This window comes from Aedes albopictus, chromosome 1 (assembly GCF_035046485.1).
Source record: "Aedes albopictus strain Foshan chromosome 1, AalbF5, whole genome shotgun sequence".
Lineage (NCBI taxonomy): Eukaryota > Metazoa > Arthropoda > Insecta > Diptera > Culicidae > Aedes > Aedes albopictus.
In genome coordinates, this window is record NC_085136.1 from 274,440,100 (window position 1) to 274,584,278 (window position 144,179).

Consider the following 144,179-nt stretch of genomic DNA (forward strand, 5'->3'; position numbering starts at 1 on the left):
TAACTGGAGACCTCAATGCAAATGAATTATAAAATTTGTCAGAGGAAATATTTTCCCAAAAAGTTTACAGTACCATCCACCGTGCTACATCAAAATAGCATGTAGACCTCAATGCAAATGAATTATAAAATTTGTCAGAGGAAATATTTTCCCAAAAAGTTTACAGTACCATCCACCGTGCTACATCAAAATAGCATGTAGCACTGCAAACGTGTGCATGTATATTGCCACAACGCGTGCTACATTACGCAACTTTGCCGGTATGAGTATTCATCGTATCTCCATGCGCATGTGCGTTCTTTAATTTTAGTTTTGGCTCGTCGGCGTGTCTCGCGGTATCACATTATTGTTATTCGTTTCGGCCACTCAAAGCAATATGGTAAAAATTACAGTGATATCATTGAATTTTATGTGAATTGTGCTGGAAAACTCGGTAGTAGCTAAGTCGACACTGTAACCGCATGGCATGCCAAGATTTATCATTGAGCACATGGCCCTCGTGAGTTCGTTCCTTCGTAGTGAACTAAAAATGACTGTAAATCAAAGCGTGCGATTGTTGTTGTCGTCTTCCGTGATGTTAGCAGTGGTGGAAACTTGAAGCTAATCGTGCAATGCCTACACTGTGATAAGGGGTATATGTGCTCCCAAATAGCCAAATCCTATGTAAGCTCCTGGCGCTACGAACTGCGGAAGAGAGAGAGGTATGATTGAAATGACGTGCATTTCCATTCTAGGTATACCAATATTATTCCATTCATTCACTTCCTACATATCAAAACTCTTTCAACACTGACCACTGACCAGCCAACCATTGAATTCGTGTTGGTTTTTCTCAGAGTATTTACTGGTTGCAGACACATGCAGACCCAAAATTCTCTCGCGCTCTTTTTCGCTACATAAAGCACTGTTTACAAATGCTACATGTTTGATTTTCGGGAAGGGAAGCGAAATGATGTTTTTGAGGATTATTGATTTTCCCCTGAAATTGGCTTCTTTAGCGGTGTTGAGATAATTCCATATTCGGAATCTGCATGTCAAACTGAGCCGAAATCCAAATTTTCATGAATTTTGGTGCCCGGGAACCTATTTAAAAATCAATTTGAAGTTTGTATGGGAGCGATTTGTCGAATCACCCCTCATCGCATTTTGTACTGGGCGAAGCTGTCAAACAGTTGCCCAGCTGTCAATAGGTGATTTCAAAAAATCTCTTTGAAATTAATTTTAGGCACCAAAATAAAGTTCTAAAAATCTGAAAAAAATCATAGTGGCTCAGAAAAAGATGCTCTTTCGTATGAAATTGAAAAAAAACAAGACATTTTTCAAAATTTAAAAACCCAATTAGGGATCTTAGTACTTATTGAATAGAGAATTAAACGTTTTTGTTTCATTTATCATGATCATATTTTTTCTGACTTTGGGTAGCACCAACAACAACAAGTAGGTGGCATTATAAAAGTCATGTAAATGCTCGATAGCTAATTGTTTAACTTGTTTATCTCACGCAGCCACAGTAAGATTTTCTGTATAAAATGTTGACAAAATTTGAAAGGTTTATAATTTCATTATTTTGCATGTTTTTGTAATTCTTATTTAGTTTTTTAGTTTTTCTATGCAATAGTAATACTTTTATTTATTATTTACAATTTTTTATTGAGGTTTTTTGGTTTCTGTTTCATTATAACTCTTTCTGAAAGTTTCTATGATGGTACACTGATTTCTCTAGTTTTCAAAACACGAAAGCTGTGTCAGCTGCGTCATGGTAGCGATTCTTCCGCAGTCAAGTTCTCAGATTGTGAACAACATTTTTTATACATATTACGTGCTGGTTTGAAAGCACGTTTCAGCAATTTTTGAGTTTTTGCTGAAAACCGGCCGACATTTACAGAGAACAGGACATCACTACCGGCATCAGGCATCATCCAAACGGATATAAGGTCCTCATGTAGTTCCAGAACGTAAAGTACATTTAGTTTCTTCGGTTAATATACGTTGCTCGACGAGGTCCAAGTTCAAGTCTTCTTCCGCTACGTTCTCAAAATAAGGATCGAAAGAGTATGGCAGCGGCAACACGAGCTGTGAGACAAAATCACTTCGGCTAGCGTCACTCCAGTCATCTTCAACTTCTCCACAAGCCTCTCAAACTCTAGAAGATGCATCCGAACGTCTCCGCCTTCCTTCAAGTACAGACGAGCCAACTGCTTGCTTCCGAATTATAGTTTGGCTCGCCACATACTTCTTCACGCAGCAACGGAATGTTGCAGGTACTTTCCAAGGATTTTTGCTTCTTCTTCGAATCGCTTGGGAACGCTGCCGACTTGTCTTTAAACGAGTTCTCCTGGGTCGTGACCAGAGGACCTAAAGAGTCTGACAGCGTCAAGAAGAGCTGCGACACCCAGATCACTGCCAGCAAGCGTCGCTGCGGCTGTCTTCAACTTCCTAACAAGCCCGTCAAACTCCAGAAGATGCATAAGAATTTACAGATGTGAACGTCTCCGCCGTCTTTCATTCACAGATGAGCCAACTTCTTCCTAATTATAGAAATATCCGTGAAATCCCTCTGAAACCCTTCAGAAACTCGTATACGACACTTTTAATATTTGTAACATTAGGTTTTCACATTTTAACATCAACACGGGCGTCTTACCCCCAGTTCCCCTAAAAGCCCATGTGCGAGGTTCTCTCACCGCATGTCGTCGTCTCCTCTGTTTGGTTTGGTTGCACAGCGCTCTCTGTTGAACCATGGGAAAGTCCCCAAGCGTCGCTGTTCGTATCCCTCGCTACGCTACAACATGTCTCTGCGGAGACGACTCGTTTGGCTGTTCTCTCTGATGATGGCGGTTTTCCTTCCCATGTCTAGAACCCCCTGTGAGCAAAGCTGCTAACAGCCATATCCGTATACTCCGGGACGGAGAAGCAGTTGTGTCGTTCGGCAGTCTTCGATCAAACAAGAATCGCTCCGCTCGTTGTTGAGCACACTGCACTGTTCTGCACGCACAGTACAGTACCACAGTAGGTCAAGTCTAGCGTACAAGTCGTCTCGTCGTCGTCGTCGTCATATATCGGTTGACTCGGGGTGTGCGACTGCGGCAACTCGGCAAATTTTCCTCCGGCGAAGAAAAGCGGTGATACTTTTTCCCAAGTCGAAGTCAGTCTCCAATAGCTGCGAAGAATCACGTGCTCGTCGCATCATAGTAGACATTTGCAGGGACCGCGTGCTACTATTTTCTTTGAAGTTTTCGATTGCAGTACAAGTCGGATTGCAGCGGCTACTACGACAGTGGGCACACGGGTGTTGCATTTCCATCAAGGTATGCCATTGTTTTTATGAAGTGTACATATTCAGAATCAATTGAAAAGAAGTGATGGTGGGGCCCCGTCGGGTGCGGATACAGTGTGGGCAAAAAGCTGTACCCGATGTTGCACAACAAGCTAGCCCACGGATCGAACTGAAAAAGTGATCGTTCTATATTTAAACGCCGCGGCTCTAGAATTCGATGTTAATGGATGGCGAACGCGGTGTCTTTTCGCTCCGAAAATCAAGAAGCAAAAACTCGTTTCAGTGTCTATCTATATGTATACCACACACAAAACAAAGTGAAAAGAATATCAACCCATCATAGAAACGCAGTGGATTACCTTTCAAAGTAAAACCACACAGTCTACTGTGTCGGCCTAGGCTGTTGGTTTTAGTTGATGTCAAAAGGGTTTTGTTGATTGATTTGTAAAAGCAATTAAATAAAAAGTTTGTAAAATTTGATCAAAAATACTTAACTTGCAAATGACTTTTATAGAAATTTTATTTGATCACAAAACTCAGTCACATTTCACCAAGTTTAAATTTTAATTTGGCTAAAAGTGGTTATTACCGAGACTACCATCTGTCAAATATATGTACGATAATCGCAAGAGAATTCATTTCAAACTACATACGTGCATATTACCTTAAAATGCAACTAATGCTGACTGAGACATCACCAACCATAATAGAGAGGAGTGTAGTTTCTCGTATCCACCTCGTATCAAGTTGCTTGCATTTTGCTGGTATTTGCATTCTGGTTTTGTTGTTGACTCCATAACCTCTTCACGTTTACGGGAAGTAAAGGGAAACTAGGGTGAAATGCACTGCCCAAATATAGTAAAGCTTTGACTATTTACCTGTTAAGGGTCTGTACCAATTGGGAAATTAAAATTAAGTTTCACTTAAATTTGACAGTTCGGTAATTATTTCCTTAGGAGAACTGTCAAGTTTAAGTGTCGAACTGTCAAATTTAAGTAAAAATTAATTTTAATTTCCCAATTGACACAGACCCTAAGAATGGTGACTTATTTGGGAATGAAGGTGATGCAACATTTGAGGGTAAATACAACTGCGACTTCATTTTTTTGTGCTTAATCGTTTATTTAAAGGCACATGCGGTTCATGACATAACGGAGCCGAATTAATTTGCATTTTTACATACCACAAGCTGTAGCAGCAAACGTCATCCTGCCTGCTTCCTTTTTTTGACATGCAACTCTGTAGAGAAATACCAGGTTTTCTTGCTTCTTCTGTCGATCTAACGTTATTTTTTTTTCGCACGAACTCGTCGGAACCTTACGCGAATGCAACAGTAAAAGAGTTATGTAGATTCATTGATCCGTTCTCACGGCAAATCGTAACATACAAACATCATTCCATTTTCATTTATATAGTTTTGAACTTAATGATTACTATAGTTTTGGAGAACCGTTTAACTCGCGGTTAAGTCGATATTAAGGGGAACAAACATGTTTCAGAAAAAGATTGGATAATAGAGGTAATCACGTTCAAATGTATGCGTGCCTTTTTTGTAGATGTGGTTGTGAAACTGCGAGGAAAATATTTGCACTCTTACCCCGGACGTTAGTTTTATCATTATTTACCCGTTTTACCCAATTCGATTGGGTAATATTTGCATATGCAATCTGAAAAGCCTTTGAATCGGCGTGCACTTTTGTGTGAGGAAAAATTTGCGCTAGTGTTCGTGTGTTGAAATGTCACTTATCTCTATTGACCAATCCAAATTCCTGTGTGGTAGTGGTTTGTGTTCAGATTTCCCGTGTTAATTTATCTGTAAGAACTTTGTAAACATCTTTTGTTCTCACGTATATGGATAGGCTTGCAGTAGGTTTCGTGAGACATTTTTTGGACAACTCAATGGGGTTTTATGTTGACATTCAGCAGCGTGATGTGACGTACCAGTCAAACATAATGTGAGCAAACGACAACCTGTAACGATACAAACAAATAAATTCCGAAGAGACACGAGGTGGACAAGCAGAGCAAAAATGTGAGAGAATAAAACAAGGATTTCAGCTCGTACACAAGCTTCATGTACTGAAGATCAAGCCTACGCAACATATGTCTTCATTTTCTGGTTTCCCTCGGGCCCTTAGGGATGCACATAAATCGGATCTGGCAATATCGTGTTCGGGGCATCTTCACCTATAAATCTGGCGTTCGATTTGAAAAGGTCGAATCTGCATAGGAATCACAGCAAACATACGACCTATTCAAATCGAACGCCAGAAATGTTTGTTCCCATATGCTGAGATTCCCAATACAGTAGACGTTCGATAAGTGCAACATGTTTACGCTTCGGTTCCCGAATGAAATTCGCTAACTGCAACGACTGACAGACGTCAAACGGTTGTCAACTGTTGTTGAATGCAGCCAAAATGCACTCAAAAACATCTAAATGCAGCTACAGTGCATCCGAAAGTCATCGCAATTCTGTTGACATTTTAATTTTGACAGATAGCTGCAAAATTGTTGCACTTAGCCGATTTGCAGTTAAAAAGCATTGAAATTAAAGCGTTTGCACCGAGCGAACGTCTACTGTAGATTATGCGGGCTCGGTCAATAAAGACGCAGCAGTTAACGCGATCCCGCAGCTCCGGAGAGGACCTGAATTTTACAACTGGAGTTTCCGTGTGTGTGTGTGTGTGTGTGTGTGTGTGTGTGTGTGTGTGTGTGTGTGTGTGTGTGTGTGTGTGTGTGTGTGTGTGTGTGTGTGTGTGTGTGTGTGTGTGTGTGGTTAACCTGAAAGCACAGACAAACAGACGTGTCACTTGGAAGAAAATGCGATAAAAATCATCGTCACGCAAACATAATCGCCCAATGCTAATTATGCTGTGGTACGCAAATCTACTGAGTAGATGGCGGTAGTGAGCAAACGTCAAACAGGAGCAAAAACGATGCGAGCGCCATGAGCGAGCGATTTGCGAACTACGGAATATTTGAATAATCCGTTAAAAAGTGAAACGATGGGAAGTGAGTAGAGTGAGACGTCTGTTTGTCTGTGCTGAAAGCAATGGGAGTAGACCATACGTTGACGGAGAATGTTCCCAGCGCAAGAAGCTTTGGGTGCCTAATTTGCAGAGGCGTATAAGAAGTCATAATCTTTATTGATCGGATTCCTCGCTGATGAGTGCCTTGAAGTTATATGGGAGAAGAAGTCGGCCAAGGCTATGTGGACAAGCCTGCAAAACACGTTTGTAAAGAAGTCCTAGGAAACGCAGAAACTGGTCCAAACGCCGTTGAGCCGTTTGAAGATTGTTGCGAAGTAGGTGTTCAAACCGAAAGATAATCACAGTAGTCTGCGTATTTTACATCTATATATATAAAAATGTAGTGGCATACGTGGGACCGCGCATAACTTGCGAACGGAAGGATCGATTCTGGTCGTCTTAGTTTTGTTATGTTAGTTTTAACCCAAGGAAGGTTTATGAGGTAAAAAACATGGAAAAACTGAGAGTTTTTGAAAATCGATCTTCCATACATTTTGACTGGGGACTTGGTCTTGGCTAGAAACTTGAAACGTCAAAAAACGCGTAGGCAAGACAAAGTTTGCCGGGCACAGCTAGTAGAAAATAAATTTTGTTCATTCCTTCCTACAATGTCAAACCAAACGGTACAGTTATACTTTCTACGGCAGTTTCCCATTAGGTTATGGACCCAGCACGCTTTCATTGCGAGTCGGACTCCTGAGGAAGCTGATTACGACAAACCTCGCACATTGTTATTCCATAAAAACGTACGTGACCCAGATCGTGTCAACAGCTCACCAATTCAGAGGTGTCGGATTTGAAATATCTGAAGAATGGGTCGGAACCGTCGGAACACTATTCCTGGCAGGACTCCCCAATCAATACGGACCGATGATAATGGCAATCAAGAATATTGGGACGAAAATTACTAGTGACAGCATCAAAACGATGCTTCTTTAAGGAGCTAGTTCAAACCATGAGAAGTCAGCGTTTGTTGGAAAGAAGAAATAGGATGCGAAATCACATGAAGCTTATATACTGGTGGGTTTCGAAGAAGAAACAAAGGTGTACAGACTATACGATCCAACAACAAGAAAGGCATTCAAAAGCCGTGATGTCGTATTAACTCAAGAACCAGTGTATTCAGAAGACCAACCAGTGCAGATGCAGATGAACCAGTGAACAAAGGTGCGTGCGTTCGTTAGCCTGGATTTCGATTTGGCAGTTCCAGAACCTATTGTCGTCGAGGATGTTGGACCAAACGTGATAGAAGTTGCACCTAACAACGATGAAGACGTGGAGCCAGATGAAGTTGATGATTCCAATCCGGGAGGTGGATCTGATGTATCGCAGTACTATTCCCAAGCTGAAGCTAGTGATGATGAAACATCCAGTGACTCTTCATGCGATGTGACCATCACGGCAAATCAATCCCATCAACAAGCAAGTCCTCCCGAGCGGCAAGTGCCAAGACGCGACGTTGTACGAGAGAACGTGTGCTATCGAACAAGTTCGAGCAATTCGTTCTACCAAGGAAAGGTTTTCCACATCCAACTGGTCCATAAAAACAGCAGTTATCATCCAGTAGTAATTCCAATGCAGCTGAAGTGAGTCATGTGCCTCGTCCTGTGCCTGAGAGCAGTGGCATTCGCCAGATGTGTGTGTGCCAAAAGAGTCAACCGCTTCACGTTCATCGACTGCGAAGTCAACATTCGAGCAAATGGAAGACAGCTATGGATGAAGAGTACCGAGCGTTGATAAAGAATGTTACATGGGATATCGTGGAACTTCCCCCTGACAAAAAGGCAATCGGCTGTAAATAGGTAGTTATTCTAGATGGAAACGGATGAAATAGGCAATTTCATTCGTCACAAGGCACGCATCGTGGCACAAGGTTTCAACGCATTTGGCACGGATTATGATGAGGTGTTTGCTCCAGGAGCGAAACAAGGTACATTGTGAGCATTACTCACGGGTGACCAATCAACGGAACCTGATAGTCAAGCACGTAGGTAGACGTCAAGACAGCCTAATATTTGAATGGCGTACTCGATGAAGAAATCTACAAGCGACAGCCGGAAGGATACGTTGTTGTGGACGGAAGCAGGATATACCATTTAAAGAGGAGCGTTTAAGGTTTAAAACGATCTGCACGTATCTGGAATCAGAAGGTCGACTCGGTGTTCAAGACGATTGGATTTTGCCCATCCAAAGCGGATCCGTGCCTGTACCTGCGAAGCCGAAATGGAGTAACCGAGTATGTCCTGATTTATGTGGATGATATGGTCATTGCTACGACATCCGAACGAGAATTCTAGTATTTTTTTTTCGTCATTTCTTGAGTATCGAGATCGAGAGAACTGAGAGTGGTTTCAAACTGAATCAAGAGGTGTACGTGCTGAAGCTATAGCTATAGGAAATATTGTAATTTCAACGACATTGCTGAGAAGAAATCTTCACTTTTCAACGTGAACATTGATTTGTTGAAGTTGATAACTCTGAATTTCTGCTGATAGAGATTATTTGATATCTGACAGCCGAATCTCTCATTCGATGAGCATAGTGCAACGAGTGACGGTTGAATGTACTTAGAATGCTGTATCCTTCGCAAAACTGATTGTTAGCGGAACTCTCATCACCCAGAATACCGGAATGGACTATTTCCTCCCAACAGTGCAACTTATACCGAGTCCCCTGGCTACTTGCACTCCATTATCCGTCGTCGAGTCTTTACCGTTTGAGTATAAAACCAACGCAACGCCTGCAATGGTATGCTGTCGTCATCGTTCTCCTCGCAAACGCACACCAACTTCCGCTGAATTCTAGATATAGAACCCGGCGGTACTTTACCTTTCCTCTTTTCTGAATGGTTTCAAACCAATACAAGTGCAGTCGTAAATCAAGAACATTCAATCTTTTACCTGACTATTAGCTGTATGAAAGGCCGGCTATGCATGCAGGTTCCTCACCCCAACCACTGCTCAATCCAAGAAAGAGGAGGGAAACCAGAAAGAATGCTGCGGAGGATTATGGTAGTAGGCCTTTGCGCAACGGAATGCGTACGTTGGATGTGTTTATGTTCACAATACAATGGCATATAGATAATGCTAATGCGAAAAGATGAGCATGTCATGATCCATATGTAACGAACAGCGTTGCTAAGTGATGATGATGAACGTTGCCGACTTCGCGGTCTGGATTTGTCTTGTAATAAGATAGGTACCAACGCATTAATTATGATTACTCGACGGATTTTTGTGGACGATTACAATCGGTTTCCATTGGCGACCAATAAAACAGTTCTAACAGTTTTTTTTTTTTTTTTTTTTTTTTTTTTTTTTTTTTTTTTTTTTTTATAAAATAAGGCCGGAACAAATCTCATTTTCTTCTTTTGTCACTTTGCTTATTGACTCGTCAAGGGGGGGGGATGATAAATAATAAATGTATTTCATGAAAAATTACTCAAACAATTAGGCAAAATCGTCTAACTCATCGGATTTGTTAAGAAATTTTCTCGATGACTCCAATTTCACTTTAAAATTTTTAAATTTCCTAAATAGTTTTTTTGCGTCCCCCCTCAAAATGTCGATTTCAGACAAAAAATTTCCGAGGGGGGGGTGACATGAGGGAAAATCGAAATTTGTCTCAGCCTAAAGTATAGTTACATACATCTTCGACGTTCTTTTACATGTACAATTGCTATCATATTTTGTTATTTTTTTACTATTTTGCTATTGCTGTTGTTACTCTTTTACAACCAGCTTGTATCTTACAAACAAAAGTTACAAAATTTTCCAAAATGTTGTTTGAACGCTCTTCGGTGATTCCAACGCATTTCGCGTATTTGTTTTTTAAAATTAAATAGGCTACCTCCTTTGTACAAATTAAAGCTAATTGCCCTACTTACAATAAATAAAGCTGCTTTTTGTCTGCAATTCTTAGGATTTATTTTCCACGATAAAATGTGTTCAGCATTGGTAAAACTTAGCTTTAAATGTTTTCTTAAAATTCCATTGGCCCATTCCCAGACTTGCTGTGCATCCGTAGAACATCCCGTTATACGGTGTTGATTATCATCAGGCTTTGAGCAGGTATCGCAGTTGGAGTTTTGTAGACGGCCAATGCCGTAGGTCATTAGTTTTACCTTGTTTGGAATCAAATCATTGACAAAACAAAAAAGTCTAGATTTATCCTCCATTGGTAAAAAAGGAGAATTTATGTTTTCCCAAATATTTTCCCATTCAACCAGAGGACAGTTTGTTTTACGGCAACCGTAATCTGATGCATCAACAATGAGTTTTATGAGGGCGGTTTACTAAACATGCTGACGCACATGTTTTTAGTATTGCCCAAGTAGTAATGTGTCATTTAGCACACGTGCTTTCCAATGTGTAATGCACAAAAAGAACTAACTGTAGCGTGCGCGCTTCAATTCGAGTCGGAATTCAAGAGAAATCGGAGTAAAATGAACCGTTGGAGTAAAATGCAGTACATGACGCTGAACCTGGTTTTTCAAATTTAAGATTATGAACGTTTTTTAACCTTTACATGCCTTTTCTAGTAGCAACTTTAGGGCCCACTAGCCGATGCGGTAAGCGCACGGGTATTCAGCATGGCCATGCTGACGAGTGACTGGTTCGATTCCCGTTCGGTCCAGGAACTTTTCGTAATGGAGATTTCCTTGACTTCCTTGAGCATAGAATATACAGTAGACGTTCGCTCGGTGCAAACGGTTTAACTGCAATGCTTTTTAACTGCAAGTCCGCTAAGTGCAACAATTTTGCAGTTATCGCACCGCTATTTGTCAAAAACAAAACGTCAACAGAGTTGCGATGTTTTTCGGATGCACTTCAGCTGCATTGCGATGTTTTTGAGTGCATTTTGGCTGCGTCCAACAGCATTTGACATCTGTTTGACGGCTGTCAGTCGTTGCAGTTAGCGAATTTCATTCGGTAACTGAAACGTAAACATGTTGCACTTATCGAACGTCTACTGTATTCGTGCCTGCCACACGATATACAGATACAGTAGACGTTCGATAAGTGCAACATGTTTACGTTTCTGTTACCGAATGAAATTCGCTAACTGCATCGACTGACAGACGTCAAACGGTTGTCAATTTTTGTTGGACGCAGCCAAAATGCACTCAAAAACATCGAAATGCAGCTATACTGCCCCCACTCGCAAAACAGTCCCATATGAATAGGAAACCCAGCAAAGATGGGACTGTTATGCGAGTGGCGGCAGTATAGTGCATCCGAAAAACATCGCAACTCTGTTGACGTTTTGTTTTTGACAGATAGCGGTGCGATAACTGCAAAATTGTTGCACTTAGCGGACTTGCAGTTAAAAAGCATTGCAGTTAAACCGTTTGCACCGAACGAACGTCTACGTACACATGCGAAATGGTCAATGGCCGAGGAAGCTCTAAGTTATTAAATGTAAAGGGGGCAGGCTTTGTCTCAGTTGGGACATACACACAGAAAAAATGAGAAGAAGAAGGATGGCCCATATTTCCATGCATGGGAACTGAGAGCTGGCAAGCTTGTCAAGCCAGTTGAAGATTGTAATCATAAACTGACAAAGTAACGTTTTTGCTCGTGTTTTTCTTGGTAATGGGAGCCATAATCATATACAGTGTTTTCAATAAAATAATCACTATCGACTAGAAAACGATTAACTTCTTATTTACAATCAATTGCTTAATCTGGAAACTGAATCAACCAGCTGCACTGGGACTTAAGGAGAAACGTCCAAGGGTTGAAGGAATACTTGGAGAAATTGCTAATCTACAGTTTCTAGAGTAACTCCAGGGGAAAACTATTTTAGAGCTCTTGACTAAATATTTGAATATTTGCCTGGAGGATCATCAGTGAGAATTCAAGTAGGAAGCGTCTCGGAAAATCTCGGAAGAACTCCTAAATAGTGAACTTCTAGTAATAGATGTCCCCGTTCCATTGTTTTAATTTGGAATCTAGTTTAGAAACTGATTTACACAGCAATACAAAATAACGCTGCACAGTAGGCCTGGTCGCTTCACTGCTTACAATGCATCTCCGATTCACTGTAAGCTATAATAATGACAAGAAAATATGTGTTTGTAGACTAGACTAGAAAGAACCCTAGATAACCGGATCTTATATTTTCGTGGTTTCAACCAAAACTCGAACTTCCTAATGATTAATATTCAATACTAGTTACATTTAACTACATTTTAAAACATCATTCTGGTGAATTTTTAGCAGGATTTTTGAGAAAATTTAGAGATTACCTATCAGTGGAACCCGCACACCATCATTTTTTTTTTTATTCCTGTTCGGGTTTGTCACTGCGACCAGTTTTTAGATCTATTGTGACATTACCCGTATCCTTAGTGTAGTGCATGTCGCATTACTCAATTGTCATTGAGGGGCAATAAAGAATCGATTTTGATACAGTTTTTGTTTTGTTTTCTTAGAAAACAAAACAAGAGTACTGATATTGGCCATGCATCGGAAACCTAGCATCACCCTTGTTTTACTGTTAATTCTCCCCAGGTTTAGGACCCGGGTTTTAACATTAGCAGCAATATCATTTCAATAATGGGACATGTGTTCAGTAATAAGGATTCTAGTATGTTCCTTGCGTACTAGCACTTTCCAGTCTTCGAAGAGTTAGTACATACATGGATCCCTAACCCAATTTGATTTCCTTTGCATTGAGTTTAGCCTCAGATGGTGAGGTTTTTAACTATATGCAAAGTAAAGTTGGTAAACTTAGTTTTATTCAAAGACTGGAAGTCATCACAACACCAGTAGCAAGGACTAAATACTATAATGCCTATAATTATCAGAACACATATTCCAAAATTTAAAAATAGGACGACACTAGATTTCGGTTTGGTAGATCTAACACCGCAACGCAACCCAAAAAGGCGATCTACCCACGCTACGGGCTCCGTTAAAGATCGAGCATGTTTTAAACCCCCTCAACCATTCATCCCTCAGCACGGGTCGCCTGACACCTTGGATTGGGGTTACCTGTTTGGTGGACTTTTACCCCCGGAACAGGTGGTCCGTAGTGCTATTCTAAGCCGGCAGCTACACGGACACGCACACCATCATAGTCAAATCAGTTCCGATGAAAAAAAAACGAAAAGTGACACTCACGTGCACACTGACTTGGATCGCAGTCGGCCTATCAAAATCTGCGATTTCCGTACCTTTATTGATAGTGATAGAGCGCAACTCTGGTTGGCCACAGGTTTAACGAATCATTTGAGTGGTGTGTTGGTGGTCTCCTTAGACACATCCCATTTTCACCCACTTACAATACTGATAAAAGATAAGACATATAAAGACTACTAGTCGAAACTGATAGCACTGACTGGTAGAGGAAATCGATTGCACAAAAAAAAAATATAGAAAAAATGGCGTGGCGTGGGGTCAGAATATCCGGCGCAAACTCACTGATGCTGCGTACGACCAGCGAGGTTTTTTTTTACTTATTCGTTTATTTGGAAGGCTCGGGCGCCTCATGGGCATAACTGAGCCGAAACCAGCGAGGTTGTGATCCCAATAACCAGGTATTGTTAGCACTTTGAACGAGTTTGTAAATCAGATTAGACCTCAGCATTTCTGATTTTTTTTTCAAAATTTTCTGATTTAGTCACATTGCCTGACTTTTCCACTGTCGACAACCAGGGGATAAAAAATGTTAAAAAATTGCCATTTTGTTATTTGCTAATTTCACTGTCGCTAGCAAGAAAAGTTTATCATTATCTCCGAAATTATTATTATTCCATAATCAGCCAGCACTTCAAATTGGTGATGCTCACGGGCGTCATGAACATTGAACATGATTGTCATGACATTTTTTTATGAAATTCCGTGACATTTCTCACCCCTGGAGCATTGTACACTCAATCCTGTTTTTACACGACCTTTTTTACGCGATTTTATTTTGCACGACTTTTTTACGCGATTTTCTCGAAGTTATGCGATTTGGGTCATTCGCGGAGGGCATATCGCGTAGAAAAATTCCCTTGGATTTTTTTGCGCGATTTACCGAAGTTACACGAACTTTTTCTACACAAACTTATTTTTGCGCGGACGCATCCATCGCGTAAAACAGAATTGAGTGTACAGTATACGTTCGCTCGGAGCAAACGGTTTAACTGCAAAGATTTTTAACTCAAAGTCCGCTAAGTGTAACAATGTTGCAGTTATCGCACCGCTATCTGTCAAAATGAAAACGTCAACAGAGTTGCGATGATTTTCGAATGCACTACAGCTGCATTTCGATGTTTTTGAGTGCATTTTGGCTGCGTCCAACAACAATTGACAACCGTTTGACGTCTGTCAGTCGTTGCAATTAGCGAATTTCATTCGGTAAATAAAACGTAAACATGTTGCACTTATCGAACGTCTACTGTAGTCAAATGTTTAACGCACGTTTTGATTCAGCGAAGCATTATCAATGCGTGACGTCCATGGAAACGTTCCAATAGCCGAAAACAGGCAATCGATTTCGTCGCTATGGCCAATTCATGGTCTCCAACAAGCAATTTTTGCCTACGAACAAAGCAAAAACGATCGATCATCGTCGTACAAGATTAGTACCTACCTAATGTGATAACATCTGTCTCTGCACCGCACCGCAGCTACTGGCGATACTCGGCTTTGCTCAAGCTCAACAATGGCCACTGATAAGGGAATCTCATCCTTCGGTAATAAAGCAACCTATCATCATCACCGCTGGAATATACGTAACATGTATTACACTCAGCGAAGTAAACTACCGAAATTCATCAAAATACCTTATGAAATTTAGCCATAATTGTAAAGTATGGAATGGTATGGATGGCATAAGAATACCTTATGAAAATTGAACATGCTAATTATGGCCTAATTACGTAAGATAAACTTATGAAAAGAGCAGAAAAATCACAAAAAGATGCAGACTGGAATCGATTCGTGAACGTCGAGATCACTGAGCTCGTGCCCAACCCACGCGGCTATCGACGCTTGAGAATATCGTGTTGCTAAATGTGTGTAAAAGCCAAACTGTGAGTCGATTCTGCGTCATAGACTGACCTTATGGAAATCGTTCTAGCCGTTATGAATTGTTTAAAGGCCATTTCATAAGTTAGACCTTATGATAATCTTAGGTTTATTTGCCTGAGTGTAAGCCAAGTACTTGAGAGTTCGCTTATTATGACATATGACTCTCGTGATATGCTTCTATTCTTACTTGCAAGTCTCAAGTGTACGGGCAGAGTCGGAGTATCTGTCGCTGACCCCGACCTTGGTTGATTGCCAGTACAGCACATACAAACAAAAATCTCAGCAATTATAGCGGGAGATGGCCTTCGCTCGCACACTCCACATTGTTATCATTTTGATAGTCTTGTTCCCTTGTCTCGTCCGTCAGCGCCTGGTGAGTTGAATGGCAGTCAAGCGACTCTTGGGACTCTTGTTCATAAATATAAGGGTTCATAAAAGAGGGGCTGCTGCTGATAGCGAAACCGATTGCCCACAGCAGGCTGCCCAATTCGGTGATTGGTGCTGTGCTGGAAGCTAGATAGCTGGCTAGCTCAGCATGCGTTGCTCTTCGAATTGGAATACTACATATTACTACGCTGCTGGAAGCTCTATATCAGGCAGGCGGTTCGGCGAGATTTATTAGATTGTTCACCCACTGCGTAGAGTGTCTATATACCTTGCTTTCGGGACCGGTCGTCCGCCAAGCATGACAACAACTCACGACGCAGAAGAAAAGTGATGTCTGTCGGTTCATTCAATTCAATTAGTGATGGCTTATCAATTGAGTTGGCGATATGCTCTAATGGGAAATAGCGGTAGTCAGTAGCTAGATTCGAAACTGAATTTTCATCATTTAAGTGAAACAAGAATCAATAACTCCTAAGGTAGGATTAGAACATCAGGATAAATTCAATTATTTGCAGTAAAGATCTTTAAAAACAAATTCCAGAACATATCTAGATTGAGTTTAAATAAGGGCGAAAGTAACATGAGCGAGTTCTCTTCATCGACTCTCTCTTCTTTAAATTAAAGTGACAAGATGCAAGTATGGTTGCACTTTTTGGTCATAAATCTCTAGGTTGCAATGCAATCTAGCGTCTGAGTGTAAAAAAGTTCGATTGAATTTGCAGCTTGTCACTTTATTTGCAGAAGAGAGAGTCGATGAAGAGAACTCGCTCATGTTACTTTCGCCCTTATTTAAACTCCTATATTATAGGCACCAAAATTTCAAAAGGGCGTAATTACTTTTTGAAACAAAACCTCCTTCCATACCTGTGGAACATATTTCATTGCTCATACGTAATTCACCGCTCGTATCGAAAAGAGCAGCAGTTTTTATGTCTAATGGTATATATGCATTACGTGAGAAATATAATATACGATCCACAACTTAGAAAACAATCTGATGTCTCTAAAAGCAATTACGCCCATTTTTGAAATTTTGGTGTCGAGTGACTGTCACGTAAATATTTATACCAAAAATGTTCATATTTTTATGTATTATAAACTGTTAATTATGTTTTATGTATTATAAACTGTTAATTTGAAAAAAAAAAATATGGAACGAGCTCACCAATGAATATCCATTCATGTGTCCTGAAGAGAGGTTAATCGAGGAGAGCTGAACTGCAGAACAGACAGAACAGACAGAACAGACAGAACAGACAGAACAGACAGAACAGACAGAACAGACAGAACAGACAGAACAGACAGAACAGACAGAACAGACAGAACAGACAGAACAGACAGAACAGACAGAACAGACAGAACAGACAGAACAGACAGAACAGACAGAACAGACAGAACAGACAGAACAGACAGAACAGACAGAACAGACAGAACAGACAGAACAGACAGAACAGACAGAATAGACAGAACAGACAGAACAGACAGAACAGACAGAACAGACAGAACAGACAGACCAAACAGAGCAGACAGACCAAACAGAGCAGACAGAACAGACAGAAGTGATAGAAAGAACAGACAGAACAGACAGAACGGGCAGAACAGACAGAACAGACAGAACAGACAGAGCAGACAGAACAAACAGAACAGACAGAACAGCAGAAAAGATAGAGACGGAAAAGACGGAAGGGACAGAACAGACAGAACAGACGGAAAGGGCAGAACAAGGGACAGAACAGACAGAATGGACAGAACAGACAGGACACACAGAGTAGACAGAGCAGAACAGAACAGAACAGACAGAACAGACAGAATAGACGGAACAGACAGAACAGATAGAACAGACAGAACGAAAAGAACAGACAAAACAACAGAAAACATAAAACAGACAGAACTTGCGGAAAGGACAGAACAGTCAAAAAGATAGAACAGACAAAAAGACAGAACAGACAGAAGTTATAGAACAGACAGAACAGACAAGTGAGTAACAATTTTTAACTGCGAATACGTTAGGTTCAGTGAATATTAATTTAGCCCTGTTCTAGGCGTATTCTAAAAATAGTTCAAAGTGTAAAACAGGGCGGGCACGGGATTGAACTTTTGTCCCTCTGCTGTTGAAGTAGAACTGATAACCGAAATTCATCCGCAAAAACAAATAATATAACAAATTCAATGCACGTGCCCCACTCTCACAATAAACAACTCAAACAAAACAACATTTGAATTTCGTTTACTTTTCCGGCAAGCAACAAAACTTTAATAACGCACATCTTTTCTCCATTTTCCCGCTTATTTTTAGAGTTGATGATCGGCAAAGCTGATTCGATTCCATCGAAAAGGACCACGCCGCAGTCGTACCTACTACGTCAGGAAGTGGTGTTTGTTTACCGGTGGCGGCAGCTCAGTGTGGTGTAAAGAATAACTCGTGCGACCAATCATAAAATACACATGCCTAACTGAGGTACTGAGGCGACGCAACAAGTGTGTATCGAAGAATTACGCGCGCGCGAGCTCGCGAGTGGCCGAAATTGGACCATGTGCTTAGGGAACGTCCATAAATTACGTCACGCAAAAATCGACCATTTTCAACCCCCCCCTCCCCCCTATGTCACACTTTTTGTATTGGACCTCTGAAATTTTCGTATGGGTCGTCACACTTTGCTGAACCCCCCCTCCCCCCTCAAAGCGTGACGTAATTTATGGACGTTCCCTTACCGCTGCTGGTCGGTCAGTGTTCCTGCTGCTGCTAGTGCTAGAAGAGAGTGGAGTGACCGGAAATTTTATTGATGGAATCGGTGTGTTGATCGAACGTTTTCGTCTTCTCGGCTCGAGCGTGATCAGTTTACGTTATTGACGCGAAGCCGATGGTTGTTGAATGCGGATCATCATCGTCATCGTATAAGAAGGCAGTGGAAGTGTGTGGTTTTTGGGCGGTTTTTTGACCTCCAGTGCAAACAGGAAGTTAATGTTTTGTTTTGGGGTTTGTTGATGGTGATTGGAGTTTAGTCGAAGGTGTGCGCGCGTGCGTCTAAAGTCGGGAAACATGGCTGCAAACGATAATCAGAACCTGTTGGAGGGTAAAAAGAACGGATCGATCAGCATTGTTGGAGGCAGAGGTGAGTACACGATGGGTTGAAGATATATGTTGATGGTCGTTGAACTTTTCACAGGCGAGATGTTACAAAGTATGTTGCACAACGTGTTTCGGAACTGCAAGAAAATGAAAAAAGCAAACAATAAGAATAATTCAAGCAAACAGAAAAAGTTAGTACTTTAACCCTTTTACCACGAGTCGAAAATTGATTGATTCCGGAGCGAGCTGATCGCAACAATTTGCGCGCAGGAGTCTAAACGGGTGTAATCTTTGCAATATGTGTCACTCGACTTCAGTAGCATTCAAATGCATTAGTAGCACATCTTGTGATCTAGTAGTCATGGCAAACTGCCTTCGTGTTTTTTTACTGTCGCTATTTAACGTCAAAGTGGACTAAGAAGTCATTTTCGGAAGCACTAGCTTGCTCGTTACAATCCAACAAGAGTAACAATCTAAGATGAATTCTACGAATCACCACCAGAGAGATTACACAGGAATTCTATGAGGATTCTTAGAAAAAATCTTGTAGAAGTCTTCAAAGAAATTCCAAGATTTAGAGACATTTCCAGAGTTATTCCAGGAGAAATTCCTACGGGAATTGTAAGAGGATTGGAGATGGATTGTTGGAGGAAATCCGAAAAGGATTTCCTGAAAGAATCTCCCGACTCATTTGAACAAACATTATTGTCATACATCAGAGGAATAAACCGCTCTCAAGATTGATTCAAAAAAGTTCGGTTGAACAAGCTCTTATTCAGCTATCGAAAATCGTAGCAAACTATGCGCGCGAGCGGCTGCGTTTTAAAAACTGTCACACGTTTTCTTCGCTCCGCTTTGTTTTGCATATGGCCGGCCAAATTGAGAATCGGCTGGTGATGCTCTATGATGGCTTCAGCAAATTATACCTCAGAAAGTGCTTACAAATTGATCTTCGGTGTTTAACGTGTTTCTCTTATCTGAAGATTTAGTAGCTCACGTAGTGTCAAGTTGGATAATTCACGATTGTTATAAGAGTTTGTTTTATTCCCATCGGGGTTCGGAATTCGTCTTTATTTTCGCGTAAACTACGTGAATTTTTTTTTCGATGATATTACTGCTGTGTGTCCGGGAGACGCAATTAGAAGTCAACAATTTTATCTCCAGAGTGCTAGAATTCGTATAAATTGATGAATTTATTTCTGTATATCGTATTGGTACCTACACTCCCGTGCAAAAGTTTGGGGTCACCCCCTTAAAACATGGAAATGTTTTTCGGTCATATCTCAGTCACCTTTCACTTAATCCACTCGTTCTTAGACTCTTTCGAAAGATAAAGAGTTAGATTTGATTCGTAGGTACTTTTCACAAACTTCATATGAAATTTTTAGTATGAAAAGTTTACCTAAACTTACATGTTTTTCCTAAATCTGTACGAAAAATTGTTTTCCGTGTAATTCAAAATTGGGTAGACCAAATTTCAAAATTAATTAAACTTCCATCCTCTTTCGCACTTTATATAATAAGTTCGCTGATTTAATATGGATTTTATATACCGTTTTCTACCTTAAATTAGTCTAGAACTTAGTTTATGAACATTTCATAACCATTTTTGTGTCTTGCCATTCAAATATCAAAGAAGGAATTGGAGTTGCACCAAAAATGATGATTTGAATAAAAATCCGACTCAGACTTCATTTGGAAGGTGACCCCAAACTTTTGCACGATGCAGCATACTAAGGGGTGACCCCAAACTTTTGCACGGTGACTTGTAAACCTAACTCGATCATTTAAATTATGTTATGAATTTTTCCGCTAAAATCTAATGAATGGCTCTCAAAGAGGATAGAAATAGCGTTCTAATGCAACTTTAATTTTGAAATTTGGTCTATTCAATTTTAAATTACACGGAAACAATTTTTCGTACAGATTTAGGAAAAACATGTAAATTTAGGTAAACTTTACATACTAAAATTTTCATATGAAATTTGTGAAAAGTACCTACGAATCAAATCTAACTCTTTATCTTTCTAAAGAGTCTAAGAACAAGTGGATTAATTGAAAGATGACTGAAATATGACCGAAAAACGTTTCCATGTTTTCGAGGGGGTGACCCCAAACTTTTCCACGGGAGTGTAAACGTAAACCTAACGTTTAATTTGGACTCAACATTTCCACAAACAACACCAAGGCTTGAGGGGACGTACAGGTCTTCACATACTTTCATTAGATGTCCAACTTATCTTCCTTTGGGATGGCCCCCAGCTATCGCAAGGACGTGGCCAGGACAGTCTCTTGTCCCAGAGTTAGTTAGCCCCAAATCTCTGTGCCCTAGTAAATGGTAAGTTTCCTGTTCCCAAGTAGAGCCCTCAAGTAAAATTCCTCCTTTTTCTGTAAGTAATTTTGACATTTGCTTAACTGACAGCATCTTAACAAAACGAAGGATGTGAAGAATAATGAAATTGACAATTCCTACAGGGGCTGATTGTGGGATTCATCCTTGTGGAATTGCTTAAAAAAATTCTTTTGGGAATGTCCCAGTTTTTTTTGTTATGCTTCTGAAATTCTTCCACTAGTTCCTTCAACAACTCCTCAAGTCGTTCTTTGGGTATTTCTACATCATTTTTTTTAAGATTCTTCCAGAAGCACTTTCCGGGTTCCCTCCTAGAGTTCTTCCAGGATTCCTTCTGTGATACTTCTGAGAATTGATTCTTAAATTGGCTTAGTTCCCCAAGTGTTCATGAAAGATTTCCGGAAATTCCTTCATAAAACCCTGATAATTTCTTCAAAATTTACACAGAACTTCTTCCAAATGTACCCCGGGCAGTCCTTTAGGAGTTCCACAAGAATTTTTCTAGGAGTTCCTAGGCAATTCCTACAGGAGCCCCCGGGAATACATCCATGGCTTCCCCGGGAATGCTTCCAAGAATTAAATGGGATATTTGTAGAAATTCCCCAAGAATTCCTCCTGCATTTTTGGTCAAACCCCTCCAGGACTTTCAAGGGAATTTTTCTACGGTAATTCCTTAATAAATGATCCTAAAATTCTCTCTTGAATTTCCACGAAATTTGTTTTAGGAGTTCAAGATTTCCCCAAAGGTCCTCTAGTAATAATGCTCGGAAACTCATTCAGCAGTTCCCCAAAAAATATTTGCACAAGTTTCTCACGAAAAAAAAATCCGGAAGTTCCTCCAAGAGTTTCCCGTGAACTCCTCCAGGAATGTCCTGAGAATTCCTTCAGGAGTTCCCCGGCAATTTCTCCAGGAGCTCCCCGGTAAGTCTTCCAAGAATTCTCCGGGAGTTCCCTGGGGTTTTTTCCAGGGCTTTTCCGGAAATTCCGGAAATAAATTCTTCGAGAATACCTCCAGGAGTTCCCCAGGAATTTCCGAAAAAGTATCCCCGAAATTCCTCCAGAAATTCCCAAGGAATTCCTCCAGAAGATCCCCATGAATTCCTCTTGATGCTCCCAGGAATTTTATCCAGCAGTTTCCCGCAAATTCCTCCAGGAATTCCTACAGGAATTTCCTGGGAATTCCTGTAGTAGTTCTCCGGGATTTTTCCCAGGAGTTCCCCGGAAATTACTTCATGAGTTCCCCATAAATTTCTCCAAAAATTCTCCTAGAATACCTCCAGGAGTTCCCCGGCAATTCCTCCAGGAGTTCCCAGGGAATTTCCCCAGGAGTTCTCCGAGAATTCCAGGAAGGCACCACCGAAAATTCCTCCAGGAGTTCCTCGGGAATCCCTCCAGGAGTTCCTCGAGAATTCCTCCTGGACTTCCTCGGAAATTCCTGCAAGAGTTCCTCGGGAATTTATCCAGAAGTTCTTTGAAAATTCCTCCAGGAGTTTCTCGGAGATTCCTTAGAAATTCTTGCAAGAGTTCTCCTGGAAGATTTTTTTTAGAAACTCCACAACACAACCGCGTTTGTGTCCAATAACATTGGGCATTAATGCAGAAATTCGCTGGGAACTCCTGGAGAAATTTCCTGGGAAATCATGGAGAAATTTCCGAGAAACTTCTGAAAAAAAACACCTGGAAGAATTGTATAGAATAAGTCCTGGATGAAATCCTAAGGAACTTCTGCAGAAATTCCCGGGCAACTCCTGGAAGCATTTTTTTTGGGAACATCTAGATGGTTTCCCAGGGAACTCCCGGAATAAATTCCAGATGAACTACTGGAAGAATCTTTGACAAATATCTATATGTTCCCACAGAGAAGTTCCTAGAGAAAAGCTCAAAGAAATATGGCTAACTTTACTCAGGATTATGGAGATTTCTGTAATTTATTTTTGCTCTCCCTTTCAGGTTCTCGAGAAATTAATATGTCCCGGGAGCCATTGAGCTTAGCAACACCAATTTATTGTAATAAGTGATCCTTGAGACACAGAATCTGAAAACAATTTTCACTTTCTTATCGCACTTTAGATTCTTGATAAATTAGCATGGCCCGTGACACCAGATTGGAAATACAACTAGAGACGCAAAATCCTTAAAACATTCACATCTTATCCTCGGACTTTCGGTTCTTGTGATATCAGCATGACCCGTGGCCTCTGTTTGGGAACCATTGATTTGTACAATACCACTAATTAATCAATTGCAAGATACAATGCAGTCATTGAGCAATCATTCAATATTGTTCAAGATCAAGACAGACAGAACAGTCAGAACAAACAGAACAGACAGAACAGACAGAACAGACAGAACAGACAGAACAGACAGAACAGACAGAACAGACAGAACAGACAGAACAGACAGAACAGACAGAACAGACAGAACAGACAGAACAGACAGAACAGACAGAACAGACAGAACAGACAGAACAGACAGAACAGACAGAACAGACAGAACAGACAGAACAGACAGACCAGACAAAATAGACAGAACAGAAATAACAGATAGAACAGACACAACATACTGAACAGAAAGAACAGACAGAACGAATAGATAGACAACAAACAGAACAGACAGAACAGACAGAACAGACATAACAGACTGAACAGACACAACATACTGAACAGAAAGAGCAGAAAGAGCAGACAGAACAGATAGATAGACAGAACAAACAGAACATACAGAACTGACAGAACTGACAGAACAGACAGAACAGACAGAACAGACAGAACAGGCAAAACAGAAAGAGCAGACAGAACAGATAGATAGACAGAACAGACAGAACAGATAGAACAGACAGAACAGACAGAACAGACAGAACAGACAGAACAGACAGAACAGACAGAACAGACAGAACAGACAGAACAGACAGAACAGACAGAACAGACAGAACAGACAGAACAGACAGAACAGACAGAACAGACAGAACAGACAGAACAGACAGAACAGACAGAACAGACAGAACAGACAGAACAGACAGAACAGACAGAACAGACAGAACAGACAGAACAGACAGAACAGACAGAACAGACAGAACAGACAGAACAGACAGAACAGACAGAACAGACAGAACAGACAGAACAGACAGAACAGACAGAACAGACAGAACAGACAGAACAGACAGAACAGACAGAACAGACAGAACAGACAGAACAGACAGAACAGACAGAACAGACAGAACAGACAGAACAGACAGAACAGACAGAACAGACAGAACAGACAGAACAGACAGAACAGACAGAACAGACAGAACAGACAGAACAGACAGAACAGACAGAACAGACAGAACAGACAGAACAGACAGAACAGACAGAACAGACAGAACAGACAGAACAGACAGAACAGACAGAACAGACAGAACAGACAGAAAAGACAGAACAGACAGAACAGACAGAACAGACAGAACAGACAGAACAGACAGAACAGACAGAACAGACAGAACAGACAGAACAGACAGAACAGACAGAACAGACAGAACAGGCAGAACAGACAGAACAGACAGAACAGACAGAACAGACAGAACAGACAGAACAGACAGAACAGACAGAACAGACAGAACAGACAGAACAGACAGAACAGACAGAACAGACAGAACAGACAGAACAGACAGAACAGACAGAACAGACAGAACAGACAGAACAGACAGAACAGACAGAACAGACAGAACAGGCAGAACAGGCAGAATAGACAGAACAGACAGAACAGAAAGAACACAGAGAACAGACATAATATACAGACCATCAAACTCCTGTCGCATTTTTATGAAGCATACTGTTACTGTAACTTCTCTTAATTCGCATTTTAAATTCACACATTTTCACTGCTCTAAAATGGATAAATTTAAAATAAAACTAGACACTTATACCCCTGTATGCCATTGACAGTGCTGCTGTATAGGCCCTAACAACAAGAGACAATGTCAAGTCAACTGAAAATAACTGTCGCATGAATGGAACAAACGGACTGCCTTTTGCGTTACCGACCGTCAAAAATGATTGATGTAATCAATGAACAAATTTTGGGTTTTCCTCTTGCTTCCTTTCTTGTAGGAGAATTGAAGCATGTAATACTGAGTCACGCAAGAAGCTACCGTAAAAAGTGTCACTCTATTTTTAGTAAACCAACAGGTTTTAGGTCTCACGACCGTGTTGTCCATCTATGTATATTTCTCCCGGCATGTGACCTCATAAAAACCCCATCAGTTTTCTATTTTGGCGCGTAAAGATGAACTCCACCATGTGACTAGAACGGGTGTCAATGTTGAACCACTGAACTCTATTCCATTTCAGTAGCAGAATGCCAGTATGTACCCGGTGTGAAGTCTACTAATAAAATATTGATTTTTCGGTCGTATCTGCCTGTTGATATTGGCACCCAACGAAATCCAAGTAATTCAGCTGGAAACCGCGCGTCTGTTCAGTAACACCATGCTGAAGGTGTCTGGATTCGATTCTCGGCACTGTTCCGGAACTTTTCGCAATATCTCAACTTGCCTTAGTATATAGTGTCTGCCACCATACGATATACCAAAATGTAAAATGTTCAATTGACGATGAAATCTCTTAGTTAATAAATGTTGAAGTTCTCATAGAACACTAAGCTGAGAAGCAGGATCTACCGCATTTGGGACGTCACTCCAGAGGTAAGATAAAACTGGCAATCAAACCAGGAGGTTGTCTTCTTCACTGCCGTGATATAGAATGTTGCCATTACCTAATACATACAACCTAAGGCTTCTGATAACGTGTAAGCCATATATGCAAAGCTTAACGTGGCGCATACCTAGGAGTAGAGCTAAAACATGCCACGGGAAATTGCTACCGTTTGAGCTCTTTCCGCTATCGTATAGCAGCGTTATGAACGATTGCATGATTCCTATTACTTCATACTGGATAGAACGTGGCTATCAACGCTACCAGCGCGTTAAATACGTGGAATTAGTAAGCTAGTGTTCCGGATATTGCACAATTATGAATATCCTACTATCTTCACATTTCTGTTGAAAATATGAAAAACTAGAATTCCAGTTACCGTCATTGGGGGTGATACCGGGACGATGGAAATTTGAATATCATGTAGGACATTATCAAACTCAAAATAGTTCAATCTGAGTATCAGTGTACATATAACATATGTTATCCGGTATAAGATAGATGTATTAATCAAGCATGTTCGAAGAATTCTGCATAACGAATTTGAATGGCTGAAAAATAAGATTTATGTGACCGCAATGAGGCAAGTTCAATTGCATCTGCGGTGGAACTTCTGGAGAAATTTGAGAGGCAAAGTATGGCCGAACCCCAAAAGCAATATTTTGCAATATAATTGAGCAGCAATTGTTTTGAGAGTTTTGCAATTAACAATGAATTATACGATTTTTCCACGTTGACATCTTACTAACAGTTTCCAAGTAACCAAAAGTTCAAAGGGTATTTTATAAGCTAAGCAGCTTATTATAGGTTGCTTTTCAGCCTTTTAAGCAGCTTCATTTTTGAAACTTGAAAGTTCACATAGCCTTCTGGATAGCTTCTGATGGGACTTTGCCAAAACTCATGCAGAAACAATGATTCAGATTTATCATAACCTTGATCGTATTATGATTCACGTCCGCTTCTGAAAATTATATTTTCACACACATTGTCGCTATGTAGATTTGAACTGGATCCTCCTGCGTGGTAGACTGCTGACTTACCGCTGCGCTGCTGAAGACACTTGATAAAGTCAAGCTAACTTCTCTACTGTATAAGTGTGCAAAACCAGCTACCGACAGAGAATCGATTTAAGTCAGATTTCACCCACCATTCACTTCACCGTAATTATAATAATGTTGTTGAGCGTAGGACTCTCACGCAGCGGCTATTGGTTTGAATCAGGAGGCCAGCATTTTTTTTTTTCAAACCTTATATTCATTTTGATTTTATAAATTCATATTAGTCTTTAATTTGAGCATGATTTTTCTGCAAAAAAAATATATTTGATTCTTCTTTGAAACACAATTCTACTGAACTGAACTTTTATTCTTTTCGGTGTATCAGTGTTCTCGTAAAATCAAAAACTACAGTTTGATTTCTTTCTCCAACGTTTCGATCCTAAGGATCGAAAGGATCGAAACGTTGGAGAAAGAAAACAAACTGTAGTTTTTGATTTTACGGGATCAGTCGAAAAGAAATCCAAGAGTACAACAGCACCAGTCGTGATTAAAGCAATTGAGATGCTTAAGGCTCAAGCATCTGTCATCACTTTTTCGGAAAATGAAAAGCAGTTTTTTCGCCGTAAACCAAAACAATGAAGGTCGCGACTTAGTCACAAGAATTGGAAGGATATCGTTTACACAGATTGAGTTTAAATAAGGGCGAAAGTAACATGAGAGAGTTCTCTTCACCGACTCTCTCTTCTTCAAATTAAAGTGACAAGATGCAAGTATGGTTAAACTTTTTGGTCATGAATCGCTAGGTTGCGATGCAATCTAGCGTCTAAGTGTAAAAAAGTTTGATTGAATTTGCATCTTGTCACTTTAATTTGCAGAAGAGAGAGTCGATGAAGAGAACTCTCTCATGTTACTTTCGCCCTTATTTAAAGTCAATCTAGTATTATTGACGGGCTTGGTGGTCTAGTGGCTACCGCTTCTGATTCATATGCAGAAGGTCATGGGTTCAATCCCTGGCCCGTCCCTTTCATCCTACTTTGTATCTTTCTATCCACTTGCTCTCTCTCTCTTCTCTATATATATACAACTCATGTATATTCATATGCTCATAGCCATCGCTAGAACCAGAACCAGAAACGAATTGGAAAAAAGTCGTTTCCCTCCCTTCCAATTTCCACTCACAGCACAGTGTATATAACGCCTACAAGTTATGCAACCAAAGCGTGCTGTGCCGCTTGACCTTATTCACCTCATTCACCACACAATCTATCACCTTACGAACACTATAAATAACCCCATATCCATGGATCGCATCACCGACCCAACGGTGACTCCCAGATCTCCCATCCTTTCTGTCTAACAAATACCCCAGTCCGTGCTGGTTGTGGGGATGCAGAGGTGATCTCGGTCTTTAGTAGCAACAACCAGCACACTCTAACATTCCTTTCCCTTCCCAACTGACTATAAGGACGTGGCCGGCGCCGTTATTGATCCAAAATGTATGAGCTGCTAGAATTGCACTTTGAGAATAAGTGGAGTGTCCCAGCCCTTATTCATTTGGATCTCAGTGCAATTGGTACCAGCTCAGATCAATCACGGAGTAGCAACCATTGACATGTATAGTCAGATTTGATCGTTTTTTTTTGATCGTTTTTTTAAAGTCAATCTAGTATTATGCAATGTGCATTGTTTAATATTATCTTTTCATCGAGATTTCATTAAATTATTATTATTTTTAATGTTTTGTCAGATTTTTTCGATTTCAGCGGCGCTCCAGTTCCACAGGTATTCCAGACGGTCTCAGGGGGTTTCGAGGTGTTTCATGGGCATTGGGCATTCCAGGGGAGTTTCAGGGGATTTCGGGGGCGTTCCAGGGTTTTCAAAGAGTTCCAATGACATTTCAAGGGGCTTTTAGGGACGTTCCAGTGAGATTCATTGGCGATACATAGGTTTTCAAAAGGTTTCAACGTTGCTTTGGGAGATTGCAGGGAAGTTTAAGGGTTTTGGGAGGTGTTCCATGAAGTTGAATTGAACCACTTAAAATGCCTTGGAACGGTTTGACTGGGACTTTCTCTAAAACTCTCTTGAAAGCCTCCAAAATCCCCTGAATCGTCTTGAAACGCCTTGATGCACCTTGAAACATCCCATAAACCGCTTTGAGAGCATCTATAAACCTCAAGAAACCACTTCTATGCCCTCCTGAAACGCCTTAAAACTACCTGGAATCCCCAAAACACCTTGTAATGCCTTTGAGCTCTTCTAAAAATACTTTTGGTCTTGGGATGCCTTTAAGCCCCAATGAACCTTCTTGAGAACATCCTACAACCACCGAAAACATCTTCTAAATCTCTCGGAATTTAATTAAACCACCCAAAATTACCTTGAAAAGCCTTGAAACAGATTGAAACTGCCTCAAAAGCCTACTAAAATTCTCTCTGTAAACCTCCTCAAACTTTTTTAAAAGCTCCCTACATCTGCCCTTAACCCTCGAGCAGTCGCGTCTTTGACTACCTGCAACGGCGCCACGCTCACGCTGTGTACCACAAGCGTGTATTTTTCATGGTGCGTGTACTCAGTATACGACGCGACCGCTCCCGGGTAAAGTCAATGGAAATCCATTCGGATCCCTCCAGAAATTCCCTGAAACGCCTTGATACGCCTATGAAACATACATGAAATCCCCCAGGAGCCCCTCAGAAACCCTTCTAAAACTCACATGAAACTAAAACTTACATCTAACACATTTGTCATCAATTGTTATTAATTGAAATTTTTACAACTAAAGTGAACTGTTCTTCGATCTAGACTATGTCCGAAAAAACTAATAACAACGGAAATTCGAGCAAGAATTGTTCAACAATTGGTGAATTTGTCTAGTCCCATGTTGCAAGGGAATGTACAATGGACCAATCGGTTTGTGTATGATTCATGTTGTTGTCTCATATGGCGACCGTAACTGTCTAGTTACGGTCACCATATGACGGTCATAGAATATAGTGGGTAGCTAAGCAGTGCACCCCTCTTCGTCTTGGCCATTTTTTGCCTGCTTTCGATTTAAACACCTGAAAACTTTCAGGTAACACTCTGCGGTTACGTTCGTATGACACCAAAAGAAACGGAGATCATGCTGGAATTGAAGCTTAAATCTACTTTGGCCGTTCAGCTTTCTTTACAGATGAACTACCGCATGCGTGATAATTTGCACGATCGTACAAATAAGGTTCCCATATCACCTGCACACACAATATCTTGGTTTTCTTTGCATCCATGTAAGATCTAACTCATATCATAGTAGGCTGCGAGTAAAAAAAAACGATTTCTTAAGTTTAAAATTTGCACCATGAAGAGGTGGTAGCGGTATTCGTGATTTTTCCACGCGCAAATGTTAAAAAATACATTTTAGGAGTGTCCAGGAAGACCGTAAAACGGTTTTAGACCGAAAAAAGCAAGGGCATCTATTACCGAAGATGTCCACTGGTCGTCCAAGTTAGCATGGATTACGATGGCTATCGCTGCCATCAAAGAAAGTCTTGAATTTGCTTCGATTTCCGACGAGAGCATGTTTACTATCTATCCCTTACCAAATTCCAGAACCAATAGCGATATTAAATTCCTTTTGCGTATTAGTGTCTACACCATTAAGCAATAACAAAATAAAAAAAAATCTCAAAAATTTTTAATTTTTAACTGCGACACTCCCACGATGACTGTAAAGCCACTTTTCGACATTTGTACGTGGACAAATCACAAGTAGGTTGCCACTTTCGTGCAAGTGTCAAACTAAGAAAATCAACATTTTTTATTCGCACCCTACTATGACATGAGTTATAGCTTACGTGCCTGCAAAGAAAACCAATGTATTGTATTCACGAGTAAAACAGGAACGTTATGTTACGATGGTGCAAACATTATCTCGCATACGGTATTAGATATCCATTTGATATATATCATAATTTCAAAGGATAAACAAACGAGAGCTGAATTAAATGGTACAATATCTGATTACACTCATTTGAAGAGAGTATTCTTGACCTAAAAAGATCTAAATATATCTAACAACTCAAATGTCGCCATATTGCGGTAATGCTACGTAGTTTATCACAAGCGGTGCTAATTTTTTATTTTCAATTTTTATCATATTACAGGTTCAAGCTGGTTATAGAAGATGTCAACTTATTCTAGATTTGTCTCAATATGTTTAGGGACCGTAGTTACCGTAGTGGATGCGGCTTTTGTACGTCAATCCGCAGACGGTAGATTTGATTCCCGACTTCCTTGGCATAGCTTATCGTTGTGCTTGCTATAGAATGTAAAATAATGCGATGGCAGGCAAAGGAATCTCTTTAATCAATATCTACAAAAGTGCCCAAAGAACACAAAGTGTATCCCTTCAACTTCGCTCAACGCAATCCAAGATAATATGCATTTAGAATAGAGAACAAACATCTTACCAGTCAGTGGTGATGATGAACCAAGGCGTGTTTCATAACACGATTTTCTTTTATTTATAGGTATTCAAATAAAAGAAAATCGTGTTATGTACTGTTCCTTTTAACCCTTTTTAGATGTTAGGTTTTTCGCACCATGATGGTATGTAGTGCACATTCAGCGTGCATGTCTGGGTCAAATTGATCCTAACATCCTACTAGGATTAATTCTAACTAAGTATTTGCATCGTATGACAGATATGTATTTCGGCCTTAAGGCAAAACTGGAAGCATTTCCTCATTTTTTCAGTTTTTGATTTTTTTTTTTAAATAACGAAGCCCTATTTTCAAAAACGGTTTTCGTACACATGTAGAGTATGGATCAATGTATCTTCTAAATTTTTTTGGTGTTGAAAAAGTTTTCCATTTTTCCGAAAACCATTTTTTTGTGAAATTTTGTTCAAAAATGGTTTCTGCAAAAACGAAAAACATTTTTCACTACGAAAAAAAAATCAGAAGATACCTTGATCCATCCTCTACATGTGTATGAAAACCGATTTTGAAAATATTGCTTCGTTATTTAATAAAAAATCAAAAACCAAAAAGTGAGGAAATGCTTCCAGTTTTGCCTTAAGGTCGTCTTCAGTGTCTCGTACACTGAAGGCGACCTTACAGTTGAGGTGGAAATACGTATCTGTTATAGGATACAGCAAATGCTTATTCGGAATTATAAGGAACAGTACTTAACCCGTTTTTCTTTTATCGAACCAGTGATTATTGTTGAAATGCAGAAGTATTCCCAGCCTTTTGTAACAACAACTACCACAATGACTAATCTTGAAAATGGGTATTTTTTTTTAATTTCAAAGTACATCCTATCCACTTCATATAAATGCAAAGGAATAACCATGGCAGATCGCGGGATCAGCCGTTCAAAAGTTCTCAATAAGCAATTCATCACCCCGAGCAAGAAGCCCAATCAACTTGTCGGTTTTTATTAAACGCTCCTTGCTCAACATTAGCGCTGCCTCTCGTTTTTTTTTTGTTTTTAAGAAGACGGGCGGGATGTCGCGTGCTATCATCGAGTCAAAAACCATAAAACAACTCAGCTTTAAATTAGGTATAGGTACACATTAGACCTGTTCACTTTTTTTGACCTACCCGTGTCACATCAAATTATCAATCCACATGCAAAAACAAGGCTTCAGTCCAAAATTGAGCCAAATTGATAAAGGTTTAGAGGTGTATCAAATCGATTTTGTGTTTTTTCGAGCATTTTCACGAAAATGTACTTCAATATCCAGAAAATTGCACCAAAAAGGTACCGAAAATACCGTTAAAATATAGTTAGAACAATACTCTACAACTTTGCCGAAGACACTACGGTGTTTAAATTGCGTATTTCAAAGTTATTCAACAATTTTCGTTGAAAAATCACGAAAAAATACAATATTTTTACGATTTTTCATGTAAAAGTCATGTAATTTTACATTGTTTTAGGTGACTAATTTTATGAGCTATTGCTCCTATGTGTTACGAACATTTCGTCCATACATCATTTTAGTGTAGAAATTCGTTTTCATTGACTAATTATCAAAAGTTTGTCACGTTGATACTAAAAATTGTACAGAGTTGCCAGCATAAAATAAAACAAAGTTACCCATGATTTAAACGTCATTACACTTCTTTGTCTCATCTGCATCAGTTTAAATTTGGTGCAGTTGGTTGAGCATGAGATTGTGGATTCGAAGATTCAAGGTTCGAGTCCTGGAATAGCATTTTTTGCGTCTCGATCCTGCTCTAAGTTGATGAAACTACGCACTGCATCTCATTGCAATTTGGCATCATAGCATTGTTTCGGGACCATGGAGTGCATAGTAAGAATGAAGTTTCCCTTCATCGTGTACTTGTGCTGATTTGTGGGTAGATAGATAACAAGTAAGCTCCACCCACAGTTGTCTGTAAAATGTTGCATCCAGAAGCAGTTCCATCATCGTATTGAATTGTTTTAGCTAAATTGATCATTATCAAACAGATGCTCAATATTTCGCCCAGCTGATATCGTCGACACGATTTATTGTCAACAAGTATAAACTAAATATCTAGCTAGTCCTGGAATGGGCTTAATTTGCAAGTCCCGATCATTATTCTTTGGGAGATTGCGTGTAAGTCATGGCAGATTCATCAACCTAACTGCTACAAAGAAAGAAAAAAAAAAGTTTATCATGTATTTGAGCTTGAACCTGGGACCTTCTGATCCGCGAGCTCGAGCCTTACCATCTGCACCATTTCTGATACTTAAATCAAAAGACATTAGAATACGATGGCATGACGTCTTAATCATGGGTAACTTTGTTTTAATTCGTGCTGGTAACTCTGTGCGATTTTTAGTATCAACGTGACATACTTTTGATAATTAGTCAATGAAAACGAATTCCTACACAAAAACGATGTATGGACGAAATGTTCGTTACACAAAGGAGTAATCGCTAATTAATTTAGTCACCTAAAACAATGTAAAATTACATGACTTTTATATGTAAAATCGTTAAAATATCGTGTTTTTTCGTGATTTTTTAACTAAAATTGTTGAATAACTTCGAAATACGCAATTTAAACACCGTAGTGTCTTCGGCAAAGTTGTAGAGTATTGTTCTAACTATATCTTAACGGTATCTCCGGCATCTTTTCGGAGCAATTTTGTGAATTTCTGAGTAAATTTCTGTGAAAACGGCTAAAAAAACACAAAATCGATTTGATACACCTTTAAATCTTCATCAATTTGGCTCAATTTTGGACTGAAGACTTGGTTTTGCATGTGGATTGATAATTTGATGTGTCACGGAGAATCGGAGAAAAAAAGTTTCAAAGTGAACAGGTCTAGTACACATACCTACTTCGTCGTCGTCTATTCGACCGGCTTAACCCAACTGTATATACGAGATAGGATGACAAGCCGCGGTTAAAGATATATGCGATGAGGAGACTCTATTTTTAATTCAATTCTTTTGAATCGATCTTTTCCTACCGATAGTACCGTAGTTTGGCGAGACATTGATTTCGACGGTGTTTAAATTATTTAACTTGTTTTTTTTTCTTTGATTTGACAATGTCAGTCCATATGGGTGAAGAATTCCAACACGATGTTTTAATTATACATGACATGAAATGTAAGTCTCTGCACAGTTAAAAGTTGTAAAATACAGTTTAATGTGACAAAATGACCCCCATCGCATTCATCATAATTCTACATCGGATCGTAAAATTACAGGTTTGTTGCATGCATTTTTTATGTGCATTATTTCATGCAGAATTTTACATGGATCTGTCCTCCAAAATTCTACTTTCCTTGCATATTTGCAAAACATAATTTGTCCATTATGGTTTTTTAATTGAAACATTTAAAAATCATAATTGCTTATTTCTTTAAAAAAAAAAAACAAATAAAATTTAAAAATATATTCATAGCGTAATTTTACTGTAATGTATGTAAACAATCACATATGGTCTAAATCGACACCCCATGTGATGGAAATGGAAATTTACGCCACAAATCACATTGGACTATTGCATACGTTGGCATAAGTTTTTCGACGTAAATTTACAAGTTTTTATAGGTTTCTTGCCAGATTTCATCTCAATGAGCAATTTCACCCAAAGCTGCGGTTCTTGCATAGCTATAGGCTATAGAGTACACAGAGCCATACATCGCTTCACTACAAGTGGTGCTCGAAAAGCCACGCCTCACGCCGCTTCTTTACACGTCTAAAACACTTACTTACGTTTCAAGGCCTTTCGAGGTTATGTTGTGCGCAGCGGTGCGCCCCCCCCTTTATTAGCCCACTTATTCCGCTATATATCGAAGTATGTACCTATCCAATCTCATCATCGATAGCTGTTAGGCTATGGCAAAGAGCTTCCGATTCATTGACAGTAACTCTAAGTGGCTGTCTCCATCATCCAAGTGGCAGTATAGTATAGTGCGACGGAGAGCACACCGAAACCGATGTAGAGTGCTTGTTGGTCGCCTTTCGGTGTGGAGTAAGAGACTTATGTTGAGGGGTTGTCATCCAGTGGGAAGTGTACTTCGTTGAATCTTTTTAGTAGCTTATTTTTTTTAGAAAAGGTTACATTGGAAGTATGTAATTCCCTATTAGACGTAGGTAGCTCTCAAATTTAAAAAGGATGATCCTTACGAGCAATAATGCACACAAACAATCCGCTTAAAAAATCATGACGAAAAAACTATACAATGCTAAAGTATTACACTTTATGATATCATGACTACGAGTCAAGATATCATGACGTTCACGATGATTATCATAACCTATTCCATAAAAAAGTCATGGTTGCCAAACACGTTACGACAAACTTTTTCTTGTTTTCAATTGTAAAAATTATAGGGTAACGGTCGAATTTTGGACCCCTAGAGGACATTAATTTGAATCAAATTCAACATCAAACAGATTCAGAGAGTGTTACACATAATGATGATGCTGGTGTGATAGTAAAATACTCCACTGCCGGTTAAAAATACCCATAAGGTCGTTTCTGACTGAAAATTTGATGAAAATAACTGATTTTTGAAGCATCAGTGAAAGCAGTGAATTTTGACAACCTAATGCATTTTAGACCTTCCTCAGTATACATTTTGGATACCCGGTGTTTAAATTTTCCAAGAATGTGTCACTTCAATATGCTGGATCACGTCCTAATTACTTGATTGACAAAGGCTGATTAAAAGAACTTTGCGAATTCAATGCGCTAGAATGATGAACGTTTTTGTTTATATCTGCAAGTTTCCTCAGCACCACTTTCTCTTTTCGTAAACATGTAGCGCCACTCGCACGGATGGCGAAATTAACAAACAATAATTTCAAGGCAAATATGTAATGATATTTTTAGTGAGGAAATGATTGTAGCCCGTGCAGAGCAATGTAATTTTGCGAATAATTCTAAAAATTGTCGTCATCTTTCAAATTCTTGTTAAAACGACCCAAGGGGCCAAAATTTATTGGTTACCCTAACGCTGGATCACGGAACCCTGGTATCTGGGCATGGGTATTTAACATGACCATGCTGAGCGTGACGGATGCGATTCCCGGTCGGTCCATGAGAAGTTTTGTTAAGATATGTCAAATTTATATGGGAGACGTTATCAGGTTTTTATAGGAAGCTTTGTTACGCTTCTGTGTAGAACTTTGTAAAACTTCTATGAAAAACTTGGCCAAGTTCGTATCAGAAGGTTTATCAATCTTTTATGAGCTGCATTCTCAAGCTTTTATGCGAAGCTTTGTCGCTCTTCAACGAAAAGTTTTGATACGCTTCTATGAAAGCATTATGAAGTTTCTATAAGAGGTTCTGTAAGTATAAACTCCCCCAAGCATCTATGAAAATCTTCCTAACTTCTATGAGAAGCTTCCTGAAACTGAAACTATTATGAGACGGTTTATCAAGCTTCTATGAGAAGCTTTGTCAAGCTTCTATGAGCAGCTTTGTCAAGCTTCTATGAGAAGCTTTGTCAAGCTTCTATGAGAAGCTTTATCAAGCTTCTATGAGAAGCTTTGTCAAGCTTCTATGAGAAGCTTTGTCAAGCTTCTATGAGAAGGTTTATCAAGCTTCTATGAGAAGCTTTGTCAAGCTTCTATGAAAAGCTCTTTCAAGCTTCTATGAGAAGCTTTGTCAAGCTTCTATGAGAAGCTTCGTCGAGCTTCTATGGGAAGCTTTGTCAAGCTTCTATGAGAAGCTTCTTCAAGCTTCTATGAGAAGCTTTGTCAAGCTTCTATGAGAAGCTTTGTCAAGCTTCTATGAAAACCTGTGTCAAGCTTCTATGAGAAGCTTTGTCAAGCTTCTATGAGAAGCTTTGTCAAGCTTCAATGAGAAGCTTCGTCGAGCTTCTATGGGAAGCTTCGTCGAGCTTCTATGGAAAGCTTCGTGAAGCTTCTAAGAGAAGCTTCCTCAAGCTTCTATGAGAAGCTTCCTCAACATCCTATGGGAAACTTCCTCAAGCTTCTATGAGAAGCTTCCTCAAGTTAGTATGAGAAGCTGTGTCATGCTTCTTTGAGAAGCTTTTCTCAAGCTTCTACGGGAAGCTGCTTCAGCTTCTATAAGATGCTTCCTCATTTTTTTTCGATTCGTTTCTAAGAGAAGCTTCCTCGAGCTTCTATGAGAAGCTTCCTAGAGCTTCTATAAGAAACTTGCTCAAGCTTCTATGAGAACCTTCCTCAAGCTTATATGCAAAGCATCCTCAAGCTTGTATGAGAAGCTTTGTCATGCTTATGTGAAAAGCTTCCTCAAGCTTGTATTAGAAGCTTCCTCAAGCTTCTTTTAGAAGCTTCCTCAAGCTTCTTTGTGAAGCTTCCTCAAGCTTCTATAAAAAGCTTCCTCAAGCTTCTATCAGAAGTTTCCCCAAGCATCTATGTGAAGCTTCTTCAAGCTTCTATGAGAAGCTTCTCCAAGCTTGGTTGTATGAAAAGCTGTCTGAAGGTTCTATGAGAAGCTTTCTCAAACTTCTATGAAAGCTTTCACAAGCTTCTATTAGAAAATTTGCCATGTTGCAAAGAAATGCTTTGTAAAGCATCTTGTAAAGCATCTATGCGAAGCTGTGTTATGAATCAATGAGATGTTTTCCCAAGCATCTACTCGAAACTTTCCCGATCTTTTATGAGAAGCTTTCTCAAGCTTCTGTGAAAAGTTTTTCCTAGCTTCTATGACAAGTTTTCCCAAGCGTCTATGAGGAACTTTTCCAAGCTTCTATGAAGAGCTTTACTACTGAGAAGCTTCCTCAAGCTTCTATGAGAAGCTGCCTCAAGCTTGTATGAGAAGCTTTGTCATGCTTCTATGAAAAGCTTCCTCAAGCTTCTATTAGAAGCTTCCTCAAGCTTCTATTAGAGGCTTCCTCAAGCTTTTATTAAAAGCTTCCTTAAGCTTCTATCAGAAGTTTCCTCAAGTACCTATGTGAAGCTTCTTCAAGCTTCTATGAGAAGCTTTTCCAAGCTAGGTTGTATGAAAAGCTGTCTAAGGTTCTATGAGCAGCTTTCTCGAACTTCTTTGAAAAGCTTTCAAAAGCTTCTATTAGAAAGCTTGTCATGTTGCAAAGAAATGTTTTATAAAGCATCTATGCGAAGCTTTGTTATGCATCAATGAGATGTTTTCCCAAGCATGTATTAGAAGCTTTCCCAATCTTTTATGAGAAACTTTCTCAAGCTTCTGTGAAAAGTTTTTCCTAGCTTCTATGGGAAGTTTTCCCAAGCGTCTATGAGGAACTTTTCCAAGCTTCTATGAAGAGCTTTACTCCTGAGAAGCTTCCTTAAGCTTCTATGAGAAACTTGCTCAAGCTTCTATGAGAAGCTTCCTCAAGCTTCTATGAGAAGCTTGCTCAAGCTTATATGAGAAGCTTCCTCAAGCTTGTATGAGAAGCTTTGTCATGCTTCTATGAAAAGCTTCCTCAAGCTACTGTTAGAAGCTTCCTCAAGCTTCTAGTAGAAGCTTCCTCAAGCTTCTATTAGAAGCTTCCTCAAGCTTGTATGAGAAGCTTTGTCATGCTTCTATGAAAAGCTTTTTATTATTATAATTATTTTTAAAAGAACTCTAAGTTACCTTCAGCTGCGACCTCTGCAAAAGGTTCCTTTCGAATGTTTAAAGTATTCTTCCCAGGATCACTCGAGGAGTTAATTCAATGAGATTCTCCTGCAATGGGAGACCCGTATAGAGTACTTTCAGTAGTATCTTTTGGCATTCTTCCTGATCTGGATTCTGATTAGGAATTCCTAATATATTACTGAAAAAAAAAACATTCTAACATTTTTCAATGATGTGGGATGTCCCAATTTTTCTGCGATTCCTTCACACCTTTTTGGGGTCGTTCATAAACCACGTAGACTTTTTGGGAGGAGGGGGGAGGTCTGACCAAAGTCTACGCTCCATACAAATTTCAAATTTTTTGTATGGACAAAAGTCTACGAGGGGGGAGGGGGAGGGTCTGAGATGACCAAATTTTGGTCTACGTGGTTTATGAACAACCCCTTTGTGGAATTTCTCCAGAAAATTTGTTTTTTTCTGTGGAGAAGTTTACCCAACTAACAAGCACTCATTTTACAAGCACCTGTACGACGAAGTGATTCAGCATGATGCTGAATTACATTTGGATAATTTTCAAGCACAACTTTTGTTCGTGTTTTGTTCACACAAATTTGGAGAAACTATAAAACATAGTGTTGTGTACCAACTGAACTGTTTGTTGTTTAATCGTTATACAACTATATAGTAGAGCTGTTATTCAGCTTTAGCAAAAATGATTAAAAATTTAATAAAATGCAAAAAAAAACAATTTTCACGAGAGTTTATGATTGGAACTTAATGCTTTGAACAAATATTGTGAAATAATTGTTACACATAAATTTACCTAAATCCAGATTCGAACTCGAGACCCGTCGATTGCCAGCCGCATGCCTTCCTATCAGCGCCATCCAAGAGATGATGAATTGCAGCGCTCGAATCAAAACATAAGCTTCCCGTGGTTTAATAATGATCAGACTTCGACTCCTATTCAGCAGTGGTGAAAAACACATTATACAGATACATGCGCTAATTTTTACATGAACTTAACAAGAAGCAGAAAAAAATCTTGTTAAACTATGTTGTAAAGGAATTACTGCGAGTTGAATAAAAATCTTATTGAACGCTTGAAAAGTGTTTTAAATTATCATTGTAAATATGTTAATTATAAATTGTAAATTGTAAATTTTCAATTGAAAAAGCATTTGTACAGTAAAGTGTACAGCATAATTTTAGTTCAACTATAATAACTATTATAAAGCAACAATTCAGCATGCATGCTTGTTTGCGGCTGGCGATTGTTAGTTGGGATATTTCTCAAAGAATTTGTTTTAGCTACAAAGATGCAACCAAAATTAGGAAAAATCCTCGAAGGAACTTGTTTAGGTGTCCCAGAAGAAATTCTTTGAAGAATCTGAGAAGGAAATCCTAAAAATATCTCAAAAGAAAGTCTAGGAGGAGAAGCACAGGAGAGTGAAGATCAATCTGAGATTTCCTCTATAATTCCTTAAGGGATCCTTCCAGTAGTTTCTTCTGAGATTCTGCCAGAAGATCCTTTCGAGATCACTCAAATAATTCTGGGGTTTCTGCTCGACGTTCTTTTGGAATTATTTATGAAGTGCCTTCTGTTTTTTTTCATAATAAATCTTCTACGATCCCATCAGAAGTTTTTTCCAAGAGTCATGTTTCTATGAGAAGTTTTCTCAAGCTTGTGAGGCAAGCTCGTAGAAGAAACCTTGTTAAGTTTGCTTTATGAGACGATTTTTCAACTTCCAGAAAAACTTTAGTTATGCTTCTTGGAGAAACTTGCAAAGCTTCCATGCCAAACTTTCAGTTTTCTAAAACGCTTTTTATTCACGCTTCTATGAGAGCATGATTTTCAAATTTTTGTGAGAATTTCCCTGTCAATTCACAAGCCTAAAAAAATTTCGGACTCGGCTTTTCGCGCACAGCCGACTGTTTAGCAAATTTACAAACTGATATCTCAGTAAAAGTGAATTGTAAAAGTAGCTAAGATATCTCGGTAATAGATATTGTTGTTGTTGACGGCTGTGCGGATCTCGGTGAAAGTTTGAGAAACGCTGAGATCTCCGCAGTCCAGATTAAGTGTGCAGGATTTTTTCGTAATGGAAATATTTTTGACTTCCTTGGGCACAGAATACTATCGGGACCACTTATGAAGTGGCTTCCATTTGGGCAATTTTTTGCTATAATTAAGTAAACTTGATATCAATTGCTTATAAGATGATGAGAAGACTTTTCATCGAAGCTTAGCGTAAGCATGTGATAGTATACACAGATAAAAATAATGAGATTGTCACGTCATGTAAACTTAATTTTAGTCAAGTAAACTTAGTGTTATGATGGTTTACATGATATATCATGTAAATTTGTGTTATATGTCATGTAAACACTCAGAGTCATGCTGAATTACATGATATATAATGGAAGTTTACATGATTTTTCATGAACTTTACATGATATGTCATGTAAACTTCTGTGATATCCCACGCTCCAATTATGTGCATCATATGTCACAGAATTTTACACTCTTTTTTCTATCTGTGTAGGCTTGGAACCGAACTTCTATGCGTAACATTCCCACTGGGATAGTGGGACATAATCTGCTTCTCAGCTTAATGACAATTTTGCATGTGTAATACTGCCGTTCGACGCATAATTGTCCCATGTTGAAAAACTTGAAACTGAGAAAATCGCGATTGAAGTTTCAAACAGGTTTTTTGACCAATTGGTGCAACAAATCGGATTCAAGTTTTCATAGTATCGTTAGAAATCGCTTATATTTTCATGCCTGAAGTATTTTCAATCAAATATTTTTATAAATATAGTGTTTTAGCAAAAAAATGATTAGTGGGACTGTTATGCCTAGAAATGTGGTCCTGTTGGCAAAATTTCTACGCATATCAGTCCCACGATAATAAGTCGTCTCTTTTCACGCTCGATGTGGTCTGTTCTGTACATTTTTGTTATATTTTTAATTAACAAACAATGTTAGCTTCTCTTATAACATTATAAGACTCTCATGCATAAGGCTCAAATGTCTCGAGGCAAAACGGAGCCGAAAGACAACATAAGAGTGGCTTCACATTTTGACACTTTCTTAATAGTCGGTTAGGTAGGAACTAGGTGAGTGAGTTGGTTAATAAGAATTTGATTAGTGAATTGATGAGAGAATGAATGTGAGGTGCTCTTAGGTTAAGTGAGTTGGTGAGTGAGTCAGTTACGAATTAGGAAAGTTACAGCTTACAGGAAGTTGCCCCGTTAATTTTATAGTGTTGGTAAGAGAATTATTAAATTGGTGAGTGAGTGTGGGATAGTAAATAAATGTTAGTGAGTCAGTGAGTGACATAGTGAGTAAGTGAGTTTGTTGGTTTATGAGTATGTGAGATCGGTTCCGTAGGAGTGAATTAGTGAGTTATAAAGTATGGGTTTCGTGGCCGTGCGGTTAGCAGCGCCAACCATTAAGGCGTATTGATATCCACGTAGTGTGACTTCGATTCTCACTCCAGTCTGAGGAAACTTTCTATCAAACGAAGAATTCTTCATTGGGCCACTAGGTGTCTTACACTCAAATCTCCATTAAAAAAAATAAGTCGGGGATATTTAAATGTAGGTATTCTGGTATTCATTACGTAAATGGATTCATTTTTGACTTAAATAGCTCTTCCATCGCAGTTTACGTCGAAATATATACAGTATTATCGAAATAAGCGATTAGAACGTTAGGCCAAAAACGTTATAAGGTCGGAAAGGTCATTGGGCCGAAAATGTGGTCAGGTCGAAAAGGTCGCCAGGCCGATATATCGTTTGGTCGGAAAAACGTCGTGTGACCGTAAAATATTGTTACATCAAAGTATTTATATGGCCGAATAGTCATTAGGCCAAAAACGTCATTAAACCGGATTGGTCATTAGGTCGGAAAGGGCATGAAGTCGGAAAGGTCTTTAGGCCAAAAATGTATTAAGGCCGAAAAGGTCTTTAGGCCGAAAAGGTATTTTGGCCAGATCTTTGCGAAATGACCTTGTTCTATACCTGAATTATTCAGAATGCCGTTGGTAATGGTACGGTTCTATATCCCTTTCGTGACAAACCAGCACAATTGTGCTGTTGAGCGGTAGCAGTTTTGCATATTTTTTTCATCTGTTTAGACTTTGTTTTATGTGATGTAAACTGTTTCAATAATTCAGCCATTACTTATACTCGTTTGTGTGTAAACAAACTTTTGTTTACGTTGTCTGTGAGATTTATCACAACAAGGTAAACAAAAAGTGGACAAAAACCGTAAAACATGAAAAAGTTTTGTCTGTCGCATAATTTTTATTTCCAATTTGTCTAGGTTGTCAAAGCAAGAAATCGAAAGATAAAGAGTAGTTCTTTCAAATGAGGTAAAAAAACTGTTGTTTTGTTGAGAAATCTTAGAGTTCTGGATAGCCAAAGTTGAGCCATTTGTATGGAGATTTCAATTTTTTGAGCTTCGTCACGAAAGGGATATTCATTCTATTCGAAAAAAGCAGTTACGGTACTGTGTTCACTTTTAATACAAAAACAATAATAAGAATATAATGCTTTTGAGCTCTATCATTTCTTTTACATATACACAGAAAGCCGCTTATCTACGATACAACTTACTAACAACAGTTTACTCAAGAATTTACTTACTCATCAAGTCTCTGAGAGTCTAGGTCACTTGTTTATCAAGTTACTCAATAACTCATTAGCACATTCATTCAAAACAGTCAGTCACTTACCCATCAACCCATTAATAAACCAACTCACTTATCAAATCAATCGCTTATCATCTTACTCATTTACTCATCAACCCACACACTTACAAAATCTCGCTCGCCAGGTCACTCACTTACTCTTCAATTCACTTACTCGGTTGATCTCTCATCAATTGATATATTGACTGCTAGTTCAGTACCTCCAGCAGTTCGTCTTCGATTTAGGTTTACCCCAAATGTGTTCTTTTCATTTTCTAAATAGGCGATAAGGCTGATACAAATTAAATTTTCACTTTTTGTCTCTCCCCCCCCCTTCAAAAATTTTTGGCTGAATTTCGCATTTTGAGGGGGCAGATAAAACAATATTTATCAAAATATTGGGACTTGCTAAAATTCTTTAACAAAACCGATGAGTTTTTAACATTTTTCAGATTAAATGCTTTATTATTTTTATCCTCCCCCCTCGGCTAGCCAAAGAGTGGTGGGACAAAAAGTGAAATAAATATTTGTAACGGCCTAACTAAGCCACTCACTTACCGATACACTAATTCAATCAAATTATTGGGATAACATAGGTATTGATATATAAAGTGAAACTCATCAACTCACTTACCAACAATATTTCAAGCTTGTTTAAATTCTGAAAATTTTCACTTATACCAGTCATTCAATTCAGCAACCTCTTTGTCATTATATTGGATCGGCTTCGTCATGCTTCACGACATTTGAGCCTCTTAATTAAGTTAAAATGTTTATGTTTGGTTTATGAGCTCAACACGCATTGCAGCAATATTTGAATTTAGTTTGAAACTGCAAGTTGCGAAGAATTAACAGTTTTTGTTTAACTGGAAAACAAGTGTCGTTCCAGCTGGAGCGTAATGCCAACATAAAAGAAGAGTTTATACCATGAAGTATTGAAATAGCCATGCTATTAGATGAAGTAAGTTACTAAAAATGCTCAATGTATCGGTTTTACGCCGAACTTTTATAGTGGGACTGTTAGGCGTAGAATTTCAGTTGTGGGACAGACATGCGTAGAAAATCAACAGTGGGACAATTTGACTTGACATGCTTTTCATTGAGTCTTCGAACAAAGTATGTTATTTTTTGATGTTATATGAAAATATACGTATATATAGAGCGCCTGGTGCAAAAAAGTCAAAATCGTCTAAAAGTAACATGGGACAACTATGCTTAGAACGGCAGAATACACATTGTGTATATCGTTTGACAGGATACACAGATAAAAAGAAAGATATTTACACGCCATGTAAACTTAATTTTAGTCATGTAAACTTAGTGTTATGATGGTTTACATGATATATCATGTAAATTAGTGTTATATGTCATGTAAATACTCAGAGTCATGCTGTTATAATGGACATATAATGGAAGTTTACTTACATGATATTTTATGACTTTTAAATGATATGTCATGTAAACTTCTGTGATATCCCACGCTCCAATCATGTGCATCACATGTCACAGAATTTTACACTCTTTTTTCGATCTGTGTACTCCATGCCCAAGAAAGTCAAGAAAATTCCCATTACAAAAAGTTACTGGACCGACCGGGAAACGAACCCGTCACCCTCAGAATGGTCCTGGTGAACATCCATCCACGCCCTTACAGCTGTGGCTATTGGACTCCCAGTTATCACGAACCTTTTACGATAAGATACATCCTGATTTGTTTTATTCTTCACGTGATATTCCATGGCAGGATACGACACAGAACACTTTCACGTAAATTTACGGTTCTTGTTTCCACTTGTTCGTGACTCAGAAAAACAACACTTTTTTTCGGATTTTAACTTTATTTATACGCTGCATTCTTCTACGGTAACATTTTATCCCTAGCTTAACAATTTGACACTGCGAAAATTCCCAAACGTCCACACTGAACAAATAAATCTAATAACGTGGGCATATTGCACCACCATCGACGAACGTTCACCAGTAGTATCCTCGCCGATAGTATCGAGGTCGGTAGTAATAACCGGCCGGATAGTAGACCACCTTTTTGTAGATCGGCTTATAATAGCCATATGGTTTGTAGTAATATCCAACGCCGGCTTCCGTTGGGGTCGGACCGGTCACCAGTGCCATTAGCGCTCCCAGCAGAGTGACGAGAATCATCGAGATTTTCATCTTCGTTTCCTGTTTATGGTGAGTTGTTCGCGTAGGTTTTTTGAGGAAGCTGTCCACTGGTGGTTCGTCCAACAGGTGCACTGTAACTGGGACGCTATCGATCCAGAGCACCCGTAGTAATAGCCAAAACTACTGTAGCGGAAAGTTCACATCATTATATTATTGCATCATTGTGGGATGCTGCATACCTATTTTTCCCGCTTATAGACAAACCGTTTCCCCTGTTCCTCATTCGGGTCGGGAATGCTGCGCAAATGTGAATCTTGATTAGAAGTTATCACCGCTAGAAGCAAGTGGGCATGTGCTATTAGAAGGCGCGAGATAGGCCCTTGTAAGTAGGTCTGGGAATATTTAAGATACGCTTGTCATAGCCCGAGCTGCTGGGTAGGTGGTGGAAAATTGATGAAAACTGTTAACGATTTCACACACTCGATAAGGTGGGCGTTGGAAATGCACTTGTTTATTGTTCGGCGATTGCCTGAATGGATATAAACCGATGTATATCGGTGTTTAGGATTGCTGTACTGCGATAGAGGGAAACTGTTAATGGGATTGTTAGAGTACTACGCATTATTATTGTTTTTATGGGGATTTTCAGCCCGCTTCTTCCCTTAGTTTTATTTGGTCTGCTAGCCTATGAGGCATAATGTGAATTATTGATGTTTTGTGAATGGAAAGAGCACTCGACACTGAAGAAGTCTATAAGTTGCAGTCGAAATAGGCCTAACTGTCCGAAGATAAGGAAAGTACCGTCAGGAATAACGCTCTAAACTTTAAACAATATGTTGGTAATGGCCAACAATCGGCCGTAGGGATTATTTAATGATGATGTTAAACGCACAGTAACTTTTTACCGATCCCGAAATCACTCGGCGGATACTCGCGGACCGGCCTTCGATGGTCAAAGTGGACTGGAACAACGGCAGCTGCAGACACTGAGGGGGTTCACACGCGTTCACTGGGGTTTTCGGATGCGCACTAGACTTTCGTCGTACTCGGGTGGTAGGTTTAGCAAGACTGATCTTTATTCATGGATGGGGATCGGGTTTTATAGGGTAGAGTACTGTGGTATTAGTGATTTAGGTTGACAATATAGAACTAGCTAGTATATAGAAAATACATAAGGCATGATACAATAGCATTCAATGTTCCAAGGCCAAAGTGGCTTTCTCTTTTGCGGACCGTAGGAAATTTACCGTTAGGTTTAATAATGCTATAGATAACTTAGGCTAGGGTGATTCAAAATTCATTTTAATTGATTGGCATTTAACATACCGGCCGCCAAAATGAATTTATTTCGATGAAACAATAGGAAGATCTTATGGGAATGCAACGTTACATCTGGCTGAATCAGGACAGTTCGAAACTCTGTCCCAGTGAGCAACGCTTCCCAAGTAACGCCGGCCGCCAACTTGTGTTACACCTTTCGACTTCGATGAACTAATCGGTAACTTCACCCTACCCTGCTTTGGCTCCTCGATCTACAGACCAAGTTCTGGTCCTCTTGCACACGATTTACGAAACCGACGGGACCGCGATCGATTTCCGCGGACGACACTGACCGGACGACGCGACGCGAAGTTTCGCGAACACGAGAGGAGCAAACTTTCACGCACTGATGTCCTGCTGCAATATCCGGCCATGGGGAGATGGTTGCCTTCAACCGTTTGCGTCTACGCTTCCACATCCTTCTGTTCTTTGTTCTCTTCGGTTGAAGAGGCTGTCTTCTTGACGGAAACAAAATTTTGAACGAGTAATTCTGATCCAAGAGTCGACGGTACGTAGGCTGTTTCGCACATAAAGAACAGCTACCTCCTTTGGATCTTTGACGTCTGTGGCCCGAAACTGGACAGGCTGGCGATGTTTTCTTTAGCGATGACAAGCGAAGATGGCTGAAGCTATTGCGTAGAATATCGCAGTCATAATCAGTACCAGGAACGACCGCTTCGGAAACGGAGAAAGCTGAGTTTTCTGAGCACGGGTTTGTGAGGTCTGACCGTTCTTGTATGCTAGATGTTGAAACGGAAGATTTGATGGCGAGAGAATGCAAGGCGACGAGCTGAGGTACGATGGAAACGACTGGTGTGGTAGACGATATTTTCGTTAGGACCATCTGACTCACCTTGATGGTAGTTTGAGCGATACCACCGATATTCTCGGGACTAGGTTTATCAGTTCCAGAAAGTTGAACATACTGGCAGAGAGCCGAATTTAACAGGGATCGGGTGAAGATCCTGCGTATCTTATCCTTCTCCACAATCACAGGATGAGAAATCACGGTCTTTGAGGGCTCCAACGTCTTGTGAATCGACTGACTCTCGCATTGGAGCTCCGACGTTCTTAGCAGAGCAGATATGGAAGGGCAGTGGATATTGTGCTGCTGGTTCAGTACCCTCGGGATCTGTGGCGGGCTGGACGGTTGAGCCACCATGGAAACTACTCGAGAAGATTGACTATCAGAAGAAGATGGTAATACAAACTGTGCTCCGTGAAGCAAAGTATGATGCTTCTTGAAACACCGGATGCAAGTTTGCCGTGGACATGCTTTAGCGACATGATCGCCCTTCCGCAGGCAATTCAAGCAGACCTTCAGACTCATTGCGCAATCCAACCTGTCAAGCTTGGAAAGTTTTTTGAAAGCCGAACACTGATGCAGTAAATGGTCTTGTTGACACTTCATACATTTTCGAGGAGATTTAGGACTTATAGAAGCAGGTGGAGAAGTCACGTTTTGCACAATCTGGGGAAACATCGATCCAGAACTTCCCTTGCGCTTCTTCAGAATGAAGGCACGCATCTTGATGTACGATCTCTCTAGCTGCAGTCTCTCCTCCTTATACGATGGATCACCGTGGATTGATGCTAACGCACAAGTGATTCGACCATAATCCTGCATGATGTGATCCAAAGCCTCCGACCACGCATCAATCGGAGCGTTTACATCCTCGCCCACATTCATCAGCTTCTCTTGGAGATGCTCAAACCATTCCAACAAATGCCTTTTCTTTCCCCGCAAAAATACGGGATTCATATCGAGATCAGTTTTAGGGGCCATTTTTACGTGAGACTACACGGAAACGAAAACGAACGAATTGCTCCTTCCCAGGTCAATGCGCGGGTTGACGCTACCGAACCGGGGCGAGCGACGAAAAATGATCGAAACGACGAGCCAACCGATAGGGCTCACGCGATATCGTGTGCAAGGAATAGAAAAGCAGGGTACTTACACAGCCGATGTGCTATTGGCGATCCTCCGGGTGGCCGCTCTCGAAGCGGCGAAGCAAGTTGAACGCCTACACGCTGAGATGAACTGCTGTACACGCTGCAAGCCGGTGCTGACGGTCGTCACACCAACACCGCCTTCTCGGAAGCTTCCTGCGGTTCACACGCAGAAAAAACTTCTTCACAAAGTTCTTCACTACTGCTCAAAAACACTGTATTATCGAAGGTTGCACGTAGTAGTTACAGGTAGCTTGTGGTGACTGTCCGGGTTTCTGGTCCATCCGACAGAACCAGCGAGATAATACGATCACCACCAAGCGAGAAAATAACTACTACGGCCAAAGCAATACGAATCTCATCTCCACAGCAATAGCGCTACACGATACATATCACCAACCGCACTGTTCTGTGCCACCGTTAGCACGCAGAAGTTCAGGGTTTCTTGTAGTAATCGACTAGGTTTCTGGCTTATCCAACAGAGCCAGCGAGAATTTTGATCACTGACAAGCGAAAAGATAACTTCTACGGCGAAATCACTGCTGACGATTCAGCCACAGCGCGGCGATAACACAATACAATCGAGTTTTCACTGATCACCATCACCGTTGGCGCGTAGCGGTTCCGGGTTTCTTGCTGTGATCGTACCGGTGGCTAGTTCATCCGACAGAACTAGCGAGAAAAATTTGATCACAAGCAAGCGAGAAAGAATAACCACTACGCGTGAGAACTCCTCTAGTCGGTGCTGATGCACTCTGCCACGCCGACGTTAGTACCACCGAACAGTTGTCGCTTATATTCACCGTTCTGTTCTGCGCGAACGCGTGGTTGATGCAGTTCGACACACACTCAACCAGCGTGGGTACCGAAAAAACGTTTCTTCGCTGCGCGCGCACTTCCCCTCTACGCAAAAACCGATTACGCTTCCACGGACAGCGTGGTTGTTTCGTACACACACGCACTTGCTTCTGCGGCAGAGCGACTCTCGCAACGCACACTCTCTTCACGCCTAGGGGCGGGACAGCTCTAATATTGATTAGCGGTATTAGGCAGTGTGGTAGTTTAGCAGACCGCTGAGTAGGCGGTGTATTTAGAAAGATCATTATTACTCGAACTGTCAAGACAGAAACACCACATTGGCGACGACGAACAAGAACCCAGTGCAGAAAATTGAAGCTAATTGGGATTAAATTTGAATTGTCGATGGTAAATATGCACAGTCTAATCCCGACGGATAATATCTGCTCGGGTCAGACAAAAGATGATTAAAATGCTCCACCGGCGGATGAAAATCTGGCCGGTGCAAGTAAAAAAAAAGCTCACCTCAAAAGGGGGCTGCCGTAGCGACAGATACGATCTGTCGGGTCTGGCGGAAGCTTGCCTTTCGAAGGGAGCTGGATGCTGAAGCGATGGATTCGATCCATCGGGTCCAGCAGAAAGAATGCTTACCTGTGAGGGAAGCAACCGAAGCGACAGTTTCGAACTGTCGGGTCCGGTAGTTGAAAAAAAGCTCGCCTTTCGAAGGGAGCTGCTGAAGCGACGGATTCGATCCGTTGGGTCCAGCGAGAAAATGCTCACCTATGAGGAAGCAACCGAAGCGGCAGTTTCGAACTGTCGGGTCCGGTGGTTGGGAAAAAAGAAGCTCGCCTTTCGAAGGGGGCTGCTGAAGCGACGGACTCGATCCGTTGGGTCCAGCGAAGTAATGCTCGCCTAAGAGGGAGCAACCGTAGCGGCAGATACGATCTGTCGGGTCCGGTGGTTGTAATATATTCCATCTGTCGGGTTTGAAACATAGTCAAAATGTCAGCAAAGGACGTTGAAACTGCAGAAGATAGAAAAAAAATACACGCGAAGCAAAATGACGTCGGTCTAGTGCAGTGCACCATCAGAGTTAAGACTGCCGTAGAAGCCAAAATGGTCGGAACAGCAGCACTCAATGCGGAACCTAATCGAAATAGCACTTCGGGAGAAACCCAATCGAGAGACTCAGTAACCACGGCGCCGACGATGAGTAGTGTTAATTTCGTTGCTTCTACCATTAACGGAGTCAACGTATTGGCTATGTCCCCCGGTAATGGCAGGCGGGGTAGCAGGAAGGTAAGGACGATAACAAACGCAAAACGCGCTGCGCCAAAACTTACAAATAGTCATCCAGTTCACGACCCTTTTCCAAGTCCAAATGGAAGTATGTACAGGTATGTACGATGTAGCCATGCTACGAACTTTAACAAACGTCGCGTTAAAGTATCCTTGAACAGCTCATCACTAAGTGCTGGTAGCATCACCATGAAAGATCCATCCATCTTGCCCGATCAACCGTCGTTAGTGCCCTCTAACACCAATCGCTTTTTGATGGAACGTCATATACTTCACATCGTAACTCCCTTAGAGAACAAAGAGGAATTCCTTACCAAGGCATCCAAGTACGAAGACGCGCGCCCGGATCGGTTGGAAGGGCTCAGCAAAAGCCAGCTAATACAGTAAAATTAGCAACTGGAGGCCTGCGCAAGTCAGAGACACTACAACGCCGTGAGGAGCTCGCCTGACAAGGGAACTCCTGCATTTCGTTCTCGGTGTTTGACATACAACCACTACTAGAAGAAATCAGTCACAAAATTAACATCTTTCGTTGAAGAAAAGGAGATGTGGTAGTTTAGCAGACCGCTGAGTAGGCGGTGTATTTAGAAAGATCATTATTACTCGAACTGTCAAGACAGAAACACCACAGGCAGTATTAACAATATTAATCCCAGTGTAAATCCATTTTTGAACGAAGCAAGCCATGAACTAGGTTGGTTTAAACTGTCAATAAGAAATGCGTGCTTCCATCGCAGTTGTATAAATGAATATAATTATAAAAGTAAATACAAATAAGCTGCATATCTATGCTTTTTCATCTACGTCTCAAATGTTAATGTATATAAGTACACAGATCATTTCAAGGGATATAATGCCGTGAGTCTTCCTGTGGATACATTTTAGACAACCAATAACCAACTAGCCAACTCCAGCAATCTGAAACCAGCAGTGGCATCCAAGCTCGAGAGGGCATTGGAGTACAATTTCTCATCAGTAGAAATGTTGCCCAACATGTAATTGTCAATTCCTTCCAATTCATCAGCTCACACGATCTTCTTAGGGGAACGTTTTGCGTAAGCTTGATCAATAATGGCAGTTTAAACCGTGGTCAGCTATTTAATTCAGTTTTTATTACATGTCAAAATAATTACATTTGATAACAAAAGTTTTCCACGAGCACTAGGTTCTAGGCATAACCTAGGACCTGAACTAAAGGCGCCTTCATTGCATCCGATAGAGTCACCTTTTACATTTCTTCACGGTCAGCGATACGGTCTCTCGGAAGTCGTCTCCTCTATTGTGTATTTGAAGTTCAGGTTTTTTCGCAGCTAAAATATTCAACATAAATAAGAATCTAAATTGAACAAATTGAAGAAAAGTCACACACAAACCGGTATTACCACTTCTCGTTTTCATGACAGTTGGTTGTTGCATGTAAAGTCATGACATACTACACAATAAATGCTTTGGTGAACGGAAAGATTAGGAAACTAATATTTATTAAACAGTATTAGCGTCGGTATTAGGAGCTGTCCCGCCCCTAGCTTCACGCTATCTTTTTTCTTCTCTCGCTTCTGAGCCACGCCTTTCACACTACCGACGCGCAAGCTGCATGCGTATGGGATACATCGAACCACGTGGCCGATCGATAGCACTGCTGATTTTCGTTTCGTTTTTGCACTTTTGCCGCGATTCCACTTTGTCACTTGTCCATCATCCGGTTCGAAGGACCATTTTGTTAAACGCACAGTAACTTTTTACCGATCCCGAAATCACTTGGCGGATACTCGCGGACCGGCCTTCGATGGTCAAAGTGGACTGGAACAACGGCAGCTGCAGACACTGAGGGGGTTCACACGCGTTCACTGGGGTTTTCGGATGCGCACTAGACTTTCGTCGTACTCGGGTGGTAGGTTTAGCAAGACTGATCTTTATTCATGGATGGGGATCGGGTTTTATAGGGTAGAGTACTGTGGTATTAGTGATTTAGGTTGACAATATAGAACTAGCTAGTATATAGAAAATATTATGTTTCCAGTTCAAAACCGAATTAGCGACATTTTTTCTTTGACTTCCGCTGCTTTTGCCTTGCGTTAAACACAATGTCGGAAGTGGGGCGCTGTATTGTACACCTGGTGCGCTATACAGCGCCCCACTTCCGACATTGTGTTTAACGCAAGGCAAAAGCAGCGGAAGTCAAAGAAAAAATGTCGCTAATTCGGTTTTGAACTGGAAACATAATACATAAGGCATGATACAATAGCATTCAATGTTCCAAGGCCAAAGTGGCTTTCTCTTTTGCGGACCGTAGGAAATTTACCGTTAGGTTTAATAATGCTATAGATAACTTAGGCTAGGGTGATTCAAAATTCATTTTAATTGATTGGCATTTAACAGATGAGTTTACAGGTTTTACAGGTACTCTTCGATACAACGTACAAAAAAGTTTTCTCTTTGTACGTTATATCGAAGCAGAGAAAAAAAATAATTTTTATGGTTGTGTTGATGTATTCGACGAGATATGATTCCCAAATAATGATTTCGGTCAAATTCACAAAACCAATAATGAAAATCATGAGTTTTTACGAAAAACTAGTTTCGTTTTGCGCTAATTTTGGGTAACAATGCTTATGCTGCAACACAACATTGAATTGAGTGATTTCGTAGTTTATCTGAGGGTTATTCCTGAAAAAAAATAAAAATTTTAATATTGTACGTTATATCGAAGCAAAATGTACGTTATATCGAATTCGCTATATCGAGGGTACGCTATATCGAGGGTACGTTATATCGAAGAATACCTGTATAGCCAATTGGTTACATGCTTCTGTATTAAATTCAATACTTCCCTATACTGCGAGTTAGGCAAACATGAAAGACACTATCAAACTTTAGCAGTATCGCAGAGGTAATGAACATTTAAATGAATGTTTCTAGCCGATTTCGCCATTAAAATTTTTATAAATATTCGAATTTATGCATGACTTTTTGGAAGTTATTACATATTTAGTTAGGCGTTGTATTACATTTATTAAACTTCAAACTTAAATAATTAAAAATTTAAGAAACTTGTTAAAGTTTTGCATAGCTTTTCGCACTCTGGGGTGGTTAATGCAGATGGGAAAAACCCCGTAAGTAAAATTTGATTTTTTTTTTATTCCAAAAGTTATTTATTGTAATAAAATGATTTACAGTAAAAGTTTTAAACTTTGACTGATGAAAACCTTTTTTTTTTATTCCTGTTCGGGTCTGTCACTGCGACCAGTTTTTAGATCTATTGTGGTATTACCCGTATCCTTAGTGTAGTGCATGTCGCATTACTCAATTGCCATTGAAGAGCAATAAAGTATCAATTTTGATACAGTTTTTGTTTTGTTGTCTCAGAAATTTCTTTCTTATAGAAAACAAAACAAGAGCATGATAACACTAGTTTACAGCATTTTTGAACTCGGTAAGCTGATGATCATTTTTGGTGTAGAATCATACCCTGAGTTCTAAAACGCGAAGGAAAAAAATTACAGTAGAGCGGAAATTTTTTCGACTTTCCATATAAGGTTGATGATTTGAAATCGATTTTTGTTCTATTTTTAAGCAAAGTCGCTCACTTCACACATCTCATTCTTCGTAATCAATGCTCCGATCGAGCTGAATTTTTTACTGTAACTCACCCACATATGATATGTCAAATAAACGTTGAAAAATAATTTTTAAATTGTTTTTTTCTTATAGAAAAAAATACCTTTCTTCATAATTTTTTGGAAATTTTGCTAAAATTTAAGGAGATCGTCACCAAAACTCACCAATATCTTGATTTTCATATCTGATGCAAAACCTGCATTCAGATGATCGAATGGTATTATATTCAGCTTTTAATTTATGGAAAAAGGTTTAAAATTTGTTGTTCAAAACGCAAGATATTTGAATTTTATTAAATTCCATATTTTAAAAAGCTGTAAAACTCGATATTGAGCTAAAACTCAAAAATGGTTCTACTTTATTTTTTTTTAAAGCACGGTTTCGAAATCAGCGCTAAATTATGCTTCAAAAATTTTGGTCGTTGACAGAAGTTCACAACTTTCGTTTTATTTTGTAAACTAATGTAATTTGCCATGCATCGGAAACCTTGCATCACCCTTGTTTACCGCTAAATTCTCCCCAGTAAGAAGTTTAGAACCCGGGCTTTAACATTAGCAGCAATAAGCCATTTTACGAGACGTTTCAGAACAGCTGATCGCAGCAGCGGCGTCAACTGACAGAATTCCACGCACGTTCGTTTTGCTGGAATATCGCGTAATTTTTGAAAAGGTACTTGTTCAACAAATTGGAGATATGAGAAATTTGAGCCAAAATAGGTTCAAAAGCTGTCGTAGAAGCAATATAAATCTCAATAATTAATCAGGTATTTTTTTCGTCACGATTCACTCGTTAACTAGCGAAAAAAAATTAAATAAAAATATCTTATTATGGTTTTAGCCAGTTTCAAAAACTACGCTTGACTTGCGCGCAGTCATTAACCATCATCAACCAGACGATGATTGAAAACGTAAACATCAGAGCGCGGAGTTCTGTCGTTTGACTAGCCTCATAAAATAGACTATACCATTCCAATAACACAAGTTTACAAAATAAAACGAAAGTCGTGAACTTCTGTCAACGACCAAAATTTTTGAAGCATAATTTAGTGCTGATTTCGAAACCGACCTTCAAAAAATTTAAAGTAGAACAGTTTTTTAGTTTTAGCTCAATATCGAGTTTTGTAACTTTTCAAAATATGTAATTTACTAAAATTCAAATATATTGCGTTTTGTTCAACAAATTTTAAATCTTTTTCCATAAATTAAAAGCTGAATACAATACCATTAGATCATCTGAATGCAGGTTTTGCGTCAGATTGATGAAATTCAAGATATTAGCGAGTTTTAGGGACGATCTCCTTAAATTTTAGCAAAATTCCTAAAATTTTTTGAAAAAATGTATTTTTTTCAATAAGAAAAAAACAACTTAAAAATTCTTTTTCGACGTTTATATGACATATCATATGTAGGCGAGTTACAGTAAAAATTTCAGCTCAATCGGAGCATTGATTACGGAGAATGAGATGTTTGAAGTGAGCGACTTGGCTTAAAAATAGAACAAAAATCGATTTCAAATCATCAACCTTGTATGGAAAGTCGAAAAAATTTCCGCTCTACTGTAATTTTTTTCCTTCGCGTTTTCGAACTCAGGGCATGATTCTACACCAAAAATGATCATCAGCTTACCGAGTTCAAAAATGCTGTAAACTAGTGTAATGAAACGGTTCCACCCCATTACCCCGAACGCCACTACTCCGAATGCCATTACCCCGAACAGGCCACTACCCCGAAAGCCACTTCCACGAATGGGTCATTACCCCGAAAGCCATTACCCCGAAAGCCACTATCTCGAATGGACCATTACCCTGAATGGACCATTACCCCGAATCATTCAGGAGATCATTTATAAAGTGTTGGCCGTGGGCAAGTTATTAGAAGTTCATAAAGGTGATTATAAGTTAGAAAGGGGTAATCTGTAACTTGGTTTTGAGTACTCTTCTCTGCCCCTACACCGTTCGAAAAAAAAAACTGCAAAATTAGGATGAATCGAATGTAACAAAAGGACCCCATCATATATGATGGAAATTTTTGTGCGATTTTAAAATAACGTTGCAGATATTTGTTAGAAAATATATAGTAAAATTAAGCTCCGAGCGAGCGAGAGTCGAACTCAGGTCCTTGGGGTGTGTGTAGCAGGCCCGAGCACACTCGGCTATCACAGCTTGTTTAGCAGGAGACAGTCAAAGTTAAACTATGTTCATCCTAGTCTAAAACAGGCGATTTAAATAACGATTTTTCCCGTTCTTTTTGTTATCATGCATGCTCACTAGTAACAAAAAAAATACATAAATGAAACAAAACGAATAGCGCTTAGGCAGCATCCTTTTATTACGTAACGCTAAAATCGACATTTTTCGACCCCCCCCTCCCCCTCCGTAACGCTTTTTTGTATGAAAACCCGATTTTTTTTGTATGGACCGTAACGCTCGGCCATACTCCCCCCCTCCCCCTCGAGCGTTACGTAATTTGTGGATGGCGCCTTATTTGTTTCGTTTAAGATAGAATGAAAATGGGAACAATTTGTTTTATTGTGTGGCTTTGAGGTCGTGGGACTAGTGTTACCAAGCATTTAGTTGCATCATGCTGAGGAGCTTGGGTTCGATTCCAGCCGTAACTGTCAGGAAATGTTTTCGGCCGTGCTACTGGTCGTTGCATGTTAGTCCGTTGTCTACTGTCATACTTCCTTCACACTGTGAATTGATTACGCGTCCGTGTTTTTTAAAGGTACATTTTAAAGATGCAAATGCAATGAAATTTAGAAGACATATTCATCCAATTTGCTACAGTCTTTATGGCCGATGGGCGAAGACGAAGGATATGTCTATTCAATTATTAATCCTGAAGAACTCTGTAAGCTTATCTAAGCGGCCTTAGGTTAAGGTGTTTTTTTTTTTCAAAATTTGCTTCAATTTCTGTTGGCATTGACCCCAATAATATTTTAAACATATTTTTTTCCTTCTTTTTATCAATGGCTGTTCTTAACTAACGTCGCTATTTAAATTAGGCTGTTCAAGTTTTTATCCTTGATTTTCCCTGGCTGTTCTTTCGAAGTTATAGCTATTGCTATGAAAGCTACAAATATTTCAATTTGAAAATTTCCCTTCTTTTAAAAGTTGACTGTCCATTCAAGTAAACAACTTAATACCCATACCACCCACAACATTCGTTTTTAAACCTACATCATTTAGGGTCTGTGTCAATTGGCGAATTAAAATTAATTTTCACTTAAACTTGACAGTTCGATAATTATTTACTTAGGAGAACTGTCAAGTTTAAGTGTTGAACTGTCAAATTTAAGTAAAAATTAATTTTAATTCGCCAATTGACACAGACCCTTAGTATCGAATACTTGCTCCAGACCATGCCAACTGACTGGCTTTTGATCATTTGATTGATTGATTTATTTTGATTATTTCAGCCCTTGGCTGGTTCGTCTCTTATTGAATGACTAGCTTTTGATAATGAGAATGACCGAAAAGTCTCTAGCCATTCGACCAAAAATCATTTAGGCCAAAAGTCTATCCTCATGACAATGCCAAGTTGTCACCAAGAAATTTGGGATATGTAAGCTGTAATTAGTATACATTTCCTTTTCATTCGAATGTGATGACTTTTTCTCCACCTATTTATCACTTTTTTCAATATAGGCTGCTTTGAGCTATTTACACACGGTTGTGACTTGGTGGTCAAATTATACTCCTTCTAATATTTGCCTTATTTAAAAAAATAGGCTGTTTTGAGATTACAGTGTCGAACCAAGTACTGTACTGTTCCAGGATTGTTTGGCGGCAAAACTGTTAATTTCTCCATAGAAATTTTCCCTTCTTTTCATCAGAGGCTGTTCTTTCGAGTTGAAATGTTAATTTATTTTCAGACAAACTACTAACTTCATAGGGGATTTGTTTTTCTTTGAATAATAGGCTGTTCTTTCAAATTAAGTTTTTTAGAATTGACTGACCACATTCATTTATTCGGGCTAATGACCATTCCGTTTAATGTTTGTTTCTATGCATTGGCTGTGGCCCTTCTATGAAGAATTGGTGCTCGAATATTTCCTCGAGTACCATTTTTTAGGAATGTCTCACTTCCTGCAAATATATTTCAAAGAAAACCTCAGATCTCAGAATATATTTTTAGTGTATTTAAACATGAGCATATATTGTGTTACTTATTTTCATTAAATTTATCAGTTGATGATCAGTTTCCACAACGTCTAGCCCTAAAATTGTTATCTATTTTTTTTTCAAGATTGTAGTACTTATAAATAGGCTGGAATTCAGATTTTCAACTCAGTTCACTAAGCAAAGTAGAGCCAGCACGTTGAACCAAATGGGCTTTTTCGATTGGCGACTAAACTGTAGCTTTTATTTTCGTCAAATGATGTTCGTCTAGGTGCACTAATATAGTTTACTGGCAGTTAAACTGCTTACTGTGTATGAGATTTGCCCTTCTTTAATTTATAGGCTTTTCTTTCTAATTAAATCGTTACCGAGTTGATTGGCGACCAATCTATTAATTCCATCTGATGTTTTTCCTTCTTTAAAAATAGGCTGTTCCTTCAATTTATATTGTTTTTAAATTGTTTGGTAGTCATGTGGCTTGTTGGAACTTTCAGATTTGTGTATATATGTTTATGATCTTCGTAACTACGTAGAATTTTAGGTGAAAGGAGATCTATCCAAAGTCTACGCTTCATTAAAATTTTCACTGCTGTATGGACAAAAGTCTCTACGAGGAGGAGGTCTGAGGTGACCAACATTTAGTCTACATGGTTTATGAATGATCCCATAGGAGATTTGCCCTTCTTTAATTTATAGGCTGTTTTTAATAGTTGTATCCTTGCTGACCTTATTGGTGGCCAAAGAGTTAACTACTTTTTTTCCTGTTTTTAAGAGTGTGTTCTTTGTTTTTGTTACACTGTTACAGAGTTGTTTAACGCTCGTAAGATGTTACGCTAGACGCACCATGATGGCGTAGTGCACGTTCAGCGAGCCTGTCTGGGTCATATTGACCCCAACATCCAGCTAGGGTTAATTAACAAACTGGCAAACTGTCTTCTCCTCCTTAAGAGATTTTCCCTTTTTCTAGCTAGGTTGTTCTTTCGAGGCATATTATTCGATCGGTCTTATTTTGATTTAGCCTAATGATCATTTGGCTTAGTGATGCTTTGGCCAAATATCTCTATGCTTTCGGGGTAATGGCGTTCGGGGAAGTGGCCTATTCGGGGTAGTGGCTTTCGGTGTAATGACCCATTCGGGGTAATGGCTTTCGGGGTAATGGCCTATTCGGGGTTATGGCTTTCGGGGTAGTGGCGTTCGGGGTAATGAAGTAGAATCACATACATGGGTCCCTAATCCAATTTGATTTCCTTTGCATTGAGTTTAGCCTCAGATGGTGAGGTTTTTAACTATATGCAAAGTAAAGTTGGTAAACTTAGTTTTATTTAAAAACTGGAAGTCAAAAAGTCTCCAGTTAGTCAATCCGGAGACGGCGGGTTCGATTCCCGTTCCAGTCGGAAAAATTTTCTCGGCATAGTGTATCATTGTACTTGCCTCACAATATACAAATTCATGCAATGGCAGGCAAAGAAAGCCCTTCAATTAATAACTGTGGAAGTGCTCAAAGAACACTAAGTTGAAGCGAGGCAGGCCAAGTCCCAGTGGGGACGTAGAGCCATAAAGAAGAAGAAGAAGAAGAAGAAGAAGAAGAAGAAGAAGAAGAAGAAGAAGAAGAAGAAGAAGAAGAAGAAGAAGAAGAAGAAGAATTGAACCTAAGAAACTTGGTTGGTTTAACAAAGTGTTATTGTTTTTGCGACAAAATAAGATTGTAAGCTTAACAAACCTGTTGGTTCAAGTACAACAAACCGTTATGTACATTCAACCTTACAAGTTTCCTCTGCGATCCCTATGATCATCAAATAACACACTGCTGGTAACCTTATTTTGATCGACGGTGATGAAATCGAAGCGGTTGAAGAATTCGTGTACCTGGGCTGATTGGATGACCGCCGACAACGACACCAGCAGAGAAATCCAAAGACACATTGTGGCAGGAAATCGAGCTTACTTTGGACTCCGCAGAACTCTACGATCGAACAAAGTTCGCCGTCACACGAAGTAAACTACATATCTACAAAAAACTGATTAGACCGGTCGTCCTCTATGGGCACGATGCGTGGACTCTACGTGCAGAGGACCTACATGCCCATGAAGTTTTCAAACGGAAGATGTAGCATACCAGCTACGGCGAAGTGCAGATGGAAGACGGGACTTGGAGAAAGCGAATGAACCACGAGCTGTATCAGCTGCTGAGAGTGCCAACCATCATCCACACCGCGAAAATCGAGAGGCTACGGTGGGCGGGTTACATCATCAGGAGGTCGGATAGAAACCCGATTGAAATGGTTCTCGAGAGCAACCAGGCCTGTACAAGAAAACGTGGTGCGCAGCGAGCTAGGTGGGTCGATCAAGAGGGCACGCTAAGAAAAAGTTACTCTAAAATGAGTAAGATTCACACAAAACTGAGCTAAACTGCGAAAGGTTCGCAAATTGTTCCCCCACGGTCAGAAAATTCACACAAAACTGAGCTAAACTGGAACAGCCCAAAAAATGAGTAAATTGCATTTCCAGCGATAGCGCTGGCCCAAGTGCAAAAATCCAACTGGTTTAGGCCGTATAATATTCTTCACATCATCAAGAATATTATACGGCTTAAACTGATGAGATTTTCGCACTTGTGCCAGCGCTATCGCTGGAAATGCAATTTACTCTTTTTTTGAGCTGTTCCAGTTTAGCTCAGTTTTGTGTGAATTTTCTGACCGTGGGGGAACAATGTGAGGACCTTTCGCAGATTGCGAAACTGGAGACTACCGTGTCGAACGGAGACAACTCCTACGTACAGCAGAGGACACTCAGACCTTAGCCTGACCGTTAAAGTAAGGATACTAAGGGTGACGGGTTCGATTACCGGTCGGTCCAGGAACTTTTCGTAAAAGAAATTTCCTTGACTTCCTTGGACATAGAGTATCAGCATGGTCATGCTGAATACCTATCTACTACCTATATGGGAATCGAACCTACCTAATTGGCGATCCAAAGCCATTCACTAGGTTAACTGGTGATTTCATTTACCAGATGGCGGTATGTACCGGAACCTCCGGTAATAAGTTCAGAAACTGCCGAAATCGTTGATTCTCCTATGTATCAAGAATTTTTACTGTAAATTTTCTAGACTGAAATATTTCTAGCAATTTCAGAGATTGATCACTATATTTTGAAATGTAGTAATGCTTTCAATTGATTGTTACCTTTATCAAAGGGTGCCTGTGCGCTTTTGTTCTATATGCATTACTAACCAAACAATGACGAAGTGCAAGCGCACAAGTAGACCTGGCTCGTTGTTTAAATGGGCAATCACTTAGCGGACAAATGTGAATCGTGTTTGAAAGCGCGCGGGTTGCTCGCCGGTTATTTTTTTACGCGAGAGTAATAAACCCTAATTGAATTGCAGTGTCGAGCGACCACACGAGGGCAGATCCCTCGTTGCAATTCGGCACCAACATTTCAAAAGGGCGTAACTGCATTTTGAAACAAACTACTCTTTTACATCTGTGGGTCATATTTTGAGTTTCCCACAAAATTCACAAACATTACTAGACAGAGAAATTGCTCTTCTTTCCTATACTGGCGGTGATTTGCATGGCGGCATTGAAATACGATCCACAGATGTGAAAGAGGGGTTTGTTTCAAAATGCAGTTACGCCCTTTTGAAATGTTGGTGCCGAATTGTGGTGTACAAATGACGGAATAATTGAATAGTGGTTGCAAATCGAATTTGATTCATTTATACGTTGTCACATCTGTTGACACAAAGTAGACAATCGGGCATGTGTCACTGTTGGATGTGATCAATGCCGTCTTTATCCTACCTAGGGATATGAACGCGTTGTATTTGTATGCAATAGAAGTTTCAGTTAGGAAAAATCCTAGATATGTGTTGATGGTGCATATCCAGTGCCGGATTTAGGGGGGGGGCAGGGGGGCCAGGGCCCCGGGCCCCCACATTTTAGGGGCCCCCACAAAATTCAACTTCATGAAAAAAAATGTGAAGCAAGAAAAAAAGTAGTGCAAGAAATATCTCTTGATTTGATTTTTGTCACAAGAACTTCGAATTACTGTCTACTGGCAAGATGTATGTGATATGTTGTGATTCTTTTCAGTAAGATTGCAAATATTTGTCCATTTATTTATAAAATTTAAATTTTGCCTCCAAAATATATTAACATTTATTTTTGTTGTGTATTTGCTTAAGAAAAATCACCGGATATCCTGAAAAAAAAAGTTCAACTAAATTCTAGAGGAATTCCAAACCTCTATAAATTACAGTTACAGAGTAATAAAGTTCCTGCTAAATTTGTTTGTTTTTTTCTGTCTACTGTTTTTGAAAACATTTTGAAGAATATTCTACAAAGTTCTTGAAAGAATCAATGGATTTTTTTTTTCGAAATTTAGAATTGTTTTTGGAACTCTTGTGTTTGATTTGACTTAGAAAGCTTAGGACTTAAATCTATTGAATCATTTTTTAGCAGAGTTGATGTACACGTACTGTAGTCCCATGTACGGGAGCCACATTGCAACCGAGCTCCCGGGAGCACTGTACATTTTGAGACTGAAAGTTGTGTGCCTCATTTTTCTCAAGATGTGTCTCATGAGCTACGGTCTCATGCGCTGATTAAATTAGAAAATTTCATGACAAAAACTTCCTAAACGAACAAGAATTGAAACCCTAACCATAGCATTGAGAGTCTCTAGTCGTATCGCATAGACCAACCATACACTTGAGTTGTGTACGGAAAAAAGTTGTTGAGGTTCTTCGTTACTAAGAAGTTGTTTTTCACCTTAGATACCAACAGCTCACGCAGCGCATGAGACGAGCTCCCCGCTCGCACCCACCAGATTTTCGTGAGCCTCCTAGCAGCGCAGCACACTGCGATTTTGAAGAGCTGGGAGACAATTTGGTGGGAGGCTCGCTGACACATTTATGTACACATGAGTAACGGGTAACTCTGTTTTTTTTAGTGGAGATCTAGCATGAATTTAAGGCAGAATATTGTGAAGAGTTTCAGTCTAAACTTTTTGAGTAGAGAGATTTGCTCACTGAAATGAGGATGAATCTTCTCAATCCATTTCGAATGAATTTTCTCAATCCATTTCGTTCGGAGTTCGCCATACTCCGAACGAAATGGATTGAGAAAATTTCAGTAGAAATTTGTAGAGAAAATGGCTAAAAACTTGTATAGGTTTTCTGCTTAATTTTTTTAAGAAATTTAATAGAAAATTTTATTGAAAATTGAGTGAAAAATTCCTTCAGGAACTTATCATAAACTTCCTCCAAAATTTCATTAGCATTTTCAATAAGAATATTCTCTGTGATACCAGAGTAATGTGGAAAATTATTTTGAAAAGCCGCCAAAACCTTCCCTAACAGTCGCGTTAGAACAAGTTTTTGTAAAGTGATCCTTATTTATGGTGATCGACCAGCAAGTTCTCCAGAGATAGCAGCAGAAATCAAATATAATTTTTCTCTGCATTTCACAAAAAACGACACCATCGATAACGCTACAAATTTTAGTAGAAATTTCTTGAACATTTCAGCCACAAATTCTTGTAGTTTCTCTATAAACTCTGACTAGAATTTCGACTAAATCTGGGATCCAATGCGGTGAATGTACTCTTGAAAGGAATTGTTTACATTATATAAAAATCATTACTTTCATGCTAGATTTTAGGACTGTTATAAATAATTCAATAGAAATTGACATTTTTCCTAGTTCTGCTTATTGTTAGGTACAGATTCACAATCTTCCACAACTACATTAATACCTTAATTGAAATATTTACAAGAAAGATTAATATTTTATAGTTTTTTTTCATGTTATATGAGAAAATTTATATTCTTTATACAGGGCCCCCACAACGCTGTGGCCCCGGGCCCCCACATTTGTAAATCCGGCCCTGTGCATATCACATTATATTAAGTTACATATTATCAAATATTACTACTAAATCAATTGACGAATGCTACTTCTTCAAAGCAAAACGAAATCCGCCTATCTCGATTAATCGTTTGCCAAAAGTATACTAACTCTGCTAATTCCATTGCCAAATGAAGCCTATAAATCAATTAAAGCACGCAACACCATAAAACTCAAGTGTTGATTTGCATCCAATTGAGCTCGAGTTTGTAGGACTCGTGTGTTTCCCAAATGATAGCACAAGCAGTCGTACCGCACCCAATTAGATATAACTTTTGCTAAACCAATCGACCATCATGTGCACCCAAGGCAGTAGTCCACTCAATGACATCAAACACTCATATCTAACACGAAACGAAAATTGGCCGTATGATGAATGGGATTAATTAAAACTGAAATGTTTTGCATTGCCCCCTCATCGGGACTGTTGGTCGAAAGGCTTTGATTTTTGGCACGAGTTAGAATCATCACTATAATTACTACTGCCAGCTCGTGAATGTACTTACTGTATGTAGATGATTAAAGATACGAAACGGAAGGCAAACGATTTTTCTTCGAGAATCGGTTGTTACAGTCATGTGACAGATTTTGCCAAAGTCTAAGAATTAAATAAGTTTTCATAGTGGAAAGTTCTCCAACTTTTTTTTTTGATAGAACGTATCATCGTCTCTGCCACACACTGCATGAAATTCACTCTTACAGAAATTACGAAAAAACAAGGCCAAATAACGTCAAAATCCCATACAAAATCAAAACAATGCAGTGTCCTGTACAGTAGACGTTCGATAAGTGCAACATGTTTACGTTTCAGTTACCGAATGAAATTCGCTAACTGCAACGACTGACAGCCGTCAAACAGTTGTCAATTGCTGTTGGACGCATCCAGAATGCACTCAAAAACATCGAAATGCAGCTATAGTGCATCCGATAAACATCGCAACTCTGTTGACGTTTTGTTTTTGACAGATAGCGGTGCGATAACTGCAAAATTGTTGCACTTAGCGGACTTGCAGTTAAAAAGCATTGCAGTTAAACCGTTTGCACCGAGCGAACGTCTACTGTACTTAGTTCTTAATACTTGATGGGCAACAACTCGTAGCGAAGAGTCTACGCTGAATGAAGCAAGCGTCTCCTCAACTGGTCTCGGTCCTGGACCAATAACTTCTAGTCGCCCTGAATGTTTAACACGTTGGCCACCAGCAATCATGTACTTGGTCTTTGTGGTGTTAATCGTAAGTCCAATATAGGACACTGCATGCTATGATACACACTTATTTCTGAATTGCCTGTTCGGTACTTTTTTGACGAGATTATAACAGCAGTACGATCTCGGTAGTTTCGGTAATCGATTCTACTGAGGTTCAGTAAAACACTTGTCAAAATCGTATGGAAAAGGTAAACAATGCATTTTTGCTGAACGAGTTCGGTGCTCAGCAGTTTTAATCTCGTCAAAAAATTACCGAACTCGGTAATCAAAATTAAGTGTGTAGAATTTTCTAAGTTTCTGACGTTTCGTAGCCTCATTGTTTTCGATTTGGACTTTGGACAATTTCGTCAGCTTTCGAACTTAGAAGAATTGCGCCAGCTTTTCATGGATACAGTTGACGTTCGCTCGGTGCAAACGGTTTAACTGCAATGCTTTTTAACTGCAAGTCCGCTAAGTGCAACAATTTTGCAGTTATCGCACCGCTATCTGTCAAAAACAAAACGTCAACAGAGTTGCGATGTTTTTCGGATGCACTACTGCTGCATTGCGATGTTTTTGAGTGCATTCTGGCTGCGTCCAACCGCATTTGACAACTGTTTGACGGCTGTCAGTCGTTGCAGTTAGCGAATTTCGTTCGGTTAACATGTTGCACTTATCGAACGACTACTGTAGTTTAATTGGATTTAAAATGTGGATTGCGCATGCGTGGAATTGTAATTATAACTAGATGATGGCACGGTGGCACCCCTCTAGGAGTTCCTTTTGGGATTCCTCATGAATCCCAGGAATCTTTCGCGATTTCTTCACAAGTTTGTTCCAGAACTTCTCCAGGAGTTTCTTGTAGGATTACCAGGGAGTTCTTGATGAGATTTGTCCAGCGGTTTATTTTGGATTCCAACAGAAGTTCCTCTGGGATTCTTTCCGGGAATTTCTTCTGAGATTCCTGTAGTGTCTACCTAATGGTTGTGTGCATAGGATATCTACCTACATGAAATATTTGTCATTACAGTACCTAAATATCCAGGTATGATTCATTATGTCTACCTAAGATAGTATAAATACGTGTTGTCATTGGACCACACAGCAGAGACTGCACAAGCCTTGGATTTGTCAACATCTTTAATATTCTTCTTTTGAAACTGCAAACAATAAGGCAATCCAGACAGATGCGATCAGCTGATTTTTTTTGTTTACCATGGATTTTTGACATCCGATGATCGGGGTGACAGTTGAACACAAAGAAATTCGTTAAGCACCGACGACACTTGACGCAATTTTGTTAAGTTGTACTCACACAGTGTTTACACTTTTGGCTGTCACCCCCTGTTGGGTATCTCAGCGCAGCGGACAAGAACAACCGACCAGACAATTAATTATCACCCCGGGATTAGTGACTTGTTGAAAATAACTACACGGATTTCGGTTACGTCGACGTCTATTTACAATCTCGGTCAAGTACGGACTAAATAATAATACACAACAAACAATCGTGTCAGCTGTTACGCTTCGTCATTTAACTTCTACACATACATACACACGACATTTGTCATCAATTTACCAAGGGGCTAACACGTTTAAATAATGTATAACCTTTCCAGGGGGCTGTCACTACTCTACTCCAACACTCCTCCTTAGTGCAGCCACCATACTACTGTCAAATCGTTAACTCCTCCTAACTCAAAGCTAATCTTGTAACATGCTACTGTAGATAGTACAGACCACCACTCTTTTTACCTACAGCAAGCACCGTCGCTCCATCCATAATACGGAAGTCTTTCTGGCCAAAGACAAGGGGCTGTCCATAAACCACGTGGTCATTTTTTTGGGACTTCTCAAACCCCCCCCCCCCGCGTGGTCATTAGTCCATACAATTTTTTTTTTCGTCCATACAAAATGGTCATTGCCCGAACCCCCCCCCCCCCCCCCCGCAACTTCCAGTAGTCATCGTGAAGCATACTCCACGACCATCACCTTTGCTTTCCGGATGCGGCTGCCTTACAGTTGTCATAATTGCTTCATCTTGCTTCTCTAACCTTGCTTTCACCTCCTCTAACAAAACGGGACAATTTCTTTGGAAATGACCTTCACGCCCACAGTAGTAGCACTTCCGAACAAAATTCTTCCGGTTTTCGCCCTCCACTGCAGATTTCATGGCTATTTCGGGAGCGCTCTTCTCTTCACCCCGTAACGTGGGTAGATCACCTTAGAATGGTGCGTTGCGGTGTAAGATCTACCAAATCAAATTTTGATCTTGATACCTATTTACCGTATTTTTAAATATTCCAAGATCAAAGTTTGATGCTCTTTTCCTTGTGTTTTGTAGTATTTGTGTTTCAATGTACTGCTAATCAACATTTTATTTCAGCAGGATTCAGGTAAATGTATCGTACTATATAAATAATATTTTAAAAATATGTAACTGTGGCGAGCGTATCACTAATATGTAGCTTATTTGACGTACGATGTTAATATTATTTTATATTTCAGATTATCAACCGAAGAATCTAGTAATTCAACCAAATGCCAACAAGATGACGAGGATGAATTGGCCAGACAACTGATTCGAAGCAGTCTAACAACGGTGTGCCTGAACGTTAACCAAGCGTATCCTTCGGAGTTTACCCTTCCACTAACAACACCCAAATTCCCGTGACACCTAGGCCTGAGAGATCGTAGAGTTGTCTACATTTTTCATAGGTGTCCAAAACTAAACATCCTTTCCCATTCCTCAGCAGTCGCAAGGACGTGGCCAGGACAGTGCTCGACCATTGGAGGATTGCATTAGTCTTGTCTAAGAGTCAGAGATTAGTCCCAAATCTTTGTGCTTTGGTTCGGACGGGAAGGAGGCAACCCTCATAACAGCGGTCTAGGACTGTACCACCTACGAATTTGTGCGACTCGCTTAATGCTAATGCTAATGCTAATGCTAATCTTTAATATTCTTCTTTTGAAGGATATAAAAATTCCTAAAGAGGTTCCTCCTGGGATTCCTTCAAGAGCTCTTGCCAGTACTCCCGGGATTCTTCCAGAGATTCTTTCCTGGTTTGCTTGAGGAATACTTTCTGAGATTGTTGCGGTTGTGGGAGGTGCTAGCGGAAGGATTTCAGGAGTTCCTGGATAAAAAAATCCTTCCAAAATTTCTCTATACATTAATTTTGAGATCCCTTTAGGACTCCTTCCAAGATTACCTCAGGATAGCTCTAGCATTTCAATCTGTGATTCCTCAGGGACTCCTTTGCGGTTCCATCTGAAGTTACCTCTGGGGTTCTTCCAGGAGTTTCTTCTGCGGTTCCCAACAGGTTCCATCTCAAGAACTCATTCCAGGATTTCTACTGAAATTTCTTCTGGGACTTCAAGGGATTTCTCATGGAGTTTCGGAAAGCCTCCATGAATTCCATACGAGATTCACCTATAATAGCTTCTGATGAAAACCAGAAGGAACTTGCTGGAGTATTTCTCCAAGGAAATCCTGTAGGAACTTCATGAGGAAAACTATAAACAAAAACTGCAGGAGGAATTTCTCAAAATACTCCCTTATAAACTTCTGGGGGATTTCCATTATGAACATCTGGAAGAATTCCAGAATGAACTTCCAGAGGAATTCCAGAAGGAACTGTAGAAATTCCAAACGAAGCTCTTGAAGGAATCCAGAATAGAGTTTCTGAAGGAATCCTAGAAAGAGTTCCTGAAGAAATCCTTCTTCTGAAAGAATTCCAGAAGAATTTCCTGGAATGAGTTCCAAAAGGAATCCCAGAAAGAGTTCCAAAAGGAATCCCGGAAGAAGCTCCCGAAGAAATCCACTAAGGAGTTCCTGAAGAAATTTCTTCTTGGAGAAATTCCGGAAGAAGGAATTTTTGAAGCAATCCCAGAAATAGTTGCTGAAAAAATCCCGAAGAAGAATTCCTCAAGAAATCTCAGAAGGAACTCCGGGAGTAATCTCGCATAGAATCCCTGGAAGGAATCCCTGACGAAATTTTGGAAAGAGTTTCAGGAGAATTTTCTCGGAACAAATTCCTGGAGCAAACCCCGAGAGAACGCCTGGAAGAATCTCCAAAAAACATCCCGGGTAAAATTGCTGGAATTCTCAAGAATACCTTCTGGAAGAATAAAAAAAACTGCTGAAGATATTCTAAAAAAAACTATTGGGAGAATTTGGGGTGGAATTCCTGGGGGAGAAATCACAGAAAAAAAGAAAAATCTTAGCAAGAGGTCTTGAAAGAATCAAAGACGGCATATCTATAGGAATCTCAGAAGAAACTGCTGGAAGAACCCCAGAGCTCCCTGGGAATCCCACATAAAACTTCTGGAGGAGTCCTGGAACAAATTTCTGGAGGGGTGCCACCGTACCGTCATCATGTCATATATCAGCACGCGCACCTTACGTTTTGAATCAAATCAAACCACCCATTAAAAGCTGGCGAAATTCTTCCGAAAGTCCGAAAGCTGACGAAATTGTACTCCGAATCGTAAATAACAAAGCCACGTAACGTCTAAGACTTAGAAAAAAAATATCATAACAACCGCCGTATGCAGTGCCCTATAAACTCCTCTTCCACGTCCTGATGGTCAATTTCCATGATGTCGATATCGTCCGTGAAGCCCTGGAGCATATGGGATCACGTGACAACAGTTCCACTCCTTTGCATACCAGCTCTCATTATCGCTCCTTCCAGCGCTATGTTGAACAGTCAGTTCGAAAGACCATCGCCCTGCTTTAAGCCGTCTAATGTTACGAACGATACACATGATTCCGATCCGTCAAGCGAATCAGTCTAATCAGCTTCTCCGGAAAACCATGTTCGATCATTATCTAACTACCATCACTCGTTTCTTTTCTCTAAATCGTACGCCGCCTTGAAATCAATAAATAGATGATGGGTCTGCAAGTTGTACTCGTAAAATTTATTGGTCAACTGCCGCAGGGCGAACATCTGATCCGTCATTGATCGATCGATCCTCACACAGAAACCCGCCTCATATTCGCCGACGAAGGACTCCTCAATCGGCCTCAGCCAGTTCAAGAGAATTCTGGACAAAATTTTGTACGCTGAATTGGATTGTACGGCATTTCTCCGAAAACCAGTTTCCCGAATGAAGTTTCCCCGAAAGACGATTCCCCGAATGAACCGTTCCCCGAATGGACCGTTTCCCCGGAATAGGGTACAGTAGACGTTCGATAAGTGCAACATGTTTATGTTTCAGTTACCGAATGAAATTCGCTAACTGCAACGACTGACAGCCGTCAAACAGTTGTCAAATGCTGTTGGACGCAGCCAGAATGCACTCAAAAACATCGCAACGCAGCTGTAGTGCATCCGAAAAACATCGCAACTCTGTTGACGTTTTGTTTTTGACGGATATCGGTGCGATAACTGCATCATTGTTGCACTTAGCGGACTTGCAGTTAAAAAGCATTGCAGTTAAACCGTTTGCACCGAGCGAACGTCTACTGTATGTGTACCATTCCTTGGCCTAATATGCCAACCGATTTGACAATATTGACCATAACTCGTGAATTGATAGCACTAGAAATGATGTGTTGACCCTATCACGCACTCTAGGCAGTGCATGTTTCTCCAGTTGGAAATAAACTAACGCAAATATTCAGAACTTACTTAATTCCGTTTAAAAGATTCGATGCGATGGTATGCAATGCTGGTCTATGGTACAAAAGTTGGCCTATTAGTGGATACAACGTTGGCCTATTGCTTTCCGATCGCTAGAACCATGTATTCTCTTGTTTATTTTTTTAATATTTCTGCTGAAGTATAATCACTATTCGTTCACCAATCTTGCTTTCAAATTACATTTTCGGAGCCAAATATTCACATAACTATTAATAAATCACTTAAACTAAAGTTCTTTCTTAATTTAGTAACAAAATCACTATTATTGTGTTATATTTTTACAATTTTCTTCCTGTTCATTTTTTTTTCTGGTTCATTCGCAAGCAATGTCGTTGACGTCACTTTTTCGGTGTTGTTGACGTAACTTTACTGATGGGCCAAGATTTGGATACATAGTGAAAAAAATGTCCTCAATATTCGGCCCACATTTAATTTGAAAAATAGCTATTTTTTGTTGAAAACAAGTATACAAGTTCAAAATAGCATCTTTGACCGTCGCATAAAATGTCCAGTTATCGAAAAGTTAATTCGAAATATTCCAGAATCATGACATTTATGATCATGTGTATACTACACACTAAGCCGAAGAATCATGGCGTCTACAAAAGCTAAACAAAGTGACATTTTCATTCAATTTTAATGCTCCAATGTGCTAAAACTGAAATGAAATGTTACAGTTGTTTGGCGCATAGTTTTTCCGGTCTCCAATCTCCTATTTATTATACTATTTTAGTACTAGTTTCTGGTGATTTTTTTTATTGATTCCACTGTTCGAACTAGTCATTGGAACGAAGTAGCGGATATTTAGCGTAAGTACAAGGAGTGCTAATGTGCATGATTTAAAAAAAATGTTCAATAATTTATACCTCCTATGATTTGAGAAAATTTGGGAATGGATGAAGACATCAAGATCATGAAACTTTCACACCTCATTGATATTGTGCATTTCCTCTTATCATGGAATTTTCGAAATCCAATATGATTTCGATAATATGGCTATTCCTTCTTGTTTTCCATTCAGAGATTAGTTGATGCTGAAACTGCCATTATTTCACCAGATATTTATCCTTCTTTGAAATATAGGCTGTTCTTTCGTATAACTCGAAAGACGGCTTGCGGTAATGACAAGCATAACAATGTTTTCAAATTTACCATGGCAAAACGTGATCATTGACGCACAATCACTCTTGTGTGCGTTTTGTATCCTCTCACATCAACTGGTGCGATAGCTTAGTGATAGCGTGCTAGCCCGGTGATTACAAGGTTCTTGGTTCGAACCCAGTTGCCAACGGAAAGTTTTTTTCAATTGTAAACCGGTTCCATGGTAGAATTGAAAACATTAATCTGTTGAATTGAAACGAAACTCAGTCTGCACAAATTTAGTGGTGTTGTGTATTTAAATTGACCCTGCAGAATAGTAATTTCAACCGCAAGCCGTCTTTCAGTGTAGTGATGTGGGAAGCAGTGCACTGCAGTGGCATTATCATTTGAGCTCATAACTCATTTTCGGCCAAACGGCGTTCGGCTAAATGACCTTTAACCCTCAGTATCCATAGAATACACTTGACTCGAGGAATGCTAAAAAACCCAAGAGACTCAACATCTTCTAAGACTTCGAAAACTAATTTGAACATCTTTAACAAAAAAGAAGACAGCTAAATAACCCATTCGGTTTAACGTACTTCGGCCTGACGTACTTTGGTTATGCGTGCTTAGGCCTAATGACCGGATTCCCCTAGTTGTGCATTGGAGTCATTACGGCCCTCTTGTACTACGTCAGCGTGGCGAGCGTCAGCTGAGGCACGAAGAATGTTGAATAGCAGATGCTATACACTTTTCGGGAAAACATTACATTCCGGGAAACATTTTTCTGGTAAATGGTACATTCGGGAAAATAATTTTCGGGAAAACTGCATTCGGAGAAGTGGTTTTCGGGGAAATGCCGTACAATCCCATCCAACCAACTAGCAGGCAGTTCTTCTTTTTCCCGTATATTCAATATAATACGGTGTAAGAGTTGATACAGCTGCTCACTGCCGCGCCGTGCTTGAGAAGCTCGGCCGCGTTCCAGAAGCCTTATGCCTGGTTTACATTGTTCAACTGAAACGAGCATTCCACTTGCTAACTTCTCAAAGATGTTCAATGCAATGGAATGATGTGTTTAGACTGAGCGAATGACTTGAGTGTTCACTTGAATGCTCTTGAAAGCATCTCAGTTTAAGCAAGGGTTTACATTGTTCAACTCGTGCGGAGCGTAAGCAAACTGAATTGAATTCATCTCACTGACAGATGACTTGAAATCAGCTCACATGAATCGCGAGTTTAGACGGGGCAAGTGAGACGATTTCGTTTGACTTGAATGAAAAAGTTCAACATGTTCAACTTTCGTTCAAGTCAAGTGAGTTGCTCATGTGAGATGAATGGTGGTGTTTACACGTTCAATTCGCATTCAATTGAGCATTTTCCATTGACTTGAATCCAGTCACTTGCACTGTCTAAACCAGGCATTATTGTTTTTCAGTCCTGCTCTGATAGCTGTCTTGACCTCGACTAGCGTGGGAGATTTCTCAGTCTGTCCGTCGTCGTCGATTCGAATTCTGTCTGTCACTCTTCCATTCCCACCGTTCAACAATTCCTCAAAGTGCTCTCTTCTCCTGCCAGCCACCATATTGTTTTGTATTGTCTGTCAGCAAGTTTCCATCACGGTTATTGCACTGACGGAGGAAGGCGCTGATTTTCTCCGCACGCCATTGACAGTTTCGTAAAACCTCCGCATATCACTCTGTTCCATACTCTCTTGCGCCTGAGCAATCACAGTTGCCTCATGCTCTCTTTTCTTTATGTGGTGGATTTGTTTTCAAGCTACTTTTGCTTCCCTATATCGCTTCTTGCTCTGCTGGGTCAGCTTTGTCATGAAAGATGTCTGTATTATATTTTTTTCCTCTTTACAATTTTTCTCCATATAGGCATGTAACAGATATGATCATATAATTATAGTAAGAAGTATTAAACCTACACGGTCGTGTGCAACGGCGAGGCGAGCGACGGTCGGGTGAATATGTACAATTCCATTTAACGCTGTCGCCGCTTGTCGGTCCAGCCCGCCCGCCATCCACCAGCATCAAATCAGTACTAATTTATGGAATCTAATTGAATCATTGAACTTGAACCTCGCTCGTCATGTTTTCCATTCCAGCCAGACCGGCCGACATAGCGTAGCGACCGGCATTTCTATGAGCTTCTAAATATTTAGAGGGAATGTGGCGGTCTACCGATGGAAAGAATGTGACGACGACGGTCCCTATACAGTCAGCGTGATTCAATTGGTTGGGAGTTCCACAAAAAAGAACACAGATTTTGAAGAACGAAAGTTCTCGTTATTTGTGTTGATTGTTAGTTACATTTGAATGGAAGAATAGAAGTGGCGCGGCGCTGCTTTTTCTATTTGATATGGAAATCAATGGAGGACAATGGATGTATGCTATCATATTGCGTCAAGATTCACGGCTTTTATTGTGGAGTGATTGAATGAATATTTTCTCACACGAATTTGTAGCGGAAGATGAGATAGGGAATGTTCGCTTCCACTTTGAATAGCGGTGTGATGTGAGAATTAGATAATCACTGATAATTGTTGAGATATGTACATACACAGATTGTATCGCGTTGATTTTTGCGTTGATTTCACTTTTGTAAAATATAATCATAATAAAACGACACCATACACGAACCGTAATGTAGACGGTTTTACAATACCGCATACTGTTCTAATAATATCCCGAATGGGTGGTTAAGCACGTCTTATGGTTATCGTTTATCCGGGAAGGATCTCCCTTAGTACATATAGTGACGCTGAACTATAAAGCATGACAAAGATGATGAAAGAGGCTGGGCTTGAATCCCTGCAAAGAGAGCTATATCGAAAGAACTCAGAAGGCGTTACCCATTAAACGTAGCCTCATTTTTGTTCGTCCCAAAATCAATCAGTTCTTCCTCTCGTACACTTTTGACCTCACAAAAATTTGGCCAGACCTTAGAACTTAGAGTTTACGTAGTTTATGGACGCGTTTTGGCTCAATTTTGCACATCTTCATACAATTATTTTATTTATATAATAATCATTCTAGATGTACTATGCTATAATTCATTACCAATCATCTTTCTTTTCCATTTCGGTTTCCCTCCCATTAGGTCCGAATCATGACTCGGAAAAATCACCCTTCCTTGCCACGGAACCGGTGCGGCTTACACCGGCGTGGGAGGAAACCAATCTCCCCAACGATGAACTCAACTTCAAGGGTAAGTAATAGGAGTAACCGGAGTGATGATTGATGGGCTGCTCTCCAGATCGGTGGTCGTTTACGGTCAACTTTTCCTATCATGAATTTTAGGGAGAAATGCTTGCCTCATGGACAAGTCGACCTCATGATAGGAAGAGCTGACTGTACTTGAATCGTGACAAATGAAGTTCTTCTGTAATAGTATCTTTTGATTGCCCATCATCTTTGCATCTGGCAGTTTTGGTGATAAAATGGAGGAAATATTTCAAATGTCTTGCTCTAGGACTAGGACTCTTATTTTCACCTCATTTATTTTCAAATGCAGTTTATCTCCAAATTAATCTTTTGCATTCCAATATTTTTTTTATTGCTCAACCCTCGAGCACTATCAGCGACACAACCCTCACTTGTACCTTAGATTGAATGAGGAGCGGACCTGGCGCGTCTTTCACGTCGACCGTCGAGGACCTGTGGTCAAATTCCACTCTCTGTGGGTTCAGAGAAGAACTAATTTAAGACTAACAATCTCGTTAATACAGATGAAAAAAGTAAGTCAATGTATATATTTAACTAACAATCAATCCATTTTTCTTATAGCAACGAGACTTTTAGCCCTAGATAAGTTTATCTCAAAACCCACGAGGAGTACATAGCTATCCGATAAGAAAAAAGTTGATTCTAGGATCATCCGACTGGTGGCGCTAGTGAGTCTGTAAAATTTAGAGAATCAGAATACAAGAAGAATTTTATCTTTGGCAAAGTTGGCCATGATGATAACGAACTACTTGACCCTGAATTGAGCCGCTAGGCGGCGTTAGTGAGACTCAGAAAGTCTAAACCTATGTATCTCGAGAGTCAGACAAAATAAAATAATAGGGGGATTCACTTAACTGCGTAAACAGAATAAACTTCAATAAGCAAGTTTATTCTGTTTAAACGTTGCGATCACCAAGGCAATCTTTGATTATTTCATTCGCAATTTTATGAAACATTTCAAATAACAGAAAATCATGGCTTACGCAGCAATTTAAGCTATTTAGTGAGTCCCCTTAATGTTGTCGTTAGCAAAGTTGACTAGGAAATCGAAACAAATCTCGTGCTTACCCAAGTAACAATTCCATCGCTGATTGGTTTTGTTTGATTTTTATTAAGGTTTTATTACAGCAATAATTAAAACTCACAGTTTTATGACTGCTTTTATGAAAACCATTAATAAAATGTTTTATGCAATTCAGTATTATAATTTCTATTTTATACTACTCATTTCATTCTCATAATGACTTACTTTTCCATACCGGTTCATTATGCAACTGAAACGAGTTGCATAATGAAAAATAGTTGCATAATGTTCATTATGCAACGCATTTGAGTTGCATTATGAACATTATGCAACTCAAATGAGTTGTATAATGAAAAAATCATTGCATAATAGTTATTTATGTAACGAGTTGCAAAAAGTTGATTTTTTCAGCACGAGTCGTACATTTATCCAACGAGGCTTGCCGAGTTGGATAATTACGAAGAGTGCTGAAAAAATCGAGGTTTGCAACGAGTTCCATACAAAATGTTATGCAATGATTTTTTCATAATGCAACTCATTTGAGTTGCATAATGTTCATAATGCAACTCAAATGAGTTGCATTATGAACATTATACAACTATTTTTCATTATGCAACTCATTTCAGTTGCATAATAAACCAGTTCGGAAAAAATGCTCATTATGATACCGAAATGAGTTAAATAAAATATAAATTATGATACAGAATTGCATAAAATTTTGTATGGAACTCGTTGCAAAACTCGATTTTTTCAGCACTCTTCGTACGACTCGCGCTGAAAAAATCAACTTTTTGCAACTCGTTACATAAATAACTATTATAGTATACTTGAAGATATCCATAAAGACAGATTTTAAGAGTAAACAAAACTTTCCGATATGTAAACCTTCTGGCAATCACTATTACCGCAATAAAACTGTTAAAACTCTCAACAGATGGCGATCCGTTCGATTAGTAACGACATCTGTTGGTGGAAAAGCAGAAACTACGACACTGCTAGGTTTATTGCGGTCATCATAAAAGTAAACTTGCTTTCGTTTTATTTTCGCTGATTATGGTCGTCGCCATATTGAAGAATTAGTTTACGTGAATGAAAAATAGTTAATTTTGCTTAAATTAGCAGTGAATTGGCAGTTGCAACCATTTTCATAACATGCTCACATAAATAAACTCTCTCTGTTGAGTTTCCTTGTGATTTGGGATAGTTTTACTAAATTCACAAATTGATTTATTTCATTCCAAGATGATAATATTCACTATTTTCGAAGCGCATTAATTTTATGATTCTGCAACCCCAATATTCACGGTAAATTCGAATGCGCAGAAGCCTACCAGCACAATAACTACTAAAATACTACTTTGAAATAAACGCTTTCTACTTTCAAATGATGTATCCTCCTGAACTTTACGTGCCATCAAAGAAGCTTCTCTGCATCTTGAGCTGTCATAGTTTTGTTGAAAAAAAAAACAACAACAATCGAGAATGGGAAATATTTCAACGGGTTAAAACGGGTTTATTGCTACTCTTAATGCGGTTTGCAAAACCGCTCCGAGAGTGGTCCACTTAGCCGGAAGATGCTCTTAAAGAGGTTATCAAGAGGTTTTGATGTATGATTCAGTTTTATTGCAAGTTTTATAAAAATGGTCATGAAGATCTCTTGTAGAGCCGAACAAAACTTAAAATGTTACTTGGGTAGTATCATACGGGCATATCTACAATGATCGATTTCTCTTTGGTTAATAACCTGGCCACCAAATTAATGTCGGTTGTTTTTATTGTTTTAGGAGCTAGTCTTAGTCGTCCTTCACCGAAACACACCGAAAGATCATCCGAATATTGATCGTATTTTTTTATTCTTCAATCACTTAACCTAATTTACAGCTCTTTTGTCAACTAGGGCACTGCGTGAGCGAATCTAATTGGAAGCTGTACTTACAATTTGTACTGCGCCTAAATGTATTCTATTCTAATTCTACTATATCCAACTGGTTGACGTTGCGCTGCTTCCACTTTCTACCCTGTCATGGTAGAATGATGAGCACGAGAAAGCTGATGTGTGGCTCAAGGTTTTTATATATTGTAAGGTTGAGCATGACGTTTAGTTTGTGGTGAAAAGCAGAGGAAGCGAAATTTCAAAGGAATTTGAGGAGGCGGGGAATTTGATTTCAGAATTTCTCACGGTGAAAAAATAATGGCCGCTCAGCCAGTTTTGACATCCAAGACAACCTTAGAATATAAAAAAAACCTTGGTGTGGCTGAAAATGTCTAAATTTCAGTATTCCGAGAATCAGACCACATATTTCGTCTTTGATCAAGTTGATACAGAGCTTTCCGATGATGAATTAGGGCAGGGGTTTTCAGACCTCTTGGCTCGTGGTGCACTTTTTGGAAATTTATCTCTACGCGGTGCACCTGGTCATTAAGGTCAAAGAACACAATTTAAAATTTGTTAAACAAGCTGTCCTTAAAATATCCTTTTCCACACAGATGTGATCATAATCATAACATAAGTGTATAATAAAGCTTCATAGCACTGACTTGCATTTTGTTTTAATTAGTTTGCGGTGCTTCGATCGTAAAATGTATTCTTTCTGGGGATATTTCTGGAAACTTTCGAGTATGATCCTGTGCATACCCATAGTGAATTTCTCGCAGCATTTCTGATATATTTCAGGTGGATTTCTAACGATAACTTAGACAAACTCTTGCATCAATCTCTGTATGTTTACTTTTGTGATTTTTGAAAGACGTTCTACTAATACTGATACTGGATTTCTGAAGAAATCTATGCCAAAAACCCCTGCAAGATCCTTGGAAGCTTTACTTTCAGAACTTTTGCATATTTTTGATAAGGTATTTGGTAAATTTCATCCTGGTTTTCTGGCCAACTCATGAGATCGGAAGAAGATTCCATTGAAATCATTAACAAATTTTTGATATTCCTGGAAAAATAGTCACGAAATCATTGATTGATCCCTGATGCGTAGACTCTGCAATACCACAAGTTGGGTTTCTTTCGACATTTTAGCAAAATGTTTAAAGGTACATTCCTTGTAGAATGTTTGATTCTATGGACATCGATATCAAATTCTTGAGAGAAATCTTATGATATTGTCATTTTCGAATGCCTGATAGGAATCTTGCCGAATTCCTTCTTAAATTCGTATTTTTTGTGAATTTATCTATCGCAAGTGATGTGAGTGAATGTAGAACTTTTAAACTGCCGCGGTGCACTTGTTGCTTCTCGGTGTACCAAGTGCACCCCTGAATTAGGGCAACGTATCTAAATATTGTCGCGCTTATCTTTTATTAGAGTCCGGTGGCGGTCGTACGCTCGCAAGGCATACAGTCGCAGTGACACTCGCAAGGCAAAATAAAGGGAATTATGTTCCTGCCCAAAACAAAAGCACGTGGGTTTCGCGAAGTGACATATATTTTTGATTGTATTTGTCATAAACGGCAAGAGTGGCTCAGTGAGATGAGTATGCTTGCTGTCAAATTCTATATAATAAGATCGAATTCTATTGGAGTTTGGAGTCACTGTTATGGTTAGTAACTGTCGCGCTTATATCAGAAACCGAAGGCAGATAATCGCCATATTCTAATGTTTCTCGAAAGGCATAATAAATACCAAGGGAAGAGATTCCCGCAAATGTCAAAAACGAGAACCACCAACACATCTGCGTTAGTTATGAAATGTTGATGTTTTTACTCTAAAATGTCTTTATTTTTGCTAAGTTTGCAAAGTTTTACTAGTTTGGATGTTTCTAAATGCTGTAAAACTATATTTACTGATTGTTGATGTTTTTCGGTCATTGAGACATACTAAAGCCTCGATTTATAACGTTTTGGCTTACTCGTTTACTATCATCATCAGATTTGTATAAATCGGTAGACTTGCCACACTTGGACGGTGACGAAAACCCTACAGCCTGTAAAACTATGTTTAGTACAAATTATTTCCCAAGTAACACAACTTGTTACAATAGTGTATATAATACATGTTTCATACAAATGTCTATGTTTTGTTCCGAATTTGATAACGTATTTTCGTACGCTTATATCATCGAAAAAGCGGCTTATAAAACATCATTGATGTTACTAAAGATGTTTTTCAATACATTCTTATAACATAAAATTAAGTATTGAGTATGTTCTCTGCAAACATCGTAAATACTTACTTGTTCCTACCAGGAGAATCATAATTTATCAAACGCACACTGTGCAAATAAATCTGACACCTATCATGCGCTAGCAAGTAATGGCTCAAAAATGTTCAAGCCTTACATTTCACTGGATTTTATCACCTTGATGTTTGGTCACTATGCTTTAATTTCATGTTCCATTTAAAATTTATGGTGAAATGAACACATTTACTCCGCATGAATTCATTCGCCATCCATCGCATCGGATTGGAGACAAGAAGGAAGGTTTTTTTTTTTTATTTTTGTGCTTTGTATGAGATTTTCGAACAAATTTTCAGACGTGCAACATTGTGGCTTCTTGCCACAGTACCGTCTGTAAGTTTTGAAATACTATTTTCAATAGTGTTATATTCTTGGTGTTCTTTAAGACAGTGTAAGCCTATATTATATGGTCATTTTTCACAAAATTTGCCATAACTCAGGAACGAAAATTAAGTGCATTCCAAAAATTTCAGCGATCAAAGCTTATGAAATTACCTTCTCAAAAATATATTTTTTTTTTTAATTTTCCACGAGTTCGGACATAGTTTTTCCGGCTTTTCTTTATAAATTTCCTCAACGGTAAAAAAATTTGTGGAAAACTTTTTCCATTTCATATTTATTTTGGATTCCTGAGAAAATTTGCTTTCATTTTCATTAAAAAAAACTTTGTTTCTACGATGCTTCGTTCTTGAGTTATGATTTTTCAAAGAAAAGGCTTTTATAGCACATTTGGACATTTTTCAACAAAATTGGCCATAACTCACAAATGAAAAAAAGTGCATTCCAAAAATTTCAGCGATTAAAGCTTATAAAATAACCTTGTCAAAAATATTTTTTCGAAAATTTTCCACGAGCTCGGGCATAGTTTTTCCGGCTTTTCTTTACGAATTTTCTTAATTGTGGAAAATTTTGTGGGAAACTTTTTCTAATTCATATTTTTTTTGGATTTCTGAGAAGATTTGCTTTCATTTTCTAAAAAAAAACTTTGTTTCTACGATGCTTCGTTCTTGAGTTATGATTTTTCAAAGTAAGTAGTGTCAGGGGAATACAAAGAATTTCCACCTGAGTTTTCCGGAAAAATAGGCGACCCTGAATTTTTCTCAATTTTTTTTTTGTTCATATATCCATGAGCCCTGCCTATGAAAAAAGGTTTCATGAAAATCTGAGACCCTTCGGCCCAATCCCGTACGGTAATAAAAAAAATGCTCAGTTGCTAAATAAATCTCCAAATGTATTACCGATGGATTTCCGAAAGGAATTTCCAAATTATTTGCCTATTAAATCTCAAGAAATTCACAAAGGAATAGTTGAAAGAATTGTCTAAGCAATTTCTAAAGGGCCGCAATAAAGCCAAACTGGCCAAACTGAAGTTAGGTACATACAATGGCGTTTTCCCACTTTACGGTTTGAGCTGTGTGGTTACTTGGATTTTGCTGGGGATCCAACGTGAGTTCAGTTTTTTCTGGGTTTCTTACTAGCACAAGTTTACCCAGTGTTACTGGTTCGCCCTATTCTCGTAACCCTTATTTGCAAAACATCACACACAAATATTTATTGTAACTGCAAGTTGCCAAACATTTCACAGCCGACTGCAGACTGCGTACCTGTGAGGGACCTTGAAGGCTCCAGCGGTACCCGCATTTTCGGACAACCAACGGTCACCACCGTAGTAGCAATTCAACTCGGAAACACGGTGTTCACGTCGCGCCCATAACTCATCGCTCGGACACGAATCTCCGCTTTCTGCGACGTGGTCTCGCTCCCTCCCAGCAGGATCACGGAATTTGGCTAAATTTATTTTCGATTTCGTCGTTGTCGGTGCATTTCCAGGAATTTTCTCTTATCTTCGGAACAAGGAATTAAGCACGCAGCATGAAAAGAAACGGAGAATAGGCATCGCAACGTCGTTTGATCGAAAAGTGCGAAGGAGGTAGTGGATGCGCGGATCAAAAAGGATTATTAAGGGTGATGCAAGAGAAACGAAGGAAAGACGCAATCGAAGAAGATTCAAGCAAAGTGTTTATTGCTATTTTTTAACATCTAGTATTTTATTTAACTGAATGCTGTAGAAGTGTTGCCAAAAAGAAACTTGTTTCAGTTTTGTAAATCTTTGAAACAGTAAAGTATCCCAAGTAGGCTTGGGATATTATCTTGGATATCATTCAATTACTATTAATTTAGCTTAGCTTAGACTGACTGTACATGCCAATAATGGTTGCTTCTTTGCGATTGATCTGAATAGGTATGAATTTCAGTAATTGCACTGAGATCCAACTGAATAAGTGCAATTTAGTCAGTTGGGAAGGGAAAGGAATATTAGAATGCGATATTCTTTGAATAGGTATAGCTCAGTTTCGTGTTCGAAAGGAATCGCTGAAGACAATTATTCACCGATTTCTGGAAGAAACTCTCTATAATGACTGTCATTTGAATTGTCATTTTTTCTCAACTGTGTATTGTGAGTTTCCTTGGTCACTGTATTCGAAGGTCAATTGGCTTCTTTAACGGTGTTGAGATTATTCTATATTCTGAATCTGCATGTCAAACTGAGCCGAAATCCAAATTTTCATGAGTTTTGGTGCCCGGGAACCAATTTAAAAATCAATTTGAAGTTTGTATGGGAGCGATTTGTCGAATCACCCCTCGTCGCAGTTTGTACTGGGCGGAGCTGTCAAACAGTTGCCCAGCTGTCAAAAGGTGATTTCAAAAAACCTCTTTGAAATTGGTTTTAGGTATCAAAATAAAGTTCTAAAAATCTGAAACAAAATCATAGTGGCTCAGAAAAAGGTGCTCTTTCGTATAAAATCAAAAAATCGATACATTTTTCAAAATTTAAAAACCCAATTCGACACCCTATTTCGAACGTCCTTTTTCACGAACCTCGTCAAATTGAGTCTCCTTGCTGTCACTTTTGCACAAAGTACCTCGTTTTTTGATGCGACCGTCTGCTGTCATCGTTGAAAAAAGAAAGACAGCGAAGATGAAATGTGAGTGAGGCAGCAAAAAAGCACGTTCCACTCTGTCACTTTTGACACATTCGACTGTGAAACCAGGTGAAACTGGACTGTTCGAGGCACGAACGTTCTGAACCGTCGTGTTCGATTAGAGGGAATACCCGCACAATACTGCGATCGAAGAAAAATGCTTCTTGGATGATCCATGCAAAGAATTTCCCATGCATCAAGGTAGGCTGCGAAATTTCTTTTGAACTGCGAACAGCCATTATCGTTTGTTATGATGAAACAATTTCAAACAAGTTTCTCATTTCCAACAATTTTCAAAACGCTATCGACATAATGAAAGTCATTTTTATTTGTCACTTGATCAATTTCACTTCCTATTATCAATAAAAGATATGCACATTAAAATCATCAATCTTTTAAGGTGATACCAATATAAAAGCTAAAATATTAAATGTCAAAATAATTCAAATAAGTAGAACATACAATTCTGAAACGAATTGTAAAGAGTCTTCCTTTGAAGCTTGTGTTGTGCAAAATTGAAAAAAAAAGGCAATGGAATGATTTTTTGCGCTGGAGTCATTTGATAACAGCAGTATAAACACAGACTGTGGTATAAATTTCAACGTAGCATGCATATTTCTGCGTTCAGTAATGCTAGTTGGCATGACTACTAATGCACAACTAAAAAGAGAAACTAAAGCATCGGTGCAAAGCTGCCATTCCCGCCATTCCTAGAAATTTCTTCCGCTGCGTTGGTTGTAATTGGGTTGTTCAGCGATTGAAATATTGCCATATTTATAACGTAATCGGAAGAGCACTTTTTTAACAGTGTGATATAATTTTACTACGCTCTAGTATGTTTGTTCAGGTTGTCAAATAATTAAAAGTTTTTATTTCTGTAGATATAACTATTGACTAACAATTTTGAATTGCAATTAACTTTTTGAATGGAGACTCATAGGTCTCCCCACAAAAGTAATCCAGAGAAACATCTGGACACCCTTTCAAGAACCCAATTATGTGTTTGTGCCATGTGATACGGATGATAACAGAAATTCCTTTCGTATGACATACCATACAGAGCATAGTAGACCGGAAATGCACCTACTATTGCGTGCTGCTGTGTGTTGTTTACAATACTCGGGTAGCCCACAGTAAAAGGGTAAACATTTGTTTGAAATGGTGGTAGTTATGTCAATCGATAAATGGAAGTTACAATCCATAAAAAAAACGAACGAAGCCTATTTTATCCGCATTGACTTTGGACTGTCGTCCATGATAAAAAGAGCTCATAAATCGAAATTCTACTCTTTTCGGAGTCAATTTCATCGAGAGGAGGTGGAGGCATTGTGTGATAAAAACATGATCAGGTTCACCGTTTAGAATAGCCGGAGCGAGTACACGCTGAACTGAAAGTGATGAAATTTTATGATTCTGATTTTTTTTCATTCTGGTCAAACTGTGTACTACACAGAAGAAAAGGAAAATTGTTATCAAAAGAGATTTATATGCATACTACAATATTTCGCGGTAATTTAGAGTGTAGCTCCATTTTCATCTCTGATAATGGCGAGAAAACATGCCATCGTACACATACATAATTGGAGGTCTGCTTTCGTGGATTTCTTCAAGTCGGCCCCTATACCTGCTGCTGCACCATGCAGCAACTATAGTCCCCCCGAAGACGAAGGAGGATGATGATGACGGTGCAGGCGGCACTGCACATCACATATCGGGGGTGCTAGTGGTTCTCAACGTGACATTTTGTCGCAATTCACAATAGGGTCCAAAAGCACAATCTGAGTTCTTGATTTGAACCAGAAAGACTGCCTCAAGAGAACAAACGACTATTTTTTCTGTTTTACTTCATTTTTCAATCTTGTAGGTAATATCCTGCCCTTGATTTCAAACTCCAATGTCTGTAAAAAATAATTACTGGTCATTATGCAGAACAACCTTGTAACAGGTAATATAATGAGCCATTTTACAAAGCTATTCCTGTGAAATTTACATTCATAAAGTGGGATTGTGAAGATTTTGATGCAAAATGTGTGGCAAAATTTCGGAATGATTGGTGAAAATGTTCCGAAGCCTTGGCGAATCCCAGGATGAATTCCTGAATTTTATCCTGATCACAGAAAATCTACAGGGCTAAGACTAAGAGATGAATTAGTTTTGATAAAAGCGTCTACATGAATCTCTAGGAGAATTCTTGGGAGGTTTCCTGCTTTTGTTTTGGGAAAATTTCTGAACAAGTTTTTGCATTTGGTTCTGAAGGTAATCTCAAATAAAAAAGTTAGATTAGTCAGAGTAATTATTGATTACAGTAGACGTTCGCTCGGTGCAAGCGGTTTAACTGCAATGCTTTTTAACTGCAAGTCCGCTAAGTGCAACAATTTTGCAGTTATCGCACCGCTATCTGTCAAAAACAAAACGTCAACACGGTTGCGATGTTTTTCGGATGCACTACAGCTGCATTGCGATGTTTTTGAGTGCATTCTGGCTGCGTCCAACAGCATTTGACAACTGTTTGACGGCTGTCAGTCGTTGCAGTTAGCGAATTTCATTCGGTAACTAAAACGTAAGCATGTTGCACTTATCGAACGTCTACTGTACTTTTGCTTTTTCTAAAAGATTTGACACAACAGATAATCCCTGAAAACATAAAACAATTTGAAAGAAAATCTTAACTTAAGATTTTCTTTCTTTCTTTCTTTCTTTCTTTCTAAGAATAGAATTTTCTACAAAGGGAAACTTTGGAGATGTTGCTTGGAAACAGTTATAGATGATGACGATTACACGTCATGCAAACTTAATTTTAGTCACTTCAATTCGTCGCAAAATATATCATGTAAATTTGAATTCTATGTCATGTAAATACTCTGGCATCAAGCATGACATATGGTGGAAGTTTACATGATGTGTATGTTGTTTATAAAATTTACTTGTATGCAAACTTCTGGAATGTCCAGATGACATCAAAGATGCATTTTTGGCAGATGGATGAAGATGTGTCCTACACACAGAAAACGGTCCTTGCGAAAGTTCGACAAACTATAAATTTTATTCGCCGATTCGACACCAGATTCGATGTCTTCTTCAGGGAAAAATGTAGTTTTTCTTTGTCCTAAAGGATGCTTGTTCTATTACGTTCAGTATTGGTTTTTGGTCAGTTCATCTCTGTGACTCAAGAACACAATTTGTGGCATGCCGTTTATGTTACTAAATACAAAGCATCGTCATTAGCGAAACAAATTGTGTTTTGACTGCCAAATATAGTTTTGTTTAGGATTTTTATTTTTGGCTGTTTTAACATTATCTAAAGGTAAAACACTGGAATTCTCTCGAACGGACATATCACCACTTCGCGATATGGATCTTGATCAAGCTTGAGCTAACTCCGCCTTAAGACTATCTGTCCGTACATTCTTTAAACCAATTTCTTCATCTAACACTTTGGTCAACAGCTCTCTGAATCAAACAACTAGTCAAAACAACTTAACTGATAGACTAACTTCACCACCAGACTCCTCAAGACTCACATCTAAAGCTCTGGCGCTTCAGTGCACCGTCAGAGGTTATCGTTCAAGAAAGGCTCGTAACGCTTGATCCAGTTGAAGGTTCCACACACGACTTGACTGATTCAAACCGTACAATGCCCTCTTCAAGCGACACACCTTCGTTGAATCTTGAACAAAGCCTTCGGGTTTCTCCATGAAAATGACCTCATCAGTTAGTTTTCCTTGAAGAAAAGCGGTTATTGCAGCCATTTGATCTATGCCCAAATTGTGTTGAGCCGCCAGTGGCATCAGATATCGAATCGTTGAGTAACGTACGACGGGAGAGTAAACTTCATCAAAATCGATTTCAAAACGCTGGGAACAGCCCTTCACGACAAGCCTTGCTTTCAATCGCTCAACTGTGCCGTCGGGTCCTCGTTTCGTTTTGTATACCCATTTGTTCTTGATCGCCTTCCGTCCCTTCGGTAGGTTGGTCAGTACCCAGTTTTCGTTTTCGTGCAATGCTTCAATCTCCTCTCGCATAGCAGCCATCCATTGCTGATTATTGGATCGTCTCATAGCCTCGGTGTAGCTAGTGGGGTCATCTTCCATCTCAGAAGTTATAAGGGTTGCTTTTGTGATTTTCTGGAGCAGTAGTGATTGAACTTAAACACATAAAATCGTAAGGTTGGCCTGGGGGTTGGCACTCCCGACCGTTGTGCCTGAATCCATGCTCCTCTTCAGCGGATCTATCAATTTGCGGTGGGAACGAAGTATCAGGCACCACGACATCCAGAGAAGATGGACGATCTACTCGATTGTTTTCCGCAAGCTGCATATTGATGGCTTCACGTGGTAGCTGATCATCCATTTCCGGCCAAGTAATCAACTCGATGAACTCCACAGGTTGATGTTCATCATTTGCTTCTGTCGGATGAAACGGTCGCTCTTTATTGATGAACACGACGTCACGGCTTATTATCACTTTATCTTTTTCTTGATTATACACTCGGAAACCTTTTGAGTTTTCAGCATATCCAACGAAAATACCTTCTATAGATTTTGGATCGAACTTCTGTCTCTTCTGTTTTGGACAATGTACCATTACTCGTGATCCAAACACTTGAAGATGCTTCAGGTCTGGCTTCCTTCGACTCCACGCTTCCTCCGGTGTTGACTCTATTGTCCGGGTTAGGGATCTGCTCACCAGATAGGCAGCTGTAGGAATGGCTTCCGCCCAAAACTTCTTCGGAAGTCCCATATCATTCAGCATCGACCTCGCCTTCTCCACTAACGTTCTGTTCATTCGCTCTGCAGTTCCATTCTGCTCTGGTGTGTAGGGACAGGTCGTTTGATGGATCACACTGTCTCGCTCGAAACTTCTCTTCATTCCTGAATTCTTAAACTCGGTGCCATTATCCGTTCGCAGGATTTTGATCTTACGTCCAGTCTGTCGCTCAACTTGTGCTTTGAACCTCTCGTACACTTCCTTTACTTGACAAAGGTCACGAAGTAACGGCACAGACAAACAGACGTAACACTTGCGAAATTTCCATCGACCACGCTTTTAACGATCATTTTAAATTTTCATAGTTGTGGCTTTCACAACCAGAGGCGCGCGCATCGTTTTTCTATGCGTTTGACGTTTCACACTAGCGCCTTCTGTTGACGATATTGCACAACACAGTGATTCGTGCAACTTTTCCACCAGGTGATGGTAGTGTGAACTGGGTGATAAATTTCCATAAAAATCGTTCAAGGTGTTACGTCTGTTTGTCTGTGGTAACGGCTTTCACCAATTGATGAGACTTCTACCGGTCCGCAAACATCGGAATGCACCAAGTCCAACGGACTTTCTGCCCGTGACGAACTAGAATGAAAAGAACTTCTTGCGTGCTTACCCTGAGCGCATGAAATGCAGTCCACTGTTGCACCAAGCCGTTGCGGCACTCCGTCCACCATAGTTGGAAGCTTGCTGAAATACTTCTGATTCAAATGTCCTAGCCTTTTGTGGCACAAGTTGGTACTGTCCGTCACTAACGCTCGTTCCGATCGCTTCTGATTCAGCCTGTACATTCCATTCTCCTGAGTACCGGTGACCACGATATCACCATCCTCGTCTCGAACTTCACATCCTTCCGCTTTAAATAACACTGTCATATTCTTGGTGCTAATCTTGCTGATGGAAAGCAGGCTCGTTGTCAAGTCCGGCACCATCCAAACGTTTTTTTTTACTTCAATTTCTCCTTCTTCCAGTTCCTGCTTCACCGATCCTCTAGCCACAGAGTTGATGCTTTGACTACTGGCGGTGTCGATTGATTGTACCCAGTCCGTTTGCTTGTAGAATCCTTCCTCGATCCGCGTCATGTGTGAAGTTGCCCCGGAGCCAAAATAGCAATCTTCTTCTCTTCCGGATCCCATCGATAACGAGACACACAAAGCTTTACCTTTATGGCTAGTTTCCACCTGGTAAGTACTGTGTAAAAGGATAGGACAAGTAATGGTCAAGTAAAACTTTTGCAATCAAAATTACTTGAGCGTTCGCAGTTGATAAGTAATTCGCAGCCAAAAAGATTTGCCAACAGATGGCACTGTCATGCGATGCTGTCAGTCATGTTGTTAATTTTCCGTACGGAATAATATGTCGATGTATTATTCCGTGAGTAAAAGTGACATTTTCTCTTTCTTTTCGTTTCTTCTTTCGCACCAAAGACATCAGTGTGCATTAAGCTGTTAGTACACAGGGGCCTTAGGCCCAAAGTACACAGGGTTAAAGATTTGGCAAGGGAAGAACTCAAGATAAAAAATCTGCTTGAAGTGCAACGGAATGCGGAAGCACTGTGGTATGTACTCAAAAAAATTCCGCAACTCTGTCACTGCGGCAAAACGCAATGAGCGAGCGGGGATTTCCTACGGGTAATTTCAAAACAACTTCAGTTTGGTGAATAAGTTTGTTTCCTAGAAGAAAGTACTTATGTGAGAATCTGCAGCATTGCTCTTGATTTGTCTCGCTCTATCGGTGGTAATTGTGGGACGATCTTGGGGACGATAATGGGGTTATAGAGAGAAAATTAGTGCAGTAAAAATCCAAAGGTAAATCCATAAGATATAAAGAAGTTAATACGGAAGGAAATTCCAAGAATTCCATTCTCATAAAAGAAAGTTATGATTTTAAAGGAGTCCGGGTATTGTCCGAGATTCTGGAAGCGGGAAATCCTATTAAAAAAAACTAATAATTCGGCGAAGCTCCTCAAGTTCTTCAAAGAAGCTATGGGTCCAAGAGAAGCTAATGATTTCAAAAAAAAAAAAGTTCGGGACTCTGGGAGTTTTAGAAAGATAGTGTTTTTAAGCTCCTCATGAAAATAACTCTTAATTCCAGGAACAAGCTGGCTAGTTCTCGAAAATTTCTAAAAGAGTTCTATCAGGAGTTCCTCGATAATTCCTCCAGAATGTCCCCCAGGAGTTCACGGGTATTCATCCAGAAGTTCTCCAGTTCTTCCTCCAGGAGATTATCAGGAATTCCTCCGGAAATTCCCGTGGGAGTTCCCCGGGAGTTCCTCCAGGAGTTCTCCGGGAATTCCTCCACAAGTTCCCCGGGCATTCCTCCAGGGAGTTCCCCGAGAATTCCTCAAGGAGTGTTCCAAAAATTCCTCCCAAGGATTTCCCAGGAAATCATCCAGAAATTTTTCTGAATCCTCTAGGAAGTCCCTCTAGGAAATTCCCGTTAATTCCTTAAGGAGTATATCCATGAGTTCCCCAGAAATTCTTCCAGGAGTTCTTCGGGAATTCATCAAGGGGATTTTCGAGAATTTCTGCAAAAGTTCCCCGTGAATTCTTGTAGGAGTTCCCCGAGAACTCTTGCAGAAAATCCCCTGGAATTCCCCAATGAGTTTCCAGGAAATTCCCCCAGGAGTTTCCCAGGAACTCATCATAAATTACCTCGGTAATTCCACCAGAAGTTCACCAATAATTCCACCTTATCTTCTTCGGGAAATTTTCCAAGAGTTCCTCTGAAATTCTCGGGCAATTCTTCCAGAATTCCTGCAGGATTTCCCCGAGAATTCCCGGATGGATTCCTGGAGAAATTTATCGGAGAAATCCCCGAAGCAATTTCTTGAGCAATCACCAGAGGATCTTCTGGAGCAAATCTCCAAAAATTCCTTCTAAGATTCTTCCAATAATTCCCCCGGAGATTCCTCCAATAATTCCTCCGGAGATTTCTCCAGGAATTCCACCGGAGATTCCTCCAGGAATTTCTCCGGAGATTCCTCCAGGAATTTCTCTCGAGATTCTTCCAGAAATTACCGCAGGAATCTTTGGGGGAATTCTTGGAGGAATCTCCGGAGGAATTCCTGGAGGAATCTCCGGTGGAATTCCTGGAGAAATCTCCGGAGGAATTCCGGGAGGAATTTCTGGAGGAATTCAGGGAGGAATTTCTGGAGGAATTCAGGGAGGAATTTCTGGAGGAATCTCCGAAGAAACCTCCGGAGGATTTTTAGGAGGATCTTTAGGAGGAATCTCCGGAAGGTTTTCCCCGAGGAATTTCCAAAAAAAATCTCCGGAGGAGTTCCTGCAGGAATCTCCAGAGAAATTTCTGGAGGAATCTTTGGAAGAATTACTGGAAAAATCTCAGGAGAAATGTCTGGAGGAGTAGGAATCTCCGGAGGAATTCCTGAAGGAATCTTTCGAGGAATTATTGGAGAAATCTTAGAATGCATTCCTGTAGAAGTCCAAGAAGGAACTCTTGGAATGATCCCGGAAGGAATTTCTGCGGGAATCTCTGAATAAATATCTGAGTGAACCCCGAAAAAAAATACTACAGAAATCCCTCATGGAGGGATTTTTTGTAGAACTTCTAATGAAAATCTCAGAGACATTTTAAGACAATCCTCGGCGAACTCCTGGTGGATTTTCTGGAGGAGCACCTGGAAGAATTTCAAGAGAATTTTCTGCGAAATCTCAAAGAAAAACCTTCGTACGGAATGCCAGAAGATTCATCACAAAGAATCCTTCGTGGATCTTCATTCAATTCCCTGTGAAGCTTTGTCCCAAGAACTCCATGAAGTAACCGTCAGAGACCCAGCAGAATTCCTCCCACCGTAGTGCGAATTCGTAGTCTGGATTTTCCCCAGAAGCCCACCCAAAAGTTATAAATTAAATCATTTTCCCAAACGCGCGCAAAAAGTACATTTCAATTTTAATAACATTTCCTGAGGAAACGAACGAAATTTCTTCAAGTTCAAATCGTAAACAACCTGGTGTCCTTTTCTTTCACATCTTTCTTACAGCATCGTTTCGTTAAAATGCTGTCAGTTGAACAAATGTCAAAATTACTCACGGAAAAAGGAGGAATTTTACTTGAGCGCTCTACTTGGGAGCAGGAAACCAAGCTTTAGGCTTGAAAGAGCTTGACGGTTGCTTCTGAGGACAATTAGCAGCGTAATGCCCCGGTTTCTTGTAGGTAAAACAGGTACCGTTTTTCTTTTCTGCACCACCTTTCGTTCGCTTCCACTTCTGTTCCGAATAAAGAGCCATTTGACGTCTTTGATTATCTTTGTCTTCACTACATCCGCGGTTAACTCCATGCCTGATGCTTGAAGGCCCATAATCATCGGATTGTAGTATTCGGGCAATCCTTTCTGCAGCAATGAAACCAGCCATTGATCGTTGACTTCAAAACCGATTTCGCTCAAATCACTACTGCTGTTGTCACCAACTTATCGACGTAATCTTCCACAGTATATCACCACAGACAAACATACATAACTCTTAGAGGAAATTCATCAAAAACTTTTGCTCGGTGTCATTTTCATTAGCATACTGCCACCTGTTGGTAGAACCGCGCGCAACATTGTCGGCCATGATGGATTTCGATTTGACGTTTCACTGACACGCACACTACTACACAAATTGCCTGTAGTTTTCGTTTGCATCATTCAGCAACGTGTACACTGGCAAACGTCAAAGTGATCGAACACTAGCGCATCTGGTGGAACGATCGCGCAAATAAAATGAAATTTGAATTGATCGTTAAGTGCATGTGCCAAGCCGTTTTGAAAAGTGTTACGTCCTAGGTTACGTCTGTTTGTCTGTGGTATCACATTCTTTCAAATTGATCGTCGTCAACTTGTCCAGAACACCAAATCGTCGAATCAGCCCGTTGTCCTGGAAAGTCTGCTGCAGTTTCTCCCATGCTTGTTGAGCGGTTTCCGCATGCTTGACCAAACTAAAGTTGTGCTTCTCCAAGCTTAAACAGATAGTTGCCAATGCTCGGTCACTCATATCCGGGTCGACTGCTACATTTTCCAACGGCTTGGTCTGAATTCTTTCTTGATTGCGCTCTCGTATTGAACCGGGCAAGAGCACATTTCAGGAAGTGTTTCCGAGTACGTTGCTTCACGATGTGTTATACTCGCACTAGCTGAGTATAGACCACTCAGTGACTCGCGATGAAATTCCAAAATCTGCAAGTGCTTTTAACCATTACTCGAAAATTCACGTTTCTTTTAAATTTTATTATGGTTTTCTCAAAAACTTTACAAAATAATTATAAACTAGCACATAATATGAAAACATAACCACAGAGAAGAGACGTCTATCTTTGCTTTTTGCCTTGTGTAAAACTTTGTAACGGTCATATCAGAGTACACTGAGTTTTTTTTTACGACGGTAATGGTACCGCGTAAAAAACACCGCGTTATTTCAAAAAACGTCGAAAAAAAACCGCGTTATTTCAAAAACCGTCGTAAAAAAAACCGCGTTATTTCAAAAAAAAAAACGTCGTAAAAAAGTCAAAAAAATCAAGTTACGTTGGATGTCATCCTGACTATTTTGCGCGTGTTTTTGAAATAACTCGGTTTTTTTACGACGGGTTTTGAAATAACGCGGTTTTTTTTACGACGTTTTTTGAAATAACGCGGTTTTTTTTACGCGGTACCGCGTAAAAAAACCGCGTAAAAAAAACTTCAGTGTATGTCGTTATGCTCCCGTTGCGTGGCGCTAGCGTCCCACCATCTACATTGTTGTGTTGTCATTTTTGTTTCCAGTGCTCGCCGTTTTTGGCCGTTTTGCGCTCTTGTCGTTTTGTGGGCTAGTCAGTGTATTTTAACGATGATCACTGCCATCGTGGGGTCAAATCGACTTTATATGTGGGGCAGTCTCCATTGGTGGCGTTGAGGTACACTTAAATCCTTTACCCACGATTTCGACGTATTTTTGTTCGAGCTTAAACGTCTGTTCTCTGTGATATAACTATGTAAAAATGTAATAAAAAGTTTCATAAATTTTGCAATTTATCGATTTTAAATAAAAAAAAGTGATATTTACTTTTTGTTTCGCCTAATTTACGATTCTGCTGATTATGGTCAGTTCTTGTAGGAATTCTTCTATCATTTCCTTGAGTGAACTTGTATAATTCCCATCATCATTTTGTAAATTATTCATCGGGGATATTTCTGGTACCTTTCATCGAATGATTTTCTGGAGCAGTTGAAGCCATAATGGAGGAACTCTCAGTAATACTTGGAACCACAGTCCTAAACAGCTTTATAAATAGTAGAGGAAGTGCATTCCTGATTAATTTCTAGAAGCATTCGTCGAACACAGGTTGGAGGAATTTTTGAAGCAGTTTTCGCAGAAATTCTTCAGGAATGGCAGACCGTCTCATGATTTCCAAATTGCCTTGTAAAATATTCAACATTTTTCAGTTTATGCCTCAGTATATGACTTTTTTTTTTAATAGGTCATTCCAAATATGTACAAGAATAGTTAACCTTTTATATACAAAGGAGTGATTTTAGCAACAATACCACTCAAGCAATAATTCCATCGCTAGTTGGTTTTGATTAAATTTTAAAAGTGATTTATTGCAGCAATAATCAAAGCTTACAGTTTATGCCGGTCATAAATACAGTAGACGTTCGATAAGTGCAACATGTTTACGTTTCAGTTACCGAATGAAATTCGCTAACTGCTACGACTGACAGCCGTCAAACAGTTGTCAAATACTGTTGAACGCAGCCAGAATGCACTCAAAAACATCGCAATGCAGGTGTAGTGCATCCGAAAAACATCGCAACTGTGTTGACGTTTTGTTTTTGACAGAAAGCGGTGCGATAACCTTGGCGATAACTGCAAAATTGTTGCACTTAGCGGACTTGCAGTGAAAAAGCATTGCAGTTAAACCGTTTGCACCGAGCGAACGTCTACTGTATAACGATGAAATAATGTTTTACAGTAGACGTTCGCTCGGTGCAAACGGTTTAACTGCAATGCTTTTTAACTGCAAGTCCGCTAAGTGCAACAATTTTGCAGTTATCGCACCGCTATCTGTGAAAAACAAAACGTCAACAGAGTTGCGATGTTTTTAGGATGCACTACAGCTGCATTGCGATGTTTTTGAGTGCATTCTGGCTGCGTCCATTAGCATTTGACAACTGTTTGACGGCTGTCAGTCGTTGCAGTTAGCGAATTTCATTCGGTAACTGAAACGTAAACATGTTGCACTTACGAACGTCTACTGTATAGCATTCTTATTGATAATAAAATCAAGATTTCAAAGTAAACAAAACTCTATAACCAGCAATCGTATTGACTTTTATGATGACCACAATATACCTTTTTGTGAAATTTATCACTGTTTTATACCTTGCAATAAAACAGCAACTACCTGATGCTCCAACAGATGGCGGTTCGGTTAGAACCTCGATAATTTTTCAAAGATTTATTACAATTGTATTGCAACTTCTCTTCCAGAGTGGCCTACTTTGTCAAGGGATGATCTTGAAGACGTTTTGATTGATGAATCAGATTTATAAAATTGGCAATGCATACTTTTTAGAGCCAAACAAAGCATAAAATGTTACCTCGGCATGCTGAAGGTGTCTCGAGGCCTGGGCGCGATTGTGTATCAAGATCCTTTTGTAAAAAAAATGTCGTTGACTTCACCGTTTTTTTTTTTTGTACTTTCATGTGTGTCTGTCAGCAATACAGAAAAAGGTTGCTAAAATATTCAATTTCCAAAGCAAGCACTTGGTTAATGTTTGTGAATACATAATCAGAATATGAAAAAGGAAGAAAATGTTCCTACCACTAGGTGATCCGTAGCGCGAGAACCACTGCACTTAATATATCCCTTCGGTGGACAGGGCGGACAGACAGCCCGCAGCGCGCATCTTCTTTCTTCTTCCCCGTGGACGATCAGACTACGACGACGACGTCGGATGCCTTTTCCTCCATGCCTCAATTGTGCGATGCGATGTTGAACTTCTTCATTCCGAAAAGTGCTGTCCTCGTGGCAGGATCGCCATATTCTAAAAATCGGTTATCCGACAGTTGAACCCCGCATCGTTTCACCACTACTGACTGACTGGACCAGAGCAGAGCCAGCCACACCACACCGGATTCTTCGCGCCGAGAATGTTCTTCACCGCGTACTATCTGCTAATTCGGCTCGGTTTCCTTCCAGGGCTGACCATGGAGCGGGCCAAGATGGAGCTGAACCCCCCGCGGGACAAGCTGCTGCTGGTGTTCCTCACGCTCATGATCCACGGCGTGGGTACGCTGATGCCCTGGAACATGTTCATCACTGCCAAATCGGTGAGTTGCAAATAGGTTCTATTGGAAATTCAAATATCTGATACTAACGGTATTTTTTTCCGTATCCTTCTCTCATTACAGTACTTTGTAGATTATAAGCTTAGTCAAAACTATACCGGAGTGGAATCTGAGTATGGGACCTACTTCCTTTCCTACGTTGGATTTGCGTCGCAGATTCCGAACCTTTTGTTCAACTGGTTGAACATCTTCATGAATCTTGGGTAAGTACCTAACGCTGGTTGCGTTTATTATCGCGTGTCATATTATTATCATACAGTCTTTAGTATTCCGTTGAAAATTTAACTTCATGACAGTAATCGATTTATCGATTGACTTAATTGTCGTCTTTTTTGAAACTCGAAGCCATTCGTTCATCAAGGCATGTGATGTAATCAATCAGTAAAGCATATGCTTTCTACTTAAGCTAATTTAAATATTCAAAATTTTTCCGCTGCCGCTATTATCAACTAGGAAATACGACACTTGCATCCGATCCTAATTCGGCTATTAATAGGTTCCAGTCATCGCTGCCTATTAGTCATCCGTGCTTTATTTAGCATCATTTCTCTTGGAATTTATTGACCGAAAACCTGTTTGATCTAATTCCGTTTGGTTGGATCAATGATTCTTGCGAGACAGAAAAAAAATGTCAACGGCTTAGCAAGCATAAATCGAGAGAACAGACCACGAAGCCGTCGGCCCCTTCCTGGTTCTCTGCTGAACATAATTTTACCACAGACAAACAGATGTAACACTGGCGAAATTTTCATCGACCACGTTTTTAACGATCATTTAAAACCTTCATAGTTGTGGCACAGAGAAACAGACGTCACACTTCGCCCGCTTCCCATCGATCATTTTTTTTAACGGTTGATTTAAATTTTCGGTAGTTGGTCAATAGGCAACTTGCAGCGCTGGCATCTTGTTTACTCATGTTTGACATTTGCTCACTACCACCACCTAGCGATGGCCCGGTCAACCACAGTACATTTAACATTGGGCGGTTTCGATGTCGTGACGATGTTTTTTAATTAAATTTGTTCTAAGTGTGACATCTGTTTCTCTGTGGTTGTGGCTTTCACCACGTAACAGAAATACAGCTGTTACTCTGCAATGAATACAATAAAATCGCCCTAACTCGGCCTGGAAACATTTTAAAGTATGTAAATTTCTCCTGCAAAATTTCATGTGAATCGGTGTTTTTTTTCTTGCATGAAAAAAAAAATTGGAAGAAAATCGATGCACTATCGACAATTTTATAGTTAAAATATTTATTGGGACAATCCGTGATTTTAGCCTTAAGACAGCAATCAGTGAGCAGCCCATTGTTCTGACTGTAGTGTTGGAAGTACTATTCCAAAAAATCATGAATTTTTGCATTCATAATATATACATAATCAATTATCTTCGGTGAAAATGTCATGAAAATTAAAAGAGACATTCAACAGCTATGGATATACATATGAAAAACACAACACATTTTCACTAATACCCATTCCCATCAACACTGATAGCTTTCAAACCTGTTGGTGAAACTTGATGAAATTTTGCAAGAAAGTGTCTTTATAAGTATCAAAACTGCTTACGAAATTTTCTTATCATTCATACAGTACTTTGAGCTGTAGCGGAAAAGAACCATCTATCATGCGAAAGAAAATTGATCATGATTGTACAAAATGCTTGAAAGCACGAATTTTTGTTTTTCTGCCACAGTTAAAACACAGAGAAACAGGCGTAACACTTAGAACAAATTTCGTTAAAAAACATCATCTCGAAAACGTAATCGCCCAATGCTACCACTAGGTGACGCCAGTAAGCAAACGTCAAACCGGATCAAAAACGATGCTAGCGCCGCGAGTGGTCAATTGAGGTGATCGATGGGAAGCGATCAGAGTGTGACGTCTGTTTCTCTTTGGTCAAAAGTAATGTACTGATTTCTATGAAATTTGGCACAAATAATAAACATATACCAAAGCGTTCTCAGTCAATTTTTTGGTCAATTTTACCGATTCATTGTAGAGTTACAACCGTACCTCTGTGTCCCCATTATTGTGGATACAGCACCAGGGTGCGAGGCCGCCATTTTTAAGAAACCATCATCTTGTATGAAAACATTTGTGTATCCACAAAACATTGCATTGTGGATACACTATAGATGTTAGCTTCTGTCAGATGCATTAGGTGGGATTAGGGTTGCCACATACGTGGGATACAGGCTTTATATCACAGAGAACAGACATCTAAGCTAGAACAAATTTTCTCTCGAAAGCTGTGTAAGAACTCAAATATTTTTAGCGTTGACAACACTAGCGCCACCATACAGCAAATTGCCACAATCAGTGGTGAGTTTACATATCTAGAAAAGTTTCATATTCACCACTGACAACAGCATGGGAACTTTGCGATAGCAGCGCCGCCACGGAATTACCACTTTTGTTGCCATTTCAAATGACCGTTAAATTCCTTACACAGTTTTGGAATGTGGATGTCTGTTCTCTGTGTTTATATTATGATGATAACAGCTGTAAAAACCAAAAATGTTAAACATATTTTTCTCTTAAAAAAACAGCCCTTCTGTGTCTATTTTGGCCAGGATGCTTCTATATAATTTGGCTATTCTCAAGAAATATGCGCGATTGGCCAAAATAGAAACCATTGTATGGAATATAGCCAAGGCTTATTTCAATGCAAAAAAACGAGTTCTTTGGAACGTGTTATGGCAGACCCCTCTAAGAGTGTTTAACGAAACTATTGCGATTTATCCAAATACACTGTGGTGCATAATTGATCGGACAAACGCCGATTTTCATACAAAATGGCCAAGTTTAAGATGCTGTAACTATGGTTTGCTTTGGTGGATTGAGCTCAATTTTTGACACGGAACTACAAATATGCTGAATTTTGTGTATACAAAGTATAAAATGTTTTCGTTCACAGGTCTGGGCGTGGCAAGGCGTTGAAAATATTGCAAAAGTGATCGGACAGCGGTACCCCTTTGATTTACACGCGTGCCGCTGTCCGATCACTTTTGCAATTTTTTCAACGCCTTGCCACGCCCAGACCTGTGAACGAAAACATTTTATACTTTGTATACACAAAATTCAGCATATTTGTAGTTCCGTGTCAAAAATTGAGCTCAATCCATCAAAGCAAACCATAGTTACAGCATCTCAAACTTGGCCATTTTGTATGAAAATCGGCGTTTGTTCGATCAATTATGCACCACAGTGTATATACACTTTGGTTTATCGAGAACTTCAATAAATCATAATAATTTGTGACAGTAATTTACCAAGATCATCCTTCTCCATTTTTTCTATGAAATTTGCAGAAATTTAACCAAAACGTTGACTATAAACCAGCAAAAATTTTAACGAAACTTAGAAACTGTCCAAAAAACTCTCACCACAATTTTCTGCAAATGTTTGTTTAAGATATTTTAAAAAAGAGCACTACACCGTCTACAACCAGAGGTTGTACAGTCTGAACCAGCACTAACATTAGACAACGGACAACACACATAACACCCATTGGTCCAGTGGATAATTTTCCGTTTGACGAAAAGTTTTCCCCGACTGGAGCGGGAATCGAATCCACACTCCGAGGCTTACGAGACGTCTAGATGACTGACGTCTCTAGCCGCACAGCTACGAAACCCACATATTTGTCAGAAACTGTTCAGTTAGACCGGAGTTTTCAAGAAATCTACAGTAGACGTTCGGTAAGTGCAACATGTTTACGTTCCAGTTACCGAATGAAATTCGCTAACTGCAACGACTGACAGCCGTCAAACAGTTGTCAAATGCTGTTGGACGCAGCCAGAATGCACTCAAAAACATCGCAATGCAGGTGTAGTGCATCCGAAAAACATCGCAACTCTGTTGATGTTTTGGTTTTTGACAGATAGCGTCGCGATAACTGCAAATTGTTGCACTTAGCGGACTTGCAGTTTAAAAGCATTGCAGTTAAACCGTTTGCACTGAGGGAACGTCTACTGTATCAGTTTTTTTTAATTTCCTCAAGAATCAATTCAGAACCAGGATGCGCGCAGTTGCGTTGTAAAAAGTACAACACCTCCACCGAGGTTTTGCTCGTCGTGCAAGAGTTTTTCTAGCTACGACACCGGTTATGGACAGTCTAAAGAAAATTATTGTTAAAAAAAAATAAATATCAGCAGGCCTATGTCAGAGACCAATAATGTCTGAAATGAAAGCTTTCAATCTATATTTTGTGGGAAAAAATCATGAATTAAGCTATTACTTGGTGTTTGCGTCAAAAGAAGCACAACGTCAGTTGTGGCCATATTCTCAACTTTGGTTTCTATTCGAATCAAGTGCCTGCACATACTTCTTATGAGGTTGGCCTAATTAGAGGCACCCTGATCAAAATAGATAAGCTATTTTGCGGCGTATTTTTATTTCTGCAATTTTAACCGTTATGTGTATGATAAACTTTTTGCTTTTTTCTACACCGTGCTTTTTAAATGGGCGCTGGGTACCCGGGTACTCTGTCGGCCACATAAGGGTTAATCAAATCCAACTCATATTTATACCTACAGCTGTGTTCATAAAAATAGCAGTGAAAGCCGTTTTCCATACAAAATGGCCAACTTTGACAAACTGTTACTTCATTCTCATATGAGCGATTGAGCTGAAAATTTGACAGCGAACTACAAAAATGGTGAATATTACTGTAGCAAAATTTTAGAATTTTCGAAGCACGTGAAAAAAAGTTAAACACTATGTGAAATTGATCAAAATAATAGCAGCGTGAATAAATTGTAATGTAGCTTTACCTTGAAGATGCAAGAAATAGTTTTGCTCGCTATTCGATCAGTTTTCGCCGTGCTTACAAGTTAATGTATAAGGTTAAAAATTTTAAAAATGTTTGCTAAATGAAAAAATCAAAACAAACATTGCTATTATTTTGATCAATTTTACATAGTGTTTAACTTTTTTGCACGTGCTTTGAAAAATCTCAGATTTTGCTATAACAATATTCACCATATTTGTAGTTCGCTGTCAAATTTTCAGCTCAATCGCTCATATGATAATGAAGTTACAGTATGTCAAAGATGGCCATTTTGTATGGAAAACGGCTTTCACTGCTATTTTTATGAACACAGCTGTATATGGTATTCCTCTGAGATCTTCAGTAAGGATTTCTCCGAGATATTTTTTGGCAGTTCTATAAGGCATGCTCTAAGAATTTTTCCTAGCTATACTTTGGGAATTTCTCCAAGCATTCCTCGAAAGATTTCCTCCAGGATTTTATTTTCAGAAATTCTTCAAAGGATTCGATCAGTTTTTTTTCTCAATTTTTTACCACTTACAAACAGACGTCTCCCTCTACTTCCCATAGTTCTCATCTTGTTTGACGATTGTCCAATCACTTCTGAAATTTTTAAAGGAATTTTTCCAATGATTCTATCAGGAAATTCTTAGCGGGTTCTTTCAGAAATTCCAGTATTCCAGTTTTTTTTTAATTCCTCCAATTATTTATATAAGTACTTAATATTTCTGCAATTGTAATTCTAGGACTCCATCCGCATTTTTTGTCCAATTCGTCCAAAGATTTTCTAGAGTGATACTTGATGAATTGCCTCATCAAGTATCACTCTAGAAATTGTCCGATTCCCCCAAGAATCCTTCCAAGGACGTTTCGGGAAATGTTTCTAATTTGCAGAATCCCGAAGATTTTTGTCTTGGAATTTCCTCCAGACAGAATGTTTTTCAAAAAATAAAAATTCAGAAATTTCTCCAAGGATTCATTCAAGATTTTTTCCAAGGATTCTTCTACACATTATTTCAATATTTACTTTCAGGATTTATTCTTACCTCCAAGACTTCCTCAGGATTTTTTACAGGAATCGTTTCGGAATGCTCCAAGACTTCTCCAGAAATTCATTCAAAAATTCCCCTGAAACTCTTCTGGATTTCTTTTATGAAATTATCCGGGAATTCTTCTAGGAGTCCTCTAGAAAACCTTCAAACATTCATCTAGGAATCTTTTAAACACTTCTACAGGCATTCTTTCAAGGTTTTCAACGAAAGTTCTTTAGATCCATCCGAGTATTTTTCAATGATCCTTACTAATACTCCTCCAGAAATTGAAATTCTTCCAAGATGATCCAAATACTCTTTCAAAAATTACTTTTGGAAATTCTCGAGAACAAGGAATTCTTGCAGTGACGATAAATCCAATAATTTTCCCGAAGGTTCCTTCAGAAATCGCTCCAATTGCTTCTTATAATAATCCCTCCAAGAGGATCAAAGGATATCTCCAAGAATTTCTCTGGGGTGTCTCCTAAAAGGCATTTTTCATGGAAATATTTCCATGAATGCCTTCAAGAATTTATCCTGAAAAGGATCCCTCCTAAAAATTCCTTTTAGAATCTCTACAGGAATATTTCCAAGATCTTACCATAACTTTATATAAGGACACTTCTTGGAATTCTTACCAAGGATTTATTCAGTATTTTCTGCAGAAAACTCTAGGGAACGAATCATTGGAAGAATAAAAAAAACCTTCAAAATAAATCCCAGAGATATCTTTGAAAGAATTTCTGAAAGGAATTCACGTGAGAATTTCTGAAAAAAAAAATTAAAGCGTTCTTGGAAAAATCTTTCGAAGAATTTTCGAGAATTCCTTAAGACACCTTCAATAGAGTGCCTAGTAGCATCCTCGAAATAACTTCTGAAAAACAACTAGAAAGAAATTCTGGAGAAAGCTTTGACCCGTAGAGATCATTGGAAGAATTACTGGAAGTATCCTTGCAAGAAGACCAGCAAAAATTCTTGGAGAAATATTTGAAAAAACTCCTGGAGGAAAAATTGGAAAAAAATATTGAAATAAATCCATGGAGTTTTCTAGAGGAATCATTGAAAGATTTATTTCATAAGAGGATCTTACAATCATAATACATAAAACCAAAATAAAAGGTATTAGTAGGGTTTTTAACGGTTTTTAAAACCTCTGTAGGACCAATTGGTCATGAAAATGTTACTTAGGATTATATTTTTTTCTGCACGAATCAAGGCGGGAATACTTGAATAATGTCTGAAGAAAAGCTTGTAAAATTTCTTATGAAATCCATGGAGGTTCTGGAGGAATCCTTATATCAATTCTGGGAATGTTCTTCCCGTATCTCCTGGATGCCCGGCTTTATTTAGAGAATATAAGATCTTTTCAGCATCACTAGTTTTTTTGTTTTCTAAACTACCAAAACAGGTTCCTTCGAATTCCAGGATCTAGGACTATTCAGAATCATAAACTTAATTTTGGATTTTTTGATTTCCTTCTGGGTTAAATTTTCATGCTGACTTCGATTCTGAACGTCTACCTGGTTCTGGAAACACATTGTAGAAGATATTCCTGAACAGTTGCAGACGGAATTTCTGAGTTTCCTGGACAACAGTTCCCCTGAAATTTTATTAAAGTATTTCCTTTGAATATTTCCATAATCATCATACGTAATTGGTATCACAATCTCTACTTCCAGCGGTAACCTGACGAAGCGCATCGTCTACAGCATCCTGATCGAGGTGATCGTCTTCGTAGTAACGGTGGTGCTGGCCATGGTCGATTCCTCCGAGTGGCCCGGAGCCTTCTTCTGGATAACGATGATCACCGTCGTCATTCTGAATAGTAAGTTCGATCGGTCGTAACCATCCAAGATTTTTAAGTCATCTAACACTTGACATGTTCTCTTCTCTGTAGTGGCCGGTGGCATTTACCAGAACACGGTCTACGGTATGGTCGCCAAGCTGCCCTTCAAATACACCGGAGCCGTTGTGCTGGGTTCGAACATCAGCGGTACGTTCGCGTCGATCATAGCAATTCTGAGCTCGCAGTTTGCGTCCTCGGTCCGGACGGCAGCCATCTACTACTTCATCACGGCGATGTTCGTGCTGCTGCTGTGCTTCGACACCTATTTCGCGTTGCCTTTGAACGTAAGTTTGAACCTGGAAGATTCAATGCCCTCTGAACTCAATATACCTAGAGATCCTAGACACAGTCTAGCATTTGAGACTCAGTTACCGAACAAATAACCTCAAATTCCCTAATTCTTTCAGAAATTCTACCGATATCACGAGATGCTCAAGGAGAAGGAGGCGGAGTACCACAAACGAGCCGGTATCAACGTGGGCGGTCGCCCTCCGTACTGGAAGATCTTTAAGCAGGCCTTCCCCCAGCTGTTCAACGTGTTCTTCGTGTTCTTCATCACGCTGTCGGTCTTTCCGGCGGTCCATTCGGACGTGAAGCGATCGGCCGGCGATTTCGTCATCGGAGATGATCTCTACGTGAGCGTCACGTGTTTCCTGACGTTCAACCTGTTCGCCATGTTGGGCAGCTTGACGACTTCGTGGGTGACCTGGCCCAAACCGAAGCACCTGGTGTGGCCGGTGATCGTCCGGGCTGCGTTCCTGCCACTGTTCCTGTTCTGCAACTACCGTCCGCTCGGGATCGAGCGAGTGCTTCCGATCTACATCGACAACGATTGGGTCTACTGGGGTGTTGCCGTAGTGATGGCGTACAGTTCCGGCTATCTGAGTTCCCTGGGCATGATGTACACACCGCAGTCGGTGGAATCGCAACACGCGGTCACGGCGGGAATGTTCGCCGCGGCCATGCTCATTACGGGCATTTTCAGCGGTATTCTGTTCTCCATGGTGTTCCCCATGATCGTGCAGTACAACTTCCTCGAGTGGCTGCACTAGGGTTGGCGCCGGAGTATGGAAATGCTAGCTTTGGACAGCTAGATATCTACGTTTTATTGGTTTTTAATTCGTTTTATTGCTTGATTATTTTCAACGAACTCCGAGCGTCAATCGTTTTAGTGTAGTTGCTCGAACAACTCTTGATTGGCGTTTGGTGGAACTCTCGATAAGCTCAATTTTAGTTTTCTTTTTATTTTATTATTTTAAGGAGGTTCCTACATACAAAACGTGCGATATGCTGATGCCCTAAAATTAGGTTTAACATCATCATAACCTATAAGTTCATTTCAAAATTCATTTCGAGAGTGACAAATATTTTTGTTTGTCCAGTACACCTTGGTCAAAATTTAACTGTGGTCAAATATTGGCGTCTAGGGAAAGAGTTACGAGCACCTTGAGCTTGTATTTTTTCGGAAAACTTCCCATTTGACCAAGAATCGCACATTTGAGGACATATATCTAAAACGTAATGCCATATACACATCTGCACGAAGACATCCTCATTCAGTTTTAAGCTAATCATTGAGATCCTTTGTAAACTAGGTTATAATGTTTTTTATCCTTTCGGAACGAAACCAAAATCCACGAATCCACTGCACACTCTGTCGCCGCCGACATGTGAAGACGGGAGGAGTTGCGCATTCGTATTCATTGGCCCCCGCCCGTGTGTACGCGGAATACCAAAATTCGAGTAACTGTTTTAGATGATTGTGCTGTCCTCCTCACTAGGTTTTAACCAGTTGACCGGGAAAAATGTAGACTGATAGTTTTTTTTTTTGTTTCAATATTTGGTATCATACGTATGTCAAAAAAAGGTTTTGAATAGCTTTTAAATTGTTAAACCATGGGAACTGATTAGTAAGACGTTTTTTACTAGAGAAAAAAGGCATCGAAACCCCTACAATTTTAAGTTAAGATTTCGTTAGGTTACTTTAAGTTATTGTGTTAGAAAGTATATTTTTATGAAAACAATCATTTTGGTTTTTGATTGGTATTTAAAAGAAACATCCTTATAGATTTTAAGTGTATGTATCTTCTTATTCTATCTGGCCTATACTATCCAATTTTATCCTCATCGGTTGTTAATTTTCTGTTTTCTTCTTCTTGGTTGAACGAACCAGCTTCTCAGGTTTAGTGTGAGCACTGAGAAGTTTCTTTCCTAAATAATTCATCTTTTTTTTTAATTTGTATATCATGTGGCAGGCACGGAAAACTCAATAGGACACTGCACGCCACGGTTGCTAAGGTATTTTTTGCTATATCTTTGACGTTTCGTGGCCTTGCTGTTTACGATTAGGAAATTTCGTCAGTTTTCGGACGGAAGTTTGAGTAGTAAAATCATTTGTTACATAAACATAAAATTACTCACATTAAAGGTTGTTTTTAGGTCGCCGCGCTTAAATGTTGTCCCTAATGACTTGATTCATTTTTAATTATCAAAACTTTATTGTGCTTTATAATTAACCCTGTGGTACTCTCCGGCATGACAGATCGAATGATAATCATCTTCACCAATGGCATGGCCTCAGTTATGATTATTGTCACCAAACTACCACATCTTCTTTTGTCAAAATAATAATGCAGTTTTGACCTACTTCACAGATTTCTCCTCTATTTTGCACTGCATCAGTCAATTGTCAAATCGGATTTTATGTTATCTGCAGTATAACTAGTTGCACGGTTTTTGCAATTCGTTTATCAAAATCTTTCAAAATTGCACTATTTATCATAACTTGTTTTAAAAATAACCACATTTGTCGATCATGTGTGTTGGAAGGTATAAATAATTCCATTCTCTTTACTATTTATGAAGCATTTCTATTGTTTTAACATACAAGTGAACATATTTTTTATTGTTAATTAAACTCCCATCTTCTAGTTTAACCTTATTTTCTATCTCCCGGTTTAGCCGATTAAATTGTCAACTGACGCTTTTGTTTTTGCGTCTCCCTCCTTGGAGCCAAGACATTATTGCCAGCCCCGCGACCGGAATTTCATCCGCCGCTTTGACGTCTCCTTTCTCTGAGGCGAGATATTATTGCCGTCTACGGCCGGATTTTTATCCGTCGTTTCGGTATCTCCCTCTTTCGAGGCGAGATATGTAGCTAAAGCTTCAACTAGCTCACCCAGTTTCAACCAGCAGGAAAAAAACACTCTCTTGTTCTTTTGCCGTTTTCCTCCTTGTTTTCGTTGACCTTCACGAGGTGTGTAGCCGGAAGATCGCCACCGCGATTTCAGTAGAATATCCGCTTCTTCAAGATGGTCTTCTTGTTGATTCTCCAAAATTCCGCTTCTGAGTTCAGCAAATGGGTTCTTCTCGTCGCCAATGTGGTACCTACTCTCCGGCTTGACAGATCGAATGATAATCATCTTCACCAACGGCATGGCCTTCTCAGTTATGAATATTGTCACCAAACTACCACAAACCCGATGACCGAAGCCGCGTCAGCAATTCCATCCGGGATTCCTCCGAGAAATCCTTCGCGATTCTCCACAAATTTTTTTCAGGGCTCCTACAAGAGTTTCTTGTGGTATTTCCAGGGAGATCTTGATGAAATTCTTTCGGAGGTTTATTCAGAATCCTTTATCCAGAAGTTCCCTTTGGGATTCTTCCAGCAATTTCTTCTGAGATTCCTAAAAAGGTTCCGTCTGGGATTCCATCAAGAGCTCTTCCCAGGATTCCTTTTCTGGGATTTCTTAAACAATATCTACTGAGATTACTTCAGGAATTCAAAGATTTCCAAATTTTCTCTACAAATTGATTCCTTCTAGGATTATCCCAGAAATTTTGCCCGGATTCTTCAAGGAATTTCTTTCGTGTTTTTTTTTTCACTAATTTATTTCCTCACAGTTAATTCCGCAGGGAGCAGCTTTTGAAATTCTTTTTGGAGTTCATTCAGAAGCTCCCTCTGGGATCCCTTCTGAAATTCCTTAAATGTTCCTCCAGGAACTCCTTTCAGGATACCATCAAAGATTCCTTCTATGACATCAAAGGATTTTTCCGGGATTTCGCAAAAGGTTGCGGAAATCCTCCCGGAATTCCATTCTCGATTTTCCTGATAGTTTACTTTGCAATGTTCTCAGAATTTTTTTCCTCCAGAAGGTATTTCTGGAAAATATTCCTGGGATTTCCAGCAATTTCACCTGGTATTTTTCCGGAATTCCTCCAGGAGTTCTTTCGGGGTTGGTTCTGAAATTCCTTCCGAAATTTCTTTGTTTCGGAGATACTTCCGGGAAGCCTATAAGAACTTCTCTCAGTATGCCTCCAAAACTTCTCCGGGATTCTTCCAGGACTTCCTTGCGGGCATATTTTAGGAACTACTTCTGGGATTGCTTTAATAATTCTCTCTGGGATTTCTACGGTAATTTCACCGGAAACTCCTTCCAGCATTTCTCCAAGAACCTCTTCCGGTATTCCTCCGGGAACTACTCTCAGGATTTTTTCGGGAAGTGCTTCCGGGATTCCTCCGGGAACTTCTTCTGGGTTTCTGTAAGGAATTGCTTCAGAAATTTCTTCAGGAACTTAAGGAACTTCTCAACTTCTTTGGGAACTTCTTCCGGGATTGCTTTGGGAACTCTTTCCGGGATTCCTTTTGGAATTTCTTCCGTAACTCCTTTGGGAACTGTTTCCGGGATTTCTCTTGGAACTTCTGTCGGGATTCTTCCAGGCACTTCTACTGGAATTCTTTCATATACTGCTTCCGGGATTTCTTTAGAAAATCGTTCCAGAATTCATCCAAAAACTCATTTCTGGTTACCTCCAAGTTCCGTTAGGAATTCCTGCCGATTCTTCTGGAATTCTTCGAAGGTCCATTCCGGAATTCTGTTTCTAATAGAGTTTATTAGCAAGTATTGTGAGGGATTCCTCCCGCAGTTTTTGTTTATTAAATTCCTCATTAAGCTCCTACAGGATTTCCTTAAGCCTCTTTTAGCATTAGAGTCATTTTTGACCCAAACCGTACACTACGTCAACGAGCTTCTGCCAACGTGATGTAAAAGGAAGGTTGCAGAAATACTTAAACAATTGTTAGTTAAGTTGGTTCTGGTTTTCCTTTAACATTTCTCCTGGGATTTAATTTTTCCAGGAATACCTGGAAGTCGAAAAAAGTCCAGAAGACATTCCAAACGAAGCCAGAAGGAGAATCTCAGCTGGAATTCCTGGAGGATTCCCGGAACTACATTCTGAGGAATCTCAAATAAAAATCCTGGAAGGAATTCCTGGAGGAAGCTCAGATGGAACCTTTCAGGAATCTCAAAAGAAACTTCAGGGAAGACCCCTGAGGGAACTTCTGGAGGAATCCCAAAACATAATCTCAGATGTAGCTCCTTGAGGAATCACAGAAGCAAATCCTACAATAAATTTGTGGAGTAACCACTAAAGAACTTCTGTTAAGAATCCCACGAAAAATTGCTGGGATAATCTCAGAAGAAGTAATCCTGGAGCAAACTCGGAATTAATTTATATAGAAAATTCGGAATTTTGAAGAAACCAGGAGCTTTTGAAGTAATCTCAAAAGGTATCCCTAAAGCAATCCAGAAAAGAATCTCTGGAAGAATCCCGGGAGTACTTCCTGGAGGAATCCTGACAAGAGCTCTTGAAGGAGTCCTCTTTAGGATTCTCAGAAGAAGCTCATGGAAGAACCGCAGAGAGTGCTTCTGAAAGAATCCTGAAAAACCCGTGGAAGAATCTCATCAAGAAGTCCCTGGGAATCGCACAAGAAACCCCTGCAAGATTGTGTATAAGTTTGTGGAGAAACCACGCAGGATTTTTTGGAGAAATCTCACGGGTGGAATTCCTGTGGAATCCCAAAAGGAGGAGTTGCACGGTGCGCCATCAAGTCATAAACTAGATCACACTTTTCCACGTACGTGATCCCCATATTTTGAAATAAATCAAACCAAGCTGGCGAAATCCGAAAGCTGACGATTTTTTTCCCAAGTTCGAATCGTAAACAACAAGGCCACGAAACGTCAAAGACACCGCATGTAGTGTCCTGTAGTTCATTCCTTCCATCACAAACTCGAACAAAATGATACCGGACATTGATATGTTTTGCACGTTTCGATGCAAAATTCTGCGGCATACTTTAGTAGCTGCAGAACTCAAAGCAATACATTTTGCTGTTTCTTACTCGACCAAGACACCGTATTCTTGTAAACTTTGAATATTAAGTCACTTACCGATTTACGGTTTTCTCGTTCGAGGGGCTGAACTCGATTGCATAGAGGTTTACCCAACTAACATTTATTGTGAATGTAAACGTCAACAAAGCGTCCTTAATACGGCTTGATGCTGAGTTACTGTGTTGTACATATGGACGGAAGCTTCTATGCAAGCCCTATACCAATGAATCTGGCGAACTTAATCAGCTTGTACATGCTGTGCGATCAGCTTCTATGCCACCTAGTCATAGCTCTTTTCTCGGCTCCTATGTAACCACTAACTGAATAACATCTTGAGAAGGCGCTTTTTCAGCCTTTTCGCAGTTGTTAAATAATAGTTTTACGGCATCCCCAAATTAAACGATTAAATATAATTAGGTTATGGATACCGTGACGCAATACGTGTGGAACTGGAATTATCACTTTTAAAATTGAATAATTAAAGTACTTGCCGCTACTTGGAATCGAACTCCCGATCTCCGTATCCACTGGTCCCGATGATGTCCTCGCTGCCACACTGCTATATATGAATAACATAGAAAATAGCACGTTTTGTTTTACTCCAGACAAGGCTCCATAATTGTGCCACAAGAAACCTTACCCAACTTCATTTTGCTGTAAAAGCTTGTGAAACGTCAAACGCAATAATGTTTACATTGAACAAGCTGTGTTGTTGCGCCAACAGATTCTTCTTCACAGCTTCTAGCTGAAAGAGTGTTCTTTAAACGGCTACGAAGCGCTGCTGTTTTTTGTTTTGGCAACATTACAAAACGTACTGTATAAAAGCAGCTGTTGTAGTGGCTGGGACTCTTACTCGATTTGCACATCATCCGGCAAATTTTCCGGCATTGAATTAAAGTGCAATAAAAGCAACCCAAATAATTTCACAGCACATACATGGATAGCTGTAAAAAAATTGTGTAGTAGCTATATATCCCGCTTAAAGTTTGTTTTGACAATAATGTTTATATCCGACAAGCCGTGTTAGTAAACCAACAGTTTCTTTATTACAGCTTCTAGCCGTAATGAAATCGCATAACGGCCTTTAAAGCGCTGCTGGTTTGGGGATTTGTCAGTATAATGAATTGTACTGTATAGTAGCAGCTGTTTTGTTAGTGGGGACTCCTATTCGATGTGTTCAAGTTTTCACATTTTCCGGGAAATCTCCCGGAGTTGGAATATGGTGGAGTAAAGGCAGCCCCAGTGACAAGCAATGGATTTCTGAAAACCGAGTTCGGTAGCTGTATGGTGCTTGTTTTGCCGTCGTGTATTAGCTTATGATTTATATTTGATTAGCTTTCCTTTTATTCAGCGTTGACTGCTTTTACTCGATGGTTACACAACAGAAAGCAAATGACTGAAGCTTATAGCGCTGAAAATGTTAGTTGGGTATGCAGCTGACACACGTCACCAGGTCCAGCCTTTACGCCCTTCGGAACAGTCATGAAGATCGATTCTTGCAACTCACCATGAAGAAAAGCGGTTGTCACATCCATTTGATGGGAGTAGCATTGACTCTGGATTTCAATCGCTAGTACCAGGTAGTAAGCTTCGCCACTGGTGCATAGGCATCTTGAAAATCCACTCCATATTTTTGAGGATATTCCTTTTCCATGACAACGAGTCTCGGTTCATGTCTGGTCGTACTGCCATTTATTTACTGAATATCCATTTGGACTGCCACAGAAGGACATCGAGCCAGAATTCCACATTCCGTTGTCCTCTATTGATTCGAGGTCGTCATTTATAGCAGCATCTCATGATTTCATCCCAGGAATTCGGAGGATCTGGGGAAAGGAAGTTTTAACAGCAGACTCTAACCGGTGAAAGAAACTTACCTGAGGTCTGCGCTTCCGTTCGCTGCTCTATTCAGTCTTCGTGGCTTAGTTGCAAAGGGAGGTTCTTCTTCTGCAAATTCATTACGTTCATCACCGGAAGGATTCTCAACCTCTTCGTACTCTTCATCCGTTGCTTCCACATCATCTTGGAAATCCACTTCCACTACGTCTACAGTATCTCGATTGACCCCCTCTTGCTCGTGACGTATGGTTATAAACAGAAGATCATCTCCAGCCACTTCCTATTTTGTCGCAAATGGCAAGCAAGTTTCGTCAGCTTCACGACTCTTATCATCCAACTTCCTTCTCAGTTGGCTTGGCTCGGCATACAGTCATAGGCCTTGCACCCGAAGATTCGCAGCTTCCCTACATCTGCTTCGGCCTTCATCCAACGTTTCTATCTCGGCATTCATCCAGTTATTTTTATAATAACTGTCAGTTAGCGAAGGACCCACACGCAATTTGGGCACCCCACGATGCTTCGAATCTTCTCCACCAGTACGCGATTGAATATCTTCTTCTTCTTTCTTTACACTATGCCCAGGGAGTCGAGCAAATTTTCCCGACCGGAACGGCAATCGAACCCGCCGTCTCCGGATTCATAGCCTTAACCACTAGGCAAACTGGACCCCCTGAATATCTATGCCAATCCATTTTGCTGAGACGATTGTTGGATGAATCGGAATGCCTTTCGTCTTGTAGAACTTTCGCTGCAATACTCTCTTCCTTGGTTCACGGTCAGTTTACCTTTTTATTACACTTGCGACTTTTTCTAGGTGTTGTAGCGGATGGCGAAATACCGAAAGTCATCCCAGCCTCTAAAGTTCATGCGAGTAGAGAACGGGTCGCTCGTTTATTACTGTTTTTAAACGGATATTTACATTGTTTATCTCCTCAGAGAACAGACATCCAGGCTAAAACAATTTTCATTCAGAAAGTTATGTGAGGATTTGAAACTTCACTTGAATATGGTAGGAAACCAATACACGATGAAAACACTAACGCCGCCAAACACCATAATGCCACAGTCAGTGGAGAATTGTAACATTTCAAGTGGTGAATTAAATAAATTAGTACAGCGGCCGCTCGCTCGTTGCGCTATTTAATCTTGTCCGACGTTTCGGTCTCATATAGGACCTTCAATTGTTAGTCTTGATTTTGCAAGTCCGCTAACTTGCAACCAAAAAGCGTTGCAATGAGCGGGTTTGCAACGAGCGAACGGGCGCTGTATGGGAGAAATTAACCGATTGCAGCGCCACGATGTTGCCACTTGTGTTGCCGATTCCAAATGGCCGTTAAATTCCTTACACAGTTTTGGAACTGGACTTGGATGTCTGTTGTCTGTGACCGCACATAGATTAACCGTTGAGAAACAGAGCTTGAAATCCACTCATAAAGGTAACCTCTTAGATTCATTTCTACAATGGCATCGCTTTCGTGTTTCAAAATCACTTCCATGTATGTTTCGTGAACATGAAAATATTTTTTGCAATTCCTCATCGTAATAGGCTGTTTTACCTCACGCAAATCTGACAGGAAAAGGCCTACTTTCCCACACCAAACTAACAGTGCTGTAATGGTTCATTACAGCACTGATTTGCGTTGCGTAATGAACCATTACAGCACTGTTTTCAGTTTTGGTCAACTTCTTGATGCTTTCTGGACGCAGTTTTGGAAAATTGTGACAACTGCACAGTATAACCTGTTATGATCATGGCTTTGAACATCAGTGTGCAGTTTGATGAAAAAGTTTTGTTAAAAACTATCCTTAAGGGTAATTTATGAAATTGCAAAAAACGTTGTACGCAACTCGGTGCAGAACTCGATTTTTCCAGCACTCGTCGTAATTATCCAACTCGGCAAGCCTCGTTGGATAAATGTACGACTTGTGGGCGGACGGTTCGCAGAGTATTAATCAACCCGGAATATATCGGAATTCGGTGGAATAAAAACACGACACGACCGATTCAGAAATTGCGTAGTAACTTTATTAATAACGTTATACAAAACAAAAGGTAACGCTCGCTGCCTGACTGAATTCACGTAACGGCGTCAGAACAGTGATGCCAGTTCAATACTCCTCCTCGGGAATTCAACCATCTCGGCCTGGAATGGGAACCAGGCCCATCATAGCAGCGAACTTCCTCACTCGTTCAGCTCCAAGCGGTTTGGTGAGAATGTCCGCTATCATGTCCTCTGAAGTACAGTATTGTAGATCAATCACTCCGGTAGCACAGACGTCTCTCGTATAGTGATACCGAATGTCAATATGTTTGGACCGTTTCTTTTGATGATCTAATGCAACGAAATCCAAACAACTGCGGTTATCTTCGTAAACTGTAGTAGCTTGCACCTGCTTCTCGTCCAACTCATCGAGCAATCCGCGAAGCCACACCGCTTCCTGTGCCGCACCGGATAAAGCAACGTATTCTGCTTCCATTGTGGAAGTTGCAACGCAGCTCTGCTTGCGACTTATCCAGCTTACTGTAGCTCCTCCTATGCGATACAGATATCCGCTGCACGATTTGCGGTCGGTGCTGTCACCGGCCCAGTCCGAATCGCAGTAACCAACCAGCTTGAACTCCGCTCCAGGTGCCCCAAGTCTTAAGCCGTAGTCAATGGTTCGCAGCAAATAACGCACAACTCTTCTTGCTTCTGTCCAATCGACCAAAGTAGGCGAACTGACTTTACGACTTAAAATACCCACGCATGCAGCGATATCAGGCCGGCTGTGAGTCGCTATGTACAAATGGCTTCCAATCAATCGTTGATATTCAGCATTGTTTGGTAACGGTTTGCTGTCCAGCCTGATCTTGAAATATCCAGTATCCATTGGGAATTTTGCTGTGCTGTGCTTGTGCTTGTGCTTGTGCTGTAAAAATTGTCATTCTGCACCTTGTTGCGTAAACTACTATTACTGTCCCTCGCGACTCCCTGGATGAAGTCCGGCGACCCCCCTGGAGGGTTGCGACCCACAATTTGCGAAACCATGCTGTAAAGTATTTGTGTAGTGGCTATTAGAGTGACTGGAAGGGAGAGTGGCGTCATGTTCCAATTTTGACAGGTCTCCTGCTCGTTTGGAACGGGAATTTGTATGGATTTGACAGATGATCGCTGTTCCAATTTTGACATTGACGCCACTCTCCCTTCCAGTCACTCTAGTGGCTATATATTCCGCTTAAAATTTGTTTTGACAATAATGTTTACATCCGACAAGCCGTGTTGGTATACCAACAGTTTCTTTATTACAGCTTCTAGCTGTAATGAAATCGCATAACGGCCGTCAAAGCGCTGCTGGTTTGGGGATTTGTCAGTACAACAAATTGTACTGTATAGTAGCAGCTGTTTTGTTAGTGGGGACTCCTATTCGATGTGTTCAAGTTGTCACATCTTCCGGGTAATCTCCCGGAGTTGGAATAGAGCGGAGTAAAGGCAACCCCAGTGACAAGTGATGGATTTCTGAAAACAGAGCTTGGTAGCTGTATGGTTTTTGTTTTGCAATCGTGTATTAGCTTTTGATTTATATTTGGCTAGCTTCCCTTTTATTCAGCATTGACTGCTTTTATTCGATGGTTACACAACAGAAAGCAAATGACTGAAGCTTATAGCGCTGAAAATGTTAGTTGGGTACGCAACCTGCTGATCAACTTTACTTACTTAAAACTATCAGTCCGATGGATGAATTCTCATTCTGCTCTTCTCTCCTACAACCTCTGCTTTTTGATGCTCATCCAATAGCATCATATAAAAAAATTGACCTTTTTTCGGGTTGAACATGCGGAAGGCTTTGGAACACTCCATATAGACGACTAGGATACGTGACTCTAACTTGGGGTTTCTTGTCGCAGGCTTCACCTTCGATACGTAAGTCATTGCTCTTGCTCCGGATAATAGTAGATTCATTAGATCCGGTTTCCATCCTGTATACTTTTCTAAATGATGGAAATTTCTCAAAATAATCATAAATATACTCACTGCCATCTTCAGTTCGCTCGCAGGTACTTCTACATTTTTCCGGTCTAGGTTTCCGAGTGAATCATGAACTCCTTGTACACCTCCTCGAACACGATCTTTTTGGGATTCAGAAAGTATATGAAGGTCGTCGTACTTGCATCACTAATAATGATGGCAAAATAATTGTTGTTTCCGCCGATGGAAGGCTTTTCCATCGACCCACACACATCCCGAATGGACCACCTCAAGAAGATCGTTTGCCCTCGTACCGCCGGATTTGAATGATAACCTCCGATACTTGGTGTACATATCCGCAGGGTGATCTTGGGTGCTCACCAGTTCTACTAGCAATCTTCCAAGTCCAGCTTCTGTCGCCTATAAAATGATGTTTCACATCGATGTTTCGTATCATGATTTCTGGCCATACCAATGCATCCACGGTAGTCCTCGTGTAGGTAGTAACTGGTTTCACGACTATATTCAGGTCTCCGAGCATTCCAGTCAACCAAATCACTCCTGATGCAGCAGAGCTTAGAGGAAAGTATTCGACTTCACTTGACGATGGTCATCTGCTTCTTGGTAATACGGTAGACCTTGAATAGAATGCACACACAATATAGTAGTGTACATCATGCGATCCAACAGTTCTCTGCACGGTTCCTTCGTTCTTGGTAATTGAGCCTCTTGTGATAGTTGGAGTGTTCCTTCCTCGCGGTTGTAGGATAACTTTATTCCGAGGCAGTAAGGAGCCTTGCCACAATCGGTCATCTTAAACACGGCAGAGAACTCGTTCATCAGCTGCAGAATCGATTTCGATTAATGAATAACAAATACTTCGTCGTACGCTTTGCAATTCTTGAACAGCCAGTAGTCATGGCATGACCTGGTGAACTCCATGTTGAGTATTTCGTAGATATCTTTTTTTAGAGCTCCGTGAAGAAACGCTGTCTCGACGTCCATCTGGTGGAATATGAATCGATGATGACCGCCGACAGCCAGAGCAGTGCGGATTGTGGTGAGTTTCGCCACAGGAGCATAATCCAATCTCATGCAGCTGCTAGATTGTTGTCAAAATTTCGTCCACGTACTCTTCGGCGGGAGACCAGTCTTCAGGCTTGAACTGCATTAGCTTCCGCAGCAAACTAATCTTCCGCTACTTACTTACTGGCGTTCCTAAGACTGTGCCAAGATTCTTTGGCTGTTTGAACAATCTGCCATAGGTTGTACTTATACCTTTCGATGCTTACACGTTATTCATAGCTCGTCAGGCGTTTCTCAAGGGTTACTTGAGAACTTCCTCCTGGAAATGCTTGAATGGAGCTTCCAATGTTGAATGACAAGGTGACGGCTTCGATATAATTTTTAATCTATTATTCCGGCCTTGGCATAACATATATATGTCTGTTCTAATAATAGGTTAAGAGGCTTCCGAAGCCGTAATTCTTCCTATGTAGTCATTTCAGCTGGTGTGAAGAATTAGCATTAAGTTAAAATTCACAAATACAAAAAAAAAAACTAAAAAAACATTTCAGCTGTTTTGATTATCGGCAACGCAGTCTTTTTAATTTGTAAAACGAGTTTTATTATTTTTCCCCTGAAGAAGGCGCCATACCTGCGTCGAAACGTCGGGTTAAATAATAAAACTCGTTTTACTAATTAAAAAGACTGCGTTGCCAAACAGCTAGAGTAATGCGGGGCAAAAGTTCGCACGGGGCAAAAGTTCGCAGTGGGTTTTTTTCTGAGCACGAGTTAAGAACCCAAACAAATCTGTATGGGTTCGACACATAACCAGGTCAGCTACTCGTCAATAAAATTTGGAACGATTTCGTTATAGTTTGGCAGAGTTATGCGAAAAAATGTGTTTCTAGGGGTTTTGATAGATTTTTTGGACATTTTAGAATAAGAATTTGTAGTAACAGGAAGAAGAAGAACCTCATAACCTCTTTATGCCAGAGAAGCGTTATTCCATAGTAGTTCGCGAGGTGCACTCGAATAAACAATAAACTACTAGTGCTTCTTGCAGAAAGGGACATTGTGAAAACCTCGACAGTGGGGCAAAAGTTCGCAGTAGCTGTGGGGCAAAAGTTCGCACTAGATTTCTGAGTCTAGTACATCAATATAATTACAGAATCTTTCAAGCAATGATAATTTCGTATAGAAACTACTCTATATGCATAATATGAGTAGTATGCACCCTGAAATCGTTGCGACAGAGGGTCTGAACTTAGTTTTGTAAGAAGATTGATTGTAACGCAAACATTTTGTTCACGCATTCAAATCAATAAATGAAAAATGGCTTAAAACATTTTAAAACATTTTCTTCGTCATCCTCGTCGTGTCTTTTCGTATGTTTCTGAAGGTCTTATGTTCATCTACTTTACCGGGGTCTTTCATAGCTTAGTTTGTAAATTCACAGTTATAATCCATTACCATACTGGCGGGGATAAGATTCGATAAAACTCCCGTTCAACAGTTTTGCTGCATATTTGATTTTTTTTCATGCATTTTGTGCAACACGTATCTCTATGATTACCCCACAATGTATTTTGACAACTTCAGCAATGCTGTAAAGGACAGCTCTTAGTTAAAAGTTGTGGAAGTCTTCATAAAACACACTATATACAAAAGCTGAACACTAGGTCGTATTCCAGTTGGGTCGTAATTCTAAGAACAGAAAGAAACAGATTTCATGGCTAGAGTGAAAAGATGAACATGAATTAACATGAAATAAATGAACTTCACACCAACAAACTACCCTGTACAAGGTGCGAACTTTTGCCCCGCATAATGCGAACTTTTGCCCCCACTATGGGGCAAAAGTTCGCATTGGAGTACTTGTTTTAAAAATTGTATTACTAAAACTACAAAAGGAACGCGAATAAATCTAGTACTACGTTTTGAAGGCAACATGATAGTGACCCGTTTAACGAAGAAAAACGATATTATTTTCTTTTCGTTCAATAGTTATTTTGTGAAGTCTGTTAGGTGCGAACTTTTGCCCCGCATTACTCTATAATAGTACAGTCGAACTTGGATGAGAGTTCGACTGTACTATTATAGCTGTTTTGATTATCGGCAACGCAGTCATTTCATTTAGTTTTAAATGTGTTACAACCGAGAGATCCACGAAACGCGAATGATGGCAATACATCATTTGTTCTCTGCTTGTTTACTGCTCGTTCATGGGATATTTTCACCACAAAGCCGAGACTGAAAATTCTAAAAAACTATCTTCGAATGGTCGCAAAATGATTATTGGTTAACAAAAACATTGGTCATTTTAAGAAACGCATGTGTATCATCTACGAAAAATGTATAATTATATTTCATACGAAAGACTTAAGTTAAGCAATATACCTATATGTATAAAACAGCATATTATACTGTGTATGTGATCCTCTCTATTTGCGCAAGTAACTTAGATTTTTATCTTAAGACCTTAAAGCTATACGACCTATACGAAACTGATACATTTTCCTTGTGTTACAAATACTTTCTACAAATCAAACAGTTGATAGATAATCGCGTTAGGCCGAACGAAAAGTAGCCTTATCAAATCCGAGTAAATCCTCTAAAAATCTCTACACATATGCAGAAAAGTTGATCCACATAGATAGAAAATACATATCCGTTACTATACAGTTTATAAAAGAGAAAGAAATAAAGCATTTTAGTACACTCATACTGTTACGAAAATATTAAACAAAATATCGATTAGAAGTCTAATTAAAAAACTAAACAATAATGATCGTTAAGACCCATTTACATTTCAATTTTCCGACTCACTCAAACATTTGATAAATTTCCATATTCGCAAGCATCGTACTTTGTACTTCAATCTATTGGCTATCTGCTGACGATTACCTTATCCTCTCAAATTTACTCGAACATACATATAGACTCAAACCTTTGACGATCAAAAAAAGTCAAAGAAAGTGGAAGAAACCACGTGGAACAACAATACGACAATAAGCAATTTTTGAGCTACATTTTCAAAACAAAAAGAAAATAAACAATAAAAGTACACTCTACAGTAACGAACAATAGCAAGTGAAACAGACTTTTGACAGATAAAGTTTTTCGATACCCATACCAGTTTTATGTCAACAAAAAAATAATCCAAAATGTGAAATCCTAGGGCTGCGATTTTTTACTCACTTTGCAGATTTTTACAGAAATACAAAAAAAAAACTTTTCGTAGAGGAATTACGCTTAACAAACAGAACGTTTATAGCAAAGTAAAATCGCGCGCAAATACATTACACAGAGGCTGACATTTCAATATTGAGAACCAAATAAATCTTTATCGGTTATATTGAATGAAGTGTTTTTCGTTCCAGGGTTTTATCTTCAGTTTTATATCGAGTGTTCCTACATGATTTTGGAAAGAAAACTCCTATTTCGTTAATAAAGTTTACAGTTTTTTTTAACTCGGTAAGCTGATGATCATTTTAGTGTAGACCCATGCCCTGAGTTCGAAAACGTGAAGAAAAAAAAAACTTTTCGACTTTCCATACAAGGCTATCTATTTGAAAAAGATTTTTGTTCTATTTTTAGCAAAGTTGCTCCTTTCATATATCTCTATTTCCGTAACCAATGCTCCGATTGAGCTGAATTTTTAACTGTAACTGGCTAACATCTAATGTTTCAAATGTACGTTGAGAATCGTAACTTGGTCTGTGGCTTAGTTGGTTAAAGCGCCGGAATATCGATACGAAGTCGTAGGCCCGAATCCCACCAAAACAAGTGGTAATTTTCTCACAAATATATCTCTCAATTGGTCGGCATTCAGTCAGAGTGGACTATGCGATTTTTCTGGCAGGCGAAGGTAAGCTGAGGAATCCGTTAAACCTGAACTTTTCGACGTTATTTTGATGCAGATGTGTCATTATATAAAAAAATAATAATATTTCTGAAAATAATACCAGAGATTTGAAATTTCAAGTGCTTGCAGGATATTTTCTCGAAATCATTGAAAAACAGATGGTCCGGTCTGACTCGACGCCGACCAATTTGCCTGAAAATACTAAGTTTTTACGTCTATTCCCTCACAAATTCTCCGGAAAATCTACCGGAAGTTTCTCCGAGAGTTTCATCAAAGAATAAGAATATCAAGAATGCCCACTCCGCTGATGCTCGTGGGGACACTACCGCAGCGCTATCTGCGGATGAAAGTTCAACCTTCATGCGTTAGTGTGCGTTACTGATTGTATGCAGATACCAAAACATACGCACACCCCCTTCTCTTATGATAAATCACGAACACTGTTACAGAGAGCTTCTACCTTGATACGCTTAGAGAGCGCCACTTGTCTTGTCGCTTGACGTTTACATAGAAATAGGCAAAAGAGGGCATTCTTTCTATTTTTATTCTTTGGTTTCATGTAAAAACTACTTCCAATATTAGCTTTTCATAATTTCCTCCGATTTAAAAAAAAAAGGCGTTTCTGGGAATTCTTACAGAAGTTTTTTTTTTTGTTGATAAATTCAGCCAGTAATTCTTTCCAATATTCTTTGAAATTCTTGGGAAAGATCCTCGGGGAATTCATCTGCACAAAACTTTTGTTCTCAGGATTATTCTTTCGTTCCACCAAGATTTCTGCCGGATGTTTTTCTGAGATTTTTTTCCTGGAATTTTACAAAGAGATTCCAGCCGGATCGTTTTTTTTTTGGAAGAGTTGCTTTGGGAATTCTTTGTGAAATTCCGCTAGAAATTCTTCCAGCATTATTCACGGATTATTGTATATGTTCTTTCCGGAAACGTTTCACAAGTTCCTCCAGGAATTGTTCCAGAATGTCCTCGGGTACTTGTTTCAAAAATTTGTCTATCAGCTTCTACGGGATCTAACACAAAAGTTCTCTACCTGAAGTTCAGGAATTTCAGGAGTTCCTTTTAGGATTATTTCAGAAATTGTTCCAAAAGCTATTTTCCAATAATTCTTACAGGAATTCCTTCAGAACTTGCCCCAGAAATTCCTCCGAGAATTCCGAGTGGTGATGTAGTAGGGGAGTTTGGGTAGACTTGTCTTTTTCTGTAATTGCAAGTAACTTCGAGAAAAACACAGAACAGGATTGGATTGGCGCACAGCATGGTTTTTTTTTCGTATCCACCGGGAATTACTTCTGTGATTTTTCAGGAACAAGTTCAGGGTTTCATGGGATGCCTTCAGGAATTAATCCAGAGATTCCTCTTTTTAGAAGTCCTTCATTATTTCCTGTGAAATTTAGGAATTTCTTTACTACCTCCTGGGATTTCTTCAGAAATTCCTCCTGATATTCCCTTAGGAATTGTTCCTTGGATTTTTCAGGAATTTCTCAAGGGATTTCACCAGAAATTCCTACAGAATTTCTTCCAGGATTCTTCTAGAAGTTCCTACAGGGATTAATCTAAAAATTCCTACAGGAATTCCTCTAAAGATTCCTCCAGTTATTCCTCTACAGATACCCGAAGGAATTCCTCTAGAGATTTCTCAAGGAATTTATCTAGACATTCTTCCAGGGATTCCTACAAACATGTCTCTAAGAATTTCTCTAGGCATTCCTTCAAAAATCCTTTGGGAATTCCTCCAAGAGCTTCCTCCACGGATTTCTATAGGGATTCCTCCAGAATTTCATCCATACCTTCAAGAATTCCACTAGGAATCACCCCAGGAATTCCTTTAAAAATTACTACGCCAATTTCTCCAGGAAATCCTCCAGAAATTCCCCCAGGATATCTTCCCCGAACTTATCAAGGAATTATTCTAGGTATGAATTGAATTTTCTCGAGGAGTTCTTCCTCAAGTTCCTTCAAGAGTTCCTCAAGGCATTCCTCCAGGGACTCCTCCTGGAATTCTACCAAGAATTCCTCCAGATATTACTCCATGTATTAAATCAGAAATTATATCAAGAATTCCTCCAGGAATTCTTCTAGGGTTTCCTCAAGGAATTTATCCAGAAATTTCTTCTTCAGGGATTCCTCCAGGGATTACTCCAGAAATTCCTCTAGGAATTCCTCTTGGAATTTCCCTGGGAATTTCTTCAAAAACTCCTTCAGCGATTCCCCTAGGGATTCTTCCAGGAATTCATCCAAAAGTTCTTCCAGGAAAAGTTCCACGGATTTTTTCCAAGAATTCTTCTAGGGATTTCCCCAGGAATTCCTCCTGCAATTCTGCCAGGAATTTGTCCGAAAGTTCCTCCGGGCATTCCTCCTGAGGTTCCTGCAGAAAATGTTTCAGAAAATCCTCCAGGTATTTTTCCAACAATTACTCCAAAGTTTCTTCCAGGAATTCCTCAAGAGGTTTCTTCAGAAATTTCTGCAGAAATTCCTCCCAGAATTCCTCTAGGGAAACCTGCAGGAATTCCTTCAGGATTTCTTCCAGGGTTTTCTCCAGAAATTCCTCAAGAGTTTCCTCTTGGTATTCCTGCAGGAATTCTTTCAGGAATTCTTCCACATTCCATCAAGAATTCCTCCATGGATTTCTCTAGGAATTCATCTAGGAACTGCTCCGGGAATTCTTTCAGAGGTCCCTCCCAGGATTTCTGTAGAAATTAGACCAGGAATTCATCCAGGGATTGCTCCAAGCATTCGTACAGGAGTTTCTGCGATGCCTCCAGTTATTTCTCCAAAATTCATCTAGCGATTTCTCCAGGAATTCCTCCGGGTATACGCTCTGAAATCCCTCCAACAATTTCTCCAGGGATTCCGAATTTATCCAGAAATTCTTCCACGATTTCCTCCAGAAATTCCTCTAGGAATTGCTTTAGGGATTTTTACAGCAATTCCTCCAGGGATTTATCCAAAAATTCCTTTAAAGATTCCTCCAGAAATTTGTCTGCAAATTCTTCCTGGAATTCCGCAAGAGATTTTTTCAGAAATTTCTCCAGGGGTTCCTCCCATAACTCCTCTACTCTAAAGATTTCTCCAGAAATTCAACCAGGGATTGCTCCAAGCATTCGTACAGGAGTTTCTGCGGTGAATCCAGTTATTTCTCCAAAATTCCTCTAGCGATTTCTCCAGGAATTCCTCCGGGTATACGCTCAGAAATCCCTCCAGCAATTTCTCCAGGGATTCCGAATTTATCCAGAAATTCTTCCACGATTTCCTCCAGTAATTCCTCTAGAAATTGCTTTAGGAATTTTTCCAGCAATTCCTCCAGGGATTTCTCCAAAAAAAATCCTTTAAAGATTCCTCCAGAAATTTGTCTGCAAATTCCTTCTGGAATAATTCCGCAAGAGATTTTTTCAGAAATTTCGCCACGGATTCCTCCCATAACTGAGACAAATAAACAAAGAACATTGCTGCAGGTCTTCATAAATAGATGCCTGCAGTATATTATTCGTGCATGGTGGTCTCATAGTTGGATCTCCAACGTGAAGCTCCATCGTCGATGTCATCAAAAGCCGATAGCGACAAAAATTCGGGAGCGAGAGGAGGTTGGTCGGCTACACTCTACGCAGGGGCGGAAACAAAATCTGCATAAGCGTTAGATTGGAACCCAACAGGACATCGCAGCAGAGGCAGACCCAGAGGCTCATGGCGGCGCAGCTTCAACAACGAGATAAAGCAAATCGACAGAAATTTGACCTGGCCACAGGTCAAGGCTGGCGAACACCTAGGATGGAGATCGGTAGATCGAAGAGGAAATGAAAATGCTTTGTGCACAGAAAACAAGTTTTGGGTCACACTGTTGAAAATGCTTTGACATCCATGTGCACAACAGAACATGTGCTCGATGAACAAATTGAGATTTGAAATTATGAAAAGAAATCCACGTACTCCGGTGAGACTCGAACTCACGACTCCCAATTCGCTAGACGGGCGCTTCTATTTCTTCAAGCTACGGAGTCACTCGACTATCTCCGTCGCCAGTAGGCCTAGAACCCTAGAACTGAACTCGATTCCACAATTGCACATGGTTATCTTCTTTTCACAATCCAAACCTCCTTCGGGTGGGATTAGATGAACATCTAACACATTGTCTGTTGTGCACATGTACATATGTCAAAGCGGGAGAGGAAGTTATTTTCTAGTTCGTCTAGCGAATTGGGAGTCGTGAGTTCGAGTCTCACCGGAGTACGTGGATTTCTTTTCATAATTTCAAATCTTAATTTGTTCATCGAGCACATGTTCTGTTGTGCACATGGATGTCAAAGCATTTTCAACAGTGTGATTTCCCACATGGTTTGGTCAGCCAAAGCAACATCAAGAAATTGACATTCGAAGTTTTGGGTGTTGGAACTGAAGCTGCTTTCGAATTATTCTTTATATTGGGGGTTTAATCAGCACACGCCATCGGAATAGCTGTGGCATATCCTGTAGCGTGGAACAGAAACTAGAGCAGTAGACATGGACGAATAATCTCTGGATCGTAAGTTCAAATCCAAATAACTATTAAAATATGCAAAAAAAACTACTATCTAACATCAGCTGAAGTGTGCAAGAACGAGGAAGCGCGAAGAGCGAGAAGCGGACGTAAATCTATTTTTGTTTTGTTTTGCTCGACGAGGCGTTACGCTTCTTTGACATTTTGATACGACGTTCCTGAAGGTGCTGCACTCAGGCAGCCCGTTATTTTGCCAAAAGCTGCTGTGAGGTAGCACTATAGGCGCATATACGGCCAATTAGCATTAAATGCTATGTCGTAAGGACTGCTATAATGCTGGAGTAATGCTATTTTAAATGCTTACTGGTTACTTGGGTAATCAACAGGCTATGTTCTCCAATAATACACATCAAGTTTCACTGGCGTACAGCAGCACAGATGCTGTACCGCGCTAAGGACACACGGAAGTTCTACGAGAAACTGCAGCGGCTTTGTGTCACAAGCCGACATGTGTCGAGATAATCACGGGAATGTTCTCACGAGCAAGCGTGAGGTGGTCTAGAGGTGGCGACAGTACTATGATGAGCACCTCAATGGCGACGTTGCAAGTACCGAAGGTGGCGTGGTAACAGATCTAGGAGTACGTGCGCAGGACAAAAGATTTCCAGCCCATAATCTCCAAGACATTAAATAGGAGGTTAGCCGGTTGAAAAACAACAAAGCCGCTGGAGCAGATCAACTACCAAGCGAGTTACTATAATACGGTGGAGAAGCACTGGTGAGTGGTGAGAGCACTACACTGGGTCATTACCAAGATTTGGGAAGAGGAAGTATTACCGGAGGAGTGGATGGAAGGTATCGTGTGTCCCATCTACAAAAAGGGTGACAAGTTGGATTGCGTGAACTGCCGGGTGCGATCACACTACTGAGCGCTGCCTACAAAGTAATCTCTTAAATTTTATCACCGATTGCAAGGGAGTTCGTGGGGCAATATCAGGCTGGATTCATGGGTGAACACGCTACAACGACCAGATGTTTGCCATCCACCAGGCGTTACAGAAATGCCGCGAATACAACGTGCCCACACATCACTTGTTGGTAGATTTTAAATCGACGTATGAAACAATCGATCGAGATCAGCTATGGCAGGCACGAATACAAATTCCCAGATAAACTGAAACGTTTGATCAATGCGACGATAGATCGAGTGATGTGCGTAAGTTCGAGAATCAGGGACACTCTCGAGTCCCTTCGAATCTCGCAGAGGGTTTACGGCAAGGTGACGTGCTGTTTAACATCACTTTAGTGTAATAAGGAGAATGGGTACAAACACGAGTGCGTCACGTGGAGAACGATCTGTGGACCCTTGGCAGAGTATGTGACTGGAGACGTACAGTTATGGACAGAATTAAATGGAGGCGACTTCTAGCTTTGTAAAGTAGAGAGGGCACTCAGGCCTTAGTCTGTCGGGTAAGGTAAGTATCGGGAAAGACAAGGGATTTGTTTCTTCAAATTCTACTGAGCAAATCGCAATCGTATTAGTTGGGATGATCAATGTTATATAAAGATAAAAAATCTATATTATTCATTTCATTGCTCGCAATCAACACTTAAAACAAAAAAAAGAAAACAGATACCTAGCAATTTAAAATTTTGATATTTTTCTTCACACTTGATGATATACTTATGTGGCTCCAACAAGGAGCTGAAATAAACTGTAAGCATTGCCGACGACAGATCTTCCGAATGAGTCTCTAACTTCTTACGTAGCAGGCTTTTCTTCGTATAGGTATTTTGAATCAGAAGAAATAAAGTCAATAATATTTCATCGTATAGTAGGTATACTCACAACAAGGTTCATCTATACACACACGCACACACAAGCGCGCGCTAGATGCTGCGTAAAACAGAGATGGCATTGGTTTGGTATGTGAAACGGATTTGCACTCAGCTTTCGCTTTTTTTTATCGCTACTAGCAAAATAGGTTTTTTGTTTCTGATTTGCTTTACATTTACAGTACCTAATAAGTTATTGCTAGATCGATCTTAGCTTATGCGAAAATAAATTCAAATTCATCAATGTTTATTGTTTATATAGTTTCGTGTAATTAAAACTGGATTCAACGAATGATGAGGCAGCTGTAGCGATTGTGATTTCAATGCCATACACACTGAAAATACCGGCATTTTATTATCGAAATTGCCAAGTAAATTATTTTTAGAGTGTTGCTTTGTCTCTTCTACTAAGCACAGAATTATAGTTATTTCAATGCTGACACTAGTAGAAAATCCGTGGCATTGGTAAAACTGGGTACAACTGACCAGTGAGATAAAATTTAAACTTCATTGTTTGTCAAAATGTTAAATAACTGACGAAAGATAGATAGATAAAAACAAAAGAATCCAATTAAAAGATGAGACAACCTACCGGTTTAAATTTTGATTCCAATTTCCGTATGTATAGGTGTGGGTGTGTCTGTTCGGTTGAACTCGCCTACTTAGATACTATATAATACCGCAGCGATCGGGTGCGCCCGTTTCTTGTAGCAGTTTGTTTTTTCACGTCTTCTCTTATTTTATGATGATAAACTCTCCAGATACTATCCAATAACCTTTTTTTTCTTTTTGGTGGTTTGCCAAACCATAGTAACAGCAGATAGCAGGCTACCTACTACATGACAAACACCTTCTCGATCTTTGGCGAGCGGAACTTTTCGTTCGTCTTCGGACACACGATGGTGTCGTTGTCCTGGCGCATCTGGTCTATCGCTTGCTGGCCGAAGATTTGCCCGTTCGGAAGCATCATCGGCAGGTTGTGTTCGTTTAGCGGTTTGCCGGTTATTCTGGAATAGGGGAAAAAATCGAGGATTATTAAAACCAGTCAGGATCAACTGAGATACAGCCAGTGTGATGCCCGAGATCTATGCAAAAAGATTCCCAGAATCTCTGGCGAGAAATTCGCAGAATCTCTGGCGAGAGATTCCCTGAATGTTTTGCGAGAGATTCCCTGAACTTCTGGTCAGAAATTCCCACAATCTCTGTCGAGAGGTTCCCACAATCTATGTCGAGAAAGTTTCAGAAACTCTGTCGAGAGATTCCCAGAATCTATGTCGAGAGATTCCCTGAACCTTTGTCGAGATATTCCCAGAATCTCTGTCGAGAAATTCCCAGAATCTGGCGAGAGATTCCCAGAATATCTGGCGAGAGATTTTCAGGATTTCTGCCGAGAGAATCTCAGAATCTCTGGCGAAAGATTCCCAGCATCTCTTCCGAGAGATTCCCAGAATCTCTTGCGAGAGATTCCCAGAATCTCTTGCGAGAGATTCCCAGAATCTCTTGCGAGAGATTCCCAGAATCTCTGGTGAGAGACTCCCAGAATCTCTGGAGACTCCCAGAAACTACAGGGGATAGACAAAATGATCGGGACAGGCAAAATTTTCACTTTTCAAAAAATGTTCAATTAGCTGTAACTATTCGAAAAGTGCATCAAATATTCTGAAATTTTTACTGTAAGTTCTTCAACTAGTTGTGTATCAGTGGACAAAATTTGGAAAAGATCTGACAATTCTTCACGAAGTTATAAAGATTTTTGAAATTGGTAAAATTATCCGATAGCCAACTTTGAGCTGTTATATCTCCGGATTCAATTAACCGAATATAATGAAATTTTGACCATTAATGACTTATATAATTAGCTATGAAAAACCATTGACTTAACTTAATATTCTTAACACGGAAGAAAATTAAAACGATTAGATTATTTTTCTAATAAAACACCAAATTATCCAAAACATCAACATCGTTTCAAAATTCAAGATGCAAATTATAGTTCATTTAGTTTCCCTCTAATTAACTTATATATAAATGCGTTTTGAAGGAAAGTAACAACATAGCCGCCAATAAATTGAAAAATTAATGGGATGCATAATAAAAATAGCCCAATTTAGTAAAAAATCGTGAAAAAAATTAAATCGCTATAACTTTTTCGCTTGTTAAAAATTTCAAGTTAAGTCAAATGTTTTCCAGAGTTCATTATATAAGTCATGAATGGTCAAAATTTCATTGCAATCGGTTCATTGAATCCGGAGGTATAACAGCTCAAAGTTGGCTATCGGATAATTTTATCTTTTTCAAAAATCTTTATAACTTCGTGAAGAATTGTCCGATCTTTTGTCCACTGATACACAACTAGTTGAAGAACTTACAGTAAAAATTTGAGAATATTCGATGCACTTTCCGAAAAGTTACAGCTAGTTGAACATTTTTTGTAAAGTGAAAATTTTGCCTGTCCCGATCATTTTGTCTATCCCCTGTATGTCGAGAGATTCCCAGACTCTCTGGCGATAGATTCTCAGAATGTCTGGCGAGAAATTCACAGGATCTCTAGCGAGAGCTTCCCAGAATCTCTGTCGAGAGATTCTCAGGATCTCTGACAAGAGATTCCCAGAATCTTGCGAGAGATTACCAGAATCTTTGTCGAGAGATTCCCAGAATCTTTGTCGAGAGATTCCCAGAATCTTTGTCGAGAGATTCCCAGAATCTTTGTCGAGAGATTCCCAGAATCTCTGTCGAGAGATTCCCAGAATCTCTGTCGAGAGATTCCCAGGATCTCTGTCGAGAGATTCCCAGCATCTCTGTCGAGAGATTCCCAGCATCTCTGTCGAGAGATTCCCAGCATCTTTGTCGAGAGATTCCCAGAATCTCTGCGGAGAGATTCCCAGAATCTCTGTCGAGAGATTCCCAGAATCTCTGCGGAGAGATTCCCAGAATCTCTGCGGAGAGATTCCCAGAATCTCTGCGGAGAGATTCCCAGAATCTCTGCGGAGAGATTCCCAGAATCTCTGCGGAGAGATTCCCAGAATCTCTGCGGAGAGATTCCCAGAATCTCTGCGGAGAGATTCCCAGAATCTCTGCGGAGAGATTCCCAGAATCTCTGCGGAGAGATTCCCAGAATCTCTGCGGAGAGATTCCCAGAATCTCTGCGGAGAGATTCCCAGAATCTCTGCGGAGAGATTCCCAGAATCTCTGCGGAGAGATTCCCAGAATCTCTGCGGAGAGATTCCCAGAATCTCTGCGGAGAGATTCCCAGAATCTCTGCGGAGAGATTCCCAGAATCTCTGCGGAGAGATTCCCAGAATCTCTGCGGAGAGATTCCCAGAATCTCTGCGGAGAGATTCCCAGAATCTCTGCGGAAAGATTCCCAGAATCTCTGCGGAGAGATTCCCAGAATCTCTGTCGAGAGATTCCCAGAATCTCTGTCGAGAGATTTCCAGAATCACTGTCGAGAGATTCCCAGAATCTCTGTCGAGAGATTCCCAGAATCTCTGTCGAGAGATTCCCAGAATCTCTGTCGAGAGATTCACAGAGAGATTCATCTGTGATGTCCAATGCACCTCATAGAATTATGGGACATTTACAAAAGCAATTACGCTCTGTTGAATCGTCTACCGAAACTCACCTGCAAATTAACCGACTCTGGGCGCAATGCGAGAATGGTAGATTATCCGCAATCTCGTTGACGTTCTTCTGGCAAACCGGACAGTTCAAGTTCTTGGACGTCGTCGAGTAGCACTGCGGCGTCTTCAGGGCGGAAATGCCCGCCTGAACGGCCACACTCAGCACGGACTGCGCCGGCAGCTGGAACAGTCGGTAGTTCTCCAGCCGGAAGTGCAGCACCAGATCGTTCCAGCGCTGCGGATCGAACAGCGTCCGGTACGGCTCGATCTCGGTGTTGACCGGAAATGCCAGCAGGGCCATGCACTGGCGGATTTCCTTCAGCTGTTCGGGCACGAAAGCGGGGAAATATTTCTGCGCATGCTCGACCGCCATCAGGCGTTTGTCGTCGCGGATCAGCTCCACAACCTCCTGCACCCGCAGCTGAAACTCGATGTTGGAGTTGATCTTTTTCAGCTTGGATTTGTTATCGTTGCACCAGAGGATGCACTTGGCCGTGCTCCGGTTGGCCAGGTCCCGTTCGACCTCGCGGGTGATTTGAAAAATGTCCAAATTGGTGAGATCTCGGATTCCGCTGCGAATGGCCAGCCGTTCGGCCGTGTCGTAGTATCCCAGCCGGAGAAAATGCTCCACAATCATCCGATCTAGGCGGATCTTTTTCCACTGGTTGGTGGCGGCCGCTTGCAGCTCCAGCGTTGTGTCATCAATGGGAGGGGTCACATTCTGCTTTAGATGTTCGAGGCGGCGTTTGCACACCAGCCCGGCCGATAGTTCTTCCGAGATGCTTTCCTCGGCTTTGCGCTTCATGACTTGCAGGCGTTCGACCACTCCGCCCAGGAGACGGGATATTTCCGATCCGGCCGAACCCTCCGATAGGCCTTTCTCCAGCTCGGAGGCGGCATTCTGTATCTGACTGAGTTCACGGTCCAGGGTTTTCTGTGCGATGCGAAACTTTTTGTTCAGAATTTCGTATGGAACCTGTGGAGGAAGAGAGAATATTCAGGTTAGAATTTATCGTCAAGTGTCGGGGACCCGGCAGAGCAGGTAGCGATATAGGGAAGCAAGAGTAGCCGAAAAAATAATCTACCGCAAACACAAGAGATTGTAGAACAGAATGATATGCGGAGGTTTTACGAAACTGTCAATTGTGTGCGGAAAAAAAAACGTATTGTGTAACCAGCTTAAGCCTGGAACACATAGCGTCCGTTCCGTCGAGGTTTGCGTTTTTTTGACAGTTTTCCCATTGACCAATCCAAATTCCTGTGTGGTAGTGGTTTGTGTTCAGATTTCCCGTGTTATTCTATCTGTAAGAACTTTGTAAACATCTTTTGTTCTCACGTATATTGAGTTGTCCAAAAAAAGTCTCACGAAACCTACTGCAAGCCTATCCGTATACGTGAGAACAAAAGATGTTTACAAAGTTCTTACAGATAGATTAACACAGGAAATCTTTTATTTTATTTTATTTTATTTTATTGATGCACAAGGGTCATGGGACCAAGGTGGGCCAAGTCTCCAATGCAAGTCCAAGGACTCACATCGTCCATAATACACCGTGGAATTTGGGAGTAGGCATTGAAACCTCTTTAGCCATGCGGCTTTTAAGTTTTGCGTGGCCTTAAGGATGAGGAAAGGTGGGAGATTGATTTTGCGTGTTGAGCTGTGAAAGAATTGTCGTCGTCGCGCTCCACGTTTTCCATCGCTTCGCGTCGGGTGCCGCTTGTTCGGCTGCTGCCGCTAGAGTGCCGGCCGAAAGTAGCTGAGCTTCTTTAGTGCTGCACGAGAGCGGTGGCCGTCGTCGAGATCAGCCGACTTCCAAGTGCCGCTCGCTCTGCTGCTGCCTATCGTTCTGCTGCTGCCGCTCGGTCTGCTGCTGTTGCTGATGCGTCGCCTTTGAAATCCGTTGCAAGAATGACTCTCTCAGAGACGGGCACCTGTATTTATATTTACGTAGAGGTACCCCTGTTTTTTTTCAAAAGCAATCTGATTGGTGGACGGAATCGACCAATGATGGACAAGCTGTTTCGGATAGGTGTGATTGGTTCGACAGTTCGACCAAGCAAAGCGGATTGCTAATAGTCGCCCTTATGGTTGATTTGTTGTATTAGGAATTTCTTTCATTCATTTTTTTCAACAATCAATTTTAATTTAATTTTACTTAGGTTTAATGCTGATTTGCTTTATCTCTACAAGAATGTATTGTTAATTAAATGGTCAACGTTATTTACCTTTGCGTATTCTCACAAAAATGAACAAGTTTGACGATACGGTGCTTGATTTTCAGTGAACCGTTTATGCTAGTTCTTCTTGTTCTTGTGTCTTCAAAACTAGGGAGCTTGGTTAATTATGTCAAAAAATAGAAGAACATATTGTGTATCAACTTCCTTCCTGCAAATAGAAATCAAATATATCAAAAACAACAAAAAAGGACCGTAACGCTTCTTGATTTGATCACGAAAAGTATCGGTTCTTGTTGGCACCACGGGTGTGCATCTTTCTCTGTAGAGTAAAGATACGTTTAAGCCCCGAGACCTGACAGCAATCAAGCTGATCACAAGGTTGTGCCTTTGCCCAGGGAGATAGATTAACACAGGAAATCTGAACACAAACTACTACTACACAGGAATTTGGATTGGTCAATCGATAGGCTTGGAGTAGGTTTCGTGAGACTTTTTTTGGACAACTCAATGGGAAATGTGTCAAACTACTGTCACGCACATGCAAACGTATGCATTGTGTGGGGCATTTAAGGTCCAGTAACTTGCAAACGCAAACAAAAAGACGCTGCTTCTTTCGATAGCACTCTACGATCAACGACCACGGTTTGTGCACGGCATGGTTTGTGGACATTGAAAGAAGTAGACCAAGAAATTTTTGAACGCAAGGTGCAGCTGCGGACAGTTCTTGCACAGACACAAGACAGTTGTATCGGCGAATTCAATGTTTCTTGTAACGTGGCACATTATCTAATAGGAAAGGTTTTGACATTTCGATTTGTCATTCAACTATTGGCCACTCCAAATGCCTGTGTGGTAGTGGTTTGTGTTCAGATTTCCCGTGTTAATCTATTTGTAAGAACTTTGTAAACATCTTTTATTCTCACGTATATGGATAGGCTTGCAGTAGGTTTCGTGAGACATTTTTTGGACAACTCAATATACTTATATCTAGACCTGTCAAATTGCCAAGTGCTGAAGTTATGCGACCAGGGTGGCCATCTCGACGGATTTGTTGTCCACATCCTCCCCCGAGTGCATCTGGACCAGGGGACCCGCATGCGGCAAGGTAGGCCTACTGCTCATCTTTTGCGAGTGTGTTAGTGTGACTGGCAACGCGACCAGAAGCCTAGTCGAATCCTGCTTGGAAATCGGTTTGTTTTGTCGATGGGGGTGGCCCGCGAAATCACATTTTGTTGTTTGGGAAGGTCCGCTCAATGCATGTTAGGTAGGCGTAGTTTGTTTGAGTTTGATGTGCCTGCACCTTCCCTGATCTGGACATCCTCCGAGACTGCACTTCCGTTGATTACATACAAAACGGCGAGTTTCGATACTGGCCTACGCAGGATTCCGCTCGAAGTCTTCACCGTCGCTTGGCGTATTCGTCCATCGATGCCCTCCGTAACCTCTTGGACCATTCCTCGTATCCAGCCATTTCATGATCCTTCGTCGGTGATGAATACTAGATCACCCTTCCGTACAGGCTTTGGTTTCCAAAAAACACTTTGGTTGCCTTCTGATCACCGGCAGATACACTTTCACCCAGCGCGCCCAAAAATGGTTCAATTGGCGCTGAATCATACCGTAGGAACCCCGCACTTGTAGCGCAGTTGGTATTTCCACCGAAGGTACCTTAGTCCCCATGGAACTGCACAACAAAAAATGATTAGGAGTGAGGGCTTCCGATTCTGCTGATTCGAGCGGTAGATAAATCAACGGTCTTCCGTTGACAATGCTTTCGATCTCAACCATCAGAGTCTGGAGCCCTTCGTCGTCTAGTTTGCCCTCCGAGTCGACGGGCGTTATTTAAAAAAAATACTCAAGTTACGGTAGCTTTAAAAAGGTTTCAGGCGATTCCAGGATATCTCACGGAAGCGTCTAGGGGCGTTTCAGGGGAGTTTTAAGGGAATGCAGGATGTTTCAAAGAGGTTTCAGATGCGTTTTAAGGGGATTCCAGGATGCTTCAGAGGCGTTACATGTAATTCGAGCGAGTTTTAGGGGGGTTTCGGAGGCATTTCAAGAAGCTTCAGAAGGATTTTCCGCGGGTTTCAAGGACGTTACAAAGGTATTACAAAGGCGTTTTTAGGAGTTTCGGAGGGTTACTGTGTGTTTTAGAGGGTAACGCATAGACCCTTCGGAACCCCAGAAAACGCCCCTGAAGCCCTCTTCTTTTACGTCTCTTCTTCTTTATGGCTCTACGTCCCCACTGGGACTTGGCCTGCCTCGCTTCAACTTAGTGTTAGTGTTCTTTGAGCACTTACACTGTTTTTGATTGAAGGGCTTTCTTTACCTGCCATTGCATGAATTTATATATTGTGAGGCAAGTACAATAATATACTATGCCCAGGGAGTCGAGAAAATTTTCCGGACCGGAACAGGAATCGTCTCCGGATTGGCGATCCATAGCCTTAACCACTAGGCTAACTGAAGCCCTCTGCAATGTTAAAAATTGTCCAGAACTCTCTGAAATCCCGTTGGCCCCTTGTAACGCATCTGAAACCTTCCGAAACCCCGAAAATGCCTCCGAAGCTTCTCCATATGCCTCAAAATCCCCCTATACCCCCTTGAACCCCATGTGAAACCTTCCCAAACCCCCGAAAACGTCTATGCAACGCCTCGTAACGTCTGCCTCTTAAACCTGCCGAAAATCCTTTGAAACTTCCTGAAATGCCTCCGAAATTCTACTAAAATCTCCTTGGACCCCATGTAATGAAATTCTCCTATATCCCTGAATAGCCTATGTAACTTCTCTGTAACGTCTCTGTAACTCAGAAACATCCTGAAACCCCCTAAAACGCCTTTAAAACCTCCCTGAAACGCCCCTATAAGGGAGCGTTCATGAATTATGTCACGCAAAAATTTACCATTTTCAACCCCCCTCCCCCCTATGTCACACTTTTTGTATGAGACCTCTAAATTTTTTGTATGGGTCGTCACACTTTGCTGATTGGCGATTTTGGCGGTCTTTATCCAAGTGCAGAGGACTATGTTCACTCTCTTAGCATTATTCATAACCGCTGTCATGTGCGACATACCTAGTTATACCATGTTAAAAGGGATTCCCATAGAACATGGGACATATTATGTTGCACACGGCAAATCGGACTGTAGAACACAGTTTTCAAGTCATCCTTAAGGAGGAATTCCTCTAGTAAGCATCGGTGACATCAAGCATCATGACGAGACAGTCAATCAGTGTGTTGCTACTTCATTGAAGAGTGGAGCTTTGGCGGAGCAAATCGCCTGCATTGCGAGGTCCCATATTATGCCAAGTAGTCTGCTGTAGTCTGCTAAAATGGCTGGGGAGAGATTGTTCCAGTGAGTTACGCGATATTCACAAACACCAACGTGCTGGCAGTTCTGGATAATGCATCCGGTACGGCGTTGATTTCTCCTTTGTGCTTTTTGATTTCGAAGTCAAAGACGTTCAATGTGAGTATCCAACAACTCATTAGTACTGTCGGATTTATCATTGATCTCAGACAGTTTGAGGCCGAGTAATCGAAATGTAGTGTGAACCTTGTGCCATCTAGGGTAAACAGGTATTGTCGGGCCGCCACCAAACCAGACGTCGCACAATCAAGTTGCGACGCGACCCAACTCGCGACGTTGTTGAATCATGTCAAAAGTAGTGCGCATCCTTCCCGTTGTTGTCAGCAACACAGCGCACTAGATGCGAAACAGTTGCGACACTTGTGGCCCAAAAAAATGGCAATTTTTGAATGAATGTCTGTCTTGATTCCAACCGGATAGAAAATATAGTATGCCCCCTTAAGGAATAATGCAAATATATCTGTATTCGTAACTGCATTTTTTTGTGAACAATTGATCTTTTGGGATACCCTTAGGAAATCTCAAAAATCTGTTACAACAGTTCTTCAGGGAAACCTTTAGGAAATGTCAATGATTTTTTATATAGAACCTCTTCAATTTCTTACAGAATCACTTTTAGGTTTTGCCAGGGAGTTCCTTCCGGGATTTCTTCAAGATTTTTTTCTGGATTTCCCCTAGGTTTTGTCTTGTACCACTCCGTTTGGTTATTTCTTCGAATTAAATTACAAGTTATCGAAGAAAGATTTCAAGACCCTTGTGATTTCTCCAGCGTTCTTTCCTCGATATTTCGTCAGGACTTCTCCTGGGATTGACCCAGATGTCCTTTTAAAAATGGCTTCTGGAGTTTCTACGGGAATTTCTTTAGGAACTCCACCAGAAATAGAAAATCGTGAGGGACTCATCCTGGGTATCATCTTAAAAATCCACTTGAAATTCATGCAAGAGATTGACTTGGTAAATCCCTTGCATGAATTTCAAGTGTATTCAAGTCTGGAAATTCCTCCCAGGTTTTCTTCAGAATTTCCTGAGTTCTACAGGGTTGTTACAACAGCGCGGATTTCGCGAATTTCGCGGATTTCGCGATTTTCGCGGATTTGGCGCGGATTTACTCATGGAATTTGGCCCTCGCGCGGATTTGGCGCGGAATTGATTTTTGTAGTGTGTATAGCTATATAATTGAAAGATTATCGACACTTGATAATAAAATTATGAAATGTGTATGTTTAAATTGACAGGTTTGGATATAGTAGTAGGTAGTCCATATAGGGTATGTGCGATTTTTTCACCAACCTCGCCGCTGTAGAACGCGTCAGTGAGGTGCAAATGACCCAACCGTCCTGAAAGGGTTAAACATAGGAACATTTTATTGAATTGACCACAAATAATCATCATAAAAGTCTGGTGTTATTGTTTTGTCGCACCGTATATCTGTACCTTTGGAAGTAGTGAACAGAACACAATCAATTCAATACAATTCAAATTTCCCGTAATATCATGTCGGTGGCCAAAATTTCAGCCAAATCGGCTCACCATAACAGTGGTTCCCAAACTACATATCGTCAAACTTGGGCATTTTGTATGAAATAGAACCGGTGGTCTTATTGTTTAGTCCGAACAAAAAAAAACACAAAGCAAGCGAAACTTTGGGACTGGTTTCTGTTTTCTCGAATTTCTTTTGGCGGATTTTGGAGCAGCAGCAGACGAATGTGCTTGAGAAGGCGCTGTGTGCTAGTGAAAAAATTTACGATTTTCATCAGTTTTTCAAAAAATTTCTTTGAAGAAGTTGTGCAACAATTCCTTCAATATTTCTATTACGGGCATGTTATGTATCTAAATTCAACTGTCAAAAACACAAGTTTCTCAAAAAAAAATCAAATTTGTACCCAGGAAATCAATTTATCAGAAGCCGAAAGACTAGTTCCGAAAAAAACTGCTCGAATTACCGATACAATTTCAAAAGTCACTTGCTATATATTTTTAAAAGAGATTTCTAGATAAATACCTTGTTTATTTCGGGAAATCAGTTGAGGGGAATCCTAGAGAAAAAAAAATTGAAAACGCATATAAATCATTGCAAGAATTGTTACTGAAAACTTTGCGAAAATTTCTGGGGAATCTCTGCAGGCATTCCTGGATATATTACTGCAGGAATTGTTAGAGAAACTCCTAATAAAACCAGGTAAACCCTGTAAGAAGTTCAGTGGACTCTAGCAACTAAACTTTTCAAATTTTCAACATTGTCCTTCTAGTATTTTCCCAGTGATTACTCATTGTAAGGGATGTTTTCCAGGTATTCTCCTCACTGAAGATTCATTCAAGAATTGCTAAGGCATTAAGATTTTTTTAGGATACTCTCAAATTCAAATTCTCTAATTGGTTTTAGAAATTCTTCTAAAAAATTTATATTTGGGAACTTCTCCTAAAATATTCAGAAATACTTAAAGAAAGTCTCCACGTTCTGTTTATTTCAAAGTTTTTTATTTACAGAAATATATTTATTTATTTCAGTTCCCTTTCAAATTTCTCCAGTTTTTTATATTTTTCCACGATTCCAGTACCTAGTTCTGGGCATGTTTCTCCTGAGATTTCGTCTAACGAACTCTTATCAAAAATTGATTAAAATATATTTAAGAGATGTTTTCAGCGAAAAAAAAAATCGGGAGTTTTGCAGAAATGTCTTCAATTTCAAGCAGAAAGCTTACAATAATCGAAATGAGTTGCGTTGATTTACAAATCAAAAGTTCATTCTTCATCAAGCACTCAACTAGTCCATTCCAGTTTAATGGATTTTTTCAATAACGCGCGTAAAGTAAAAAAAACACAAATTTATCTTCACACTCTCGCGGATTTGGCGCGAATTTGATTCCAGAATCGCGCGGATTTGGCGCGGATTCAAATTTAACTCGCGCGGATTTGGCGCGGATTTTTTTCCACCCTTCTCGTAACAACCCTGGTTCTACCAAAATTATTTCACGTAATCCTTTTGAAATTTCTCCATGAGCTCCTTCTGGGGTTACTCCCAAAAATCTTCCTGAAATTCCAATTAATGTTATCTAGTATTTGAAAGGAAGTACATTTCCAGCAAATCCTTTGGAGGATGGTGAAAGATTTTTTTTTTCAAAAGCTCTTTCCGGGATTCCTGCCGGAATTATCCTTGATATTCGTGCAGGAGTTTCTGCTGTACCTTCGATCTTAAATACTTGAAGAGCTGGATTTTCTCTGGAATCGTCTTTGGAACTTGTTCAAAATTTTTTACATTGTTTATTCCAAGAGTTTCTTCTGGGATTCCAATAGAAGTTTATTCTAAGAATTATTGAATAGTTGCTTCTGGGAATCCTCCAGAAGTTCCTTGTGGACTTTTTCCGGCCTTATTTCTGGGAAGGGTTCCTTCTTGGAAAACTCCAGTAGATCTTAATGGGAATCCTCCTGAAGTGTCTTCTGCAAATCCTCCCGAAGTTTCTTCTGAGCGCCCTGCTGTTGTTTTTTGTTGAGGAAATCTTCCAGGAGTCATTTCTAGGAATCCACCAGTGATTCTTTCTGTAAATCTTTCAGGAGTTCCTTGTAGGAATCCTTCAGAAGTTCAGGGAATCTTGCAGGAGTTTTTTTTTAGAATTTCTTATGGGAATCCTTCAGATTTTCTTGTGATGATTCTTTCAGGAAATTCTTCTGGGAATCCTCCAGAAGTTCCTTCTAAGAATACTTCAAGAGCTCCAGAAAAAAATCCGTAGATCGAATACGTGAATCCCAGACTAAACTCCTAAAGGAGATTCTGGAGAATTTCTCGAAGGCATCCGAGATGAAATCTGCAGAAGTATCTTCTTCGAAGAATACCTGGCACGAGTACGGAAAGAAATCTATGATGGCATTCCAAGAGTAATTCACAGATGAAGCATAGACAAACCGACGTATCACTTGGAACAAATTGCGATAAAAATCATCGTCACGAAAACATAATCGCCCAATGCTAACCAGGCTGGGTTACGCAAACCACTCAGTAGGTGTCAGTAGTGAGCAAACGTCAAACAAGGGCAAAAACGATGCGAGCGCCGTGATCGACCGATTTGCGAACTACAAAATATTTGAACTAACTAATGTGAAGTGAGTAGAGTGAGACGTCTGTTTGTCTGTGGATGAAGTTTCTAAAAGAATCTTCAGACGAATATCCTAGACTCCTAGAGGAATTCAAAGGAGAACTTCTTGGAGTAATTGGAGTTTTTGGAATTCCTTCAGAAATCCCTACCAGGAATTCCTGAAAAAATCCAAATTTTTTGGAAGAATCTTCACACGGGAAAAAATCCGAAAAACGATAAAAAAAAGATCAAATTTAATTATACATGTCAATGGTTGCTCCTCCGTGATTGATCTGAGCTGGTATCAATTGCATGCATTGCATGCTGGTAGCAATTGCACTGAGATCCAAATGAATAAGGGCTGGGACACTCCACTTATTCTCAAAGCGCAATTTAAGCAGCTCATACATTTTTAATCAACAGCGCCGGCCACGTCCTTATAGTCAAGTTGGGAAGGGAAAGGAATGTTAGAGTGTGCTGGTTGTTGCTACTAAAGAACGAGATCACCTCTGCATCCCCACAACCAGCACGGGCTGGGGTATTTGTTAGATGGAAAGGATGAAAGATCTGGGAGTCACCGTTCGGCCGGTGATGCGATCCATGGATTGGGGATGTTCGTAAGGTGATAGATTACACTAGTTTACAGCATTTTTGAACTCGGTAAGCTGATGATCATTTTTGGTGTAGAATCATGCCCTGAGTTCGAAAACGCGAAGGAAAAAAAATACAGTAGAGCGAAAAAATTTTCGACTTTCCATACAAGGCTGATGATTTGAAATCGATTTTTGTTCTATTTTTAAGCAAAGTCGCTCACTTCAAAAATCTCATTCTCCGTAATCAATGCTCCGATTGAGCTGAAATTTTTACTGTAACTCGCCTACATATGATATGTCAAATAAACGTCGAGAAAGAATTTTTAAGTTGGGTTTTTCTTATTGAAAAAAATACATATCTTCAAAAAATTTTGGAAATTTTGCTAAAATTTAAGAAGATTGTCCCTTAAACTCGCCAATATCTTGAATTTCATCAATCTGACGCAAAACCTGTTTTCAGATGATCGAATGGTATTGTATTCAGCTTTTAATTTATGGAAAAAGATTTGAAATTGGTTGAACAAAACGTAATATATTTGAATTTTAGTAAATTACATATTTTGAAAAGTTTCAAAACTCGATATTGAGCTAAAACTCAAAAACTGTTCTACTTAAAATTTTTTGAAGGTCGGTTTCGAAATCAGCACTAAATTGTGCTTCAAAAATGTTGGTCGTTGACAGAAGTTCACGACTTTCGTTTTATTTTGTAAACTTGTGTTATGTGGTGATTACTATGAAGGACAAGCGGCACAGTTCGCTTTAGTTGCATAACTTGTAGGCGTTATATACACACTGACTGTGCTGTGGGAGTGCGATGGCTATGAGCATATGTATATACAAGAGTTGTATATGTAGAGAAGAGAGGGAGAGAGAAAATGGATAGAAAGATACAAAGTAGGATGAAAGGGACGGGCCAGGGATTGAACCTATGACCTTCTGCATACAAATTAGAAGCGGTAGCCACTAGACCACCAAGCCCGTCTCCACACGAGAAAAAAATCCAGTACCAAAACTAGCAAAATGAGTCATGGTTTTGTGGATTTGTTCTAGGCAACGCTAAGCTGAATCTACAAAACATCCCTTTTTATTTTTGAGTAACTGATTAAAAATCGTTTGTTAACTTCAATGTCACACTAATGAGCTGAACTGTACTACTGTTTTCTTCAAAAATGATATCATCTTCCAGCAAATAAAATTTCATAATCATATTTCATATCGAACCACTTAGCAGAGTATGAATGTGATTTTTGTATCCACACATCTGGTAATGTGATGACGAAGGCCAATCGTTAGGATAAAGTACATAAGCACAGCACATACATATATCTCGCCTTCCATTCCAGTCCAGTGGCCCATCAGCTGATAATAATTGACGCAAAACTCGCAACGCGCTCGTACGCTTGCACATGGAGCTGCAAGTACCTAATAAGTTTCAATTGATGCACTTCGCCGCTCTGGGACGGCCAACAAAGTCACATCGCAGTGTTAAAATTCTCGTATTGGTAGGTATGAGAATCTATACCAAACCAATCTATACATACAAACGTAAAGCAAACAATAATTGTAAGATATACGCAGAAAATAAAAAATAGCTCTTCACATTGTCTGAAGTCATATCCTCTTGCTGGGGTTCTAAATCTGAATGAAGCCAATAAAAAAAAAGTTGGGTGCATTTTTGTAGCATGATCTAATCCCTATGCAAACAGAACAACAGCTTGAGCTTGGAAAAGACGAACTAAAGAAACGCGCAGAGGAAGAACAATCAATAGGAATAGGAACATGAATGCGAAACTGCACTTGTGTGCACAGTGTTCTCTATGGGAAGGCCATCACCACCGTACTTCTAATAACTGAGTGAATGCATTCGACAACCGGGCAACGTCATCGTCCATCGAAACAAGGCGAAAAACTTGCTATCATTGAACTTATTTATGTGTTTCGTCGACGGTACCCACTTCCAGTTAGTCAACCAGCCAGTCGCAGTCTAGCCAAGCATGTGCTGGCTGGATCTGGCAGAGGCAATCAACGATGTTCACTCTCGTGTAGGATGGCGAATGTGTGTACCAAAAGAACTTAATAATAGAAAACATACATCAGGCAGGAGCCTGATGCAGTGGTTCTCACTTGATTCTACCGTTAAAACTTATTTCAAGAATTTCTTAGAAAGTTTCTTTGAAAATTCTTTCCTACAGGATTTTTTTTTTCCGAAAACTCACTACCCTATCGCCATCGCCTTGACCTGTGATATGTGCCTGTGGCCAGGTCAAATTTCTGTCGACTTGCTCGATTTCGTTGTAGAGGCTGCGCCGCCATGAGCCTCTGGGTCTGCCTCTGCTGCGATGTCCTGGCTGGGTTCCAATCTAACGTTTGCTTGCAGATTTCGTTTCCATCCTTGAGTAGAGTGGGGCCGACCCAGCTCCACTTTCGCTCCCGAATTTGTG

General features: G+C 40.0%; 3 protein-coding genes and 1 pseudogene across 4 annotated transcripts in view; 2 read left to right on the forward strand and 2 right to left on the reverse strand.

Moving 5' to 3' along the window:
• Nucleotides 1-18,426: 18,426 nt before the first annotated feature.
• On the forward strand, nucleotides 18,427-106,784 carry LOC109429298 (equilibrative nucleoside transporter 1). Its single transcript, XM_029860508.2, has 7 exons — nucleotides 18,427-18,832; nucleotides 75,697-75,804; nucleotides 96,962-97,092; nucleotides 97,174-97,313; nucleotides 104,594-104,739; nucleotides 104,812-105,044; nucleotides 105,168-106,784. The coding sequence occupies exons 1-7, from the start codon at nucleotides 18,760-18,762 to the stop codon at nucleotides 105,810-105,812; spliced, it is 1,476 nt and encodes a 491-aa protein (XP_029716368.1). The 5' UTR covers nucleotides 18,427-18,759; the 3' UTR covers nucleotides 105,813-106,784.
• Nucleotides 50,232-51,522, forward strand: LOC134285988 (uncharacterized; annotated as a pseudogene).
• An 8,121-nt stretch (nucleotides 106,785-114,905) lies between the features above and the next one.
• Nucleotides 114,906-115,646, reverse strand: LOC134291786 (uncharacterized). Its single transcript, XM_062859997.1, has one exon. The coding sequence runs from the start codon at nucleotides 115,644-115,646 to the stop codon at nucleotides 114,906-114,908; it is 741 nt and encodes a 246-aa protein (XP_062715981.1).
• Nucleotides 115,647-127,614: 11,968 nt separating this feature from the next.
• LOC109429300 (E3 ubiquitin-protein transferase MAEA) overlaps nucleotides 127,615-144,179 on the reverse strand; it is a 331,826-nt gene continuing 315,261 nt past the window's right edge. For both annotated transcript variants that reach the window (XM_062846811.1, XM_029860657.2), the window contains exons 2-3: nucleotides 131,531-132,504; nucleotides 127,615-128,915 (exon numbers count right to left, since the gene is read on the reverse strand). In XM_062846811.1, coding sequence (XP_062702795.1) covers nucleotides 128,744-128,915; nucleotides 131,531-132,504 — 1,146 coding nt within the window. In that variant the 3' untranslated portion in view covers nucleotides 127,615-128,743. The remainder of the gene's footprint in view (nucleotides 128,916-131,530; nucleotides 132,505-144,179) is intronic.

What these genes read in the sequence shown, in the direction of transcription:
- LOC134291786 (XM_062859997.1), bottom strand. Translation starts at nt 115,646, where the DNA reads ATGGATACTGGATATTTCAAGATCAGGCTGGACAGCAAACCGTTACCA.
- LOC109429298 (XM_029860508.2), top strand. Translation starts at nt 18,760, where the DNA reads ATGGCTGCAAACGATAATCAGAACCTGTTGGAGGGTAAAAAGAACGGA. An exon ending in CGATGAACTCAACTTCAAGG is followed by an intron (nt 75,805 to 96,961) that starts GTAAGTAATAGG and finishes GTTTCCTTCCAG; the next exon opens with GGCTGACCATGGAGCGGGCC. An exon ending in CACCGTCGTCATTCTGAATA is followed by an intron (nt 104,740 to 104,811) that starts GTAAGTTCGATC and finishes TCTTCTCTGTAG; the next exon opens with TGGCCGGTGGCATTTACCAG.